Below are 144,179 nucleotides of genomic sequence, written 5' to 3'. Positions count from 1 at the left end.
TTGGTATGTATATGTCACACGCATTATAGCTCTGGTACTTTAGCTATCTTATCTTTCCCTAAATGTATGCTCTTCCTTTAAGTTTCATAGATTGTACACTACTCTTGTGTATGCAGTCATCTATATACGGAAGAGGGGATATATTCTGGTACAGTTATGCATATACTAGCTTGAGTGTACACTACTGAATGCTACATACAAAGATTTATAGATGCACTGATTTTCCTATTCTCTTACTTATATTCAGGAGGCGTAAAGAGATTATCTGGGCCCCACACACCATCCTGCTATGGCTCCGTGGACATATTGTTTTTTTTTCCATCCCCTCTTTCCCCATTCCACCTCGATTAGCTTTGACACATGTTCAGGAGTCTTGTTTCTGGGCAAAAGGTAGGAGCTTGCTTCATGCCCTTCCTGTCACTTTTCCTATGGCAACATGGTCCTAACTACAACTACCTGCTGGCACCAGTTGACCAATCTTCATGAAATATTCCCAAAAGTAGTCCACCTTTTCTTGTTCTTCATGGAAAGGTTCAGGGTGATCCATCAAGCGGGGGCTGAGAAAATGGTTGAGGGTAAAACAATTTGTATTTCCTATGTATTTTCTCATAGGTATTATAAACATGACTACAGTTCAAACTGCTGGACAGAATTACACCATAATTGGCTGAGAGGTAGCTTTTTGTCCATAAAGAGTCCTTTTCATTATTTGATACAAATCCATTCAAAAGTAAAGTTGTAAAGTTATTAAATGAAAAACAGATTTTAATTTCAATTTCAAAGCGTTATTCGATTATTAAAAACAATCATAAAAGCATACAATATAAAAAAACACAAGATACAAACATTACAGTGGGGACAATAGCTCATCAGTATTAGGATTTAAAAGTATTAAAACAGCAGACTTTTCCTATGCGAAACAGCTTTGAGTAGAAATGTAGTGGTAAAAAAACAGATATCTGCAGAATCAAGTGCAAATAACAATTTCAGGGCTTGGGCTGTAGTATAAACTGAGTGTTTTAAAAACACAGGTCTAAGGTAGTAACGACGAAGGTGCAAATAAAGAGGGCAAATAAGCATAGCTTTGCCTAGACTGGCCATCACAGGGGCAAGGGGATTGGCTATGTAATTTCCGCACTGGGAAGACCACTAGGTTATGTGCAATACCAAGTCTAAACCTCGTAAGAACAGATTTGTTTATCTAGAAATGCTGACTCTTTGTAAATCCACCACGATGGATCGGAAAATTCACAGGCCACCATCAATGCTGGGCCCTTAAAATATTTCTGGAAAATAATTCAAGGGGTCAGGGTAGATGTACCCTGACCCCATGGGTATATTAGGGGAGTGCTAGTAGGACCTATGTTGGGTATGAAATTGTGTTGAAAAGATTTGTTTCTACTTCAGGAATCCAATGATTCATCATGAGGCTCAGCATATCCCCCTGTGCACAATTAGCAATGTATTTACAAAACTTGGTGTACTTTGAAAAAAAATCACTTTCAGACCCACTCAGACACCCACACAGTCCCTCTCATACTCATTTACATACCCACACAGGTAGTCATATCTATTCACAGACCTAGGCAGGAATTCATACCCAGTCACAAACCCATGCAGGCACTCATAGACCCACTCACAGATGCATTTAGGCCCTGACACGCCCACTTACAGAACTACAAAGCTCTCACAGACTCACTCACAGACCCTACTCATATACCAAAACAGGCACTCACACACCCACTCACGGAGCTTTGCAACCACTTAGACTCACTCACAAACCCATGCAGGTGCTCAAACACCCATTCACAGACCCACACAGGCACTCTTACACCCACCCACAGACCCAAAGAACAACTCCCACACCCACTCGCAGACCTACACAAGCTGTCTCCCACCATTCACAGACTCATACAGCCACTTACACACCCACTCACAGACACTCAAACCCACTCACAAACCCACTCAACCACTGACAAATGCACTCACATTTTCACACAGGTACTCACACAGCCTTGTAGGAACTGACATACCTTAGCAGGTGCTCACAGACACAGTCACAGACCCATGCAAGGACTCACACACAATTAACAGCCCCATACAGACACTCAGACACCAACTTTCATACTCACTGACATAACCACACAGAAACTCACAGACTCAGTAACAGAGCCATGCAGGTACTCACAAACCAACTCAGAAATCCATGCAGGTACTGACAGACCTACTCTCCTACCTATACAGGTACTCACAGACTCACTGACAGACCAATTCACAGACATACTGAGACACTCATAGCACCAGTCACAGACCCATGCAGGTGCTGACACACCTGTTCGCAGACCTACTCATGTACTCTTATACCCACTGAGAAAACCACACAAGCACTCACTGGCCCACTTACAGAGCCACGCAGACACGTACACACCCACTCAGAAATCCATACAGTCATTGGCAGAACAACTCACATTCCTGCACAGGTACTCACAGACCCACTGATAGTACTCTGGAGATACTCACACCCCCACTCACAGATCCATGCATCCAACTAAACATTCACTATTAGACTCACAGGGGGAATCTCACACCCACTTGCACAAACACACAGGCATGCACACACTCATTCACAGTTGTTCGCCGGCACTTTCACACCACTCAGTGTCCCATACAGGCACTCATACACCCACTCACAGACACATGGCTATACTCACTCACTCACTCACTCATAGAACAAGACAGGCACTCACAGACCCACTCATTCACTCACACACCCACTTACAGGCCTATGCTGGCACTCATAGAGACACTCATGGACCCATGCAAGTACTCAAATAACAACTCATAGTCCCATGTATTCACTTTCACACCCACTTACAGACCCACAAAGTCACTCAGATGTCTACTAACAGAACTATGCAGGCACTAACAGACCCACACCCACATCCAATCAGAGACTCACTTATATACCTACTGACAGACTCACTAAAACACTGTGGAACCCACTCACTTACACACTTACTCAGAGACTCACACACACTCACTCATAGATACACACTGGCACTCTCACAAACACTCACCAAATCACTCACAGACCCATTGATACAGCCACACACAGGCACTCATGCATCCACTCAGATATCCATTGAGGCACTGATGGATCCACTCACAGATCCAGACAGGTTCTTAGCGACCCACTTACAGATCCATGCAGGTACTCCTATGCAGGCACCAACCACTCAGTGTCCCATACAGGCACTCACACACCCACTCACAGACACATGGCTATACTCACTCACCCACTCATAGAACAAGACAGGCACTCACAGACCCACTCATTCACTCACACACCCACTTACAGGCCTATGCTGGCATTCATAGAGACACTCATGGACCCCTGCAAGTACTCACATACCAACTCACAGACCCATGTATTCAATTTCACACCCACTTATATACCCACAATGTCACTCAGACTCCTACTCACAGAGCTATGCAGGCACTAATAGACCCACTCACAGAGTCACAGAGGAACTCACACACCCCCTCACAGATCCACACAGGCACTCTCACAAACACTCACCAAATCACTCACAGATCCATTGACAGAGCCACACGCAGGCACTCATGCATCCACTCAGATATCCAGGGAGGCTCTGATGGATCCACACACAGATCCTGACAGGTTCTTAGAGACCCAATTATAGATCAATGCAGGTACTCCTATGCAGGCACTCATATATTCACTCACAGACCCAAGCATCAACTTCCATACCCACTTACACACTTTCACAGGTACACGCACACCCACTCACAGACCCATGCAGGTATTAACAGACTCACTGACAAACCCATATAGGTAGTTATGCAGCCTCATACAGATCTACATAGGCACTCACAGACCAACTGACAGACCCACACCCACTCACAGATCCACAAAGACACTCACATACCTACTCAGAGATCCACACAGGCACTCATGCACTCAGCCAGAGGTCCACACACACAGTCATATGTCCTTTCAGAAACTTATACAAGTGAATCCTAAATATGCAGCTTTTTATTGAATATGTGCTTTTGGTTTGTGGATCTGCGACAGAGCCATGGATTTGAGTAAACATTTAAAAAGAAAGGATTTAAAAAGAAAACTAACCAGTGTTTCGCAAAATGGGTGGCTATAAAAAGATCTTTTGTGATTATGGTGTGTAGATGATAACTCCATATAAAACAGGATGCAGTGTTTCAATCTGTTGAGTAATGCCCTGTTGCCTTTCTATGTGAAATGAACTTCCTAATTTCTATATGTACCATCCATATCAAAGCATAATTTGTTGCAGTATATAGAGCCGATGCTGCGGTCTTTGAGGACTGTAGAAACAGTTTTATTGACATGATTCCTGGGTTTGTCTATCTGTGGATAGAATTTGCTTGACCACTTCCACATCTGTCTTTGGCTAATGTTTGAGAATACCGAGGCCGTGTGTGGGAAAGGTGCTTGTTAGAACTAGGATTTCTGGTTGGCTAAGGTTTGTGCCAAAGCCAGGCAGAAACCACCACTCTAGTCAGGGCAAGGGAGTTACACGCCAAAGATAACCCCTGCTCACCCCCTTGGTAGCATGGCACGAGCAGTAAGGCTTATCCCGAAGGCAATGTGTAAAGCATTTGCGCACGCACACAGCAACAAAATCCCTGGCACACTACAAAAGGATCTCCACACAAGGTTATATAAAAATAACTTTTGTATTCTTAAAAGACATCAGATAGTAATCACACAATATACATTGTGCAAACTGGCACGGGCAATATTCACAAGGGATTATTTACATAGGACAGAGCCACTTGGGCCACTGTCAGAATCAGCACTTAGTAGAAATAGCACTTAGAGTAACTGTGGCACAAAATAACAATAAATAACTGGTAAAAGGTAGGTACACACTACGCAATACTAATCACCATAGGCATAGATCACGCAGGGACACATAAACTCACTAGTATAAACACATTTGACCCTACCTCCTAAGTATAACTCTCATTTAGGGGCATCACTCACAGTGAAGTACAATCTCACTAACACAAACCTCCCTAGGTAAAACCATCTCTAGAGGTATCAACACTGAGTGCGTAAAACATACTAGATGCACCACATTTAAAGCACGTATCAATCACATTAGGGCCTTGCTCCCTATACCTCTACCAGTCCCCCTGGCCAACTGTCCATCAAGAAGGGGCTCAAATGCCCTGTGGCAAGAATGTCAGGGTGTGCTGCCAATGCAGCGCCAGTCAGGTGTGCACCATCTGCGCAAACCAAAATGTTGCAGCTGCCCACTACTTGCTGGGCAGCTGAGAACAAGCACAGGGCCTAAATACTGCAACTGCCACTAAGTGCTGCGCAGCTGGAGAGGCCAATGTAGGGCGAAGGAGTGCGTCTCACTCCTAGATTCAGAAGACCATGTCGCCAAAGAATTGCGCCTAAACAGTGCAGCTGCCCACTACTTGCTGTGCAGCTGGGATTGGTAAACTGCGGCATGGGCTCTCACTGGCCCTCAGGAACAAACTGCACCAAATGCTGGAGCCCTCTGGCTCTGAAAATAACAGTGCACCAAAACGTGGGAGCCCTCTATGCTCTAGGACAACACTGCGCACACTGGAGCCCTCTAGGTTCTAAAAATAGCATGTGTCCCTTAAAGAACTTGAGGGGACAGAACAAAATGTGGCCTGGCACAACGGTGCCCTCCGGGCCCTGCTGGGGGCTCTTAAAAATAACGTTGCCCTCCTGGAGCCATCTGGCTCGGAGAACTCCGGGGGGGTGAGGGAGCCACCTGGGCTCCTTGAACGAACATACCCCCATCAGTGGAGCAGCCCGCTGACAGACAGGGCCGCTCTGTCATGGCACCTTGCACCCGCACTGGGGCTTGGAGGGACCCTCCCGGGGGCCCCTCCTCTCACGCGGCTCTAACACAACAGAGGATGCCGTCAGGCACATGTGGCCTTCCTCCACCCCAGCCGTCTTAACTTACCGGCTCTTGGCGGGGAAAAGGCTCTTCCTGGCAGACGCAGCGGGGGCAGGCACTGGCAATGTGCCTCACGCCCCCTCCGCAGGACATCAGTGACGGCGCAGGCTGGGCTCTCTCTCCCCATGGGAGCCTGCCTCCATGCGCCTGTCTTCACCGGGTCATCTCTCCTCGAGGACCGGGACTCGGAAAGTGGAGTCCTCAAGGCTCTGGGCTCCTCTTCTTCCGGGGCTCCATCCAGCGCATGGGAGCCCCGGGAACACTTGCACTGCTTCCTCCTACGCCGGCAGCAACTACAGGCTCTCCCCTTCACATGGGAGCCCGGCAATGGACGGCTGCATTGCCACCTCCGCTTCAGTCCGGTGCCCCCCCCCCCACAATCAGGCGGGCCCCGGCGTCAGCGGCAATCGAAACTCACCTGAGGGGTAGGCTTCCTCGGTGGGCAAAATCAAAGTAGAAACGGGGTGGGCACCCGCTAAGGCACCTCTAAAACAGGGTGGCACCTTTAATAATTTATTATAATAAAACAAAGACACAGGGTGGGCACCTGCGCACTCGGGGGCATACAAAGAAGCGGGGTGGCACCAGTGCTGGCAGCAAAAGGGCAGGAGCGCTTCCCTCCGAGGGAAAATGACAGCGCTCTGCACAGAAATCAAGATAAAGCACCCACGAGGCGCTGGGGGCCCAGGAATCACCAAAGGCCCCATAAATGACCCCCACAGCAAGAAGGGTCCCAGCAACAAAGTCCTCATAGGTGAAGCGGGCAGGAGGGTTCCAGAAAGAAGTCCTCCAGCAATCCAGGGGCTGGGCAGGACCCAGGGAGGCAAGCCTTCCCCTAGGCCCCAGCAGCAGCACGCCCCTGGTAGATTCAGGTCAGGAAACAAGAACATTTTCATGGGGTCACAGCCCCTCTTTTATACACCAAAAATCCTTTGTTTCCAAAGGTGCAGGCAAGGGGCGAACCAGATGCAACTGCTTCCTGAGCACTTTGTTTTGCTCAGCCCCTCTGCCTATTCACAGGGTGGGTCAGGGATATCTGACACACCACAGGGGGTGGAGCCAGCATTGTGGAGGGAAGGCTAAGCCCTATTCAGGTCCCAAGTGCACTCCTCCCTTCCATCAACATACAGATCTCTCCATTCACCACCGGGGCAGGCCCATCCTGACTCCTGGAGCCAGGCACACCAGCCAGCTCCAGCCAATCTCAAGCCGGACAGTCAATTCACATTCACTGCACAGATATGCCATCTTCTAGAACTGGCACTTCCACACTAGACACAATAAATCCGCGCACATCATTGTGCAGTATTTAATCTCACGAGTTCGCACATACCAAACTCGGCCCTGCACTCCCCCCACATCAGGAACTATCAAGGACATACATGTTCCTCATGCATTTCTATGGGAGGGCAGGCCACTCTCACCACATATACACAGAGAGCGCACGCACTTTACACCTTGACCACAGGGAAAAGTGCGCAGAGGCCTAAAATCACCAACACCAGGTTACAGAATCAGGCTAGGCAAATGCAAAAAGTTTCGGGATGAACCTGCCAAAAGGGCCAAGCCCAACAGTGCTGTTTAATTTACCAAAGGTATCCTGTATTAGGATTTCCAGTCCTACACCAGTAAGTGTGCTAGGTCATTGCCACAACTGTGCACAATCTTGAGGTCTAGATGATGACAATCCAAAATTCTTTCAAGCAAAGGCATTTAAAATGGTGGACAGCATGTAAAAAAATAAAATAACATATTTGATTGAATGGTGTAGATGTGCAATGAATTAAATTAGGCTGTGAAAAACAGTAAGTCTGTAATTGGATTTTAAAAAATCCGAAAAATGGTATAGTGATTGGGAAATGTTTGCAATTTCAATTCCTTGACCACATGTTTCATTTTAATTCGAAGCTAGTATGATAGCCATAGAAACTGTCCTGAACTTTTGAACTGCTGAAAGATGAAAGAGTGTGGGGTTTGGAAAATAAAAAGACTGTTCTGTTAACACTTAAAAGGTGAGTGCTGTAGACACACTGCTATTGTGGAGTGTTTGCCCTCATAATCACAAATTTCTTAGAAAGTTAAATGTACAGGCAACCCATAAACGGTCCAACAATAAATGCATGTACAAGCTCCCATGTGGATTCACAGATCTGCTGTGAACTTTCAAGGGGCTGTGCCTAGCACTGCTGCGGATCCGCAACTCTGACCAAAGGCTCTACCAAATTAAGTTTCTAGACAGGAGTTTAATAAACTCCTATCAAGATTGACCACTTATAAGTGCTATAAAAAATAATAAAGTTTCAATATCACTGAGAAGGGAGTGGAGAGGGTTCTTCTATACTGAGAGTAGTATACCATTATTGTTCTGCTAGATTGAGATTTTCACTGTGCACGTTTAAACTGCTATGTTGACTTGGCAAAATAAACCTTTTGCCAGGATAAAATCTTCTTTGTTTTATACATATAAGTTATCCCTAGTGTTGGCCCTAGACAATCCAGAGGGCAGAGTGCAGTGTATGTAAAAGGTAGGACATGACTTTAAAGGTTTACATGTTATGGTGGTGGAAAACTCTTAAACTTGTATTTCACTATTGCAAAGCCTCCCTCTCCCATAAACTAACATTGGAATTTCCTTATTACAATTAATACACTTTTAATTTCCAAATAGGAACATGTTTTTTATTGTTTGATGTTTTAGAAATTGTAATGAGTAATCCTACAATTTTTAAAAATACCACTTTTATGAAGTTGGCATTTAGTGCCTGTAAATGGGTCACATGACTGTGTGCAGTTGAAAGTTGGGCTTTGTGCATTCCTCCTAGACTGCCACAAACAATAGTTATGTTATGTTATGTTATGTTATGTTATGTTATGTTATGTTATGTTATGTTATATGAGTCTTGTATAGCGCAACGGCTACTCCAAAGGAGTGTTCCGGCGCTTTGTGCTCCAGACCCAAAAAAAAAAAAAGACTGGAAAAACATATCAGTAAAAAAGACAGAGGCTAAAAAGGGGAGAGCGCGCTAACCAGAGAACAACCAAGTCTTTAGACCCTTCCTAAAGGCAAGCAGATTAGATGTGGCCCGCAGGGACAGCGGTAAGGAGTTCCATAGCTGGGGGGCAAGGAATCTGAAGGACCGACCGCCCAGTCGGGCCCTCTTTATACGTGGCACCACAGCCAGAGCCAGTGACTCCGATCTTAAAGATCGTGCAGGCCGGTAAAAGTCCAGCCTCTTCTGGAGGTATTTTGCACCATTGGCATGCAGGGCTTTATGGGCTAGAGTCATAGCCTTGAACATTATCCTCTTCCGTATAGGAAGCCAATGGAGGGATTGGAGCAGGTTAGAGGCACTAGTACGGCAATGCAGGCCAAAAATCGCTCGTGCTGCAGCGTTCTGGGTCACCTGCATGCGCTGTAAAAGATATTCCGGCAGACCCAGGTACAAAACATTAGCATAGTCCAATCTGGATCCTATGAGTGCCTGTACAGTTATCCTCCGATGTTCCTCAGAAAGTAGAGGAAAGAACTTTCGGAGCATCCTGAGGATCCCGAAACACGTCCCTGTAAGAGTAGCCACCTGGGATTTGAGCGTGAGCTCGTTGTCAATTTTAACTCCCAGGTTCTTAGCCCATTTAGATGACTGAGCTGGGGGAAACATGTCGGCGGGCCACCAAAAGTATCTCGGATTTATCCGAGTTGCACTTGAGGCTGTTCAGTTGGAACCAGTTAAAAACAGCCCCAAGGCACTCACGGATACTTTCTCCATCGAAATCTTCGCTCTTGCGGCAGGTGAAAAGAAGCTGGGTGTCGTCAGCATATGAGACGATCCGGGCCCCATAGGATTCCGCCAATGTCGCCAGAGGGGTCATGAGGATGTTAAATAGAGTAGGGCTCAATACTGAGCCCTGAGGAACTCCAACTCCCAGTGGCGGCATTTCGGCAGATCCAGATGAGATCCAGACCGTCTGTCGGCGGTTGGCTAAGAAGGAGCGAAACCAGTTGAGCACCGTCCCCCCTAGACCGATGTCATGTAGCCTAGTGAGGAGGTCCTCATGGGGGACGGTGTCGAACGCCGCCGACAGGTCTAACATGACTAACATCACCCTGCCTCCGGCATCCAGCACCTCCTTCACAGTCTCAGAGACTTCCAAGAGCGCCGTCTCAGTGCTTAGGTTCGATCGAAAGCCCGATTGGGACTCATGGAGTAGCTCATTCTACTCCAGGAAGTTAGAGAGCACGCTATGAACGTGTTTCTCTAAGATTTTGGTGAGTGCTGGGAGGAGCGAGATCGGTCTGTCATTGGACGGGGCTTCTGGGTTCAGGTTGGGCTTCTTAAGGAGAGGAATAATCATAGCCTGTTTCCAGGGGTGTGGCAGAGGAATGTCTGACTAAATATCGAAATCAAAAATATCGACATACAAAAATATCGGGACAAAAATATCGAAGTCAAAAATATCGGAATCCTATCCCTAACAAGGTAAGTACAAAAATATCGAAAAAATAATATCGTAGTAAAAAAATATCGGAATTAAAAATATCGTTTTTTTAAATGTATTAATAATAATGTTAAAATAATTATAAAATACATATAATTTTACAAATATTAAATAAAAATATTAAAACATAATTAAAAAATTATAACTAATACATATACATTTAAAATAAATTAAAAACGTAATAATTTAATGTAATTTTATATTTTGTAATTTCATTTAATTGATTTAATTTAAATTTATTTAATTTTTACCCTGTACGACTGTACCCCAAAAACCCAAAACTGACCCAGAACCCTAAAAATACCCCTTAACCCAAATACTGAAAACTGACACTGAACCCTAAAAATACCCCTTTACCCATGAACTGAAAACTGACCCAGAACCCTAAAAATAGCCCTTTACCCATGAACTGAAAACTGACCCTGAACCCTAAAAATACCCCTTTACCCACAAACTGAAAACTGACCCTGAACCCTAAAAATACCCCTTTACCCACAAACTGAAAACTGACCCTGAACCCTAAAAATACCCCTTTACCCATGAACTGAAAACTGACCCAGAACCCTAAAAATACCCCTTTACCCAAAAACTGAAAACTGACCCTGAACCCTAAAAATACCCCTTTACCCATGAACTGAAAACTGATCCTGAACCCTAAAAATACTCCTTTACCCATGAACTGAAAACTGACCCTGAACCCTAAAAATACCCCTGTACCCATGAACTGAAAACTGACCCTGAACCCTAAAAATACCCCTGTACCCAAAATTAATTAATATTATTTAATTACCAATTAATTATTAATTAACAATAACAATAAAGTAAATATATTAGCACATTTGCTGTAATTAATTTAATTTAATAATTAATATTATTTTGCACAATTAATTAATAATAATAAATAATATATATAAAAATTACTTTAATTAATTTAATTAAATAATTAATAATAATTAATTACCAACTAATTAATAATTATACATATGATAAAAAATTATAATAATTAATTAACTAATTCATAGAAATTAATTACCAATTAATTATTTAAAATATGTACAAACATATATCAATTAATTAATTATTATTAAATTACTTCCCACCCTATTCCCCTATAAACCCATAACCCGCTACAGAACATATTTATCAATTAATAAAATAATTAGAAATTATTTAAAATTAATTCTCAATTAATTAATTAATAATTCCTACTAATTAATAATTATTTTAACATAATTAAATTACTTCCCACCCTATTCCCCTATAAACCCACAACCCGCTACAGTAGTAAAAGACAATATTTAATAAAATAACATTAAAAATAAATAATAAAACATAATAAATACAATATAATATACACTAAATTTATTTAAAAATTGATATTAGTAACATCAAAGTTATTAATTTCGATATTATTAACATCGATATTTACAACTTCGATATTACTGATATCATACCAATATCGATATTTAGACTGTCGATATTACTTACCTTCGATATTTTTGTATATCGATATTTAAACTTCGATATTTTTGCATATCGATATTTAAAAATCGATATTTTGTCTGTGTACCGTGGCAGAGCTCCCTGACTCAAGCAGAGGTTGAGAATGGGATTGGCTTTGGGTTGACAACATCTGCCATTCTCGCTAGAAATTTTGCTGGGCAAGGATCACGCGGTAAGCCAGATTTAAGGTTCCTCATCAAAGCTAGGGATGAGGATACCGTAAGGGGCGGGAAGTCTAGCAGAGCTGGGCCCGAGGTAGACAGATGAACTGTCTCGATCGGCAGAGTCAGAGGGTCAGCTGTTAATCTTGGAGGTAAAGAGTCCTGTATTTGCCTAATTTTGGTGGTAAGAAAATTAGCAATGGTGTTGGCCCAGGTCTCAGCCGGAGCATCCTGTACTGAGAGTGAACGCGGGGTAGTAAATTCTCGAACAATTGAGAAAATCTCCTTGCAGGAGTTTGCCGCTTCCTCAATTCTTTTGGCAAAGTAGCATTTATTGCCCTGTAGGATTAGATCATGATAGGATTTCATCATGGATTTATAAATCTGTTTAGCCTCAGTATCATAATGGGCTCTCCACGCCCGTTCGGCGACTTTACATTGTCTACGGGAATGGGCCAGTTCCTCCGTAAACCATGGGGCTGAAATCCGTTGGGTAACAGATCTAGGTGGCTGTAATGGGGCTAGCTCATTCAGTCTAGCTAAGAGCCAGGACTGCAGAATGTCAAGGTCATTATCCAGATCACCAGTATAGGACAGAGGGTGGTCCACCAGGGCCTGAGCTAACAGATCTGGTGTTACCCGATTGTACGCCCTGTAGCTACTGCCCTGAAGTCTCATAGCACTGACAGCTGGTTTCTCAGTGGCAGATATTCGGAAATGGACGAGACAATGGTCGGACCATACTACTGGCAGAAGTGTAATAGCCATAATAGGTGAAGTGGAAAAGACCTGGTCAAGCGTATGACCTTTGTCATGGGTCGGGCCGAAGAGATAAGGGGACAGGCCCAAGGTAGATGTAATATCCAGCAGCTTAATAGCATCTTGATCTTGATGATCATCCATGTGGAAGTTGAAATCTCCAGCCAATAGGCACTGCTCAGATCTCAGGACTAGAGCAGACAGAGCCTGCTGGAGATCATCAAAGAAAGATCCCACAGGACCCGGAGGCCTGTAAACTACGAGACCCTTTACTGCTTGATGAGGTGATAGGGAAAGGGTAAAGGCGAGAGAGTCGGCACCTGCGATGGTGTCTGTGTGCGTAACCGTGCACATGAGAGATTTTTTCACAACTAGGGCGACTCCTCCCCCTCTTCCCTTGTCTCTATCTTGTCGATGGATGATATACTCAGAGGGAATGGCTGCCACTATGTCCGGATGGGAGGACTCATTGAGCCAAGTCTCAGTGAGCATCAGACAAGTAGGACTGGTCGTAGAGAGGAGATCGAAGATCTCTTGAGTGTGTCTATGCAGCGACCTCGTATTAAGGAGTAGGCAAAGATGTTTAATGCTGGGGTCCTTAGCGGGACGGATGGGAGGGAGGTTGCTAGTAGGATGCCATTTATAAACAGGGCACTTATGTTTACCCCTATAACGGCCAGGAAATACTGAGTAACAGGTGGCGTCCACGGCGCGCAGGGAGTAAAGCTCCTGAGCGGAGTAAGAAAACATAATGGGGCCAAGAAACGAAAATAACAGCCAAGAGTACCTGCCACGCCGTACGTCTCCGGGACGCTGACGGGCGCAGACGGGCAGGACTCTGGCACGACTCCGGCGCAGATCCGGCGCGTCCGCAATACGCGTCCGCTGCGCGGAGGGAGGGAGGAGCTTTTTATAGCGCTACTAGAGCGCGAGGGCGGAGAGTACTACCCCCAAGATAGCGGCCGAAATGAGATCCCAGCCCTCGGCGTCAATACTCAGCCAAGGGCGGTCTAAAACCCCAAGCAAGGGTGAGGGAGCAGGCGAAGCGCTTACAAGCGCTGGGAAGTCTGAGGCAAGGCAGTGGCACGCTTACAACACAAGCGCGATCCTAGGCTGCACAATAATAAAATAAAATTGACAAGCACGAAAGTCAAACACACTCGCTTAAAATTGCCAAAGAATAGAGAGGAGACCGCCCGGCTTCCGCCTCAGGAGGGAAAAGGTAAGGTAGCAGTTGTTAATCACATGCAGAATGTCACAATTCCCTTTTATAGCGCTACTAGAGCGCGAGGGCGGAGAGTCCTACCCCCAAGATGGCGGCCGAAATGAGATCCCAGCCCTCGGCGTCAATACTCAGCCGAGGGCGGTCTAAAACCCCAAGCAAGGGTGAGGGAGCAGGCGAAGCGCTTACAAGCGCTGGGAAGTCTGAGGCAAGGCAGTGGCACGCTTACAACACAAGCGCGATCCTAGGCTGCACAATAATAAAATAAAATTGACAAGCACGAAAGTCAAACACACTCGCTTAAAATTGCCAAAGAATAGAGAGGAGACCTCCCGGCTTCCGCCTCAGGAGGGAAAAGGTAAGGTAGCAGTTGTTAATCGGGAGCTTATGTGCGCCTCGGCGAGTAATAGTTATTTAATTTTTGTGCTCTATGCTAATATTTTTCCCCCAAATAGCATGCTACTCATACGCAGGTAAGTTAAGTTTATGTTATAAATAATAATATTATGTTATCATCATCTAGCCAGGTGCTTAGCGCTATCAAATCCCACTAGGGGGCACTTGATTGGGATGATTATTTAAAAAGTCATGCAGAGACTGCTCTGTCCTGTCACTAAGATAGTGGTAGTTATTAGTATTGGTGAGTTAGCACATTCTCACCCAGTTTCAAGCAATCTGCCAGAGATGTGTAGAATGCATACATCATGCTGCAGTTTATTAGAAGTTCCAAAATGTAATTGTGGAACTTTGGAATAGGGTTAGGTTTAGCAAATTGGGAATAGATCTACAATACTAATAATATAGGAAATGTGATCTAGAAATGTTCAGTTGCCTTCTCCTGTCGAAATATGCTTAAGGAGATTATTAACTATATCAGTAATCTTTTATTTTTTTTATTTCTTACATTGCATCCAGGGGAAAGAATAGGTCTGGACCTTCAAATCACTGAGGTGGGTGAGGGAGTTGGAGGTGCCTCTTCAAGTGGCACTGTAGATGGGTCTGCTGGCCCCAATAAATCCTCCTGTTGTTAATATTATCATTATTATTATTAATATTATGTTCCTAACTTTTATTGCTCCACATTTAGAATGATTTTCTGTTTTTTCTGTGAACGTCTCCTATTTATTTCCAACTCTTCTTTGTTTCCTGAATTTTTTATATCCCTGCATTATCCTATCTACTTTTTATATTTAACATTCATGTATTTCTCTTCAAACTGTCTGTATAAGTCTGTCTGTAGCTTCCTTTTATCTTCTTTGTGAGTAAGCATTCCCTTTCGCCTTATATCCTTTGTGGACTAGTGGTTCTGTAAGACTCAGAGATCTAATTTTAGATCGGGTACTCTACTGTGAAGATTGCATGCCCAAGTAAGGTATTCTATGCAAGTTGGTTGAGAATGCTTTCTTTTTCTTGCTCAAGCTTAAACAGTAAAATGAGAGAGTGACAATGATCATGGTGGAACCCCCAATGTATTGTATGCATTATTACCATAGTATAGCAGCAGTTGATAACAGTGCAGCATGTCTGGATGTATCATGACAGCCCCATTGCATTTGCCATCCAAGACCATATGTCCTTTATTGACCAATTATTGCACTCCTTCAATGAACTTCAATAACACAGATTAATCGTAACTCTGACCCTCAATTACAAAAACAATTTCATTGGTTTGACTACTTGTTTTTTCAAACATTCCCATTCAACAAAATGCCCAATGTGATATGTTGATAGAATACACTGTAACCAAACTGTAGGTATGTATTGTGGTTGTATTTTCCTATAACATATTAATAGGGGGAGGTTTATCTATCATCTAAAATGTGTAACGTTTGCATTTACCCATGCTGACCACCAGTGTAAGGGCCAGCAGCAAGAGTGCCAGTGGAGCGGACGCTGCAACAGCGGTCGATGGGGGAGTCACAGCAGTAGCAGGGACTTGCGGTGGTAAGTAACATTACTTACTTATTGACAATCAGTCATATACTCACTGCAAGGACATTGACTTGTGAACACCCCACTTTAGCAGATACAGTGGGAGTTGAGTAGGTATTGGCCTTTTCTATCTGCAACTCAGCAGACTCAGCATCATCCTCAATTCCTCGCTCTCCATGGACCGCCAGATCAACACTGTCACCTCCACCAGCTTCAACTGCCTGTGCATCCTCCGCAAGACCTTCAAATGGATCCCCCCGATTGCAGAAGGACAGTCACCCACACGCGCCCATAACCAGTAGTCTGGACTAAGGCAATGCCCTATACGCCAGAATCAACAGAACTCTTCTACTCATGCTCCAAACTATCCAGAACACCACAGCCAGACTCTTCCTTGGAACATCATGTCATGAGTGCAAGACCCAACACCTACGAGACCTCCACTGGCTCCCCGCCGAGAAGAGGGTCACCTTCAAGCTCCTCACCCACACCTACAAATCCCTCAATAATATCGGACCCAAATACTTCAATGGAGAGTCTCCTTCCACATACCCAGGAGGAACAGAGCAGGTGGGAGAGCTTTCTCTTACATCGCAGCCAAGACCTGGAACAAGCTCCCTGTGAAGATCAGATGCTCCCTGTTCAGGAAGGACCTCAGGTCCTATCTCTTTGACTGATCCGGAGCTGCCCCCCCCAGCACCTTGGGACCCTCACGGGTGACTAGAACGCTTTAAAAAAAACCCTCATTGGTTGATTGATTGATTGATTGATTGATTGATGGTTTAAAATTTACTTTATACATGATGGGTTGATGGGAAAGGGAGAAAGGGATGGTTGAAATATATATAATGTGAATGAAAAGATGCGTGGGAGAATAAATGCATAAAGGTGAGTGATAGAATGCATGGACGGGTGAAGAATGGATGAAAGGGTATACAAGTGAAAGGATGCCTGTCTAGGTGCGCGAAAGAAATTATCAATGGGTTAAAAACATGGATGAAAGGATGCTTGGGTGGATAAATGGATATTGGTGAAAGGTTCATTAAGAGCCATGTTTGAATTGATGTATATATATATATGGATGGATGGTATTTAATGGTGAAAAACTGGATGAGAAAATGTAAAGCTTAAATGGCATGTATAGAAGCAATAGGTGAAGATTAAGAATACTAGGAGAACAATGCAATGACGAATGGATAATTGCTTGAGTTTTACGGAGAGATAGTTCATGATGAACATACCAAAGCTATATTCCGTTCCTTAATCCTGTCCATGTACTGCAGTACATTGCTTTTCCCACGGTCTACTTTCAGCATACAGGCTGACGGCATTATTAATTTATTTTATACTTGACATGTATCAATCATGTATTCATCTGCCTTGTAGTCAGGTTAACATTGAAAGTCATTTTGGATAAGAGCAGAAGATGAGTGTCTATTACAGCAGCCCAAGATGCAGACTGAAAAGAGTAGCAAAGTATGACCAACAAGTACGCACAGGGCACCAGCTGAGCTAGCATGCCTCTATTAATTAATTTAGCACAACAAGTGAGAGAATACTTGTACTCCATATTGCATAATGCCTTCCTCATTAATGAGAGGCAATTAAATTTTATTTTTCCACACAAAGAGGGTCATTAGGATGGCGGGCGGACTTTGCCTGCCCGCCATCCTTGTGGTAATAGGGACCGCCCGCCATAAGGGAGTGGGGCCCATGGGGGGTATTAGGATGTGCCCGCCACAGTGGCGGGCACATCCTGCATTTTTAGCATTGTGGCGGGCGATGCTCTCTGCACCGCCCGCCACAATGCTGAAAATGCATTTCATCATTTGTATTTACAAAGCGGCAGGCACCGCGCGGTGCCTGCCGCTTTGTAAATGCAAATGAAGGGGGGTACCACAGGTACCCCCCCGTGTTCACCCCCCAAGTCCACCTGCCTTTCCGTGGCGGCCATGGAAAAGCATCTGCAGACGCCCATCTAAATATGGCTGGCGGTGTCTGATAGACACCGCCACCATATGAACCCTTTTCTGCCCCGGCCGCAAGGCGACCAAGGCGGAAAAGTGGCGGGCGGTGTTTGCCTCCTCTGCGTTCCCCCCCCGCCATTGTAATGTGGCAGGGTAAAAGGGTGGTGGGCGGGCATTTATGTCGGGCGGATCGCCACCGTCACCATGGCGGTGGCGATCCGCCCAACATCGTAATGGGCTCCCAAGTGTCTGTTTAGTTTTTACTAGGAAATCATTCAAAAGAAAAACATAATAACTTTTTACTGTGTTAATTCTGCCTTAAGTCCTTTTAGATGGTTAGTCCATTTGCCATTTGCCTTTAGTGTTATGTGGGGCATGTGTGGGTAATAGTTGTGGCTCTAATCACATCAAATTGAATGGCCCTAGGTGACTATCAATGTACCTCTATTGTGCCACCCACTACATCATTTTAAACAAGTTTTATGTACAGAGCATAGTTTAAAATTGGGCGTTTTTCTTGCTATCTACTTCTTCTGGTCATCAATCTCAGCAGGATTTAGCAGCCTTGCTGTGGCAGCAGAAGATTGTGGCCATACGGACAGAGTACCAGCATCTGGTGGCCCAAGAGGAGGCGAGAGCTGACCAGGGCCCTTCGCGCCTCCAGCCTCCCAGGAACACTGTCAAAGCAGTGCGCTGTCAGCTGCCTGCTGTTCATCACTGCTACTCTCCCTCAGATCGCACATTCTGATACTGCGTGCTGTTGAGGCTGGCGCAGATTGAAGCCAGGTAGACCCAGATGGAGGGGCACCTCAGAAGGCTCCTGGCCTACTGTGTGTGGTGCGCGCTTCTGCAACTTTTTTAAAATTTGATGGGTGGGACTTGTGGGTGGAGATGGTCAGAATGTGGGAGCTGGGACCAGGACAGTTTGAAGGAACCTTTCTTTGTTGGATAATGGACATTTGTGTTGGATAATGGTTGTGGACAGGGAGATTTGTTTGGGGAGAAGAGTGGCCAAGTTGTGGTTGTAAGGGGTGGATTTTAATATATTGTTGGTGCAATCAATATTTATTTTATGTTATTTATGCCTCAAATCTTTTTAAGGTTGTTTTACTTTTCAATACTGCCTTTTAGTGCAGCTATCTTTATAAAATGTGCTCAAAGTGTATAACAATTAGTTATGGTGGTGGTAGAAGGAGCAGGCTAGCACACTAACAGTGATGGACTCAAAAGTAAGTTCTCACCTAGTTGAACTCCAGCTGTAGGATTATTTGGAAGGATTATTTCTTGCAGGTAACTAAATTGAAATAAAAACAGAGTCAGTGGGATATTTATTATTATATCATAGCTTTACAAACAATTGAGCCAGACTACTACACAACGAATAATACCTGATAGTGAAAACATAACAAGGAATACTAAATTATTCAGAGAAAATGTGAGCTAGTATTTTTATTAAAACTACTCAAATCGTGAAGTGGAATCAAACTGGACATGGATAAGCATTTTCATAACACAGTGCCTTAATGATGATGCTGACGAATTATGTTCTTCTATATCTAAAATATTGATCACTTTTCATGTGTGGGTTGGTAAATGAGACCAGTGTGGGCTGCTATTTTGGTAATAAAACTGAAGATCCTGCACTAAGTTGGTGTTGCTTTCACCACATCTGCCCACCAAGTTAGTGATCAATTAAATGTGGTGTAAATTATTAAGGCACACCTCAGTAAATCACACATTCAGTTGGAAGAGGGTTAAGGATTAAATGAATAGATGGGAAAGGGGCTTTGGGAAAAGGTGTGACAAAGACAAAGACTACACAAAGGCAATTTTCATCTGGCCGATAAGCAGCCAACCACTTCTCACACCTGATGGGACTATTTCTCCCTTACTCAAAAATCCAAATCACCAGACGAGCTGCTACTAAGCATAGCATACAGATACTACTGTAGAGAGTTACACATCATCTGTGCAACCACCCCATATGCACCAGCCTTGCCACTGGAAGGAACAACCAAAGGCACCACCATCAACAAAGAGTTGGCGAGAAGCAGGGGTCCAAGACATAGGAGACCTTTTCTACAAAGGTGTACTGATACCATATACGACACTGGTGGAGTAAGATGAATTACTCCTGGGTCAGAGTCCACTCCACTGCTGTCTTATGGTGTCACTCACCTTTAAATGGGGTGATTTAACTACTGAACCCGTGACACACCTCACCATTCAATATTGTAGTATGGCCGTTAGGGTCATTGTTGATATTGCTAAGTTACCATGAGCTCTACTGCTATGATGCTGCTTTTGCGCATGTTACTACATGACTTTATTATTGCAAGACTCTGTTTGTGCATTTCACATGAGAACTTTCTGCTTTCTGCGTTCTCTGCCTGTTCCTGGAGTTTAGTCTGAACACACTATGCAAGGTCCACTTTGAGATCCAGACCAGCCCCAGGTCCACACTACGTGGCACCCTTATCTACAGACCACCGGGACCCCGCATCAAGTCCGCAACTACCATCGCCGAACTCGCCATACCCCACGCCATTACCTCCATGGACTACATCCTACTCGGAGACCTGAATTTCTACCTCAACAACCTCAACGACCCAGACTCGACCACTCTCCTCGTCAACCTCAGACTGAAGCAGCTGGTCAACATGCCCACGGACAAGCTGGAAACACCGTAGACCCAATCTTCGCGGGTGGGACCAACATCCGCTTCAGCTACACCACCCAGTCCCTCTGGACGGACCACCACTGCATCCATTTCACCTTCAACACCACCAACGCACCCAAGCCATCCCCGCGCCTGCCATGAAGGAACTGGAGCATGGTCACCGAGGAGCACCTCAACAGCACCTTCCTTTAAAACCCCCCAAGCGCCACAACCGACACCAACTCAACAGGCAAGGAATTTGACCGATGGATCTCCTGCTGCACCAACAAGGTCGCACTCCTCTGCCACCCTGCAATACAATGCCCCCTGAAGGCCGCCTGCTTCACCACAGAACTCCAAGAAGCCAGACGCTCCTGCAGAAGCCAAGAGAAAACCTGGCAAAACAAGAAAACCACGGAAGCAAGGAACAATCACAGGAGCGCAATGAAGGAATACCACCAGCGCATAAAAGACAACAAACATACCTTCATAAGAGACAAATTCAAGACCATCGCTACCAACGCCAAGGAACTGTTCAACGTAATTCTGCAGTTCACTAAACCACCCAGTGAAGCCATGGACATCACACCCTCCCAAGAACTCTGTGACAAGCTCAGCTCCTACTTCCATCTGAAGATCAAGGTTCTCTTCGGCAACTTCAACAAAAAGACGTCGGATACCACCCTCCCTCGCCACCGATTAGCCATCCATCACTACCTGGAATCCCAACACCATAGAACACATTACCGCGACCATGAAGAAAACCCACTCAGGAGCCCCATTGGACCCCTGCCCACCACACATATTCCACAGGGCTGCCGCTGCCATCGCACCTGAACTAGGATGGACCATCAATGCTTCCTTCAGGTCTGGCATTTTCCCACATGACTGAAAGCAGGCCGCTCTTCAAGAAACCATCGGCCGACCCAACAGACCAGAAAAACGTTGGCCCATCTCTTTTCTCCCCTTCGCTACCAAAGTCACTGGGAGACTCATAAACACCTAACTGACCACCTTCATCAAAGAGAACTCCATCCTGGATGCCTCCCTGTACGAATTCCACAGCAACCACAGCACCAAGACCTCCCTCCTTGCCGCCACCAACGACATCCGCATGCTACTCAACCAGTGACACACTGCGACTTTCATCCTCCTGGACCTCTCTCCAGCCTTCACACAGTTACACACTGCACACTCGCAGCTAGACTTCATGATGCAGGGATATAAGGAACCATTCGTCGACTGGATACAATCCTTCTTCTCCGACGAACCCCAAGGATCAGACTCCCTCCCTTCCTCTAGGAACCGACCAATACCAACTGCGGAGTTTCCCAATGATCATCACTCAGCCCCATGCTCTTTAACATTTACATGGCCCCCATCGCCACCATCGTCAGAGAGCATGGGCTCAGCATTGTATCCTACACCAATGACACCCAGCTCATCCTCTCACTCATGAAGAAGCCCAAAGACACCAGACTCTGTTTCCAGGAAGGAATGAAGAATGTGGCAGCCTGGATGAAGGACAGCTGTTTGAAGCTCAACTCTGAGAAGACTGAGGTCCCCATCCTCGGACCCTGCACCTCTGCCTGGGACAACACCTGGTGGCCCACCACCCTCGGGAGCCCGCTCACCCCCACAGACCACGCAAAAAACCTCTGCATCATCCTCAACTCCTCCCTCTTCATGAACCGCCAGATAAACACTGTCGCCTCCACCAGTTTCAACTGCAAGATTTTCAAATGAATCCCCACGACTGCAGGAGAACCGTCACCCACATAATCGTAACCAGCATACTGGACTATGGCAACGCCCTATATGCCAGTATCAACAGAACCCTTCTACACAAATTCCAAACCATCCAGAGCGAACACAGCTAGACTCATCCTCGGGATACCACGTCATGAACACATGACCCAACACCAACCAGACCGCCACTGGCTCTCTGTCAAGAAGAGGATCACCTTCAAACTCCTCACCCACGCCTACAAATCACTCAACAACATCGGGCCCAAATACCTTAATGAAAGATTATCCTTCCAAGAACCCAAGAGGAACCTCCGATCTGCCGACCTCGCCCTGGCAGAGGTCGCCCGCATCTGCAGAAACAGAACAGGTGGGAGAGCCTTCTCCCACACCGCAGCCAAAACCTGGAACGATCTCCCTGTGGACATCAGACCCTCCCTGACCCTGCACACGTTCAGGAAGGACCTCAAGACCTGGCTCTTCAACTGATCCGGAGCTGCCGACCCCCAGTGCCTTTAGACCCTCACAGGTGAGTAGTGCGCTATATAAATCCCTGATTGATTGATAAAATATGCCCCTTGTTATTCTGTTCTGGTCATGCTCGCAATTAGGCAAAACATGCTACATAGCTGCAGTTGCTGGAAATTCATGCTTTGATATTATGGGATGACGAACAGAAGGAGTCAGGTCCTAGGCGGGACTGAGGGGGGCTGGACCGTAATATAATGAGGAAAAATAGAGACTGCCCAAACCTCATAGAGTGAAAAATGATTCAAAAAGAAGATACAAGTGTAACTCAATGACACATGTACAGGTACTTTTATTTATACCCACTACTCATAATTTTTATATTTTTAGAAAAAATGTTTTAAAGAACAAGAAAAAGATGAACCCACACAATCAACACAGTGATTATACAAATGCAAACAATTATAAAAAACAATTCATGAAATTCGTAAAAACACAGGACAAAAATATTAACACATTTAGTAATTCATGGTTACACATCAATTCCTGTTTTGAGACAACCAAAGCGAAGTGAAAGAACAAGAGCTTCAACAATGTTAATTCATTAGTATAGGCACATTTAATGTTTTATTGCGCTCTTGCAAAGTGCCGACGCGTTTCAGGTTCGAGTCAAACGTGTTCGAACCCTCATCAGGGCTTTGTGAGTTGTCTGTAATTATCAGGCTCCTAAGGACTGATCGATGGACAGGGGCGGCACCTAAAAGGTTTAATTCTCTATGTGCACCGTCCGGCACCTCTTAGAGGGTGGAGATCGAGGTATATGTCTTTTAGTCCTTGCGTCTTGTGTTCAAAGGAAGAAATCTTTCCCGTCTAAAATACCACGGAAACGGAGCTCAATTCAAGTACTCCGTTTATGATTCCTGGGCCGCCACGACACACGCCGCCAACCCAGGTAGGAGAATTTCTTCGAAACGCATTTTAGACGGGAAAGATTTCTTCCTTTGAACACAAGAGTAGTGGGTATAAATAAAAGTATCTGTACATGTGTCATTGAGTTACACTTGTATCTTCTTTTTGAATCATTTTTCACTCTATGAGGTTTGGGCAGTCTCTATTTTTCCTCTTGATATTATGGGATGGCATGTTGGAGATCGACCTTTCCAGGGAGAAGAGCTCTGCAGCTCCTATGATGTAAAAACAACAGTCTAGGCACTAAGGAATGGGGGCTTCTGACGAAGACCAGATATATTCCTTTATATAATAATACTTCTTCTTTCCAAGGGGATGGTGGTTAAGTCTTATAGTATTTTAATCCACTGTCTGTATACGATGATTTCCCCGTGCATAGTATATGGACTTGCTACAATGCTAACTGTTTTAGTTTTATGGTTTTGCTGCTGATAGTGACTTGTATACTGCATTATAGAGCACAATAGTTAAAATAAACATTTTGAACAATAACCGTGTCTCAGTTGATTCTTATTGTGGACAAGTACAAGTGAGTAAGCGAAAGGGTTCGTCTTGTTACCGCGATTCCTGAGTGAGTAGGGAGTGTTGTGGGCTGTCTAATCATTTGAAGCTTTGTGATTATCTAGGAGAGTGAATAAGACACTAAAGCTAGTCGGTTCTGGGGTTGTGGGTATTGAGATGGTAGGAAGACATAGCTCCTACACACTGAGGTCCTGTTTCCCTGTGCATAGTTCTGTGTGTGCAGAATTCTTGCAACATGGTACCACAAATGGCCGGTCTGATACTTATCTTTCAAGACTCCTAAGTAGTGCTTGTGCTTGTCCACAAACCACTCACAACAGTTTCCGGTGACAATTGTGACGATGTAGCCTTCTGTATTGTGATATTTTATAGGTTTTTCAAGCTGGAATTTTAAAAGGTTTTTCTCTTCCTTTGTACCCATTATTGCGCTTACACTGATTTGTAATTATACTGTTGAATATTTCAGTTGTCATAACTTCACCTACTCCGCACACAGCTCGTGGCGTATTTGACTCAATATGGTGTCCCTGATGGCTGTGTTGGCTTATTTTTGTTGTTGTAGAGGATGCAGCACACCTCTTTCAAGTATTTTATTCTTGGGTCACCTTCCAGCCGTTGATGGAACATGAGTATACTGTCACTGCCCCTCCACGGAATTATCAAAGTTCCGCTAACGGCTTGGCAACATACTATATTGTTTAATGGCGCCCTTCCTCACCCAGCGACTGTGGTCCATTTAGGCCCCTTGTCAATTGATGGGGCCACATGGCCCATTTTGGCTGGTATACCCCCCATCCAGATTACTTCACTGTTCCAGGCGCAGAGTTATGCATATTACACACTTCGCTGATATGTATACATAGAGTTGTTGTTCAGTTTGTGTTGTGCAACATCCAGGTGGGACCACCTGGCGTTGGTGCACAACCTCCAGGACCTGGTGGCGTAATCATCAGTCCCGTCATGAATAATTGGGTAATGGGCAAGTGACTGCAAAATAAGGACAAAGTTCCTTTGTCGCTTGCTGAAAAATGTGGACAACTCAAATTTGTTTTTTAAAATACCACACCTGTGGAGAAACACATAATCCTGACAACGAGTCTACCTAAAGGCATGGTTCCAGTGTATTTTAACACTTGGGGTAAAGTGTTCACAGCAGTTTATTCGATGTGTTTCGGCACCCCCTCAATGACCGTTCTCCCTTCCGTGCTTAAACATGTTCAGGATGAAAATTGGGCTGAGGCTGCCCTGGATTTGGGAACGAGACTAGTTAGAGTGTTCCATATATTTAGCGATATGATCCTGCCTAATGTTAAGGGTGACGCAGTAAGGTTGCAGCTCGAATTGCCAAAGATTATTGCTAAAGCTTATAAAACCTTAGGGCACAACTGTCTAGGAATTAAACCTTTTACTCAACCTCAAACTGAAACTCAACAGAAAGCCCAGCCTGATAAGGAAGGGTGCCCATTCTGTCCTAAAAGGAAATAGAAAAACAAGAAACGGGGGCAGCAACAACGGAATCAGGGTTTGCGTGCTAGCTCACCGACACCCGCATCATCTGAGCGTACGTATGATTTGCATGATCACATGAAAATTAAGTCTCCTGATAGATTTCAAGTCCCTGATCATCGCTCTCCTCATTCTTTACAGGTCTCATCGGACTCTCGAGTCGATGGAGGGGAGTGTCAAGATCATGGCAAAGGTGCGATCACTCAACAGGGACCGGACCTACCACATCAGTTTGATGTGAAAGCCAAACAAGAGGGTCTGCCTCTGTTTGGACCCCGTATCAAAACAAGAAAGTGGCTCTTATAACTATAAAATATGCCTCAGGCGGTGAGGACACTAATCCTAGACTACTGATGGGCAGTGACTCTGCTCCATAACACATCCGATGAGACCAGCCGTGGTTCGTATCCCCCACCAACAAAGTCATACAAACAACAAAGAACATGGGGTCTATATAAGAGAGTCAGGTCTTCCAGATCCTACTCTAATCCCAACTGCTGATGGTTCAGTTATTGGTGTCTAATCACCGTACAGCTACTGAGTATAAAGGGTACATACTAATGTAGCTAAGCCAAGAGCACACGTGTATTTCGGTGAGACTCACAAAAGAGATAGTAATGGATTCCCATCAAATGTCTTGCGATGATCTATGTTCTCATCTGGTCATCCAGAAACAATGGGGCGGTGTGTCCCTCGATCATTGGGACAATTTTCACAACCAGTTGCCAAAAAGTCTCAGTGAGTCAAACCCACGCACACTGTGCTGACCATGAGATAAATGATAGAGTATGGGAATATGTGCAGTGCAATAAGTAGTGATTTGTGTGAAAGATAAAATAGAGTAGTGAAAGCATAGGTAACTACATTTTATTTGAACGGTTGTTTAAGTAAAACAAGAACAGTGCAAAAGGGGGGGGGCAGACTAAACAAATATCGACTGCCACAGAGAAAAGGCCAAAATGTTTCAGCCACTAGGAAAGAGGTTCCACTGGCTTTCTTCAGGGCCTCTGTTCTTAAAAATATTTGCTACCGCTATTGTGAGTGTCCAAACAATAAAAGTGAAAACAGAAAAAGGATATAAGTGGACATATTAGTCCATCATAGTCTCAACCCGTGTCGAAAACTGGAGTGGTCTCACATCTACAAAGCAAGAAAAGGGACAAACACAAGGCTCTCAGTCCAAATTACATAGCATTGGTACCCAACAATGTATAAAAACATTTCCTTAGTTCAGCACTCACCCAGATTGGCCAAGGACTAAACATCACCTCTCCTGGACCCTGCTCAGGAAGATGGAGGCCCCGCTCTATGGGAGAGAAGTATAAGGTGCGATAAGTAAAACTGATTGCTCCTAGAGCCTCTCATGTTTCCACTGAAGGCATACCTAAGTCTGTCTCCTCTCTCAATGGTACTCGTACGTTGGCACCACAGCTATCTATCATGGTGCCTCGTCACATTGGTTAACATGCAGTCATGTCATTGTCATATTTCCTTACAAAACATAAAAAAGGAGGTTCATGTAGTTTAAGGACCTATTGTTATAGGTTAATCAAACAGAACGCGGTTCATCTGAAATTATATGGATGTGACTCGTATTTCAGACCACGATTCTATTGTACCAGAGGTGGTATTAAAAACATCTGAGCAGCTCACCGTTTGTTCTATTAAATGGAGCTACACTACAGAGCGCTGATGCTGAATGAACAAATATAGCCAAATGAACAGCATAGCCCTGCCTTAGTAGTCAGAACGAGTACATCCAGACACACCCCGAGTGGGTACAGGCATTCAACGCTCGATGTATTGTGCGCATTCAGTAGTGCCCTCTGTAGATACCCAATTGAAAATCATTAGATTATAACACGTCCACAGACTAACCTGTCCGTCGTTGCCTCGGTCATAGGCACCAAGTCAGGGGGGAGGCAACTGCTTGTTTCGAGATGCAGCTTTTGAATGTTGATTGTAACAGGGGCGGAGTCTCGTAACATGGAAAACAGTTACTTCCGGAAATCTTCATAATCATACCAAGTTTGTTTTTCATATCCAGTATGTTTTATGGTCATGTCCATCTGTGGGATTGTGTGCAAGTTCGCAAGCACTTACCCGTGCACATATTTATCAAGGGTTTAAAAGTTATTTTGTGTAAACAGGGAAAAGTTATCGAAATAACGCGAGAGGACGGGAAACTACAATATGACGTCATCCAGTGACAAATCGTAGTCCAGTCAACCCGCCGTGTTTAACACTGGTACAGAATTGTTAAACGGCTCAGAGTGGCAAAGTCCACGTAGATGAAGTCAAAATGAATATCAGGTAGTCACCCTCCTAAAGGTAAGTCCATGGAATCTCGTCATTTAACCCCAAGGAGTCTGTCGAAAGTTTATGTATCCACTGTTGTTCTTTTGCAAAAAGAAACTTAGAAATATCACCAATGTGTGATGGTATAAAGGGCTTTTCTAGCACTGTCCAGAGAATTGTGCACAATTGCAACATCCTTCTACACTGAAAAAGATTCAGTCTTTGCTGAGATTGTTTAATTTTGGAAGGACATGCATTCCCGATTACGCCCAGCATATTAAACCGCTTTATGCATTGATTCAACTTGTTACCGGAACATACCAGTATTCTAAAATCTTTACAGACTGATCTGCTTTAGACTAACTTCTTCTTGACACCTGACAATTCTAGAAACCTGGTTATACATATTGCGCCAGGCACATACCTAACGTTCAACGAAGGGGATACAGTACCTATTGCATACAAATAACTTCTGTTCACAACAGCGGAAATGCACATTCTGATGGTTTTGCCTATCCCTGCTTTAGAAGCAGTGACTAAGGCAAGTGTAGCAAACTCTAAAACTTTACATCCCCATTGGACCCAATGGGCTACTTTTTTGGCATCAGCTGATGTCACGTTTATCTTTGATCCTGATCTTGAGACACAGGAGTTTTTACAGTATGAACATGTTTATCCTCCTCCGTTGTCTTTGCGTCCTTTGGATGAGTATAAATGTATCATTTACAGCGACGGCTCAGCTCAACCGGCCATCGGGTCCAAACATGCTTATTTTGCAGGTTGTGCTATTTTTGCATGTTCAATTGTAAATGGTGAATTTAAGTCTTCTATAGTGCATACACAGGCACTTGAGGACTGTACGGGGCAGGTGGCGGGGCTGGGTGCTCTTATTCTAGCTCTCGAATTTGCAGATCGTAATGTGAATATTCTTATTGTGTGCAATTCTTACTACTGTGTCCAGTCTTTCAATGACAACTTATTCCTTTGGTCTCAAAATGATTGTTGAGATTTTAACGGCCGCACCATGAAGCATAAAATGCTCTTGGTTCAAGTGGCGGAGCATAAAAAATCTTCGGCACTCGCACAATTGATTAATACTCTTGGCCATCAGCGTGAGGGTGCACATTCAGTTTGTAATACGTTTGGCTGATGTAGTAGCCAAATCTGCAGTAGCCTTGTGTTCCGTTGCAGCAGTTACAAGGTCCATGACGAAGATAGAAAATGAGATCCTGGCAGCTATATCTGATTCCCAACATGGATTGGAGACTTCTATTAATCTCCGCAGCACATGAAGGCATGGCTTCTGCACATGCTGGAGTGTTTGCAACAGTGCCTATTTTACAACAAAGTTTTTGGTAGTGTGGTTTGTATAGGCAAACCCATCGTTATATGTTATCTTGCTACATTTGTCAACAAATCAAACTGTCTACAGTTTCACGTGCACCGCAGACACAGCTATATATATATATATATATATATATATATATATATTTAATCAGCCATTCGGCTAAATATATATATATATATATACGTACATATATACATATATATATATATATATTCAATGAAAAAACCATTGGTTTTAGGCCATATATAGTTAGGGATTTGCATTTACAAAACCTTATTTTACTCGCATAAAACCATTGAAATTCCATATATAGTTATAAGCGCTAACTATATATCGCGCACCCGCAATCCACTGCTGATGATGTCACATATTACATCATTCATGACATGGTTAGTGACATCACTGATGACATCACTGATGACATCTCAAATGACATCATCCAGTGACTGTATGTTTCTGTAAAGTTAAAATATCTCTTACATATTGAAGAATGAGTGGATATATAAGTGTCTGGATGAAGGATTTAGTAGGTGCATGACTGACTATATGAGTGAGTGATTAAATGTGTCTCACTGAGTGCATGGGTTAATGACTAAACTGTCTCAATTTGTGCATCATTATGTCTGTTGTTCTGTAAACTGTTCCATGTGTTGATAAGTAGCTATATGAGTAACTATATGGGTTATTGATTGGTTGCCCAAGTATTTGTATGGGATACTGAGTGAGTGTGTGTGGGTAGCTGGGAGGTGTGTGACTCTGTGCATAGATGTGTGAGCAGTTGATTCACTAGATGTATGGTTTCAAAAGTGCATGTGGAAACAGCTGTATGGGCGGTTGACTGTGTGCATGAGTGTATTGGTGAGTGAATGGATATCTCAGTGCTACATGTCAAAGTAAGTACATATGTAAAACACAGTACATGTGAGAGTTGACATATATAAATAACTGTGCATAAGAGCCAGTGAATGTGTGAGTGGCTGTATGGATCATTGTGAACTTGTATCAGGGATTGTATAAGAGAGTAAATATGTGTTAGTATATGTTTGAATAAGTAAAGTTTGTATAACTGTATATTTGAGGAAATGGAGGTGTGATTGATTCTTTGCATGACTGACTAGGTGTGTGAGTAACTCCATGGATGAGTGACAGTCTGTGAGTGTCTGTTTACACTGATTGTATCTAAGGTTATATTAGAGTCTGAAGAGGTTCATCGTATTATCACATGAATGATATCATCAGTGATGTTATCAGTCATGTCAAATGAGATGTTTTCAGTGATGTCATCAGTGATGTCATTTGAGATGTCATCAGTGATGTCATCAGTGATGTCACTAACCATGTCATGAATGATGTAATATGTGACATCATCAGCAGTGGATTGCGGGTGCGCGATATATAGTTAGCGCTTATAACTATATATGGAATTTCAATGGTTTTATGCGAGTAAAATAAGGTTTTGTAAATGCAAATCCCTAACTATATATGGCCTAAAACCAATGGTTTTTTCATTGAATTTTCAAGGTTTTGTAAATGCAAATTCCTAACTATATATCCACTATAACCTATGGTTTTTTATGTGAATTTCATTGTTTTTTTAATAGCAAATATGAAAAGCTTAAAAATGTCAAGTACGTGATAAATAAAAACATTTTCGTATTTATGCACGCTGATGTGCTTTGAACGCTGCACCCCCCCCCCTCCCCTCTTTTGTCTTAGTAGTACTCTCTCTTTGCAGATACTGAAGGGTAGTTAACGCAGGCCTTTACCCCCGTTGTAATCCGTCGTGGCTGCTTGTCTCTCCATTTGATTGATTGTTGTCCAAGCATTTACTGTTTTAGAATTGGTTCTCTTTGGATCATTCTCTATTTACAAACAAGCACAAAGTCGCAATACTCTGTTTAGTCTTTGCAGATAGTGAAAAATCGTGTAAAAAAAATAAAAGTAATCGAGCAAAATCAGTAGGCCACTAATTGGATCTCTTTTTGACCTCGCTAAAATAGAAATATTAGGAACAACCCTTCATGAGAAATACGAAAATAGTGAGATGAACTGAGCTCCACACCATGAGGGCTGCAAGACAGCTCGGCTCCATCACCCATCCCGCACAAAATAACGACAAACCGTATGCAAATATTAAAAATATAGACAACACACCAGCAAAGAAACAGGGTAAAACATTTTATTAAAAAACTATTTACATAACGTTGGTTTATAAGATGATGTCAGTAGTGGACCGATGTGTGAATAGATCGAAAGCAGCACAAGGCTCCAAGATCCGGATGGCAAGCTCCTGGATGTTGGGTGCCATAGTTTAGAGTTCTGAATTTGAGCCTTTTTGAATGTCTGTGCTTTGTTGAATCAAATTTGCGGCTTGACACAAAGCTGACTCAAGCGTTGCTACTGATGCTATGCAGACCAAAACTGGTTTTCAGTTTGTACATTTTTCTAGATTTTTAATCCAAGTTTGGTTGACTTTGTAGAACGATGGCTTCAAATTTTCAACATACGGTGTGGTGGCACTGACTGGGAGGGGGCGCTTCGCTCCTGCCCCCTCCCCAAGTAAGATTTTCATACGTGAAAGTACGTTAATGGTTTTGGTCCCTGAGATGCTTCGATGTCACTGCCATTCTCAAATAGCATAAGTTCTGGATGTTGGGTGCCATAGTTAAGAGTTCTGAGCAGCGCTTGTAACACTGTCTGAAGCTTATTTCCACCTACTGCAGCTTCACTATTCTCAAAGTAAGTGAGTGTCGTTTGTGGACCTGACTGCATTAGAAAACAATGTGATATGTTACCTTCCTAAACAGCTTGACGGAGGCCCCTGAGGGGCGGTGTGATGGCCATGGACTCGAAGAAGACGCTTGGCTCCGACACCCTCCCCAAGTCTTATAGCACTGGTGTAGCCTGAGATTGCCCCCGACATAGGCGGCCGGCTCCCGGGATCCGGCGGAACTTTTTGCCTTTTGATGACTCTTCAATTCTGAACCTTGTCCCATCCAGCTGAGTTGCGCCCACTCTTGCGGCTACAGCGTCTTGCCCACCATCCAGCTGAATTGCGCCCACTCTTGCGGTGCAGCGATAGGCGACTGCCACAGGACTCTCAAAATGGCGGCCGGCTCTTCGGTTTTGGGCCTGGTCCACTAAAATGGCCCTGGGACACCTTTGAACTCGGACGCTTCCCTGATAGGGCTTGGGTCCCATTCTCGAAAAGCGTCCCCTCAGCCGTGAAGATTCTACAAAAGTCTTGGGGGCCTCCGACTCCCGCAGGCTTCTGGTGGGGAGCGGCTGCCATGATTGCTCGTGGAATGGCCACGACGGAGCTACGAGATGGTTGTGGTCTCATGCTGACGCCAGCTTTAGTCTGAAACATCCAGAAACACTGTAGACTACCAATTCGATCAGTTCCGGTAGCGCCCCAACATGACCCGGAAGAGAAGAACTTGCCCTCCCCTCTTTGACTGATGGTTCTTGTTGCCTGTCCCCTCTGTTGTCATTTAACAGAACTTTTTGGACTGCTGAAAGGAGTTGTGTTCCGAACGCTGGTTGGTGGAGACATTTTGACTATATTCTTGACCTACGTTGTCGCGTAATGCGTTATATGACACGCCGCGTTACCGCACCCGGAAGTGATCCGCGGCGCGGCGCGCAGCGCGCAGCGCGCAACGTAAGCATAACAGGACATGTGACTTGTTAATAAAACTTTTCATTGGTTCATTTTACTTTTGTTAATTTAATGATGAAAAGCTTGGTCATATGACCTAAAAATTACGCTTTTTATTGTTTTCGAACAATATTTTTTTTTCAAACATATGTTATAATATTCCAGGCTAATGTACTTTCCCGGAAAATTTACAACTGTCTTGTAAGTAAAATATATTCCTTTTTCGAGAAAAAGGGCGTTTCTTCCTTCCATAACGGAGCCGTTGAGTAAAAGAGATTCGGCCTGCTATCTTAGTCGCCGATATGCCTGATTATCAGATTCTTATCGATCACTTTATATTGCAGACATGAAAAACACAACTGCCCTTAAGCATTTATCTTTACTGCGTTCCTACATATTATACCTTTTATCCGTCATGTAATTGGACTGCTTTATTTCACTTGCCTTTACTGATTCGAAAACAGTGACTAAAAGTAAAAACTTTACCAATGTAAATACTACTACCGTGTTTTGTTTTAAAAACCTTTATTGTGAAAATGTCAGTATACAAATACGGGCCTATAACCACGTGGGCCGGCCACGGAGCAAACTGAAATCGTATATGATGAGGAGACATTTACACTGTAGAAGAACGTAACGAGCGGGCCATTAGGTTGCAAGAACAAAGGTGTCTAACAGTTGCGGAATCGGTGGACGTACATTTTGTAATTAAAATACGATACAGCCACTTACAATAACATTTTCTAGATATACATTTGCGGGCAAGGAGTTACGAGTCCCATTTATACCGGCGCCATTTTGGGCGAGGCCGGGCAGGTCCAAGATATAGTCAAAATGTCTCCACCAACCATCGGCCAGACCAGAACCCCTTTCGGCCCTTTATGCTACAAGATGGTGTCTTCCATTCAGAAAATAGTGTTGGCAGCATTTTGAAAGGAAACAGAAACAGCCATTCTCCTAGTGAGTTTCACATTGTTACATTTAGGAAGAATGTTGAAGAGTAGTATGTGGAAAATCTGAAGCCATTTTTCTACAAACTCTCAATCAGACTTGGATGGAAAAAAAAAACCTGAAGAATGTACAAACTGAAAACCAATTTTTGTCTGTATAGCATCAACAGTAATGCTTGAGTCAGCTTTGTGTCAAGCCGCCATTTTCATTCAATCAATAGCGTCCCGCTGCACACATTCAGGGACCTGGTCGTGTCTTCAGATGAAACGGATTGTAGGAAAAGAAGCAGAAAGGAAAAGGAAAAAAGTTCCGCCGCACCTCGGTAGCCGGCCGCCTATGTCATGTGCCACCTTTGGCCACACCAGGGCAATAGTGAAGCTGCAGCAGGTGCAAATAAGCTTCAGACAGTCTTACAAGCACTGCTCAGAACTCTCAACTGAGGCACTCAACATCCAGGACTTGCCATTCGGATCTTGGCGCCTTGTGCTGGTTCCGACCTATTCACACATCAGTCCACTACTGACATCACCTCATAAGCCAACGGGGCACCCCACGCCGACTTTCGGCGCAGCATTGTAGGATGGCCACACCAGTGCGGCCACTTGCTGGACACCACCTCGGTGCCATCCGGATCTCGGCGCGTTCGAGTCACTGTGCCGGAAGAGTGACCGGAACTCAGCTGAACACGCCGTCTTTCGGCGCAGCATTGTAGGATGGCCACACCAGTACGGCAATTTGCTGGACACCACCTCGGTGCCATCCGGATCTCGGCGCGTTCGAGTCACTGTACCGCAAGAGTGACCGCAACTCAGCTGGACACGCCATCTTTCGGCGCAGCATTGTAGGATGGCCACACCAGTGCGGCAATTTGCTGGACACCACCTCGGTGCCATCCGGATCTCGGCGCGTTCGAGTCACTGTACCGCAACAGTGACCGCAACTCAGCTGGACACGCCGTCTTTCGGCGCAGCATTGTAGGATGGCCACACCAGTGCGGCAATTTGCTGGACACCACCTCGGTGCCATCCGAATCTCGGCGCGTTCGAGTCACTGTACCGCAACAGTGACCACAACTCAGCTGGACACGCCGTCTTTCGGCGCAGCATTGTAGGATGGCCACACCAGTGCGGCAATTTGCTGGACACCACCTCGGTGCCATCCGAATCTCGGCGCGTTGTGCTGCCTTCGGCCTATTCGCACATCGGTCCGCTACTGACGCCGCCTCACATGCCAACGGATTTTCTACGCTTTTTGTAGCCCTATGCCGCATAACAGGTCATGTGACTTGTTTATAAAACTTTTCATTGGTTCATTTTACTTTTGGTTTCCTAAAGATGGAAGGCTTGGTCATATGACCTAAAAATAACACTTTTCATTGGTTTAGAACATTTTTTTTTCCCAAACGATGAAAGCCCCACCTTGTTTCTGGATCATTCAGACTGAAGCTGGCGTCAGCATGAGAGCACCACCATCTCGTGGCTCCGTCATGGTCATTCCGCGAGCAATCATGGCAGCCGCTCCCCACCGGAAGCCTGCGGGAGTCGGGGGCCCCCAAGACTTTTGTAGAATCTTCATGGCTGAGGGGACGCTTTTCGAGAATGGAGCCCAAGCCCTAGCAGGCAAGCGTCCGAGTTCCAAGGTGTCCCAGGGCCATTTCAGTGGACCAGGCCCAAAACCGAGGAGCCGTCCGCCATTTTAAGAGCCATGTTGCAGCCGCCTATCGCTGCACTGCAAGAGTGGGAGCAACTCAACAACATGGTGAGCGAGACGCTGTAGCTGCAAGAGCGGGCGCAACTCAGCTAGATGGCCGCCACCTGGGGAGGCCCGTTCACGCCGCCTCCCCCACGCCCGGGCCGCCGCACGCCAATTTTCGGAGCAGCATTGTAGGATACCAAAACCAGTGCGGCAGTTTACTGGACATCACCTGGGTGCCTGTCGTACATGTTGTGTCAGCCATGTGACACTGGACACAGTCCCATCAACATCTCAATGCGTTCTGCTGCCTTGGGACTATTCGCACAACAGACCGCTACTGACGAGGCCTCCCCCCGCACCACCCGGGACACCCCACGCTGTTTTTCTGTGCTGCATTGTAGGATCCCAAAACCAGTGCGGCACCCAGGCGACATCACCTGGGTGCCGTCCAGAACTCTGCACGTTGTGCTGCCTTGGGACTATTCGCACAAAAGACAGCTTCTAACCATTGTTGCTTTTTGTGTTGAAAAATGTTTAAATGTTTTTAGTTTTTGTTCCGTTCGTTATAGTTAATAGTTAATAAAGTTTTATAATCTTACTTTGTTGGAGTGTTATCTATTTTTTTAAAAACGGGTGAATGGGGCCTTGAATCGGGTTATTGTCATGTGTGGGCTTTGGAAGTGTGCTGCTGCAGGATCGGACATTTCAAACTCAAATGCACGTTCTTTTTCTTACCTTTCCGAAGCATGGAGCGCAATAGCAGGCAGAGAAAGGGTGATGCACGTGTTGAACACTACCTGACCTGGCAAGTTGCTGGCAGTGCCCCCCGCCCGCTCCTGAAAGAGGGCACACACACACCGCCGCCCCGAGTACTTCACAAATCTTTAAAAGACCATGCGCTTGTTCAAGAGGCTTAAATGGTTTATCACCTCTTCTAGAACCCCTGCATCGACCCTCTGACGTTTCCTGGAAAAATTACCATGTAACACAATACCAAGCCCTGTCAGCTGAAACCCCCAAGGAATCGTGGGGCATATTATCAAGGGGCTTTATCTCCGCTTTTTTGGCTTTAAAAGCCATGAAAGCGGAGATAAAATTATCTCCCTATTACCAAGCTGTCGCTAACACCAGTTAGTGACAGCTAAAAGGAGATAGCGACCATCTTGGGCCCCGCTTTGCATGTCAGTGATACTTATCACTAATGACATGCAAAGTGGCGTACCAAGATGTTAGCGACTGGAAACAGTCCCTAACATCGCTATCTTCTATTACCAACTTTTGGAGATATTCGCGCTAAGCGCGAATATCTCCAAAATCTAACACCTGCCCTGAGCAGTTCCTAGCCATGTTATCCAATGGGAGGTGGATAACATGGCTAAGAGCATTTGCTCGATAATACATGAATATCGCTGACTTTTCTGCGATAATAGCAAGGTTTATCTGCGATAAAAATCGCCGATGTGCGGCGATAATTTTTGTCTCTAAACAAGTTAGAGACAAAAATTATCGCTAGTTGTTCGTAATATGCCCCCGGGTTTTTGCTTCCAGAAATCGGGAGGCGGGAGACTAGCACTGAAATCAGTAGTCACACGCCTGAATCAGGAGGGTTGGCATGTCTGAATTCTCTACAGCTGGGGCCATAAACTACATCCGCAGGGGTAGGTGATAGCCTGGGACCAGCCTGGCATCTAAAATGGCTGCCGTGCACGACAAAATTGTGGCATTGGAAAAAAGGCAAGATGGCGCAGCCGCTGGAAGAGATGTATCAACATATATGAGCCTCCTCAGCCACCCTCAGGAAACATAGGGGATTAGGATACGTCTCCCGCACCCCCTTATACCTAGTAATTTAATTAACGAAGCACAAAATGGCGAATTCCCGTTTCGCTACCAGTTTGCGGCCCAGTTCGCGGCCCGTGAAGCGCTTCTACTGTGAAAAATCATTTTTTTTTCTTTTCCCCACGGGACCCTTTAATAACCCCAACAACATTCCTAGGGGGTCAAGAGGGGGATACCTTGCCCCCTTTCATTAAATTCCCCCTTAGTTTTTCACCTCTTCTTCTCTCTCGATCCTACCGAGAGACAAGATGGCGGCCGCTCCGGACTGTCACGCAGCAAAATAAAAAAAAGCTCACGCACAGCCGCTGGAAGAGATGTATCAACATATATCAGCCTCCTCAGCCACCCTCAGGAAACATAGGGGATTAGGATACGTCTCCCGCACCCCCTTATACCTAGTAATTTAATTAACGAAGCACAAAATGGCGAATTCCCGTTTCGCTACCAGTTTGCGGCCCAGTTCACGGCCCGTGAAGCGCTTCTACCGTGAAAAATCATTTTTTTTTCCTTTTCCCCACGGGACCCTTTAATAACCCCAACAACATTCCTAGGGGGTCAAGAGGGGGATACCTTGCCCCCTTTCATTAAATTCCCCTTTCGTTTTTCACCTCTTCTTCTCTCTCGATCCTACCGAGAGACAAGATGGCGGCCGCTCCGGACTGTTTAGAATGTTGACAGACACCGGAGAGCCAATCAGCTTTCTGCGCGCAAAGTTCCGATAAGCGAAAAGTAAGCGGACCGGATCGCTGCCCGGAGCGCTGTTACAGATATATATCTTGATTTAAACGTTAATTTCTCAAAATCCACTGAAGCACATATATTGAGACCTAGCAAAGGCACATCGGGCTACCAGTCCCTACAATTTTGCCAAGTTTCGTGCAAATCCATTCAGCCGTTCGAGCTAAAAGTGAGGCCAACCGCCCTATGGAAAACTCAATGTAAAAAACGCGTTTTGGGACCCCCCTTTTTTCTCAGCCCCCCCTTGACGAAACCCCACCAAATTTCCAGGGGCTGCTCAGAAACAAAATGTGCCATTTTCCTGAAAATTTCAGCCGATTCCGTCCACAAACGCCAAAGTTATTAGACATAGAATTTTCAGAAATCCCATAGGGAATAAATCCTAACTATATATACCTACTGGCGATAGCCAGTAGGTAATATATATATATATATATATATATATATATATATATATATATATATATGCACCAAACAATTTCCACCACTTCCGACGTGCGGCGAGGAAGGAACACAGACCACCACAGCGAGTCAGGCAAGATGCAGATTTTATTTGCGTTTCTTTTCCAGCCTGCAACGACGCGTTTCGGGCTTCAAGAGCCCTTGATCACATTCAGCAATTATCGCGACCGTTTGAAGTTTTATACGTTTTTTAACACCAAATGTACACACCCCCCTGCACTGCATGGTCAGTAGGTCACATGATTACTAAACATGATAAAAAGACTATCACACGGATCTACGTCTTTCCCAGGTTATTTTACAAAAATATATAATTTTTGATTAAAAGTAATGTTTTGCTAACTGCTTAAATGCGAGTTTGAGCAATTGTTATGGCATAGTGGTTTTGTAATGTGCCATTGTAAGAACCACTGATATATATCATCAGGCTTTAATTAATAGGTTAAATCCATTTATAAAGTGTTTACCCAATATGGGTCATTTACACAGTCTCGTAAAAGATTTCTTTCTATATATTTGCTTAAACCACTGATATATGCCATATGTACATTACAGCCTGTAATCATGTCTTTAGAGTCAAAGAAATGCGAATACTATTAACCCATGACAGATTTCCAACAAAATTCAACATAAAGTGCTTCCTGTGATGATAGTGCAAAAAAGGCAAAATGATAAAAAATGTGTGTGGCGTGTAATAAATGTTCACTTAAACTGGTCATTTTAAAAATTCTATAGTCATACATTACTATGCATATATAGACATACAGTATTGTAGAATTCATTATTACAATCAGTATTAATCAGTGTATTTCTTACATCTGAAATGAAGTTAGGTACCGTATGCTATATTTTGTCAAGAGTAAGTATAGGCTATTCTGAGAACAGGAGGGATTCATGGGAGCTGATATGGCAGAGGGAATGAACATGGTTAGTGATTGGGCAGAAATTACACTGTAAAGATAGCTGCATCTTGAGCCAAAACTAATGGGCACTTTATTCCTCTATAGATATGTGTACATATCCTCCGAATTATTGAGGCCCCTGGGCCACTTGCTGTCTAATTCCAATATAAACTTGGTCTCCAGCTGTCTAAGCTTTCTCTCTCTGTTTCCTCCGCGTTTAGATTTAGGAACTGCGGCGATAACAAAATAAGAAAGACAGTTGATGTCTTTGTTGTGGCATTTGGCAAAATGCCTGGCCACCGGATAGGTGACATCATTGTGGAGAATGGCCCTCAGATGTTGAAGGATCCTGACATGCACCTGTAGCTTTGTGCTTCCCACATAATTTAAACCACAGGTGCATGTCAGGATGTAGACAGCGAAGTCTGTTTTGCAGTTGAAAGTTCCCTTGATGGACACGGGGGATGTATTAAAGGGGGTCTCATATGTAGATTTGTTGCAGCCAAATTTACATGCCCGACACGTGGAACATTTTTTAAACCCATTTGTGGGTTGACGCCATATTGTCGGTTTTCTGGTTTCTGGTGAACTTTTATCCAGATCATTGCCCATGGATCTTCCCTTTCTAAAAGTTACAGCAGGGGGAATAGATAGTCTCTCGCCCAGAATACTGTCAGTCAGGACAATCGGCCAATGTTTATGAATGATTGACCTGATTTTCCTTTCCTGATGTGAGTAGGTAAGGATTAACCTGGGATTGTCACAGATGGTGGTTACAGTGGTGGTTTGGTCCGAATCATCTTTGAACAAGCTGCTTCTAGGGCGTTCTTCTGCTCTTTTAATGGCTGTGCTGATAATTTTGTTGCTGTAGCCTCTTACCCTGAGTCTTGTGCGCATATCATCAACACACTGTTTGAAGTCGTCTTCATCGCTACAAATACGTTTAAGTCGTAAGACTTCTCCGTATGGTATGCTTGCGATGAGGTGTTTCGGATGTGAGCTATTCGCATGCAATGTAATATTGCCCGCTGTGCTCTTCCTGTGTAAGGTGCTCTGTATGGAGTTGTTAACAATTTTTAACTTCACATCCAGAAATTCTATTTCCGAAGTGTGAATGTGGGAAGTAAAAGTCAGGTTAAGATCATTTTTGTTGATGCTGTTGACAAAACATTGAGCGGATGCTGCATCTCCGCGCCAAACGACGAAAACATCGTCGATGTATCGAAGATACAACAACACATGTTGATCTACCACCTGCTTGTATTCATGCTTAAGGACCTGCTCCTCCCACCAGCCTACGTGTAAACACGCATAGCTGGGGGAAAAGCAGGCCCCCATAGCAACTCCCCTGCTCTGTTTATATAAGATGTTATTAAACAGGAAAAAATTGTTATGTAGGCACCAATTAATGAGCTCTACAATCACCTTGTTGTGCGCATACATTTCAATGGGTCTAGTGGCTAAGAAATGTTTTACTGCAGCTAGTCCTTGCGTGTGATTGATGCTGGTGTATAAGGATTCTATGTCTAAGGTCATTAGACATAGATCATCAGACCAATTCACATGTTTGATTTTTGTAAGGAAATCACCAGTATCTTTTACATAACTTGGGAGCAATTTCACCAAATCCTGTAAGAAGTGGTCGATGTATTGGCCAATATTCTCGCTAGCACTATTAATGGCGGAAATGATAGGTCTGCCTGGTACAGGTATTACCTGTTTATGTATCTTAGGAATAAGATACAAAACAGGCAAGACCGGATGTTCTTTATACAGAAATTTACTCTCCTCATTGGAAAGCAAACCTTCCCTTCTCCATTGAGCTATCATTTTTTGTACCAATAGTCTAGCATTGTCATATTCTTTGGAGGTGGTTTTTTGGTAACATAGTGTGTTGCCCAGTTGTTTTTCAGCTTCCTCTATGTACTGTTTTTTAGGCCATAACACAAGGTTGCCTCCTTTATCGGACTTTTTTATCACGATGTTACAATTGTCACCAAGTTTTTTAACCAATTTGTTATATGCAATTCTCCTGAACCTAGCACCTCGATGGTATTTGTTGTTTTTAGTGCTAATATTTAGCTGTTTAAGATCTCTTATGACCATATCATGATAGGTGTCAATGGAGTCTTTTGGCATTAGGGGTACAAATTTAGATTTATTTCTAAAAGGACTCAAGCCCGCCCCCTGTTGGACAAAGTCAATTTTTCGCAGTCTGTCTTGGGTAGATATGTCGATAGGGTCAAGAATTTGACTATTAGACTCCTCTTCCTCTAGGAGATCGTGCATAGTTACTACCCCCCCAACATCAGCAGCCTGTAAGAATGGAGTTTCCCCACTTGCTTGCACACTATTATCAGACACATGATTTTGATTTTTGTCTGCTTTTAATGCATAGTGTTTCATAAGTTTGAGTTTTCGTATAAAACAGAAAACATCAATTCTAGTGCGTGCATAGTCAAAATTCTCTCCAGGACAAAAGTTCAAACCCAATGACAAAAGTTGTAGTTCAGCCTATATATATATACATATATATATATATATGTTCTATTTTGTTTACACTTGTTTTGAGATTTAAAAACTGATGTTTGTTGGCGAGATTGTTAGCGTGATCAAGGCTTAATCGCCGAAACGCGTTGCTATTGCCATTAAATCTATCATTCATTGCACAGAAGAGGTGTCCGGGCTATCATTTCGTATTGAGGTGATTTGTGGAAAGAATTTATCGGGACCGCTGGTGCCCAGCTCGGACCGCCCGCCGACAGTGCTTCTCCACTACCAGCACTCGTGGAAAGGATATATATATATATATATATATATATATATATATATTGCTTCTGGTGCTGGACATTACCAGCTTATACACATGTATTGAACATCACCATGGCCTGGAAGCAATATATATATATATATATATATATATATATATATATATATATATATATATATATATATATATATATATATATATATATATATATATATATATATACATATATATATATATATATATATATATATATTGCTTCTGGTGCTGGACATTACCAGCTTATACACATGTATTGAACATCACCATGGCCTGGAAGCAATTAGACACAACATTATGATGTTAGAATTTGTTGAGTTCTGTCTAACCCACAATATATTCTTGTTCGAAGAACAACTGTACTTACAGAAGTCAGGGACGGGGATGGGCACTTGCTTTGCCCCCAGCTATGCGAACTTGTTCGTTGGCTGGTGGGAGGAGCAGGTGACCAGGAGCTGCATGGTTGGACAGGAAACGGGTAGCACCATGTGTTTGCATCGTTACATCGATGATTTATTCATCGTTTGGAACGGTAGCATTGAAACAGCAACAGAGTACATGTATGGCTGTATTTATTTGTACACAGATTGATTGTCACAATGATGATCAGTGATAGAGGATACTTGCAGGAATTTGTACAGGAGTTACCATTGTATGTGCAAGATTCCAATGATTTTGTAAGAAAGATACAGGATATAGAGTGGGGTATGGATCTGTGGCTCATCACACTAGACGTCACGTCTTTATATACGAGCATTAATCATCAAGACGGACTCAGAGCCATAGAATTCTACCTAGGACTAAGACCTATTATCATGGCTGACCACAACCGCATGTTACTGTCAATGATCTCATTTTGTTTACACCATAATTTTTTTATGTTTAACAATAGATATTACCAGCAGGTCAGGAGTGTGGCTATGGGGGCCTGGTTCTCTCCCAGTTACGCCTGTCTTCACATGGGCTACTGGGAGAGGCAGGTTCTCCATGGCACGCACGCTGACATTTCCAGACAATCTATTGTTAGGTGGTATCGTTATATAGACGATGTGTTCCTAGTCTGGAAGGGCACTCGCCAGGAGGCTGAACACTTTGTTGACCTCATCAACAAGAATGATTATAATCTGCACTTTACCTCGAACATCAGCAGGGATCAGGTGCACTTTTTAGACATGACAGTTACACCAGGAGCAACAAGTCTAGAAACGAGACTATACCGCAAGGAGACGGCAGGAAACACGATCCTCCATGCCAGTAGCCATCATCCTGCTCACCTTATACGCAGCATTCCATATGGTGAAATGCGGCGTATAAGACGATTAAGCAGCACAGAAGCCCAGTGCCAACTGGCTCAGCAAGCCAGTAGATCCAGATTCTTGGCTAGGGGGTATCAGGCTGCAATAGTGGATAAAGCCATAGCCAAAGCTAATGCTATCCCACGCAGCCAGGCCCTTGAGCCTAAGGTCCACAAAAAGTCCACCACCACTAATGATCAACCAGTCAGATTGATTTGGGCCTTTAACAGGCAACAGGCCGCACTGGGGAAAATAATTTCCAAACATTGGAATCTAGTGAAATGTGACCCAGTGATAGGGGACAGAATGCCTAGTACCCCATCCATCACTTACAGGAGAGCGTATTCTATGCAGAATGCCCTAGTTAAATCGAGCCCAGAAGTCCTGACCAGCAAAAATTGGTTAGGGAAAAGTAGGGGCTTTAGGAAGTGTTCATCCTGCAAGGCTTGCCAGCATGGATTGAATAAAACAGAGTATGCTATCCCATTCACTTCTGAGGCACGTAAGATAAAACAACAACTTACTTGTAAGAGTGAATATGTGGTGTATGTGCTGGAGTGTCCGTGTGCCCTCCGTTATGTTGGTAGCACCAAATTGCAGGTGCACAAGAGGATACTCCAGCACATTAGGGCCATCAATACTAGTGATCCATCATACCCGGTGGCCCGTCATTTCAAGGAACACCATAATAATGACAGTTCCCTGTTGCGCTATTACGCTATCGACTGTGTTGGTCCTCTTAGGAGAGGAGGAGATAGAGACGGGGCCCTGAGAAAGCTGGAAACCAGGTATATACTGGAAATGGACTGTCGAGCTCCGGGGGGATTGAATTCCACCGAAGATTTTTACACGTGTTTATGATAATTCTATACTGCCGTGTACGGTCATTAGCTTCCCCTGTTGAGCAGTCTGTTGCTTCTGATTAGATAATAGTATGTTCTTGGCTGTCTTCTAATTGAGATTAGTGTCGTCAACACTGCACAGATCAGAGGGTTGGATGGTTCTAAAGTGGGGTGCAGCCTAGGCTTAGGTTGCACTAAGATGTACTAAGAGCTTCTTTCACTTTTATAAGAACTAATCAGCATGCTCTACTGAGAAAGAGTAGGAGAAAACAATGTCACAGAGTCACTAAAAATCTTTAAAAAAAATAAAAAATAATTCACATAAAAAAGTGCACATGTTTATCCTCTTGTAACTCACTATTCACTAAGGTACATCCGGTTCTAGGTATTGGTCTGTCCAGGCAATTTATGAGCATAGTGGATGGTAGCGTGGCAGAGGCTGCGATGGTTTCCCCTCTCTTTTCTCCCTGGGGGGTCAACATCTCCTCTGCCCGTGATCTTTCCAGCTCAGCGTATGTGTAAACAAATCTGTGCATGTATAATGGGATGCTGCGATCTGGGTATTAGAGCGAAAACATTTACGCTATAATATTAGTCTCGCGTACTATAGATCTCATCCCGAGTGAACAGTGTTGTGCTCATCTGTACATATATTTTTTACAATGCACTGTACAGTCATGGTTTTAACATATATATTTATATATTTATATGTTTTTGATATAAGATTCATTAATTTATATATATGGTTTTGTATATACTAATTTATTAATTAGGTGTTGCACATGACTTCTTTGTACAGAGTATATATTGTATATAGTATATATGTGATAAGTATGATCTTCATGAAGCACATTGCATTTTGCACATCGTTTTTTGATTTGCACAATTGGATTTATCCAGTGATCTTTGTTTACACTGTGTATATATATTGCATTTGCACTTTATTGATACAGCATCCACTGTTACAACATGACGTCAATCCAGGGATTATCCCGAGAGGTGTTTGTAAATTCACAGTCTGTTGTCTGTATCTATCAGTAGGTGCATCATGTGACCACAAACCTACCAATTGGAATGTATTACCACTCAGCACTAGCACTTTAAAAATTGCCTTTTGCCCAGCGTGCGTCATGTGATCAAGGCCTCTGTGTAGGCCGAAACGTCATGCTGTGTGCCGCTTCCTTGAAGGTACAATAAAGAAAAGATTGCTCACTGCACCTGAGGTCTCCTTCCTTCTTCCTGCGCAGCGGTCTCCAGCATTTGGGCTCCGGGCGAGAGGTAGCTGAGGATTGTTTCATATATATATATATATATATATATATATATATATATATAAATATATATATATATATATATATATATATATATATATTGCTTCTGGTGCTGGACATTACCAGCTTATACACATGTATTGAACATCACCATGGCCTGGAAGCAATTAGACACAACATTATGATGTTAGAATTTGTTGAGTTCTGTCTAACCCACAATATATTCTTGTTCGAAGAACAACTGTACTTACAGAAGTCAGGGACGGGGATGGGCACTTGCTTTGCCCCCAGCTATGCGAACTTGTTCGTTGGCTGGTGGGAGGAGCAGGTGACCAGGAGCTGCATGGTTGGACAGGAAACGGGTAGCACCATGTGTTTGCATCGTTACATCGATGATTTATTCATCGTTTGGAACGGTAGCATTGAAACAGCAACAGAGTACATGTATGGCTGTATTTATTTGTACACAGATTGATTGTCACAATGATGATCAGTGATAGAGGATACTAGCCGATCCACGGCTTTATGTGTTGTTTATGTTTTAAACAATTTAGATGCCAATTATACCCACTGCCCTTACATACTAGCCCACCGATGGGCTTAATTATACACCTTGTTTATAAAGTAATGGTGCATTTAAACTATGCTAAGATGGCACCCAGAGAGACCACAGTGGGGTTGTCCTCTGTCCATTTCTATTTCCATGACTAGGAAAATGCTTTATCAATTCACTGTGATGTGTGTACTGATGTTATTCACACTGACGAAGGCAGCACGCCGAAACGCGTCTGTGTAGAGCGCCCGCAGAATAAAAACTTGCGTGGTTGAAAAGAACTCCTCGAGTGCTGTTTGTTTTCTTCGTATATGAAGAGAAATTGGAGCGTTATATATAAATCACACAAAGAATGCCCATCAGAGGAGCCTCAGCGGAAAGTTGACAGCCTTTATTTGTAGGATTGCAGCAGTACGGCACAAACAGAATGTCTCTCCAATTAATGTCAACGCCCAACGCATTTCGAACAGCGAGTGTTCTTGTTCACGGGCACAGGAAGCAGTGATGGCAGCGTAATTACAAATCCTTCAAACGCCCTTTCCGCTCCAATGCGCTCCGAGGCTTCAAAGCGCTGGATCTGCTGGGTAGGTAGCGGGTTTCCTCACGACCAGGCATAGCCGCTTTTATAAATCACACAAAGAACGCCCACTAGAGGAGCCTCAGCGGAAAGTTGACAGCCTTTATTTGTAAGATTGCAGCAGTACGGCACAAACAGAATGTCTCTCCAATTAATGTCAACGCCCAATGCGTTTCGAACAGCGAGTGCTCTTGTTCACGGGCGGGTACCAGGAACTTAAAAGAAAGTGTCCGGCATGCTTAGCGGTTGTTCTCATTGTCATGCCTGTGAAGAAGTGATTCTGTTCACGAAACTCGTCAGCAATTGACTTATTGCAAGATGTTCACTCTCCATGCTGCAGCCTCCTGAATAAAACACAATGAACTTTACCTACCTGTGTGATTGGCTCAATCCTAAAGTGGCAACTCTTTATGTGAATATTTGAAATAGCTGGCCCGGTCATGGAATGATCCCCGCCGCATAGCAGCGGTCCGTAAAGGATGCCATCTGGTGTTCAGCAGGGCAGTAGGTCGTGCAGGAAGTCTTACGAAGCAGCCTAGGTGCAGTGACATTCTCGGCAAAACCCACCTGGGCCTTTAATTTTGTTATGGTGACAAGCGCGCAGCACCCCACAAGGGGAATACATCCGGCACTACAGGTACCATTATGCTTTGCCAAACAGCCATTGAGGCGGGTACCAGGAACTTAAAAGAAAGTGTCCGGCATGCTTAGCAGTTGTTCTCATCGTCATGCCTGTGAAGAAGTGATTCTGTTCACGAAACGCGTCGGCAATTGACTTATTGCAAGATGTTCACTGTCCATGCTGCAGCCTCCTGAATAAAACACGAAGAACTTTACCTACCTGTGTGAGGAGTGGCAACTCTTTGTGTGAATATATATATATATATATATATATATATATATATATATATATATATATATATATTACCTACTGGCGGTCGCCAGTAGGTATATATAGTTAGGATTTTTTTCCTATGGGATTTCTGAAAATTCTATGTCGAATAACTTTGGCGTTTGTGGACGGAATTGGCTGAAATTTTCAGGAAAATGGCACATTTTGTTTCTAAGCAGCCCCTACCTGAAAATTTGGGGGGGGTTCGTCAAGGGGGGGCGAGAAAAAAGGGGGGTCCCAAAATGCGTTTTTCCCATTCATTTTTCCATAGGGCGGTTGGAATCACTTTTAGCTCGAACGGCTGAATGGATTTACACGAAACTTGAAAAAATAATTTTTATTATCGTTTTTTTTGTGGGGGGAGCGCTCGGTACGCGCACCGGGAAGCGGTCCGAGGAGCATAATATAGGGAAAATAGAATGAAAGAATGTTGAAATAATGTAGGTATATTGATTGTTCTTTTTGTTGTATTTTTTTTATATTTTTTTTATTTGAGTACCAACATGTAGGTACCAATGCAAAGTCTAAAAATAAAAATACACCGTTTCCTTTGTAGATATCTTGCATGTTGTTTCAGAAGTTATTGTGGTATATGGAATTCATAGCATAGTATGTGAGGAAAGCAGAAAGAATATGGAGGCAGGAGATGAAAAAGAGATGTTAAATACACATTGGAGATAAAATAGTGGGAGAAAGGAAGTAACTATGGGCAAACTTACTATGTTACACAAAAAAGTTGCACAGTATATTTAAAGTCTGACTTTACATTATAATCAATTTGGTACTAGTTTAAAAAATACATATAAAAATTAATAATGTCTCAAACAATTTTTGAATTATTAAATATAAATTTATTTCTCAGATTCGTTTTCAAAATTTAAAAGAAGTTCTAATATTTGATTGTCAGAAATGTCCTCATTTTCAATCAAGAAATCTACTGATTCTACACATTGAAGAAGTTCATAGTCCCGTGATTCATCAAATAATTCAGAGTCATTGGGTTCAATATCTGTATGTTTGTTGCTTTCCAGAATAATTTTGATGGTATTTTTTTGCTCTCCTTCCATTTTTGTGCTGTTATTTGAATTAAAAAAAAATATATCAGTAGAGATAGGGCACTGTTGGGTTTAAGTTCAGACAGGTAGTTTGGTTTTTTTAACAGTGATTTTATCTTTGGGCAGTGTATGGTATCAGACTGGAAGTAGAAATATACAAAAGTGTATGTGATAAAGCTTAAGTAAATTCATATTTATACAATACAAGCCTAACTCCATCCATAACTATAACAGAGAAGTCCATCTTATTCTATAACTATTACAGAGGGATAGTATATAACTATCAGAAAATGTTTTCCTAATTAACTTAAAGTGCACAAAATACTTCAGTTTTTAAAATAACATCTTACCTTTCAAAAAGAAGTTTAAGTTCTCAGTTGAAATGCACTTGAAATGTACTTCAGGAAGTAGTATTCAAAATGGCTGTGTTTCTCTCTCTTTTTTTATATATATTCAGGTACATAACCAATCAAATGTCATTAAATAATAGAAGATAATGAAAGAAGCATTTTAATTGGTTGTCAATTCTAACACTTCATAAGTGTTTTTATTAGGTAATTTACCTCAGGATATTTAGTCAGGCCTACAGCATAATTTTCTCAATGGAATTCCATCAAATTTGGGTAAATGGTAGGGACTGCTTTGTAGTAGGGCCTATTCTATATTTGATGAAAGTGTCTCTGGTGGTTTTTCTGTAAATTACTTTCCCACCTTTTTTTGCGAGCGCTCATCGGTGCGCGCCCCGGTACGCGAACCGGCAGCATTACGGGAGTCCTCCATTTTGTGTATCGGTAGAATTGAGACACAAGAAGGACGACAAACAATGTTCGGAATGGGTAGAAGGGGGCATGGTAGACACTTTGTGACCCTCTAGGTTTTCTGAGGGGGCTTAGGACGGTGATATATGCAAAAATAAAAAATAAAAATTTGAAAAATTTTGCGGGGGGAGCGCCCGGTACGCGAACCGGGGAGCGTACTTTGGTGAAAAAAAAAAAGGTTTGAAAAAGATAAACGTTTTGAATGATCAGAGGTAGGGAAGCAATGAAAAGAGCTATTGGGTTCTGTGGCTAATTAAGGTACTTACAAGTAGGTACCAATGCACAGTTTTAAATTCATGAGGAATATTCTATTCCCCTCATCGGAGAAGTGCACACCATCTCCTCTGTAGATGTCTTGCATGTTGTAACGCAAGTTATTGTTGTATATTAAACCCATTGTAAATTCTCTTATGTAAGCAGAAACAGATTTATTCACATGTTTCCGTGCTTTCTCAAATTGTGGAAAAAATTGGTTGGACCACTTCCATTTCTGTCATTGGCATATATTGGAATATACCAAGGCAGTTTGGGGAAAAAGTGTCATCAATTGATGAAAGGTGTCCTTTAAAAGCATTTCCAGACCAACCCCAGTCATAGTCCCAAAATCAATTCCACCACAGTGCACTATTAAGAGGTTAGGGTTTGGCAGATGCATAAAAAAATTATATTACAAACATATAAAATATATTTTTCATTTAAAAGAATAATACATTTAACAGTTTTTGATATTTGCAATAAAAAAACATTGAAATTCACTGAAAAAACCATAGGTTATAGACCATATATAGTTAGGGATTACCATTTACAAAACCTTATTTTATTCACACAAAACCATTGAAATTCGCATATATAGTTAGTTGCACTAACTATATATCGCGCACCCGCAATCCACTGCTGATGCTGTCACATATTACATCATTCATGACATGGTCAGTGACATCACTGATGACATCATCCAGTGACTGTATGTTTCTGTAAAGTTAAAATATGTCTTACATATTGAAGAATGAGTGGATGTATAAGTGTCTGGATGAAGGATTTAGTAGGTGCATGACTGACTGTATGAGAGAGTGATTAAATGTGTCTCACTGAGTGCATGGGTTAGTGATTAAACTGTCTTAATTCGTGTATCATTATATCTGTTGTTCTGTAAAGTGCTGCATGTGTTGATCAGTACCTATATGAGTAACTATATGGGTTATTGATTGGTTGCCCAAGTATTTTATTGGGAGAGTGAGTGTGTGTGTGGGGGTGGCTGGGAGGTGTCTGACTCTGTGCATACATGTGTGAACAGTTGATTCACTAGATCTATGGGTTCAAAACTGCATGTGGAAACAGCTGTATGGGTGGTTGACTGTGTGCATGAGTGTATTGGTGAGTGAATGGATATCTCAGTGCTACATGTCAAAGTAAGTACATATGTAAAACACAGTACATGTGAGAGTTCACATATATAAATTACTGTGTATAAGAGCTAGTGAATGTGTGAGTGGCTGCATGGATAATTGAAAACTTGTATCAGTGATTGTATAAGAGAGTAAATATGTGTTAGAATATGTTTGAATAAGTAAGGTGGGTATAACTGTATAGTTGAGGAAATGGAGGTGTGATTGATTCTTTGCATGACTGACTAGGTGTATGAGTAACTCCATGGATGAGTGTCTGTTTACTCTGAGTGTATCTAAGGTTATATTAGAGTCTGAAGAGGTTGATCGTATTATCACATGATTGATGTCATCAGTGATGTTGTCAGTCATGTCATTTGAGTTGTCAACAGTGATGTCATCAGTGATGTCACTGACCATGTTATGAATGATGTAATATGTGACATCATCAGCAGTGGATTGCGGTGCGCGATATATAGTTTAGTGCAACTAACTATATATGCAAATTTCAATGGTTTTGTGTGAGTAAAATAAGGTTTTGTAAATGGTAATCCCTAACTATATATGGTCTAAAACCTATGTTTTTTTCAGTGAATATATATATATATATATATATATATATATATATATATATATATATATATATATATATATATATATATATATATATATATATATATATGTTTATATATATATATATGTAAACAACACCCTTCTCCTCGAAAAAGGGAAACAAGCCGCAACCTCAGCAGTGAGGAAAATTATTTATTTAATTGTTCTTGCAGGCCTTCCTGACGCGTTTCAGTCAGAATTGACTTTTATCAAAGGATTGAGCCTGATGCATTGCGTGTAACAGGGTTCCACAAACCTTCAACTTTGTTCAAAAAGTTTCGCCCTCTTCATTGTTCATGGACTCCCTCAGTGGGTCGACATGCCGTCTCTGCTCGCAGGTCCGATGTTATTAATTGAATCCATTTCCTCTAATGGTGTTTTGTTTGGGAATCACTTCCTTTAACGACGGAGTGTCTTGTGGGACCTGTGATGTAGATGGCAGTCGTGTTTTCTGTTCAAGGGTTTGCTGGGACTTGCGGTTTCCTGTTACACGATTCTTTAAGGTGTTTTAATTAAAGTGAAAGTTCTTTTCTTTTTTCTGTCTCACAGCTGACTCCGTAGCATTACCTCCTTTGCAAGGCTGCTCGGACACCATCCCGAAGCCAGTCTTCGGTGTCACCTGCTGAACTGTTTTCGTTCGCACGAGTCATCCAAAATAGTTCATTTGCGGGCAGCAATGGTGCACTGTGCTGGTGGTGCGATCCTCACGGCTGAACCACGCCGTAATTATGTAAACAACACCCTTCTCCTCGAAAAAGGGAAACGAGCCGCAACCTCAGCAGCGAGGAAAAATATTTATTTAATTGTTCTTGCAGGCATTCCTGACGCGTTTCAGTCAGCATTGACTTTTATCAAAGGATTGCGCCTGATGCATTGCGTGTAACAGGGTTCCACAAACCTTCAACTTTGTTCAAAAAGTTCCGCCCTCTCCATTGTTCATGGGCTCCCTCAGTGGGTCGACATGCCGTCTCTGCTCGCAGGTCCGATGTTATTAATATATATATATTCACTGAAAAAACCATAGGTTTTACACCAGTTATAGTTAGAAATTAGCATATAAAAAACCTATTAAATTCACTGAAAAAACCATAGGTTTCACACCAGTTATAGTTAGCTGCAAATTTTACTGACATAAAACCATTGAAATTTCACTTATAGTTAGTTGGACTCACTATAACTTGCGCGTGTAATGCACTGCTGATGACGTCACATATTACATCACTCATGACATGGTCAGTGGCATTACTCATGATGAAAAGCCAAAAAAAGTACAAAATGTTCAAAAAACATTAAAAAATATATAAAACAACAAAAAGAAGAAAAAAAACAGTTCTTTTCAGAACTACCTCCAATTTATAAAAAAAAGGCTTCATTTTTCAAAAACTCTGTCATTCTTTTTTCCTCATCGTACGCTCCCCGGTGCGCGTACCGGGCGCTCCCCCCGCGCAAAACGAAAAAAAAAGATTTTTTTTTTTTTGCCTCGCGGGGTCCTTTTATAGCCCCCACATCAAACCTAGGTGGTCAGGGGGGGTCTACCCTGCCCCCTTATGGTCATTTCCCCCTTTGTTTTGGCCACCTCTTGTGTCTCGATCCTACCGAGACACAAGATGGCGGCCGCACCGGACTGTTTAGAATGTTTACAGATACCCGAAAGCCTTCCGTGCGCAAGTCGCGGGTTGCGCCCGGGGCACACCCCGGTGCGCGTACCGGGGCGCTGCCATAGACATATATATTTTTTTGAACCTAAAGTACTCAAAATCCACTGGAGCACATATCTTGAGACATAGCAAAGGCACATCTAGCTACCAGTCCCTACAAGTAGGGACTTGTAGCTAGTAAACTTTTGCCAAGTTTGATGCAAATCCATTCAGCCGTTCGGGCTAAAAGGGAGTTCGACCGCCCTATGGAAATTAACATGGGGAAAAAATGTTTTGGGACCCCCCTTTTATCTCGGGCCCCGCTTGACGAATCCCCCCGAAACTTTCAAGGAAGGACCGGAGCTCTGCGAGGCAAATTTGAGGACGTTTTCAGGCAGATTCGTCAACTGGCGCCAAAGTTATTCCAAATAGAATTTTGAGATTTTGCATTGAGAAAAAAATCCTAACTATAACTACCTACTGGCGACCGCCAGTAGGTAATATATATATATATATATATATATATATATATATATATATATATATATATATATATATATATATATATATATATATTCCTTTGACTTTGGATACTGCATATAAATATATATTTTTTGCAGTTGATTCGTGCACTAGGTTCCTCTGGGTTTGGCCACAATGCAATTCTGACGCTCAAAATGTCATTAGAGATGGGCATGTCTTTGTCTGGACTTTTCTCTGTGGCACCTTCCATTCTGATCAAGGTCTCTAAGGTATACAAAGATGCGATGAAGTATTTGGGGGGTGCTCGGGCAGTTTTCATCCCCAAACAGGCCCGAGGCCATTCTATAGTGGAGCAAATGAACCATGACATAAAGCAATTTTTGACAGCTAGAATCTTAGGTACTGGCAGAAACCAGCTGGCCCACTCGAAAATCTCGGGGGGGAGACCCCATACGGAATGCTCTTTGGCATCAAAATGTTTGTGCCTGACCTTGATGGTCTAGACGTGGTGACGGTGGTTGCCACATTTGAAATAGATACCCATTCTAATATGTTACAGGACCTTCAGAAGACCAGTGACAGCTATGCTACTGAACATATGCCCTCTTCCACTGCCACAGGGCAATGCTAATCCCTGTTGCCGCTGGCTACCTAAGATGGGTGATCTGGTAAGAGAAAAGCTGGAGAATAAAAAAGAATCTGGTCCATCTTATCGTGCACCGGTCCCAGTTCTTCGATTAAAGGGTACTCGCACAGTGATACTACCCCCTTTACCTGGTCACAAAGACAATCAACACATTTCAATTGACAATGTCAAGCTATACCCTCTGGCCGTTTCTGAATAGTGTGACACCAAGTGTTTCCTGCAACACTCTTCCTTTGAATCTAGTGAAGTCTGTATCTTCTACTAATCCATGTGTCATTGATGGTGAGATGGAAAGTCTAGCTAGTCTTTTGCCTGCTGTGCCTTTATCCAAGGTACCTTCCAACGCGGATGTTGAGTATACTTATACTGCTGATAAATTCCATATTGAGGTAACGGACAGTCATTTACAACATGCTGCTCATGCTGCAATGACCAAGTTGTTGAAAGTGGGTACAAGCGGTTATTTTGAGGCCTGTACGAGTTATTCATATGACTCTTCTTCTTTTTCTTCTTCAGTGACATCTCTACCATCAAAGAAGAGTATTTTTTTCTCTTGATTCAAAGAATCTATCTGATTCCACCCTGGACCTGCATCTGGTAGGCACTTCTCCTGATTTTCCTTTTTATTTCAATTGAATTTGTGATAGTGCTCTTCTTGCACATCAATGGTCATTATTTACCAGAACTCTCTGCTGTAAAATTGGACGATGGTGTTCTGGCTCCTCACACACCGTCCCATATCATGAAACATGGTCAAGCACTTGTAAACATTGAGGCTTTTCCTGTTGGAGGTGGCATTGTTTGGAAAAAAGTGGCATTCGAAATTCATGGTCCAAAGGAGGTCATCAAAATACCATAGGTGTTTCTCGTCTCCTTGCTAGACATGGTAATACAGGACATACATTCTGATGACTGGAATGTACAAGCTGGCCATGTACTGCTCCAGCTCTGACACCCCACCGAATGTGAATAAATCATTCAAATTCACACAGATGTGTCATGTCCATAATCGATCAAGTATGAAAGTATGGATGAATGTAAGGAGATTGATTGCACCAAAAGGTGCACACTGGGTAATGAAAGCAATGCCTATCTGTGACCAAGACATGATATGCTACAGCTCGGAGCAATGAGTCGTATTTCGGTGCAACGTTTGGACATATGGGTTGTTGTGTATGTAAGTTTCAAGGGCATTCCATGCAAGAGTTACTCGAGCAAGGACTTCTGTGTGTGTGGTTTGCATATGTTGGTCTTTCATTAGCGCTGTGCTTACTGTGGGAGTTGTCATCATCTGCTGTGGTATCTTGCTCAAGGGATGCCTGACGCATGCATGGCCAAGGTTGGAGGTGCAGATGTCCTTCCGCCGTGTGTATAGAGACAAAGGAGCTTTCATCCTTAATGTTAGTCTGACTATTACTTGCATTCTGCAAATGTGATGTGGCTTTTGATCTGTAATTGAGGCTAGGCCTTAGGCTTATGGTGCACCAATAGCGATACACACACAACAGTTGGTATGTATGAGCCAAGAGCCCGAGCGGTCTTGCGCTCCTTGTACAATCCCTTCGCGCGCGGCCGCCCTCCGAGTTCATGCAACATTGTGGATATCTGGCCGTGTGGCGCCGACACTGCGACAGAGACACACACATCAGTTTGTTTCCTGTCCAGCCCAGAAATGAACCACGCCCAGAGCCTAGGGATAATTATTCACAACCCTATGCTGGCATGGCGTATGCTGATCCAGCCCAATCGGCTAACGTATACAGGGGGGACGATGATGCTACGTGTCCCAGTTCTTCCCCACTGCCAGAGGTGACACAGCTGCATCCGTCTGGCATATCATGAGACTCAATCATAAAGGGTCCATTGCACAGAGTTGGCGGCACCGGATACACTGCGGCCGGCACAAGCCTACTGCCACTGGACAGTGACTTTCGGTGCCCTGAGGTAGGGGCACCTTAAGTGCTGAGCAGGTGTGAAGCCTGCAATGATGCTCTGTCCTGGTGGTCCGGATTAGTATGGATTATTGTGAGCCCTGCTGGATTGCAGTGTAGGCCTGAGCCAGTGGGCAGCGTGGGCCTACCACCCCATGGCGTTGCTTAGTGGTTCACTGAGTCAGTGGCACTGGCAGTGGCGATTATGCCGTGTTCACTGATTTGATCACTGCCATTGTGAAATCAAGACCCAGAATGACATGTGTGACCTGGTGGCATGCTGTGCGGGCTGCATGATGTGGAGGCTGCCAAGGTTGTGGGCCCCGGGCTTGGAGCCTGCACTGGCATGTGGTGGGCCCTCTTGGCAGAAGGTGAGCAGTGAGGCCAGGGTGCACTGGGGCGGGCCGTCCCCACTGGGCAGTGGGGGGGCTGTGTTGCAGCAGCCTGTGTGCACAGGGGCAGGCAAGTGATGATGGTGTGTGCAATTATATAAACTCTGCCATTCATAAATCTGGACTCTGTTTCAGATAAGGGACCTGGTGGACTGCAGAGTATACTGGCACGTGGTTTGAGACACACCATTGGTAGCAGTAAGACCTGGGTCCGCAGTGTAGGCATTCTCTTTCCCTCTCGCTCTATTCCTTTCACTGTCTCGCTCTCTCCCTCTCTCTCTGTCTCTTTCTCTCTCTCTCTCCCTCTCTTCCTTTCTCTCTCTCACTCTCTCTCTCTCCCTCCCTCTCTCTTCCTCTCTCCCTCCCTCTCTGTCCTTTGATGAGCGCATGACTCACCTTCTTATCTTGGATTTTGTCTAGCAAGCTCTGACTTACAGATTGTCTAGAGAAGGCTCGTCATGATTCTTCCAAATAGTTGTTTTGAGTTTAATTTGAATAAAATTATTTGTTCGGAATTTCAATGATAACTGATTCTCCTTTTTCTGACCATGCATGTATGTTAATTCTTGTAATTGTGCGACATCAGGCAATTCTAGTTTAGTTCTAGTTTGTTTATTGTACAGTTAATAAAAACTCACAATTATAAAACGTACAAATGTTAAAAAAGTCGGTGTCTTCATTAAAACTAATAAAGTGCAGTAGTTCAGATGTAAAAAGTCTCAGCTATTGTTGAATATGAGTCTGTGGAGTATCCGTGTCTTTACTGCTTCCACTTCGATGACCGTGGTAGCCAGGGGTGTTTGTTTTGTTGTTATTTGGCTTCTGCTAGAGAAGACCCTCTGGTTTTTTCGTTTAGTCCTTTGGCCACTATCTCAAAGTATTTTGTTATTCTGCAGTTTAGCTGAGTTTCATCAGGGTTAAAACAGAGCATCACGGCCTGCCTGCAGCTCGTTATGCCTTTCTGGTTCCATAATGTTCATAACAGTGAGCGCCTTATGTCCAGGAGTTTTGTGCAAATGCAGATTATATGTATAAGGTCCTCTTTCGCAGAAAGACAGAGATGGCATTGATTTGCGGGGTTTTCCCTTGCCCATGGAGCCAGGTGTGGAGCTATAGGAATTCTGCCCATGCGCAAGGTAAGAAACTTCTTTTTTGTCTTTTGTGTGAGGCCCATCATTAGGTATTCTTGTGGTTTTAGAACGCTGTAACCTTTCAGCACCGCCCAGCCGTGCGCTCTCTTAGCTAGCGTGGCTTTGTCCTCGATTATTGAAACCATCTTAGTGACTTTTGACACCACTTTTTTGAAGGTACGAGGGTCAGTTGCCGACTCCCATAGGTCTGTGAGTCCTAAGACCTTCAGTGAGTCCATTAAGTAGGTTCTTGCAGGTGAGTTGTCTCTAATCGATAGTTCCGTCCATAGATGGGCGTTTAAGGACCCTTGGTCCGCATCTCTGATTTTCCGCCAGCTTTTTAGGTATGCACCTCTTCTCTCGACCGCTTGTTTCTGCAGGTCGAATTCTAGCGCATGACTCACCTTCTTATCTTGGATTTTGTCTAGCAAGCTCTGACTTACAGATTGTCCAGAGAAGGCTCGTCATGATTCTTCCAAATAGTTGTTTTGAGTTTAATTTGAATAAAATTATTTGTTCGGAATTTCAATGATAACTGATTCTCCTTTTTCTGACCATGCATGTATGTTAATTCTTGTAATTGTGCGACATCAGGCAATTGTTTTGTCCATGATTTTGTACAGTTGATGTAAAATATCTTTCTCCGGGGGGGTTTAGGGGCGTGCCCGGGGTTGGGTCCGGGGGGGGGATTCTGTGGGGGGGTGACTGTGGGTGTTATGGCCCTTATAGGGCTCCAAGCTGCACGATCAGTAGCTCCATGGCACCTGTTGTTTTGCTGGTGTGGCTGTGCGCTGGGCTCCCATTTTTCGTGCATGTTATCGTCTGACTCAATACCAGGAATGAGCAGGTGTTAATTCCCTGCTGCTAACATGCCTTATCACATATTTTGTGATCTTATCGTCGATTTGGCTGGTCGTTGAGAATGTTGCGAAGTGGTGTTTCCGCAGCTTTTTGCAAGGGAACACCTACTCTCCATGTCATTAGCGTTAATGTTTTTTTGCCCCTGGTATCGCAGGAAAACTGTTAGCACCAGCTTGTGAATAGAGTGATAAATCTATCGCCACTTTGGCTACGATAAAGTGCTGCTAACTCGGCGATAAGTCCTTGAGAATATGCCCCATATTGTTTTTAAATTACAATCATCTTTGACAGCAAACCTGACCATCATTTGCACTTACTAAAGCTCAGGATTTATCACAGTTTCTCATTTGAACATTAAATTCCAAAAGCCTGTTTTCTGACAAGTACTGCTATTGCCAGCAAAGAATGTGTGTGAGTAAATGAAAGTTGTACAAGCAAATTAAATATGGTCATTAAATAAAAGACTTGGACTATCATCAATTATGGAGAATAAGACATTAAAATGGAGGGTGTCATTTGGCAACTTTTCAAAAATGTGGTCATCATTTCCGGAAACTAAATGCTGAAGTAGCTTATCGCTTTTTTTGTACAATAAGTCCTTGCGCGTTTTGAAGTTCTGTATATGTTCCCGCAGGGTTCATCTCTTTTTTCCCTTTTCTATCCTTAAGGTATTCGGGTTTTCTTATTCTTTTTGAAATGGTTAAAATATGTTTCTGTCTAATTACCCTAAAAAATGATATTGATTTGTGAGTTTTGTTTGCAAGAATTACCACAGTTCACCGATAGCATTGTTCCCTTCGAGAATCGGTGTTCAATCCGGGTTGATCAACTTTAACTCAAATAATTCATAAGATCCTTAAATGCCATGCAACTGACGTAGGATTAGCAGAACCCAGAGCACAAAATATACCCACTTTCTTTGGATTGAAGTCTCTAGTGTACTTTAGCAGTATTTTCTCTAAACCGGACCAACTGCCCTTGAGGCAGCGGCAGATTAGAATTTTTTTTTAAACAGGTGCCACCTACGATTCATCGGTTTTCCTAGATGATTTCTTGCCATTGATGGGTTTTAATGCAAAACAAGTTATTTACAAGTTGTTTACAAGTTCTTTTGAGAAATCACCTACAAGCTTTGACAAATCTATGCGGTATTTGAGGTGAAAATGTGTCAGAACTTTTTCAAAACTCGTAGAATATGACTTTCATGTGCTTCCGTTTTTTTATTGTGGAAGGGGGTACAAAAAAAGATTAGATAACCCACTCGCTCACCGATTTAGGGGCCTATTTACAAGGCCCTTGAGCCGCTGGTGCACCACTTTTTATCACATAAAAAGTGATGCAAGAGGGTTGTAAATAAGCCTCTTAGGCTCTATGGTCTTTTTCATATACATTTTTAGTGAAGCAGACACATTAACGCGAGATCTGCCTAAGAGATCAATAAGGAAACTGTGGAAAGAGACATTAAGAGACCAGGCTCGCTCTAACAACACACCAACTTGACTTTCTGATATGATTTACTCATGAACTATCGAATACTGATGATAGGGATGTCCATTCCCTCACAGCAGCAGAACCGGCAATGACTCACATTGTTAAACAATCGAATAAACGAGAGAAAGAGCCAATGGAGGGGCTACAGTGTCACACTATATTTCATTACCTCTCTCGGATCTATGGTGAAATGGGACTGGACGGGGACTTATATCCAGCAAAACGTTCAAATCTTTGTACACCCATGTTAGTGACAGTATTTAACCTCTGACCTCAGGTACCACAATGCCATGGTGAGGCAGAAGAACTCAATAGAACACCCGCTTCCAAGCTTTGTAATAAGGTTATTGGAGAAGAAGCTGTTTCCACTGTTGCGATATTTCTACAGTTTCAACAGGAGTTAAAGACCGCATGCATACAATGGCTGCATAAGAAACTAGTGCAGAACCGTAAATATCACATAGATTTTGGCTTGATATTTAGTTTAACCCTGCTGGGCATGGCCTCTCGGCAGGGTGACCCAAAAACATTTCCCCTTCAACAGTTCTGTTTTCTGAATTCGTTTTTATTTGCATTATACATACTCTCTGCACTTTACCACAGCTAACCAGTGATAAAGTGCTTCCGCTCGCTCCCTAAAACAAGGTAAAACTGGCATACCGCTGATTGGCAAATATAACGTAGATGTTAGTCCTTAATATATGGTACTACATGCTGCACAGGGCCTGTAAATTAAATGTGACTAGTGGGCTTGTAGCACTCATTGTGTCATCCGCTAAAGTAGTTTTTTTTAAATGTATTGCCGGTCTTCCACTGTAGCATGTTGTACATTTCTAAGCTTCCTTTTTAATACATATAATTCACCTCTAAAGTAGGCCCTAAAGGCTCATAAGGCAAGATGCCTTGTATTTAGGAAGAAGAAAATGTGGGTTTAAGATTTACATGTCCTGATATTGAAAAACTCCTAAAGTAATTTTTGTACTGTATGACCTATCTCTCCCATTGTTAGAAATGGGCATCTGAGGTTGGCAAGTGTTTGCACCTTTGTCCAAGTACGGACCCTTCTTCCTTATCATGTATGGGAGTTACACTCCTAAAATAACCTATGCTCACCCCTTTGGTAGCTTGGCAAGAGCAGTCAGGCCTATCTTAGAAGCAGTGTAAAGCATTTGCACATAACCAACTGTAATACAGTGAAAACACTACGAAAGGACACTACAACAGTTTAGAAAAATATTTAATATTTTCATATATCCACAACAAGACCAAAACAATAAAAATCCAACATACAGTACTTTAAAAATATATCTTTAAAATTGCAGAAGTACTTCAAAAACAGTTTGTAGGAGTAGCTCCGTCCCGGCTACCACGATGCTGAAAACAACAGAGTTTAACAGTTCCAGCCGACCGAGTCGGTACGGGCCAGCAAAAGCTCGTTGTGGCTGGGACATTGGTGCGAGCCGGTTGTGGCAACCATTCCAGTTGCCACAACAAAAAGGAAGCGGTGCAGGGTAAGGTGCCCTAACCTTACTACTACTAAATGACTTTTGTGAATACCAAAAATCCTAAAGTTAGGATTTTGTATCAGTTTAGTAGTAGTAAAGTTTGGAGTCCTAACTTTACTACTCCTAAATGCCTTCTGTGAATACCAAAAGTAGTAAGTTTAGGATTTTATCGGATTGTTTGCTACCTACCCTGTGGATGCGCGGCGGACCAGCTGCTTTGCGGACCTTTCCCTCCTCTTCTCCACCCACGACTCGCCGGACCCGCTTCGCGGGTCCCGCAGCGCGTCGACCATCAGAGGGCTGCACCAAGGATCTAAGGAGGAGCGCGGGGTCAGGCAAGTGTTCCAGCGGGGCTGCGAGCAAGGCAGGGGACTCCAGTGACCAGGAGCCCCTGCGCGCGCAACCAGCAACACCTGGGCTGCTCTCCCCGCTGGCCACGCCCCCCCGCCCACGGAGCTAAAAGCTGCCCTTTCCCCAGCGCCTGTGGGACACTTTTTCGGATTGTTTGCTACCTACCCTGTGGATGCGCGGCGGACCAGCTGCTTTGCGGACCTTTCCCTCCTCTTCTCCACCCACGACTCGCCGGACCCGCTTCGCGGGTCCCGCAGCGCGTCGACCATCAGAGGGCTGCACCAAGGATCTAAGGAGGAGCGCGGGGTCAGGCAAGTGTTCCAGCGGGGCTGCGAGCAAGGCAGGGGACTCCAGTGACCAGGAGCCCCTGCGCGCCCAACCAGCAACACCTGGGCTGCTCTCCCCGCTGGCCACGCCCCCCCGCCCACGGAGCTAAAAGCTGCCCTTTCCCCAGCGCCTGTGGGACACTTTTTCGGATTGTTTGCTACCTACCCTGTGGATGCGCGGCGGACCAGCTGCTTTGCGGACCTTTCCCTCCTCTTCTCCACCCACGACTCGCCGGACCCGCTTCACGGGTCCCGCAGCGCGTCGACCATCAGAGGGCTGCACCAAGGATCTAAGGAGGAGCGCGGGGTCAGGCAAGTGTTCCAGCGGGGCTGCGAGCAAGGAAGGGGACTCCAGTGACCAGGAGCCCCTGCGCGCCCAACCAGCAACACCTGGGCTGCTCTCCCCGCTGGCCACGCCCCCCCCGCCTATCACCGAATGAAATCACAGCTGTAGTATTACTAGGAGTGCAGTATCTCCGCTTCGCGGGAGCGAGCGGGAGCGACCGGGAGAAGCCCGGGACAAGGGCGGGACCGTCTGTGGCCGTCCGGGGCCGGAGGAGGCCGGGCTGGGCCCTATTATTAACACTTTCTTCCTAATTACTTATTTATAAATTTTATTAACTGGTATAATTGTTATTGTTACTGTTTGTGTCTAAAGTGACGTTAAAGTCCCCATATTTGGAAGGAAAAATACTTTGGCCTGAGTGGCATCGCTGATTGCGTATTGAGGTTGGTTATATTCCCGCCCGTTGTATCTTAAAAAGAATAACAAAAATGACCTTAAGGTCTGGTAAGGAGAGGCAAGTCCAGGTCTCCACCTCTAATGGTACTTTCACTGGTACAATTGATCAATTTTTTAAACGTTCTACTGCTATATTAGAGAAGGAGATCGCCTTGGTTGAAAAACGCCTTTCGCTTGATATTATTACTGGCAAGCGTTCTTCACTAGGAAAAATCAATGAGGCTGTCTCCCCTGTCCCACTCTCCACGTTGAACTCGGATAGTAATGTAGAAGTAATGTTGGCAACTGCTTCTGAGATTCATACTGTGGAGATAGTGGATTCTAACCAGGAAAGTGCTTTTAATACTGCGCACGATAACTTACCAAATAGCGGGACCATTTGCTTAGATCAGTCCAGGGATAATTCTGGTCTTTCAGACTCACCAAAACTCAATATTAGTACTGAACTAATGGATTCCCTTTCCCAACCACAACAAACACCTACTCATAACCCTGGGAAACGCAAGAGGATAGACTCACCGGACATGGAGGAACAAACTGAGGGGTTGGGAAATGCCTCACCATCCCCCCTACAGCTACCCAATACTAACGCTACTGCCCAGCAAGGGGGAGGTTAGACCATGATTAGCATTACAGAAGAGATATTTTTGGCTAAAATTGAGCTGCTATTCAAATCTCTACTTTTACCTCTCTTTGAAAGGACAAGGTTACTAAATACAAAAATGGATTCCTTAGATTTGCTAGTGAAGGATAATATAGCGACCTCTGACAGAATCCTCGCCAGCTTAGCAACTGCCGGTCTGACCCTTCCTGTCCCGACCATTCCGAAGCCCACCATTATGATGAATAATAAAGCGGGGGGTAATAGTTCACAAGTGGGACCCTCTATACCTAAGGCCCCGCAAAAAACTGTACCCGCTTCTAAGAAAGCAGCTTCTGCAGAGAACCCTGCAAGGCCAAAGTCTGTAAAAAACCTGCAGGTTCAGAAAAACCCAACTTCCGTTAGGGGCCAAAATATTAGTCATCAGCCCATTGCCAAACCCATCCCAAAGAAACAGTGTGTGAACCTCCCACCGGAGTCAGTGCCTTATACAATTTTTTAACTGGCGTGGCTCCGCTTGTAGATGGCAAGAGGGAAACACACAAGGATCTTTACAATAAGGTTACATTCTGGCTTAATAAAAACCGGCCACTCCCTCCTAACCTAAATCCTGAAATACTTAATGTAAGGAGGGTGGATTGGATAGGTTTTGGTAAGAAAGATCTTGAGGGGGATTGTGTGGTGGTTAGCTTTAGAGAGCCTTGGGTTGCCGAATACATCTGCAGGGAACCAAGATTCGGTAGAGTTGGGGATGTACAAACTTTACTATTGCATTATTTTTATCCAGCTTTATATGCAAATAGATCCCACACTCCGTTTCATCACTCAAGAAGGGACAGGTCTAGAGGGAGATTCCATTTTGACACTCCACTCTATCCAATGTTCTATCCCCACCTTGCGAACCGGTTTGCTCCTCTTTCCGGTCTGGAAGGTGTGGATTGACATGATGTAGAACAATCAATTACTGGGCGTTCTAGTGCTGTAGTAACTTGCTCTCTAAATAATGTGAGTGTCCCTGGGGTAGAGACTGTCCCTGTGTCTAGCGCAAAACCACAGAGGGAGGAAATAAGGGAAACATTCTTGTCAGGTACCCATAGACAGACGTTCACTAAGGCTGTTGTCAACCCAACTGCCAAGATGGCAGAGGAAACAACTTACACCCTCGCAGTCTTGTCTTGGAATATAGCGGGCTTAAAGGGGAAAGCGACAGAGGCCGATTGGGGCTCCTTTGTGGATTTACATGATGTAATTATCCTGCAGGAAAGTTGGTCAACTGATGCTATTTATCGGGTTGGCTACCTTAATTACTACAAACCAGCTTGTAAAGGACCGAAGGGTCGCCCTTCAGGAGGTCTAGTTATTTGGATTAGACAATCCTTAGCCATTACTATCACAGAATTTCCTACTCTGAGTAATGACATCTTAGCGTTGAAATTAACCAGTAAAAATAACCAGGACCTTTTTTTGTTCAACATATATGCTAGAGGGCTACCAGGTGGGAAGCCCGCGGGAGTGGTAGCTGAACTTGACTCCCTACTGAATAACATTAGTAGTGACAAATGTGTCATGGTGGCAGGTGATTTCATTTTTTTTTTTTTTTTTTTTTTTTAAATTTTTTATTTTCTCCAAAAATCACGGTTACATTTACAACACGCATTATTCAATTAAACGTTCGCAATACTGACATGTTTCATTTCCCGCTAATGAAAAAAAAAAAAAAAAAAAAAGGTAAACATCCAAATTCAAATAAACAATACTAACAATACTTTCCAGCTTTCCGATTCCTTCCAGCTAATATCTTTTACTTTATAAGCCTTCCTAACCTCCTCCCCTCCCTACATTATCGGTCTATTTTTCCAATTCTCAATTGGGTCCCAAATCCTCTTGCCCAAAGATCTACCTCTTTTCCCTTTCCTGTCATAGATTGCTTTCTCTAGATTATATGTTGCCAATAGTCTAGCAATCCACATTTGAAATGTTGGTGGTGCTTTATCAAGCCATAATGTTGCAACACATATACGAAATACCGCGGCTACCATAAACATAAACTCAATAGGAATAACATCTACCCCTGTCACCACCCCCAGCAACAATAATTCATCTGTCAGCTTGACTTTATAACCTAATGAAACGTCAATAAATTTTTCAATATCATTCTTCAAAGAATACAATTGCGGACATTTTGAGAATACATGAATTATATCTGCATCCTTAGCATCACACCTAGAACACGTAGTTCCTGTTGTACCTCCCCATTGTGCAATCCTTGCCGGAGTATAGTATAATGAGTACAAAGTTTTGTAGTGCTGTGACTGTAAGGTTGTAGAACATAAAGTGGTTCGGCCCAAATCAAGCGATAATTGAAAGCCCTCTGGGTTTAAGCCAATTTTTCCCTCCCACTTCCTCACATATTTATCCCTATCATCACTTTTATACTTTCCCAGTTCTGTATATAGACCACGAATTGTGCAATGACTGCTATTCTCTATATAATCCATTATACAGCATGAGCCAAAACCCAGAGATCCACCTTGCTTATTTGCAAGGTAGCTTCTAACCTGAAGATATTTAAAGAAACTATTATTCCCTACCCTAAAAATGTTTTGTATCTCATGAAACTGCATAATTCCGCCCTGTTGATCCAATAAATCCCCAATTCTCTTGATCCCTTTATCCTCCCACTCCTTCATTACTGAATCTCCAAATATCTCCCCCGGGAGGGATCTGTTATTATACAACCGTGTGTACCTGTTGTATTTTCCTATCCCTATTTTCTTTGATATCGTCCTCCAGATATTGTATGCAGCTTTGAGAGTCCTAAATCTTGTGTGCTTGAAATATGGAAAGGGGCGACCACTCGGTCCCCCCGAACGTATGGCGGAGTGCTTCGATCCCCCCGGGAAGCCATTTTTGGGCGGGAGGCGCGTCTCGGCTGGTATGCCCGAAGCGGCGTAGCCGGGGCGCGTTTTTTCCCGCCCTAGAGTGGGCTGGCCTAGACACCGACGTAGCCAGCCCCGCCCTAGGGGCAGGCAGGGGCGGGTTTACGCCCGCCCTGAAGACGGATAAAAAGAGACGCAAGACCAGAAGACGTCCTCTTGTTCTTGTGCTCCGAAGCTGCACCTCCTCGCTACACGTGAGCTCGGGACAGAACGAAGAGCCAATTTTGAGCGTTTTGATCTTTTTCTTTGTCTTCTAGATACTTCGTCGGAGAGATGCCCAAGAAAGGCGCAAAGAGAATGACGACTGAGCAGATGGTTCGGGCCCTTTTTAAGGATATGTCCGACATAAAGAAGCGGCTGGCGGAGCGAGACGGGGAGGAGGGATCGGGCCAACCACCGGCTGGAGGGAGACCTAAGAGGCCGAGAAGGGTTCCAGCCGGGGGAGATGTCCCGGCTCCCTCTGCCCCGCTCGAGGTGCCGACCCCGCTACCGATGGAGGGGAATCCAATCCCCGTTGTCATCACCCCGACATCCAACGAGGATATGCCCCCCGAGCTGGCAGCACAGCTAGCAGCGTGGTTGGGCGATAGTACTGAGGGCGCCACGGCTGCCGAGGCACAGGCGCTGATAAGAAAGCTGCGTAAGGAAAAAGAAGCAGCCAAGGTGACCGCACCGGTGGCGGTGATAGAAAAGCCACAAGTGGCTGAAGCAGCATCCGGTTCAGGTAAGCGGCCATTGCCGATCGCAAGGGACGAGTCAGCACCCTCTCGTAGAGAAAGATTGGGGCAGCATGTTCCTTTAGCAATAAAAGAAAAGATTTGGGCGGGGGAATACGTGAATATATTCTCCTTGCTTGTCGATCATTATGAGGTAGAGCATGTCAAGAGTCAGAAGGACCTAATGCATCCAAGTGTTTGGCGCGCAAAAATGGCCGCCTTTAAGGTAAATGAGAATATTGGCAACTGGGGCAATGCGTGGGGTATTTTTACATCGATTTTGGGGGAACGTAGGCCCGAGTTGCTTCCTGAGTTTCCCATTTATCAATCACGAATTATGGGTTACTCGACAGCGTATCAAGGTAACCATTGGTTCTGTTATGACAATCTGTTCAGGAAAGAAAAGGAGCATAACAAGAGTTTGACTTGGGATTGTTACGATTCTGTGACATGGGATAAAATGAAAGAATCAGGAATGTTAAAAATGCCATTGGTTGGGAGCAATGTTGTTGATTACTCCCGCCAAAATGTGGGGACGCCCTTTCGACCAAGTACGAGCACCGACGATTATTCGAGACCCGCAGGCAATACAGGGAAAAAGGGTTTCTGCTTTAATTTCAACAAAGGGAAATGTGCCAGGCCTCCGGGATCGTGTAAATTCAAACATGAATGTAGTACTTGTGGGTCGTCCCATCCTGAGTCATCGTGCAGAGCCAGAACGAGTGAGAATGGGGGTAAGGGAGGAGGCGCCAAACAGGTCTAAGATAGTCCGAGGGGCGCCTTTACCAACCCCGATTGATACCTTGGCAATGATTCCCTGGCTCAGCGAATACCCGGATCGTACTTCTGCTGGGGTGCTGCGGAACGGTTTTACACATGGTTTCCGCATCCCGGTGGGGGACTTTCAGGGTGTAGGGACGTGCAAAAATCAACTTTCCGTTTTACAACATACATCTGTAGTGCAAGAGAAGATTCAGAAAGAGGTTAGCCGGGGACGGGTCGCCGGCCCGTTTAGTGTACCCCCGGTACCGTATTTTGTCTGTTCTCCGTTAGGGGTGGTCCCCAAGAAGGACCCAGGTGAGTTTCGTTTGATCCATAATCTGTCTGCTCCACATGGTCTTTCGGTGAACGATGCAATTGATCCAGAGGTTTGTTCGGTGCGATACGCATCGTTTGATGAGGCAGTAGCCATCTTGAATCGCCTGGGGCCCGGGACGTTGATGGCGAAATCAGATATCGAGTCAGCGTTCCGGTTGCTCCCGGTACACCCAGACGACCAGCGTCTTCTGGGATTCGGGTTTCAGGGGTCATTTTACATGGATAGGTGTATGCCAATGGGATGCTCTATATCATGTGCTTATTTTGAGAAATTCAGTACTTTCCTGCAATGGGTGTTCACTAAGAAATCGGGTTTCCGAAATGTAATGCACTACCTTGACGACTTTCTGTTCCTTGGCCCCGCCGGAAATCCCGAATGTGCCCAGGCCTTAGCTGAATTCTGTGTGTTGATGGGTCATTTTGGCGTGCCATTGGCACCAGGTAAAACTATGGGTCCCACGACTTGCCTCGAGTTTTTGGGGATCGAGTTGGACTCTAGGGAGGGGTGTTTCCGTTTACCAGCTAGCAAAGTGTTGAAATTCAGGGCAGCCCTCCAAGTATGTTTAACTGCATCTAAGGTTACACTGCATCAGTTGCAACAATTGGTGGGGAAGTTGAACTTTGCCTTGAGGGTGATCCCAATGGCCCGCCCCTTTTCCCGCTCAATCGCCCAAGCGATGGTTGGCCTAAAGGAGGGTCATCATCGCACGAGGTTATCGGCCGAGGTCCGCCAGGACATGCGTATTTGGTTAGCATTTTTGGCGGACTTCAATGGTCGAGTCGTCTGGAACAAGCCAGCCGTATCCTCCGAAGAGCTTGGGCTATGGACAGATTCAGCGGGAAGCATAGGCTTTGGCGCCATCTTCGGCACAAAATGGTCGGCACAAAGGTGGCCCCTATGGTGGCATGAGAAGGGGCTGACGAGTAATATTGCTTTCCTTGAACTATTTCCCATTCTGGTGGCCCTGAGAACCTGGCCTGAAGGGTTCAGAGATCATTCTGTCGTGTTCTGGTCTGACAATATGACCGTTGTAGAATGCATCAATAGTCAGGCAGCCCGTTGTAAACTGATTTTGAGGCTGCTCAAAGAAATTGTCCTACTGTGTATGCAACTGAACGTGATATTCAGAGCAAAACATGTCCCGGGGGTGATGAATCAGGCGGCTGATGCACTGTCTCGTTTTCACATGCAGGCTTTCTCGGGTTTCCTTCCTTCAGCGGACCCAGAGCCGGCACCCTTCCCCGAAGCTCTCTGGTCTCTCGGTGCCCCGAACTTCGTCACCTCGTGGGAGAGAGTCTAGCACCCAGGACAAGGAAGGCATATGAAGGGGCGTTTCAGGCCTATTTAGCCTTTTTGGGGACTGAGAGAGGGGGACTTTGGGGTCAGGAAGAGTGGGTAGTACATTTTCTGATGTCCTTACGTAGGGCTGGGAAGTCGGTGGCTACGGCCCAAAGGCATCGTGCCGCCATTTCCTTTGTTGCCAGGGCCCATAACATCCAGGACCCGACAGCGTCTTTTGCAGTACAAAAGGCGCTGCGTGGGTGGCAACGCCTTGAGGGTCGCAGAGTAGATGTGAGACGACCGATAGGTCTGGATAGGTTGTCCCAGTTGCTGGCCACACTCCCTACCACATGCTCGTCTCCTTTCGAGACGTGTTTGTTCCGGACTGCATTTACGCTGGCATTTCACGGGGCTATGAGGATAAGTGAGCTGGTTGCAAGGAACAAACAGGATGTGGTGGGGGGGTTGTGCCGGGAACACGTTCAGACCAGGGGCGATGCGATGATTGTCTCCTTTCTCAGGTCCAAGACCGACCAAGATGGGAGGGGGGACTGCACGATCATTCGCAGGACCCCCGGGTCCTCCATGTGTCCGGTACAGTGTTTAGAAGATTACCTAGCACGAAGGGTGGCATCATGGGGGGGGACATTGTTGAGGCATGCAGACGCCACCCCGCTGACGAGGTTTCAGTTTCAGCGGGTGCTTGCAATGGCCATTGCCGCAGCGGGCTTGGACCCGGGCGAATTCGGGACCCATTCCTTTCGAATAGGGGCTGCCACTGAAGCTACAGCCAGGGGTCTTAATGTAGAACAAGTGAAACGAGTGGGGCGTTGGTCCTCCAATTGTTATAAGAGATATGTGCGATTGCACATGTTGTGAAGCTGTAATCATGTACTCACGCTTCTTGTCTTTTGTTTGTTTTCAGTTGCGCAAGCCTACGCGGCAGGGCGGACTATGCAGTCGACCCAACACCAGGCCAGCGGTCAGACATCACCGGCTGTGAGAAAGGAGGTGTGGGTCGTGGGCCACTCATACGTGAGACGGGCCGCAGACGTATTCAAAGCAGGTGACATGATTCACGTACCTGGGGAATACGGGTACAGAGTGTCCTTCTACGGAAGAGGCGGTCTCTGTATTGACCAGTTTCAAGCATTCTTTGAGGGTTTGTTAGGGCGGATGAGGTCACCGCCGTCCATAGTCATAGTGCATTTAGGGGGCAATGATTTGGTCACCACCGGTAGACGACTTCTCCTGGAGGCTATGCTTTCCACGGTAAGTTGGTTAGCGAGGAGAGTTCCGGGGTGCATAATTGCGTGGTCTCATATGATCCCACGAAAAGTGTGGCGGGGGGCTATCTCGATCCCTGCTTTGAATCATTCTGTTAGAAAACTGAATAACAAAGTGAGTAGGTTGTTCCGTTCCAAGACATTGCATTCGATCTCGCATAGTTGTATTAATGATGACAGTATGTATTTGGGGGATGGTGTGCATTTGTCAAGGGTGGGGAATGAGTTACTCATAGGAGACTTCTTAGCTTGGTTAAAAACGTTAAAACATGACCTTTAGGTAGGAGTTTTGTGGGGGGTCCGGATAGCCGGTCAACTATCCGGACCTGTGGCGGTAAGGTCATGATCGGTGAGCACTAATTAGAAGATCCCTATGAGTGGGCGTCACCCAACACGGATGGGAGCGCTCGGGAGAGGTGGCCATTGGCCCCTCAGTGGGGAGGCGGTCCCGTCTAAGGGTGGGTCGCCGGAAGTAAAGGAAAGGCGGTCAAGGCCCCTTCCTTTGTAGGAGGGGTTACAGCCCCCTCCTGGGGAATTTCCCGGGGCCAGTGTCATCTGCGACGGCAGATGCGGTAAGTTGTGTGGGGTGGGGGGAGGTCAACGATACCTTCTAGATACCTCACACGAGTCTTCGAACGACCTTTAAATGGCGTCGAGTCTTAAGTGCCCCCGTCAAGTCAAGGGAAATTGTTAGTAGTTGCACTTGAGGTAAGCCTCTGTGCTGTCGCCCCTCCCAAGTGGGAGGGGTAAGTCTGGTTAGGGATCTTGACACCGGTTATGACCTTGCCGTTGGCCCTTAAACGTTAGGATGTACAATTTCAGTATTTCTAAAGAATGTTTTTGTAGGATGCTAGTTCGGCTAGGAGAACCTCTGTATTAGAGAATATGTTAAGGTTAGCCAAACATCGCAATGTGTTAATGAAATTGTACATAACATGAAACGTTTAATGTTTTTAATTTTGTTTTAATAAATACGGCCGGGAGGGTCACTCCCTCCCACTTCCAAAAACTTTAAGAACTGTTTCCGGTTTCCCTCCTTTTGGGGATTGTGTTGAGAGGGGGTGGCGGGTATCTCAGCCATATGGAAAGGGGCGACCACTCGGTCCCCCCGAACGTATGGCGGAGTGCTTCGATCCCCCCGGGAAGCCATTTTTGGGCGGGAGGCGCGTCTCGGCTGGTATGCCCGAAGCGGCGTAGCCGGGGCGCGTTTTTTCCCGCCCTAGAGTGGGCTGGCCTAGACACCGACGTAGCCAGCCCCGCCCTAGGGGCAGGCAGGGGCGGGTTTACGCCCGCCCTGAAGACGGATAAAAAGAGACGCAAGACCAGAAGACGTCCTCTTGTTCTTGTGCTCCGAAGCTGCACCTCCTCGCTACACGTGAGCTCGGGACAGAACGAAGAGCCAATTTTGACCCACCCACCAGCCCCTGAGGACAGCCAGTTGTTTTGTAATAAAGTGAATTTATAAGTATGTTTTCCGTTTCGTTTACAGGCTGTGAAGGTATCAGTTTGATGTTGAGCATAATAAAGAATGGTGAATGTCGTGTAGGTTTTTACGATTAAAATGATTTGATATAGTGTTGTATTTTTAAGCATGCTCTTTCGGTCGTAGCGACCAATGTTTACATAGGTTTGAGTAAGAATTGTCGTATTTATTTTTTGGTAGGCGGTAAGGTCATGATCGGTGAGCACTAATTAGAAGATCCCTATGAGTGGGCGTCACCCAACACGGATGGGAGCGCTCGGGAGAGGTGGCCATTGGCCCCTCAGTGGGGAAGCGGTCCCGTCTAAGGGTGAGTCGCCGGAAGTAAAGGAAAGGCGGTCAAGGCCCCTTCCTTTGTAGGAGGGGTTACAGCCCCCTCCTGGGGAATTTCCCGGGGCCAGTGTCATCTGCGACGGCAGATGCGGTAAGTTGTGTGGGGTGGGGGGAGGTCCACGATACCTTCTAGATACCTCACACGAGTCTTCGAACGACCTTTAAATGGCGTCGAGTCTTAAGTGCCCCCGTCAAGTCAAGGGAAATTGTTAGTAGTTGCACTTGAGGTAAGCCTCTGTGCTGTCGCCCCTCCCAAGTGGGAGGGGTAAGTCTGGTTAGGGATCTTGACACCGGTTATGACCTTGCCGTTGGCCCTTAAACGTTAGGATGTACAATTTCAGTATTTCTAAAGAATGTTTTTGTAGGATGCTAGTTCGGCTAGGAGAACCTCTGTATTAGAGAATATGTTAAGGTTAGCCAAACATCGCAATGTGTTAATGAAATTGTACATAACATGAAACGTTTAATGTTTTTAATTTTGTTTTAATAAATACGGCCGGGAGGGTCACTCCCTCCCACTTCCAAAAACTTTAAGAACTGTTTCCGGTTTCCCTCCTTTTGGGGATTGTGTTGAGAGGGGGTGGCGGGTATCTCAGCCATATGGAAAGGGGCGACCACTCGGTCCCCCCGAACGTATGGCGGAGTGCTTCGATCCCCCCGGGAAGCCATTTTTGGGCGGGAGGCGCGTCTCGGCTGGTATGCCCGAAGCGGCGTAGCCGGGGCGCGTTTTTTCCCGCCCTAGAGTGGGCTGGCCTAGACACCGACGTAGCCAGCCCCGCCCTAGGGGCAGGCAGGGGCGGGTTTACGCCCGCCCTGAAGACGGATAAAAAGAGACGCAAGACCAGAAGACGTCCTCTTGTTCTTGTGCTCCGAAGCTGCACCTCCTCGCTACACGTGAGCTCGGGACAGAACGAAGAGCCAATTTTGACCCACCCACCAGCCCCTGAGGACAGCCAGTTGTTTTGTAATAAAGTGAATTTATAAGTATGTTTTCCGTTTCGTTTACAGGCTGTGAAGGTATCAGTTTGATGTTGAGCATAATAAAGAATGGTGAATGTCGTGTAGGTTTTTACGATTAAAATGATTTGATATAGTGTTGTATTTTTAAGCATGCTCTTTCGGTCGTAGCGACCAATGTTTACATAGGTTTGAGTAAGAATTGTCGTATTTATTTTTTGGTAGGCGGTAAGGTCATGATCGGTGAGCACTAATTAGAAGATCCCTATGAGTGGGCGTCACCCAACACGGATGGGAGCGCTCGGGAGAGGTGGCCATTGGCCCCTCAGTGGGGAGGCGGTCCCGTCTAAGGGTGGGTCGCCGGAAGTAAAGGAAAGGCGGTCAAGGCCCCTTCCTTTGTAGGAGGGGTTACAGCCCCCTCCTGGGGAATTTCCCGGGGCCAGTGTCATCTGCGACGGCAGATGCGGTAAGTTGTGTGGGGTGGGGGGAGGTCCACGATACCTTCTAGATACCTCACACGAGTCTTCGAACGACCTTTAAATGGCGTCGAGTCTTAAGTGCCCCCGTCAAGTCAAGGGAAATTGTTAGTAGTTGCACTTGAGGTAAGCCTCTGTGCTGTCGCCCCTCCCAAGTGGGAGGGGTAAGTCTGGTTAGGGATCTTGACACCGGTTATGACCTTGCCGTTGGCCCTTAAACGTTAGGATGTACAATTTCAGTATTTCTAAAGAATGTTTTTGTAGGATGCTAGTTCGGCTAGGAGAACCTCTGTATTAGAGAATATGTTAAGGTTAGCCAAACATCGCAATGTGTTAATGAAATTGTACATAACATGAAACGTTTAATGTTTTTAATTTTGTTTTAATAAATACGGCCGGGAGGGTCACTCTCTCCCACTTCCAAAAACTTTAAGAACTGTTTCCGGTTTCCCTCCTTTTGGGGATTGTGTTGAGAGGGGGTGGCGGGTATCTCAGCCATATGTAAAATCAACTGTATTCAAGAATCCATTTAGTGCCCCATCCCCCAATAACACCGTGTAGACATTAAAAAACCCTTGTGCCCTACCTCCTTGTTCGAAATTGCCACCACCAATTAATCCCTGAAAGTACTGCAAAGCTACCGCCCAATAATAAAATCTAAAATCAGGCGCCCCCCACCCTCCTCTTTCCCTTGGTACTGTAAGATGTCTATATGCTCTTCTGGTTTTACCCTGTGCCCAAATAAATGAATTTACCGTAGCTTCTATCTTATTGAACCAACTATGATCAAAATATAGCGGGATTGCCCTAAATAGGTATAAAAATTTGGGGTATGTTATCATTTTGATTACATTTATTCTTCCCATCAATGTCAAATGTAATCTATGCATCCTTTCTGTGTTCTCTTTGACTTTACTTAATAGTGGTCTAATGTTAAGGTCTACCAACACATCCAGATCTGCCGTTACTTTTATTCCTAAGTACGTTGCTTCCTTCACAACTCTACTATCCTGGAATATCATATGGTTATTCTGTACTATCTGGGTTTTCCCTTTATTGATTTTATATCCTGAAAGTGCTCCAAAGTTTGATGCTTCTCTTTCTATCTCTGGAATTGCTATATCTGGTTTGTTGGTGATGACAGCCACATCATCTGCATACGCAAATACTTTATATCTATTCTCGTGTAGAACAATTGGGGGAATCCTATTGTTTTCTTCCAGTCTCCGTAAAATGGGATCTATATATAGGGCAAATAGTAGTGGTGATGCTGGACAGCCCTGTCGTGTCCCTCGTTGTATCTGTACAGTCTTAGTATACCCTTTATTTATTCTTATTCTGGCCGTAGGGCTGGAGTAGACAGCCTGTATTGCTCTGATGTACCCTCTACCCAATCCATACTGCTCCATTACCTCCCATAAGTAGTCCCAAGAGACCCTGTCGAAGGCCTTCTCTGCATCCAAAAATATAGCCGCGACCGGATCTCCTGCAACCTCCATAGCATCCAGAATCGTGATCATTTGCCTTGTGTGCTGTGTAGTGCCCTTCCCTGGAATAAAACCATGTTGCGATGTGCTAACTAAGTGCTCTATAACCTTACTTAACCTAAGTGCGAGTGATTTTGTGTATATTTTAGCATCCGAATTCATAAGTGTTATTGGACGATATGACCCAGGTTCTAGAGGTGGTTTCTCTTTCTTTAAAATAACAATGATATCAGCCCCTGCCCATGAGTGTGGTATTGACTCTCCCCTCTGTGCTTGAATAAAAATTTCGTGCATATCTTTCCCTAATACATCCCAAAATATTTTATAAAATTCTGCCGGGATCTGGTCTGGGCCGGTAGCTTTCCCACAAGGTAAACTTTTCACAGCTTCCTGGATCTCCTGTAATGTAAAACTCATGTCCAATTTCTCCTTCTCGTCCCCTTCCAATACTGGATGCGTTATAATGTTTAGGTATTCTACGATCTCAGATTTTGTTTTAATTATATCCTGCTCATAAAGTTTCATATAGAATCTCTTAAACACGTCCTGTATGTCTGTTACTTTATTTACCACTACTCCTACCTCATTTTTAATTTCCTTAATCTCTCCCGCTGCTGACTTCTGCCTAGTTCTAATAGCGAGGAGATGCCCAATTCTCTCGTTGTACTCGTATCCCTCCTCTCTTTTGGCTAAATACCTAGCCGCAGCCCTCCTTGCTACACTTTCACCTGCCTCTGCCTTTTTTAACTCTATATTTAGCAATAAATCTTCCAACGGTTCCTGCATGTTGATTGCTGATATTAGAGAGTCTTCTAGTTCTTTTAATTCCCTTATCCTTGTTTCCATTTCCTCTCTCTCTTTTTTAGTTCGTTGCAACGTAAAACAAAGAGTTTCCCCCCTGATACCTGCCTTAAAGGCATCCCAGACCATAGCAGGTGTTGCTGTCCCTCTATTAGTTTCCCAGAATTGTTTAATCCAGGCTGCCATTCTTTTCACATATCCCTCATCTTTCAGAAGTCCTCTCTCAAAAGTCCAGTTATAAGTCTTCCTCTCATCTGCCATCTTGTGTGGTAGCGTCAATACTAGCGGGTTATGATCTGATAACATCCTAGGCAGTCTTTCTAATTGGCTACCATCTACTAGTATACTCGAAATCAGAAAATAATCTAATCTGACAACCAGACGATGAGGTGCTGAATTGTATGTACTACCCGTACCAGGTGGATGGCTCTGTGCCCATAGATCGATCAACGAATTATGTCTCATAAGATCACAAACAGCCTTACAAACCTTCTTCTTCCTCCCCCCGTACGCCCCACCACCCGTCATACCCGTCCTACCCAAACCGTTCAACCCATTTATATTCAAATCCCCACAACAAATAATTGGCTCTGGCCAAAGAGACAATTCATGATCCAAATATTCAATAACCTCAGGGTCATCTTCTGTAGAACCATATATCGACACTAATGTACAACATCCTGCACTAGTTTCACCCTCAATTATAACCCATCTCCCGCTCTGATCTTCTTTTTTTCTTTTTGTTTTACAGACCCCTTTCTTAGCTAATATAGCTACTCCCTTAGTCTTGGTATCCTGTCTGGTAAAAGCTAACACCTCAAATCCCATTTGCTCCAGTAAAAATTTATTATTTCCTTCAATATGTGTCTCTTGGAGACAAATTATATCCAGTTTTAGCATTCTTAACATTGCTGCTACTCTCTGCCTTTTCCCTCCATTATTGAGACCACATATATTTATAGAGGCAATCCTCAAAGCCATCGCCAGATCTTATATTTTTCCATCACTTGATACCACTTTTTATTCTCATAAGCTTTAGCCTGCGGTACTCTTTCCTCAAATGCATTGTGTTCCTTTGTTTCCTTATTGCGTGTTGTATTTAACCATATGTCAAACTCTTCCTGCCCCCCCCTCACCCCCTCCCAGCTCTCCCCCCTCCCCCTGACTCCCTCCCCCCCTTTTACGGGCAAATAGGTCAATCCTGACCTATGTGTGGCCTCTTCAGCTGTAGGATCGCCTCTCTCTCCTGCCCTTGCCTGTTGCCCCTACATGTTGCCTGTTGTTTAATAGTATCATGTTCTATGTTGTTTTATGTGTATTTCTTTCTTTATTATTCCCCCCCCCCCCCTCTGTTCCGTGAGCTCAGCCAAGTATTCTCCTGCTTTAATCTCTGACGTGAACATCCTGAACTGCCCTCGATTAACAATCTTTAGCCTTGCTGGGTAGAGTAAATACGCCTCTGCGCCTACATTTTGAAAGGGGGAAATCAACTGCCGTAACCTCCATCTTCTTTCAACTGTCACATGACAGAAGTCAGGTCTAGCAAAAAATGTAACATTGTCAAAAGTCTTCTTGGCATCTGGTCTTGCTCTGTCCATAATCTCCTGCCTTGCAAGAAAGTTCCCCACGAACACAAGCATTGCTCTTGGCAATGCACTCTGCTGGGCTCTATGATTTTTCTTCATTATAAGTGGGAATCTGTGCGCTCTTTGGATTTCCGATTCCCACTGCCACTGGGAGTCCGGGAAAGCTCCTTTCATTAGTTTGATGACATAACCCCTAGGGTCTTGCCCCTCCAGTCCTTCCTCAATTCCAAGTAGCCTTATGTTGTTCCGTCTTTGCCAGTTTTCAAAATCTTCTATCTTCCATTGAAGATCTTCAATTTTCTTCCCTTGCTCATTTTTAAAGTCCTGCCAGTCCGTCATCTCGTCCTCCATTCTTCCTGTCCTCTGTTCTACTTCTGACACCCTCTCTTCCACCACCTCATACTTTCTGTTCAGTTTTCTAATTGACGCCTGTATTTTCTTTGTGTCCCTCCTTGCCCTCCGACTTTCCACCCTGGCCTCTGACTGTATTTGTTTTAAGGTACTGAACATCATTTCCATAGTTATGTTCTGGGGTGTACTACCAGCCCCAATTCCGTCCCCAGACTCTTGGTATATCCCAGAGGTCGCTGAATAGTCCCAGGACAGTTTTTTGTTTTTATTACTTTCTCCGCTTCTTCTTGCTCCTGTTTTCTTTTTTCTTTGGCTACTTTTATCCCTTGAGTGTCCAGAGTTATCTGAATCTGAACCGGATGTGGTGACCTCAGTAGTGCTGCCCCCCTCCTGCTCACTCAAGTCTGTTGAGTCTGACCCTTCATTAACAGAGTAAAACTCTGGAGAACCCCCTCTAGCGCTTCTGCACTTAGCCTGCTGCTGTGAGTCTAAACTCGTCAAACTGCCCCAATTAGCTTTGCCATTGCTCTTTAGTTCCGCGTTTAATCCAGCCTCTACTGAAAGTAAGGCATCCATCATCTGTGTATTATTCATTTTCTCCAGCGCCCCCAGCTCCCCATTCACATCCCCACACTCTCCACTGCTCACCGTGATCACCACTGCTTCTTTTTCTTCCAAACCGGCAGCTCCCGCTTGATGCGTGTGAAACTGTGAGGGCTTCGCTGGTTGCCCGGCAACCGTTCCGCTTGCGTCCTCGAGGACGTCTTTTGCTTCCGCGTTCGGTGTGTGGAGCTCAATGCCGGTATCTTCGTTCTCAGTTTGCTGCTGGCCTCCGTGACTTGATTTAGCAGAGAAGGATTCCGTCAAGGTAGGCTGCCTCATACCCGTCGCGTCTTTAGAGGGGAGGGGGAGGGGGTTTGTCCTGTGCGCTCTATGTTTCTCTTTCTCTTTTGTAGTCGCCGCTTTAGCTGACGGCATCTCCTTCTGATGTGTTAGAGCCTCTGTGTCCATCTCAGCATCCGCCGCTTGCCCCTTCTTTCCAGCCAGCTCATTTTTCCTTTGTTGAGCTTTGGAAATCACGATCCCTGGAGCCGGCGTCTGCTTTTTGCCTGGGGCAGCCGTTTTCGGTATAGCGCCCATGGCTGAAGCTACTGGTGCCCCCTTGCTCGGCCCAATCTGCTTCTCCTTATTACGCTGGGACATCGTTAATCTCTGCTGCAGGGCTCCGTTAATCCAGTTTTTCCACTTCTGTGTGATTGCCACAGCTAACAGTGCGAGGCGGCTTTTCCCTCTACCTCCGTCAGAATAGCTCTGTGTCAACCAGCCCTCCAGCAAGAACATCTTCTTCACTCTAACCACATGATACTATGTGGCAGGAGAGAGAGCAAAGTGCGACTGCTCCCTACAGCGTTGTGGCGGCCATCTTACCCGGCCAAAAAAAAAAAAGGTGGCAGGTGATTTCAACTGTTGTTTCAAACCGTTTCCTAATCTTTTTTTTTTGAAAATTCTTTATTGTCAGGAGTTCAGAAGAGATAGCAGAATGACATTTTGTAATTGCAGTAACATAACAGTAATTTGATCCCCGAGTGGGGAAAGGATGCAATACGGAGTATAGTAACAGTTACCGTGTTCATGCAGGGCCCACTAGTTGAAAGTAGATAAACAGACATATGCAGCACAAGGCCCAGTGTCACCCCTTCTTCTTAACACCCATCCCGCCCACATTGTTTCAGGGCAGAAGGCTGACCTTTCCCTCACAGAGCATGAGCGGGGACTCTTAAGAATAAAGAAAACAAATCTAACAAACCGAACAACTGTCATCATGGTATCAGAATCTGCGTATGTCCATCCATACTATCTCACAGGCTTACATAATCAGCAATCCGTTTAGAGTGGCAGTGCGTGCACTTTGCCTCCCGGCCCCGCCCCTGTTCATAGTAGCACCTCCACAGCCACTAGTCATCCTCTTCCTCCGAATCTGAGTCCTCACCCTCTGGCAAAGCTTCGCAAGGGTCTCCCCTATATGCGTTCCATTGCAACCATACCCGGTTCCATTTGCGGGGGCAGGCTCTCAAGACATACACTGCTCTCTCTTTAACCATGAGAAGGTCCATATTTCTTATCCACCCTGCCACCGTTGGCAACTCCGGAGCGCCCCACCTCTGTGCAATGTCTCGTTTGGCCACCGTCACTGCTAGGGTGACCCACAGTTGTTCATATCTGTTTAAGTCCGTAGGTTCCCAAATGTTCAGCAGGCACCTACGAGGTTCCGGTAGTATAGACACATTGATGGCCTGAGAGACTGTGCGCATAATCTGACGCCACAGTTCCCTTATTTGTGGACATTCCCAAAGCGTATGTAGGAGAGTCCCCTCCTCCCCGCATCCCCTAAGGCAATATGGATGCGGCGCCCTTTGTATTCTGTGGAGTAGTGTGCGAGTGTAGTAGGTGCGGTGTAGCACCTTGAGCTGTACCAGGCGGAACCTGGCTGATATGCCCACCTCCCTCGGGGATGCCAATGCCTCATTCCACTCCGTTTCATCCATGTCGCCTAGCTCGGTCACCCATTTCTCCTTAAGTTTGTGTGTGGGATCTGGCATGTTGTTAATTAATTTTTTGTACGTGAGTGAGGTCGCTTTTTGCTCCATGAATTCGGTGAGCAGTCTATCCTCAAGGGGTGAGGATTCTGGGAGTGCTGTGTCTGGTGGGATCGCTCGTAGAAGTGCATGTCGAATCTGTACATAGCGGTATGTTTCAGTGGGCCCCAGGCCGTATTGTTGCTGGAGGTGCTGGAATGGAACAACCGTGCCCTTGTCCCAGAGGTCCCCAACTACCGAGATCCCTATGTCGTCCCACCTCGCAAAGCCTTTACAGGTCCTAAGGGTGCCCAGTGTCTTAGTGTCCCAAAGGGGCGTCAGCCTGGTGATTTTACCCTTCCATCCTAGGCGTGCCTGCGCCGTGTGCCAGAGTGTTGCTGTGTGGAATGTCGGGCCTAGCAGGGTCTTGACCTTCGGGTAGTTGTACAGTACCGAGAGCATGCCATTAGTCCCCAGTTGTGACCAGTCTGCCTTGTATGCGGGGTCATCTCTGGAAACGTGAATCCAGTGATTAATTACTTTAAGCTGTGACGCCCAGTAGTATAATTGGAGATTGGGTAGTGCAATACCCCCCTCGTACCAGCTCTTCACTAGTTTTGCCTGCGCTATTCGCGCCGGTCCGTTACTCCACAACAGGCTGGAGACCAAGGCTGCTACTCGTCGGAAGTACTGCGGGCTAACCACATAGGGGGAGTTTTCTAGTACATACAGAAATCTCGGGAGAGCCATCATTTTGTAGAGCGCCGCGCGCCCTAGGAGGGTCAGCGGCAGCGTAGCCCAATACTGGACATCAGCACGCAATCTCTGCAGAGGCGGCTGCAAGTTTTCGACATAAAACTGTTTAGCGTCCTTCGTCACATAAATACCCAAGTACTTGAAGGAGGAGGCGGTTACTGTGAGAGGGCAGTTAGCCGGCAACACCGGAGCCGGGCCAGTAAGTACATAGAGTATCGATTTGGCCCAGTTCAGGGTATACCCGGACGCCTTACCGTGGTCATCGCAGATCGCCAACAGGGCGGGGACCCCTTCAGTTGGGCCAGTCATGTATACTAACATGTCGTCGGCGTATAGGGAGACCTTGTCTTCCCACCCGTCGCTCCATGTGATTCCTCTAAATAACGGTGTCGATCGTAGCAGGATTGCCAGCGGCTCCAGCACTATCGCAAATAACAGGGGCGACAGCGGGCACCCTTGTCTCGTTCCCCTCCCTAGTGGAAAGGTCGAGGATATGCGTCCGTTCGCTACCACCTGCGCCATCGGCCGGGCGTAAAGCAGTCGCACCCATGCCATATATTGGGGCCCGAAGCCCATGCGGGTTAGTACAGCAAAAAGGTATTCCCACTCAACCAAATCAAATGCCATTTTAGCATCTAAGGAAAGTATCACAGCCTGCTCCTGAAGTAGATGCGCCTTTGCCAACACCCCGTGCACCCTTCGCAGATTAAGTGCTGTGCTTCTATGTGGCATAAAGCCCGATTGGTCAGGGTGTATTAGGGTAGTCAGATGTTTAGTTAAGCGGCTGGCCAGTAGCTTCGCCAGGACCTTTGCTTCTGCGTTGAGCAGTGAGATGGGTCGGTATGAGGTACAATCTGTTGGTGGCTTAGACGGTTTGGGGATAGCCACAATGGTGGCCGTGCGTTGATCGAGTGGGAGCAGCGCCCTTTGTAAGCTGTCGTTATACATGTCTAGGAGGGGCTTGGCCAGGATTGAGTCCATCGCCTTATACCACTCCACAGGAATTCCGTTCGGGCCTAGGGCTTTGCCTGATTGCAGCGCCTGTATCGCCAACTGGACCTCTCCCTCAGTCAGGTCTGCATCAAGTTCCTGCTGTGCTTCTGGCGAGAGCACAGGGATAGGGATGTTGCTAAGTGAGTCTGTGGCCTCCCGCTCAGTGACTGGCCGTGTCGGCGTGTAGATTCTCTGGAAGTGGCAAGCTAGAGTCTGGATTATTTGCTCCGGGTGAGTCTGCAGCGCGCCGGTCGTGTCATAGAGTCCGTGTATCCCCTTGTTGCTGCCACCCCGCTTGTCCAGCCACGCTAGCATCTTCCCCGCCTTATCGCCCACATCATAGATTCTGTGTGCTGTACTCGCGAGGTGCCCTTTCGTGATCACAGTAAGGTGTGCCTGGTGTTGCTGCTGGCGGAGCTGCAGTTCATGGAGCGTCTCAGGAGTGGGGTCTGCCATATGCGAAGTGTTCGCCGTGTGTAAGGCTAATTCCAAATTGGCCAGTGTAGCCCTAGATTCCCTTTTATGCCCAGTAATGGCTGATATGGACGCCCCTCTGAGGACCGTCTTATACGCCTCCCACAGAATTGAAGGTGAGGTGACCGACCCAGTGTTCTCTGTAAAATAGTGTGTGGTGGTTAACTTGAGTTTCTTCCTAATGCCAGGGACCTGCAGATAATTGGGATAGATCGGGTATAGCCTACCCCGCTTACAATCCTTGGTGGAAATGTGAAGGGAGACCGGGGAGTGATCAGAAATTCCTCGCGGTAGGATGTCAACACTATCCACAGCGCTCAGTCCAACCCCCAGAATGAAAAAGTAGTCGATACGGGAGAGGGTGTTGTGGGGTGCGGAGTAATGTGTGTACTGCTGCGCAGTAGGGTTCAGGTGACGCCAGACATCTGTGAGGCCCATAGCAGATAGAAATCCCGGGAGTGCGGCAGCCCCTCTCTGGCGAGCTCGCTGGGGAAAGGTGTCTAGCAGAGGGTCCGTGATGGCATTGAAATCACCCCCCATGATCACATCCCCTTCAGGGAGGTCAATAAGGAATCGGCTAAGCGCCGGTAAGGCCGTTGAATGCAGTGCGGGGGGGATGTACACAGATATCACATTCAAGGCTCTTCCCTCCCACTGGCCTGAGAGTGCTGCGAACCGGCCTTGGTCATCCGTCTTGTGGCTAGTGACCAGGAAGGGGGAGTTGTTTCTGAGGAGTATCCCAGTGCCCCTGGAACCCGAGGTGAACTCGGAATGTACCGCCATGGTGTACCCACGCCTGTTCAGGGCCTTACAAGTGGTCCCCGCCAAATGTGTTTCTTGCAGCAGTACTAGGTCTGACCGAGCACGCTTAACAGTTTGCAGTACCAAACCCCGTTTTATTTTGTCTCCCAACCCTCTGACATTCCGTGTAAGGAGCTTCAGTGGGGGCACTACCGTCGTCACAGGGGTACCCATCGCGGGTGTAGCTTGATCATGTTGTGCCATTTGCATGTATGAACCGTGTTCTCTATTATCAGGAGGAGAAGGATGTCAGAATGCGGAGGCGGCGCACGCCGCCCATAGTGTGTAATGTATCCATGCCTTGTGAGATTGCAATAATGATGACCGTGAAACTTAACTTTAACGTGAACCTCGTAACTCCCATCCCTCCACCCCCTCCCTGCTCCCCTGCACCACGGACGAATTCCCGCCCGCATCCCCAACTTGGCAGAGTGCTTGTCTCCCCCCCCTGTCTAGTCTTACTTGCTCGTGGGGTTGGTGAGTCCCCTACAGGCACCGGCCATAACCCGCCCTACTCAGTTCCATCGGCCCAAGGTCCCAAGGGTAGTGTTCAGTGCTTGGTGCTTCCAGCGTAGCTATTCATCCCCTGCTAGGCTGACCTGAATCAAACGGGTCCCTCTCGAGATCGGAGTCTAGGCCCCCGGCTGCGCCCTGTTCAGTGGCCGGGCTGGTTGCTCGGCGCTCCGGCGTCCTCTCCTTACGGTGATCTTGGCGGTCCTTGCGCGGGCGTTGAGGCTTGCCCGCCGGTCTCCAGCCATCCAACCATTCTCGTGCTACCTCAGGATTGTCGAAGAACCATGTCCTTCCCTCGGCCACAATCCGCAGTTTAGCGGGGAAGAGCATCGAATAGGGTAGTTCCCTGTCCCGCAGTGTCTTTTTGACTGCATTGAAAGATTTTCGACGCCTGGCCACCTCGGCCGTGTAGTCTGGGAAGAACGCCAGCGTAGAGTTCAGGATTTTCACCGGCGGTGCCACCCTGGCCGCCTGCAAAATGGCGTCCCTGTCCCTATAGTTGAAGAGTCTGGCCAGCACCGGTCGCGGTGTGGCCCCTGGCTGGGGCGTACCCCCGGGAACTCGATGAGCCCTCTCAATGGAGAAGAAGGCTGACAGGCCTTTAGGCTGCAGTTTGGTCTTGATAAGGTCCTCGATGTACAGGTCCATGGCCCCTTTCCCTTCCGATTCCGGAAGGCCTAGAATACGGACGTTATTTCTTCTCGAGCGTCCTTCCTGGTCGTCCAGTTTTTCTTGTAGATGTTTGGTTGTCTTTTCTAGTCGTTCCATTGCCACCTGAAGGTCAGAAGTGTCTTCAATAAGGGATTTCGTGACCACCTCCACTTGCGCCACCCTCTCCGACATTGTCTTGAAATCTGCTCGTAGCAAGTTCACCTCCGTGGAGATTGTGCCAACCGTCGCCTGGACGTCTGTGAGAGTCCTCATTATGGCCTCCAGCGTGACTTTTCCAGTGCCGTTGGTGTCAGAGGAAGCACCGGCGGAGTGTCGACCAGGTCCTTGTGAGTGGCTGTTGTGGGCATAGGCAAACTTATCAAGCTTTGATTGCGTCGCTGTCATGCTCCTCGTGTTTTTACCCGTCATGGCGGTGTGCTTGGGTTGATAGTGTCCGTGTAGGCCTTCCTCCTGATATGTGTCGTTGAGGCAGCCGGTAAAAGGAGCAGGAACCCCAGGGCCCAGGTCTGTCTCCGCCCGTAGTGCAGCCGTACTGTGGCTGCCGTTGGATTCAGCAGAAGGGTTTTCGCTGTGGTGATGGCGGCGTGCACAGTTCTCGGATTCCGTACTATTTCTCCTCTCCACGTGGGTCGCGCCGCCGCGTTCTTTGGCTGCAGTGGGCCGCCGGGGACTGGCGCCACTACGATGAAGTCAGCCCTTCCGTCCAACGGCGGTTCGGAGTAATGTTCAGTGCTGTGGGGGGACCGCGTCGACCCAGGCGCCTCTCGCCTATTCTTGCCGTAGTTGTCGGGGCGACCGTCCGGTGGCGTAGATCCGGGACTGCCTCGACGGTGTGCGGGGCCTCTAGTGTTTTTGCTATCACTGGAGTCTTGGCTTAAAGGTGCTCCCAGGTGCAACGTTAAGTGCACCCGGCGCCAAGCAAGGAGGAGCGGTCGCCGGCCAATGCCGACCCCTCCCGGCCGGGCAAGGCGCGCTTCCGGTCGGCCCGCCCCCGAACTCTGGGCCGGTGCTGCCGAGTCGCTGTAGGTCTCGTCTCACTATCGACGGATGGAGCACTTCCCGGCGTCGGATTTCCGCTGGGAGCGGCTCGTTATGTGCCGCTCGGTTCCCGGAGCCGATTTCACCCCTTCAGGCAGGTTAGTAGACGGATGTGCATGCGGATTATTGTGCGGGCCGGATTGCCTTGCGGAGCTCCCGAGTTAAGCTGCCGCCATGTTCGGCAGTTGGCCACGCCCCCCAACCGTTTCCTAATCTTGATAGCGGGGGATATGGGGAAATTGATCAGATTTGGAATATTCCCCCTTTGTCTATTCCTCCAATTAAAAAAGTCACGGAGGCAGTTATGAAGTGGTTGGGTCTTTGCCTTGAATGGGACTTACGTGCAGCGAATGGAAGGAGCAAATCAGACCCGATGGGAAAAGTTACATTTGATAATTCCTTAAACTCGAGCCGCATTGATTATTTTTTGTTAAAGATAGAGTTTTGGAAAATTTTGGTGGACATGGAAGTAGTCACTAGATCTGAGAGTGATCATAACCCCCTGGTAATAAATTTATCAGTGTATGAGGGTCTCCGCATGAACCCTGCAACAAATATTGATACAGCAGACGCTGGTCTCACAAACGATTGCAGAAGGGTACGATGGGCTGGGCTCCAAGACAACACTGCTATTATTAGCAGGGTTGCCATGGAGGTCTTAGCGGCTACAAAACAGATGGTACCCATACTTGAGGCTGGAACCCCACTCGACCAAATTGGGACGATTCATGAGTCTCTTTTTAGCAAAATTAAGTCTTTTTTTATCAAACCCGTAAAAGGAGGAAATAATGTCCCAGCACAATCTAGGTTCAAATGGTATGATAAGACCTGTAGTATTGCCCACAGCTCTCTGTTAAGTGCTATCAAATCCAAATCATGTACGGACATAAGGATAGCTAGGGTGAATTATAAGAAAGCATTAAAAGAGGCAAAAATCAAATGGGATGATCAGCGTTGGTTAGATTTATACCAGGCAAGCACCTCATCTAACCAACAAAAATTTTGGGAGGTTGTGAAATGGGGAGGGTCGGGGGAACTACATACTCCGGTAAACCACGTCCCTGCAGAGCAATGGGTCAAGCATTATGAGGCACAGTTCAGCCACACGGAACGGATCTCCAGGTATTAAGAACTGCATTTACCATAATGCTAAGGGGTGAACTGTGCTGGGAGGTGAAGCAATGTGCTACTACCCCTTCCTGTTTTGAAAATGCTCCCTTGAGCCATTGAGCTGATGAGCTTGTGAACATGCACCTGTGCACCTGTGAGAAGTACTGAGACTAGGAAGGAATGTAGCAGCCTGCTCAGCAACCCCATATAAAATGTGTTTTTATCTCTACTGATGACGGATGAAATCCAGAAACATGTGTCTAGAGATGTACAGCACTAACCTGCACCAACTTTGGTGGAACACTCCAGTAAAATCTCAAGTAAGCATGTATTAGGAACTGCATATACCATAATGCTAAGGGGCGAACTGTGCCTGGAGGTGAAGCAGTGTGCTCACACCCTTTCCTGTTTTCAAGACTAAGCTTGCTGTTTACCTTATTAATATAGCCAGTCCTCTTGTGACTTGATGCTGAAAAGCATTTGACAGGATAGATTTGGGTATGTGGTTCAATGTCCTCAAGAAATTTGCCCTGGGTGATAGGATCCTAGGATGGATCTTTGTATTATATTGCTGTCTCAGAGCAAAGTTTTAAGTCATTATCAATCATCAGTTTCCATCTTTGTGAACAGAATAGGGCTGCCCCTTATCTTTAGTCTTGTTTGAGCCTTTCTTGGAACCCCACCTGCAGAAAATTAGAAACATCATGCAGATTTGCTGTATTTTGTTCTGTTATGATACCTTTAAGGTGTCAGATTTATGTAGACAATATCCAGCCCTCGCACTCACTTCAAGACTTTATCCCCCTCCTTGATGAATTTCAAGCAACAGTTGGCTGACAGACAAATATGACTAAATCTGAAGTATTAATTTTGGTGGGAGGAAACCACTTAGTGGACACCTTATCCAGGACAAGTCATTTTCACTGGATCAAGAACTCTATTTAATACTTGGACATCTTCCTTACAATACGCATCTCTACCTGTGACAATACACATTTTAACTTCTCCTGCATGAGGCTAAGACTTCACTGGTGGCCTGGAAAGATTACTTCCGCTCATGGGTGGATTAATTACTGATGTGTAACACATTGTTGTTTACCATGCGAATGGTATACTGCAGGAACCGGAGCATAAGTTGGGGGGGAACCGGGTTATTATTTGCGGTTGTTCTATAATTGAAGGACATATTGCCTGATTTCTTTTTATTTATAAATGCAGCATTAAAAACCATTAAAAAGTATGTGACTTGGGCTGTCAGATCTGTGCACTAATATTGAGGAGCCCTATTTAATAAATTTCAGGAGCACGTCATCTTAATTGTAAGTTTATATTAGTGTTGCACTATATTTTTGCCTTCCGTCTTACTGTGTAAAACACAACTGAACAGTTGAACTGGCATTTGTTGAAGTCTGGTTACAGACAGCTTTTGTCTGTAGACTCCTTGTCATCAATACATAAGTATAGGTGCAATCCCTTCGGCCCTTGCCTTTTTGAACTGTCTTTCACATTTAGCATTAGTCCACATGTGTATTGTGCTGAGATATGTGTCTTGCAGTGATGATTTAAAAAAGAACATCGTCTAGAAATGAAGCACAGATATAAGTAAACATTGTGATCTATTTTCAAAACAGTTCATGCAATGGGTACCATTGAGAAATGTCTATTTGTATATTTGAAATACTTCATTTGTGAGAGTAGGAAATATCTGGACTGTCTGATCCGCCCATCATGAGTTCACATGTGGCTGCTTTTTGAACAGTACACACTCAGGGCTGCTCGGAAAAATGAATGAAGGGCTTTGAACTCTTGTGACAAGAAGCTTCAACTTATGAAAAACAAGGAAAGGCCTCACAAACTGTTGGTTATATCAATCAATCAATGCATTTATAGAGCGCACTACTTACCCGTGGGGGTCTCAAGGCGCTGGGGGGTGGGTGCTGCTACTGCTCGAACCGGCAGGTCTTGAGGATTCTTCTGAAGGTGAGCAGGTCCTGGGTCTGCCGCAGGTGGATGGGAAGGGTGTTCCAGGTCTTGGCGGTGATGAAGGATAAGGATCTTCCGCCGGCGGTCATTTGTTGGATGCAGGGGACAGCAGCAAGGGTGAGGCTGGCAGAGCGGAGCTGGCGGGTGGGGGTGTAGAAGCTGAGTCGGCCATTGAGGTAGGCTGGTCCAGTGTTGTAGAGAGCTTTGTGTGCGTGGGTGAGTAGTTTGAAGGTGATCCGCTCTTCAATGGGGAACCAGTAGAGGTCTCTCAGGTGGGGGGTGATGTGGCTGCGGTGAGGGACGTTGAGGATCTGCCGGGCGGAGGTGTTTTGAATGTGTTGCAGTCATCATAGGTGTTTGACCTAGATACCTGCGTAGAGTGCGTTGACGTAGTCTAGCCTGCTGCTGACAAGGGCTTGGGTCACTGTTCTTCTTGTTTCGGTGGGGATCCACTTGTAGATCCTGCGGAGCATGTGGAAGGTGTTGTAGCAGGAGGATTCTTCAAATATCAGTCCAATGAGAGTTATTTTTAAATGTGAATGTAATTCTGGACGTATAGTGGGAATTCTTGACAATGCATAATACTTCGGCTGGGACAATGGTAGCACATAGAGTCATTTTGCAGGTACTCTATATCACTCACTAATGCACACCTAAACCTTGGTAAACTCTGGAACAATATTGGTAATCTCTACAAAAATGGTATACAGTTCTTAATGTCTCAAGCAGGTAGTTGTGTATGATCAGGGGTTCTACATAGTGGTGTGGAGTTAGGAGATCCTGAGAAGAAGCTCCTCCTTTCGGAAAAAGACCATCACACCCCAGCCAGCTAGGTGTCTTGCTTCATCATCGGGTCTGCTCCTTATCGGGTCGGCGCTGCAATACCCAATCATCATCCAAGATGGGGCCTTCTTGGGGGAGATTTTTATTCCTTATGCCGTAGAGTGAAGTGCGTGTGAGGGCCCTAGATCAGTGTAGGTGATAGTGATGTGTAGGGATGTGGATTAAAATAGGGAATGGAGGTCCACTCAAAATTATTTTAATGAAACTTGCCCACCACCTTAATTAACAGTAAAAAAGAAGCGTATCTTCACTCTAATGATGTGAGGTTATACGCTTGTAACATGGGTCAACATGTTTCTTGCCCTTTTATCAATTAGATGGCAATTCTTCAGGACCAGATAGGATCTACCTACACTTTTTGGTAGTGGTCAACAGCTTGGTGAAGTGAGGTAATGACCACCCTTACAGCACCCTAAAAAGTGGTACCTGTAGATCTAAAAACAACCCAACTTTCTTAGGAGAATGGTGCCCGGCCCTTGGGTACTCCAATAATAATTGCTACTCATCGCATTTTCATAACACTTGTACTAGTGCTGTATGAGACCTCAGCCTGTAAGACCAATGCAACCTGACCCCATTCCTTCATGAATTCACTCATGAATCAACTCAGGCACTCATCGTTTTCTCTGTCCATAGATACATTTACTTATTTCGTCATTCATCCATCTCTTCAATCTTCATGGACACTTTATACCTGTCCATGCAATCAGTCACACACCCATCCAACCACTGTCTCATTATTACATCAACACCAAGGCAGAGGATGGGGAGAGAATGTAGCCTTATGGCTAGTGGGCGACCTCGAATCTGGGGAACCAAGGACGCTCAACATCCTGTGATTCTGGGCAAATCACTTAATCACCCCGTGCCTAACAAAAAAATCAATGTGTCCATCTGTAACAAAACCGGTGCTCATGTAAAGCGCTCTGATATCCGATTTCTCGGGTCTGATTTGCAATATATAAAACTCTAAAATAAATAATCAAAAAAGGCACGCATGGTTTTGCCAATCTGTGAAGAATTTCCTGCCATGTATAAAGTATCAAGGTACACAGCAAACAATGATGAACGGAATGCTAACTATGCAAACCTTCTCCCCCAGCCAAAAGACCTGGGTTCAATCCATCGTTATTTTGCCCACTACGCCACCCCAGTTTGGACCCAGCCATATGCAAATCAGTCTTGAGCCTGTGCCTCATGTGAACAGTCCAGACCGAACTACCAGGCCAGGTCCTCCCTGGACCAGAAACAAGCAGTTTTATGGTATATCCCCCTTCTTCAGCCAGGTTAGCTTGAATTCAGTGGCACAGTGAGCAAGGGACCACGTCTGGGCATACCTATCCCACTTAGGGCGAAAAGTGTCACAGCAAACAAATGATGGGCGTAATGCGGACAATGCAAACATTCTCCCCCAGTCAAAAGATCTGGGTTAAATCCATAGGCTTTTTTGCCCACTACGCCACTCCAGTTTGGTACCCAGTCATATGCAAATCAGTCTTGACCCTGTTGTTGTAATTTGGCAGCGATTGGGTTAGCATTAGCAGAAGCCATCCTGTATTTAGAGGCTATATTGTCCGTTTTGTGGAATCCATTTTGTATTTCTGGCAGCCACTTTGTTTGCCATGTGCTACCACGTGTATGCCATGTGCTCTGTCCTACCTTGCTGTTGTCTGCTCTTGAAATCTGCCTAGAGACAGGTTATATTTAGCCTCTTCCACTTTGCACATGCTCAGTTGAGCTTGCAGCAGTCCATGCAGCTGCTGTTAGTCTGTAAATGTCAGGATGTGTTCACCAGAATTAGCTCTTCCCACGTGTTGACTGTGCATTTTCTGTATGACCTTTTATGTGCCTAAAACCCACTTCCTGTTCTTGTACCGCCTTCTTTTGAGCCCCAGTGTGGGTATAAAAGGACCAAGCTCCTTCCATTCAGTGTGCTACTTCATACATTGCCGAAGGGTGTTGTGTGAATGTAGTTCCACCTCATGAGGTTAATAAACTTTGTATTTTCTATTCCCATTTCTGTGCCAACTTCTATCCTATTGGTGTGAGGACTTGTGCAGAGAAGGGCGAACCCCTTGCACCCCCATCCCACTTAGGACGAAAAGTGTCAGAGCAAACAAATGATGGACGGAATGCTGACAATGCAAACATCCTCCCCAGTCAAAAGATCTGGGTTAAATTAATTGATCTTTTGCCGACTATGCCACCCCAGTTTGGACCCAGCTGTATGCAAATCAGTCTTGACCCTTTGCCTCATGGGAGCAGTCCAGACTGAACTGCCAGGCCAGGTCCTCACTGGACCGGAATCAAGCATCCTGGTACCGGTTTTAGGGTATGTTACCCTCTTCAGCCAGGCTAGCTTGAAACCAGTGGCACAGAGAGCAAGGAACCCACGTTCTGCATTCTGTCCATCAATAGTTCTTTTTGTTAAAGTATCAGGCTATACTGGTTTTGCGAAGACCCTTCAAATGGTGTGTGTACCACAAACAATATTTCCCACATAGTTTACCTTGTGTTAAATTGTATTTAATTTAGAAGGAGTTGATTTAAGCTGTCATCAAACGAATTGTAGTCATTTGAGAATGATGTGATTAATCTTGGCAAACTGTGGCGTGAGACATTGCTAGTTCTAGCTAAATACATTTTTTCCACTGATAAAAAGCAATGTCACTTCATTTCCCCACAGAGGACATGGTAAAGAATCTGACAGTTTATCCAGTAAAGTACAGTACAGAAAACTTAAGATGATAACAGAGCATGGAAATTCCGTCTGCATAAAAATATTTTTAATGGCGGTAGTGCAAAGAAGACAGTTATTATTAATGTAGACTTTCAAATCTATGATGATAAGAGGAATGCAGATGCCGAACATCTTCATCAGATATTTAACTTTAATTATACATTTACTGGAAACACTGTGATAAGTTTAGAGTATGTCAGACCCTATCATACCTTCTCACCTTTCTATGGGAAAATGTCGTAAACTTCTGTTTTTTCTCAAGGGCATATCAGCCATGCAATAGGGCTCTGATGATAGCTCATTTTGATCAAGTCATAGCCTCAATGATTTCTGATAAGTGAAATGACGTTTATTTGTATGATTTATTAAATCTTCACAATGTCGTTACAATACGTAAGAAAAATGTTCAATGCTGAAAAAGGGATGTATGACATTACAACGCATACTTTTACCACGCATGCCTTTACAACGCGTTTTTTACATCGCAAACATTTACAACGCATAGCGCTTTAGGGCGCTGGATAGTGAAACGTTTAATTTACTATTCCAACTCCAGTCCTCGTGGACACTATGGAAGGTGTTGGATAGTAAATTAAACTTATTCCCTATCCTAGAGCGCCCCCCAGCACAATGCGTTGTAATGGTTTGCGTTGAATTGGTCGCGTTGTAATGGTAGTGCGTTGTAAAAGTTTCGTTGTAAAGGTTGTTCACCCTGAAAAAGACTATCCAGTACAATTCATTAAAGCACATATAAAGAATGCCAGTGGTAATACATTTCCTTATAACAAATATAAGAGAACTGACCGTTATACTAAGGATTTAAGTGAAGTTTCACTGAGGGAGCACTCCCACTTCATATAGAATAAAAGAGCACTTTGCGGAACCCAAACTCTGATTGGATATTTTGCAGTGTGCACTTTGAAGCCCAGCAGAGGCACCTCCCAGCTCTTTGCATACATTAAGAGTGCCATGTGGCAGTAGGGGTGGGCGGAAAATCCGTTCCGCTCGCGGATTTTGCGGATTTTCGGGAAATCCGCAATCCGCGAGATTTGCGAATCTCCCGCAAAATCCGCAAATCCGAGAGCAGCGGATTTTGCTCGCACTGCTCGCACTGTTCGCGTGAGTCCGCGTGAGTTCGCGCCCCGCGAATAAGTGCAAAATTGCAGAAATACGATCCTAGCAAAACTGAAAGTAACTACTTACCAGGTTCAAAAGTTCAGGCTCATCATTAGTAGCCATTTCCTGTAGTGCTTCCTGAGGGGCCCCTCCAGAGTTCAGTTGCCAGTTGAAACTATTATGTGACCCTGCTCTGAACCTCAGAATAGTTACACATATGCCACAAAGGTCCTGAATTACAGCTAAGGGAGACAAGCAGGAGCCAGGCTGGAAGTTAAAATCCATTAATCAGCCCCTAATTCATTATTGTCAGTTGGGGCAGGGCAGGTGTTGTAACTAATTTTGCAACAATGAAAGCACTTAGCAAGTGCAAAAGATCACTAATCAGGGCGCACTAAGGAAGCAGGTGCCAGCTAAAAAAATATTCTGTGACACATTAATCAGCCCCAAATTAATTCAGGTCACTTGAGGCAGGGAAGGTGTGCTTTGCTTTGCCGAAAATAATGTACACTGGACAACCAGAGGGTGTGGTGATGAAACAGAGGGTGGCATGGGTGGGCCAGAGGGTGGCATGAGTAGTCAGAGAGTGGCAGTGGTGACAGAGAGTGGCAGTGATGAAGAAGAGTGTCCCAAACAGGCTGGACACGTAGAAACAACAAGTTCGCGAAACTTGCGACCCGACAGGTAAGTTCGCAATTTGCGAAAGTGTACAAAACCCTCGCGAACTGGCAGAAACACGGGCGAACACAAAAAAAAAAAAATCCGCAAATTCGCGGGAATTCGCGGATTTTGCGGATTGCGAATCCGCAAATCCGCAAAATTCGCAAACGCGAGATCCGCAAAATTCGCTCATGCTTATGTGGCAGTTAATGCTTTAAAGTCGGGCAGATATTAACTTAATCAATTATAATAACAAACATTCGTCCGCAATTTCACTACGAATGCAATACATCTTTATAATATGTGCAATGTGCAAAGCAGTAGCCCCGACGGGATATCTTGCTTTCGCACCATGCCATCATTTTAAAGCAAAATGTCCGTCTTGGAACCTCTCCGTGCGTCCCTCGCCTTAAGAGTGTCATGTATCGAAATCAGCTCTTCAAAGACTAACAGAAGCAGCTGCCAAGGGGGTATATGCATTTTTAAAAACAATTCACGATGGTTGACTGAGTTCTAATATCGAAGATTTTAAAAAAAACATTGCACAAATTATATTATAAAAATTAAAATGTGCTTTTTTACAAAGACTAAAGAAAGCGCAATGAATGCAATGACACTGATAAGTGTGGCAAGTACATTGTTGTTTGATCGTAAATAACTAAGAGGTTCATTTAAAGTATGGCAAATGGCCATATTGGTGCCCTGCGTTGCATCAGGCCCTCCTCCATATTCCAAGCTGAGCATGGTTGTTAGACCTGTCACCCTTAAAGTTGTCTCCCTTAAACATTTTGACTTCCTCCTCCATTTTCACTGATTGTCTTTGAATGCTTACGACCGTGCACACTTTACAACAGGTAGCCAGTGCTAAAGTTCATGTGTTATTTTTTTAAAACATGGTAACATTGGCACATAACCACTCGGCATATTTAATGTAGGTATAAGCCCCTAGTAAATTGGTACTACAAGTACCCTGCTCCAGCAAATTAAATGCTACCAATGGGCCTGCAGCACTGACTGTGCCACCCAGTTCGGTAACCCTTTCAGTCATGTCTCAGGCTTGCAACTGCAGTCTGTGTGCAGTTTTAAACTACCATTTCCATCTGTCAAAATAATCTTTTGCCAAGCCCAAAACTTCCTTTTCAAGATATACAAGTCTGAACAGTCTATTTAAAAAGTAGGACCCATATTTTAATTTTTATATGTACTGATAGTGAAACATTCTTGAATTCATGTATTGCTACTGCAAGACCTATCTTTCCCATAGGATATATTGCAATTACCCTTTACATTTAGTAAGCTGTAATCTCCAAATGGGAAGAGATAATCAGTTCATGTTTGGTGTCTTGAACTGTAATAAAAAACCTCTCTTATGGTAAAGTCAGATTGTTTATTAAAACTTTGTAAATGCCACTTTTAGAAAGTTAGAATAAACAAAAACAGATGCCAGTAGTGAAGCCTATTTGTGAATTATTCAGTCGTCGGAACCATTGCTAATCTGTCAAAGGTGGCATGAAACTTTAATTTCACAGGAATTTTATTCTTTGCCAGCTTTTACTTATTTTTCAACACATGTACGAATGCAAATAGATAGTACATAACACAGATATCAAACAAGCAAAATAAAAGTCTTTATACATAACACAACTTCTCATAAAAGACACCACAAGCATACCGACTTCTCTTGCATCCAATCATCATTCATTCCTGACACATAACCAGCTCCACACACTCAAAAGATTCACCAGTGGGCCAGTGGCCCACGCCTAATTAAATCGTCGTTGTTCAACAATGGCACAACCCACAGGTGAGCAGTACGCATGTAGCCAAAAAAGCAGAACAATATATCATCAGTTAAGCAAAAACAATCTCCATAAAAAATCAAAACAATTATATCAGCACAAAATACATTTTGAACAACAACTAAATTGTAAATAGGTCAGTTTGGCTACACAATGGGTAAGGTTGACGCGTTTCGAACCCTATTGGTTAGCAGTATTCTCCTCAGGACCAACACAATCTTGTTCCAAAAAGAGTTAGACTGTTCTAGTCCTCGTCTACCCTAAGTATCTTTTATGTACTCCAAAGTCCTTGTGATTCGGCTCCAAGTATTAATGTCTGTGGATCTTTTAGAATTCCAGAGTAAGGCCACTAGTTAATTGATGCAACCCTGGGCACTTCCCCTAGCAATGGCTTCAACCTTATCCACCTAGGGCCATTGATTCCTTGACTTTTAGAAAGCTGGCATTTTCCTGTCTTATCCATTAGGTCCTTGCAGTCTGTCTCTGGGTCACATGACTGGGTGTAGTTGACAAATTGGCTTTGTGTATTCCTCCTAGACAGCCACATTCAAGAAAGAGCTTAGGTGTGCCTGCCCTACTTACACTTGAATATGCAATGTCCTGTCTCCACAAAGGGCTGCATACCCCCTGTAATTAGCCTGGAGCCAGGGCAAGGTAGGCTGGACACCTGTGCATTACAAAAAGGAAACTCGAGAAGCCTATCCCACTTCAAAGACAGAACTGGGTATAAATATTGGACTTCAGATACCAGCTCTTCAGTACACTTCTTGACCTGTGGATGCTCTGCCTAGAAGATGGATTTTCACTATTCTGAACTTCCGACACATGACCTCAACAACACAATGCTTTCTTTACATCAGATTTCATATCATTAGCCCTCATCAGCAGGATACTCAACGATGCAGAACCATGCACCTCAGACTCGCCACATCAATGAACTGGCACCAGGATTTAAGGTACTTTTTTTCAGTGGGCCTAAATGGATCCTTGCAGCCGGCCTGTGCTCCATCGCAATCAGCCTGAACTTGTGACTTTGTTCTGGTCCAGCATGACCAGATATCCACAGTTAGTGCCTTTTGTGCTATTTTCACTGAAATGTTTCTCGTTGAATATCTCCAATTCTACTGATTGGGTTGTTGATGCTTTGATCTTGTTGTATTAAAAATCACTTTATCTTTGTAATCTGGCGTGGGATCCTTTTTGTGGTGTGTTTTCATTTGATTACTGTTTGAAGTGTGTCATGACTACTTTACACGTTGCCTCTAGGTTAAGCCTGACTACTCTGTGTCAGACTAACAGAGGGTTGAGCACAGAATAATTTGTGGTTTGCTTGTGGCTTCATCCTAGAATTAATTGTTGTTGCTGCCTGAATAGGGTTTCAGCTTCGTCAATCAATAACCCAATTTCTTGCAGGCAAGTCTCTCACCATCCTTAGAAATGTCTATCTTTGCAATGGGGATCTTTCAGCAACAACAAATCTTGAAGCTTGTGTCTGTTTCTGAGAAACAAAAAAACAATTGCCATGATGCAAGTAAAGGGTGCTTGGGGCAATTTTCATTTGACTCAGGCTGGTAAAATCTGTGCTTGAAGACCAGGCTTATATCGAGCAGACCTATTGACACTGCAAAGGTTGCAACCCTGTGGGGGGATGGGGCACAACCACAGAGACAGGGCAGACTTCTCTCACACAAAATCACTGATGTCCCACCTCTCTAAATTGGGTTGCAAAATGTTGAGCTTCAAAGGACTGATGTCCTAGTATGAGACACTCTTCCCAGGTAATGCCTAATATCTATAGGCAAACAGTGCATTTACAGTGAGATAGCAGAGAAGGAAGTTGATCATAGTACAGAACAAGAGTTTTTCACATATGAGTTTAAAATATGAATGGACTTTTTGGTTTCCAGGTTTGACCAAGAGTGACGTATGAGAGAAACAGCAGTGAGTTATTGTTAACTTTGACTTAGCTGGTACAAACAACTGCATTCAAAGACAATATTACACTTACATCACTAAAAAGTATGCAGTCACTAGTCCTTGTCCAACATGTTATAGTTATGGGTAATCCTAAAAGGGTCCTACAATAATTGGAAGAGAATTTACGGAAGCACTCTCCTTCAGTAAGACTAGACTCAATTGCTGTATATTCTTTAAACACAGTACATGCCAATGTTTGTATTCAGTGAGACTGGGCTCAGTAGAGACTTTGAGTCTGTGTTTTTAAAGTATATAAGCGGGATGTCTACTGGGATCATTGATAAAATACACAACAGAATAAGTGCAATCATCATTATGATGGAGACAAGACGACCCCACCAAGACAGGATTAATGGATTCCAATAAAAAAAAGCGTATTCATTCTATTAAATCCATCTTTCATATTTATTGGAACTGAATTTGTAATTGAATTGGTAAACCATATACCTAAATATTTAGTCTTAGAACTATTTCAGTGGAAATCAGTAGAGTCAAAAGGATGTTTAATACAGAATTTGGAATGGGCAAAACTTCTGATTTAACCAAATTAATGTTATAACTTTATATGGGAGAGAATGCAGATATTTCATGGAGCGGATAAGGAATTGCACCATCAGGAGTAGAATGAAGAGAAGAATGTTACCTGCATAGGCGAATAGTTTTAAATTTTTATCACCATATTTAAAACCTAATATAAGGTCATTATTTCGATCTCGAGATAAAAAAAGTTCAAGGGCTAAAACCAACAAAAGGAGAGCTAAAGAATATCTGTGACAAACTCCTTGCTGTAACGTTAAATATTTGTTTTCTTGATTGTAGAAGCCCATTGTTCAAGACAGAGGCCCTGGTAGCTACATTAAGTAAAGATATCAGTGGAATAATATTGGGACTAAAACTTTACCAAGTATGAGATTTTCTTAAAAGGGTCCAATCAACTCAATCAAATGCCTTTTCCACATTAATAGTGATGGGATAGTTTTGATTAAATAGGAATAAAGTTTATGGGCTTGTTCACTGGGTTTGCACTTCTCAGAAATATCACATGAGTGAAAGGCCCAAAATTTTTGTATGCATTCATATATTAGTGTTTAACTATGATTAGCAATGTTTTTATTATTTGCTAAAACTGTTTTTCAAAATTATTAATAAAAAAAAATTAAATTAAAGACAATATCCTAGACATGCAAAATTGAGTAGCAGGATTGATCAGTTAAACAATACAATACAGAGCAGGATATTTCCATTTTGCACAGTATTTTAAGATGCATGGCAGCCAGCAGCACTAACTACTCAGTGGCCATTGAGTCTCAAACAGAATGGGCAATTGCGTGGCACTCTGAAACCAAACCGCTTCAGGCTATGAGTGTATTGTCACTTGTACTAGTCCACTAGCCCCACACAAGGACAAAAGCAAAACCTTGAAGTCTTGTTACAAGCAGTTTTTTTGTGTGGCAGCTGACTGCTTATGGTTTTGATGATAAGAACAAAGGAAACAGAAAATGGGGGTGCAGGCCCCTATGCCCCTTCGGATCCTGGGTTACACTGCTAGAAGGAGAAAAAATTAACTTGGCTGTGGGAGGATAGATACATTAGATTTGGTTATGAGGTAGAAGTATTATTTATAACATCACTGGAACAAGAATCCCCCTATGAAATAGAATCTTACGTATTTCATTAAACTCAGTACATTTATTATTAGAGCCATTGCTGTACCATAGTCAACAAAAAGGCACTGATACCAAAAAGAGTACTCTCAAGAGTGTTTAAATTATTCAAATGTACTCGCATACTTTACAAACAAAACAAAGTTATGACAGATTGAAACAGTATAAGACCTATCCACTCTATTATATACTATTAAGGATTGCTGTTACTATAAATCAGAAACAAAACTATAAAGAAAAAACATTCGTATGCAGGGTAGCAATAGTACTGCAATGACAGACAATATACCATTACTTAGGGTGACAAAGGATTTCCATCTCCAGGTAAAAACATCAAATTACAGTAGACCGTCTCATATGGTGCACAAACAAATTGCATGTGGGGTAAAACTGTCATGTTGGTCTACAATAATATTTACATTCTGTGTTATTTATTCTTGTTTAGCATTGGTCCTGGGTAGACACGGGCAGAATTGTTTAGGTCTTATGACTTATGGCCTCTTCAGGACATTTGAGAACAAATGTCACCCAAGCATCTAGTTGGTATAGCAAATATATTGAATTGATCGATTACTGCTACAGAGTCAAAATCAAGGCTCTGTCATCGGCACCGTCTAAAGTGGGCGGTGAGGTCTTGGTTTCTTGATTGTAGAAACCCACTTTAGAATGTGTTGCTTGAAGGGCAGGAGACCCTGTCAAGCAGTCAGAGATGGGGTGTGCCAGGGGCGTGCAGGCTAAAAGAGTCCAAAGTCCAAATGCCTCGTCAAATCCAAAGACGAAGTCTAAAAAGCAGTTGGTCACAGGTTTGGGTTACAAACATGCAGGGGCGTAACACAGGCCAGTGCGCGCCAGGGGCCCCTCATTTCATCATGATTAAAAAAGGTGTGCACGGCACGTCCGGCCTCTTAATAAATTAAACGGTGCACACGGCACGCACGCCTGGGCCCCGGCTGGGCTTCAGGGGCTCATCATTTATTACATGGTGTGCATGCCCTGTCGCCCGGCCGGGGCCCAGGGCCTCAGAGGCTTGCGCTTCATTAATTGAATGGTGTGCAAATGTGCACGCGCGTGCCCCGACCAGGCTTCTGTGCCTCTTCATCCATTAAAAGGTGCGCGTGCCCGGCCAGGCCTCTGCTCTTTACAGTGACGGTTCCCTTCAGTGGCCTAAGGGGCTCTGCCCCTTCTGATTTTCTGCTGACTTTTTTTAATTTGTTATATTCCCTGCCGATGCGAACAGCATTTTCATTCAATGAAGCAATCAGGCCCTTTTTTACAGCCACGTGCACTGCTGTCGCATTATTTTTGGGGCTTACCTTTCTTTAGCCCCGGCCCTCTAAAGCCTGCCAGGCTTTAAGACTACACCCACCCCCTTGTACGATGGTGCAGCCTCGCTAATTAAACACAGCCCGGGTGTGTTGAGCTTAAGCCCTGTACTTCCCGAGACTGTCAACCAGGGAAGATGCACACTGCCTGTTTCCATCTCGTCACAGGGCAGGGTGTGATCAGCGAGACTTACAGATCCCACCTCTCCCTGTGACGAAATGTGAAAGGGGCAGGGTTCAAAAGGGGCTCCGGATATTTGCATTGCGTCATCAGCAGTCAGCCTCAGCAGCTGTGATTACAGCTCTCCAGGAACTCACTGCCTTCGCCCCTTCAGAATTACTGGATATTAGCGCTTCTGCAGTAACTTCATGCTTCAGGGAGGTAAGGTTTGAAACATGATAGTGATTTGTAGGCCTCAAAATGTTAACTGTCTTTAAAGTGCTGCTGTGGAACAGAGGGAAGTGTGTATTGGACGGATTTTAATATTTATAGAATTGTGCATGATTTGAAATATATTTGAAATCTTGTCAAGACTCCAAATAGCAAAATGCATTTGGGCCACGAAAAACACTCTCGGTTTAGCAAGTTTCAAATGCGGATCCCTCCACCTTCACAAAAATTTGTCTATGCAGTTCCAGCCTATACAGGAGATGTTCTTGTTCAACTTTCCAAGGTTTGCAGTCAGTCACATTCTTTATCGAGTATCATGTATTACTTTGTCACTTATATTCTTCGGCAGGACAGAGCTACAGTGCCTTAAAATGTAAAAAAACGTTTGCCATGTGGCTCAGTGCATCTGTTAGCCACTCTTCTGTCACACCATATCATGTGCTCTGGATTATGACAATACTTTCAGGTGAGGTCAGGGCTTCAAGAGGGCCGGTAATACTTTAAAATGGACATTGAAACGGGTCCCCTGGGGTCCTTTATTGATGTTCTTAGTTGTAATGGCAAAAACACTGATAGGTTTATAAATAATGAATGCAAAACGTTTTAGGTAATCTATGTCAGCTATTTAATTTCTATTTATAGTTCACATGTTTTACTTAATATTGCATTTCCATAACAGTATTTGCTATTTGCAGGATGCTGTGTTTCTATATTTTTTTTCAGGAGTCCTATTACACTTGTTTAGTGCTTACTATGAAGTGAGTCCTTTCCAGGTGTTTGTAACTGCCATGACTGAGATCGCTGTAATTGGTGGTTATAGCTGCAAAAGCGTCTTACAGTGCATAGTACATGGTCATCCAATAGCTCTGCAGAGCGCACAGAGCAATGGTCACGTATTCCATTTGAAATTATGCAAAATGTGTGAAGTTGTCAAAAAATTTCCGAAACAAAATTAAACGAAAAAGCAGAGAATAAAAAAAGGTGTGAAGAGTAAAGGGACAAAATGTGAGATATGCTGATGGAAGATATGTATAGAGCAAAAAAGGGCATACATGTATAATGCAAAGTAAACATAACGAGTGAATAAGCCACTATGAAATCCCTTCCCCTTCGAAGGGTCGCAAAAAATTCAGGAGATTGGGAAGATCGAGGCATTTTCCTATTGCTGTCATGGAGCCTTTCAGAAGAACCATCCATATTTTATACATGAGTCTACTCACCATCACTTGGGCTCGCTTGCCTTGCTTGCCTGCTCTTTGCAATTTCAGAGAGGAGTTTACGCCCTACCAATTACACTTTTCACCAGCTGCCACTGGCTCTTTATATTAAATGGTGAAGCCTCCTTGCCCTGCCAGTGCCTTCTCTGCTGCCTGACCGGCTACGAAGTCTGTGCCCACAAATCACCTGAGCAGTAACGCTCCCCAATTCCCCCACGTGGAAACGAGTCGTAACTTACCACTTTTACGAAGGCAGCAAAACACCACCCCCTCAGCAACTTAGTTGTACAAACTGTAAACCGCCATTGCTCATGCAAGGCCAAACAAACTTTGAAGCGCCACTGAACAGAATCGAAGATGGTGCTAAGGTGCGAAGAAGGGAATGGTGAGTGAAATTTCCTCAGGGCAAGAGGGTCTCAGAGGTTGTCGTTTAGTTGCTCTCAGCATTTACATCAGCGGCAGCACTGTGGCCCGCTTCATGTAATAATGAGTCTTTGCCATACAGCAATGCAGCGTAGGAGTTTCAAAAGAACATAACTGAAAAACAGAATCACTCAACATATTGCCACAAACATGTACACTTACCAACTGATGTTCTCTTTTACTTTATTAATTACAGATAGACCCACTGTCTATATGCTTAGGAGCTTGTCACATAGGTCGCTATGTATCAAGCACCTCAAGTATCAATACTAAATAAGATGGCTTCGGAAATTTGTGCAGCTACCCCATAGACCCTGTGTTTGCAAACTACTACTAGTCAGAGGTTTGAAACTACATAAAAACTGGAAAAAACAAATGCCCCTGTTTCGGATCCCTGCGTGTAACCAACCTGCAGGTATCTGGTTTGGGTTCTGGTAATTTTTTACATTGGGTTACTGTGTTTGTTTTAGAATATCCTCTTGCCTCTTGCCTGTCACAAGTACCAATCACAGTAAAATAGGTGAGTGTGTTATGCACATACAGCAGCATCCGAGAACAATAAGAGGGTATTGTTTGTTATAAATGTTAATTAATCATGTAATGACACAAAGCCTACAATACCATATACACAAAATGACATTTGATAGACATTGTTTGACTCCATTATGTTGCACAGATGTCCCATACCATGCTTTCCATAATTGCTCCTTGATACCACACTAGTTTTGTTCACTTTTCATTGACTTGAAAACATTAATTTATAGGTTTGTGTGTCGGCTTACTTGTGAAGTTACAGGGCACAGGGTATTTTTACTGACTGGAGGCGAAGGTAATGTTGTCTTTAACAGGGCGCTTTTTAGTTAAATATGATACCTGGTCTAAGCTAGGGCTGAGGGCTCAAGTGAGGCTAGGAACTCCTGATTGTTTGTTTGTTGTTAGAGCATTTTGGGCAGGGCTCCTTGGAAGAGGCCAGGGCATGGTAAAGTCGGCCTCCAATCCTTCAGTTTCCACGCAGGCAGCCGATTGGCATATAAAAAGTAAAATGGTTGTGCTGCAGCTTTTGCACAATCCTCCTTTGAACTAAATACATTTTAGTTCATTGACAATACAAGTAGGCACTGCAGTAATGACTATGAAACGTGTTAGCATCTCTTGCCTGTACAGCCATTAGAAAAGATTGCATTGTCACCAGTGTTTCATTTACATGGGTGTTCCCAGTATTTCTAGACCGGGTTATTAGTCAACTATATGTTATTAAATATATAAAGGAAACAAGGGCACTTTAGAGCACTGATAACCTGGCATGCAATAGTGAAAAAGAACAATGACGTTTGTAAATCCAAATCACAACAAAAATATTTTTAATGGCAAAGAGATGGTCTGACACCAGTCATTTTTGGAGAAAACCTCCTAGAAGTTTTTATTAGCACTGCCAATGAACACATACCGGTTCACAGACTAGGTAATCGCTGTCCAGCTGTTATCACTATACTAACATAAGTCACAAGCCTGTTCTTGTTCTTACAAGGTATTCAGCTCTATCTTTGCTTACTAAGTATTGGTGTTCACCCAGGACTGTCCCAATCCTTTTAATTCCTATATCAAGGTCCTTTCAACACCTCTCTGTTGGGAGGTTGATATTTTCATTTGTTCATAACTATTAAATTGAAAATGTATGTTGTTAGTATTACTTCTGAATGTCCTCTAATTTCATAATGGTATCCCCCTTAATCGTAGCATGATGTGGTGAAGGAACTGCTAAGTTACCTTATGTCATGTTTGACTTCTGTTGCTGGGTTTTTAGCAAACAGCAGCACTTTGAGTTCTAAGAGTTTTCAATCCGTATGTAAACTTTAATAGGAAAGTAGAAGTCCCTGAATACAGCAGCTTTTTGTCAAAAATCAGAGCCTAGAATGTTGGTGTTACACTTGACCTCTTACATACATTTAAGAGAAGGGACTGCAATGATCTTACAGGTGGATAAGCCAAGGTGGCATTGAGTCTTTGTCGGCCAAAGATCTATTTGTAGGAATCTAGCACGTCTTTAGTCCCTACTTAAATGACTGCCCATAAATGAGCTAGACAAATGGGCAGGTGAGGTACAGCTTCCTAATCAATACCCAATACTATGTGGGAGCAGTGAACCTGAGTAGTGCATGGCATGTGAGCGCATCGCTAACCCTGGTTAGGGACAGTGAAGTAGGCGACCTGCTAGTCTCCGAAGAGGTTAGGGATGTCCATGGGGAAGAGTTGCAATTTCACATCATCTCTCATAGCCAGTTGGAAACTCTTTGTTTGCCAGGTGGTAAAGGGTGGCCAGTTGGGAGACCTGAAAGTCTTGATACTGGTAAAGAGTTGCTAAATGGAGGTTCAGTTCTCTCCAGAATAGCTGAGTTAAAAGCTCACAAATCTCTGAACTGCCAGATGAAATTCTGCATATCTCTGAACCTGGTCAGAAAAGGGCAGATAGTGTTATTTATTATCATTGTATGGAGCTCACAGGCCCCTATTTAATGGAGGATGACATGATGTGCTCACAGGAAAGTTAACCATTCAGGGATGCACAGGTTGGAGATTTACAGGCATTTGTAATAACTTGGGATTGGCAGAGGGAGGCAAGCAGTTCTCTTTCTTTGTTACAGGCGCCCGAAACTGTGACCCAGTTAGTGGGCATGAACTGAGAAACTGACCGGTGTCTGTTCTGGACATAATGTTCATGTGATAATTTGGTAAATCTCGGGACAGGTCTCAAACAACCAATTGGGGTACTTTTGACTGCTTAGGTATGGCCAGGTTTGTGTGTATGTATATTCACATAGTACAGACTTAGCTAGGGAGCATTTGAATGCTAAACCACTCTTTCCTTCTCAAGCTTGGCCTGTGGTTGTCTGGGTATCAATTTTGAACCATATGGATAATGGCAATTTCTTATTCTTAGGATATGCAGTGGGCATATTTAAGCGCTTATAGCTTATTCAGAATGTGGCTGCAAAACTAGCCTTAAAATGGCCGAGGATGCCTTCCGATTCCCTAGGATGGAATTCTCTTACTTGGTTATTGATTGTCAAGTGGGTCAGTTTCAAATCTTTGTGTTTGGCCCATTGGGCTCTACATGGTAAGGGCCCATGTTACGTTCAAAATAAGTTGACGTTTTTTGTATTCCAGCCAGAACCGTACGTTCTGCAATTTATTTGGGAGGCAACTCCTCAGTAAAAGCTGTTCAACATTGCAACACGTTGCCCGACTTTGCAGAAGATCCACAGCGATTGTGTTAGTAATACTGGCTTTATAAACAACATGCCTGAACTGGTACTATTATCTAATTGTAATTGGAATATGCGGTTTATCTCAGTACCAGGATACGGTTTAGGTTTCAGTGCACTTCATAAGCTAATGAATAATAATTACATTGCCAAGAGACGAGAGATATGATTCATTATCATCTACAAAAAGCAGAATCTTACAATGGTGATTTCTATTGTTAAGCAGTGTAGCGTTCTTGAAAAGGCGAATCTTCAGGTCCTTTCAGGATAGGGCCTTTCTGATGTTGATATTCCAATTCCTGGTAGCTTGGACAGGAAAAGCCTACTTTTTGTTTTTAGTGTGTTTACAATTTAGTTCTAATATGACAATATCCTGCCTTCTAGCACAACACTATATGCCCCAGGTGTTTTTTTTTCTGCCAGGTGTGCAGTGGTATAGTTTCTGGTAGTCGTGTGTGATGCAGCTGGTCTTGAAGAGGAAGCAGGCTTGGATGGGATGTAAGTGTAGTTCCAATGTAGGCCATGAGGTGACGTGCTGCAGTATGATTACAATATACTTTCAGAGAAGCCATGGAACATGTAATCAGGAAGTCTGTTAATATTTGAACTGTTGCTGTGATGTGTGTTTCACAGAGGTTAGGTTAATTTTCTTTGTGAAGGGCAGGTGGTACTAAATTGCCTTAGATTTACTTCACAATGTGTACTTTGCAGGTAAATTTTGTGTCAAAGGTTGTATAGAAAATTTTCTAGCATTTGTGACAAGATTTTTAGATTCTATTAAGGACATGGAGGCGAGCATTACTGCTTCTCAATCTTCACTACTCAAAATACAGCAACCAATCAAAAAAAGGTAAAACATTGAAAACACTACATATCCCATGAAGCTTTGAACCACAACTCCATAATCCACCAATCAACAGTATTCAGGATATACATAATAGAGAGGCACCATCTTGCTGCCTCTTTCTTTGCGAACAAGCAGTCTATAACCAGTCCAAACTATAACAGGAAACAGTTCATCCAAACGAAACAGGATCTCAGATAAGACAACTTCCATTGATCTTGTTTAAAAACGCTTCACTGCCGATATCAATCCATAAGATTTAGGTTTGCTTTGAATCCGCTCATGAATGTAAAATAAGTCTGAATACCAGCGAATCTTAATCATGAACAGAAGAAGGGAGGGGAAAAAGATGTCAAAACATAAACCATATGAGATCATGACAGTTCTAGATATAACTCTTACCTGTTACAATCAGTGGGATAATCCTTGTTTCCGTATCCTTAAAAGATTTCAAAATTCTTTTCGCAAATGCTAGAAAATGTTCTATTCTATTGCCGGACCGGAGACTCCAATTATGCAGGTTCATAGCTCACCAACAACCATAGATGAAACATGCACAATGCCTTTGTAATAAAATATCTTAAATATGGAATCAGACAACTTGCAGCTCTGAGAATATCTTCTAATTAAGAACCACTCACAAAGGCTTTGGACGACCTCTAGTTTAATGAGCAGCATATACTGATATGTCAATCCCTGCTTCAGCCATGAACCATCGAACCCAATGTGCAAAAGTAGCAGCAGACACATGGCGGAACTGTTTCTGGAGTGCCAGAAGTAAGGGCCCTAAAGGATCATTCTTATGTGTCATGATATGTTCCTCATAAACCTTTCTGCATTTTGCAGCACAACGCTTATCATTGTGAGGAAAAGAAGGGTATTCAAAGAAGTGTGACATAGTCCGTTTGGGTACATAAAAGAGACACCATATGGGGAAACCAACCTACCTGCTGGATCTAGCGCACGTACATCCGACAACCGTCGGCAAGAAATCAAACTTAACAGCATGATTAATTTGACTGACCATTGTGTCAATGATAAATCTTTATTTTCAGGCCAAGATTCCAACAGGGATAGCACATTATTAATATCCCATAACTGAGTGTATCTGGGTTTTATTGGACGAACCACCCTTTTTCCTTTCAAAAGCTTGCATGCAACAGGGTGAACACCAACCGGTTTACCATCTGCAGGATTGTGCCCAGCTGATACTGCAGATCAAAACTTTTTACTGACCTGCAACAAAGACCAGATTCAGCACATTCTGAGAGAAAATTAAGGATGTCTTTCAAATCTAATCCCACAGGATCCACCTCCTGTTGAAGGTACCAACCCACCCATCGCTTTTATGCTGAAGAATATCATTTTTAGTTGGAAGGAGCCCAAGCTTGTTGTATAAAATTGTCAGCTCCTGCTGAAATTTCTTCAATTTGAACATGTCTCCTGAGATTTTCCAAACCATGAGTGTCAGTTTTGCAATGCTTATTAATAAAGACATGATGGTACGAATTGAAATTGCTTCCTCAGTTTAAGTTATTATCATTAACAAAACCCTTGACAGTCGCTAGTGTGTGACATGCAGATAATTCACTGGTCTATTTCTTTTGACTTTCGCAGGATACTGAGTTATATCTTGTGTACCTCTCATGTATATTGTCAGTCGGGGTTTTTATGGAACTGCAGGTTTGGGTTTGTCTTTCAAAGTTTCAAGTTATGGCCCATTAATGTCAATTCTATTTCAAACCCTTCATAGTTGTTCTTTTATCTTCAGCCATAGCCAGTTCCTGAGACAATATGATCGTTCCCGTTGGCATTCTTCTGATTGCTGCCTGAGTTAAATATTCTGCTTTTGAAAGTGTTGTTACAAATGGCATTGCTTGTATGTTAAGAGAATTTCCCATTTTCTCATTAGAACTTAGAGAAAGACAATATAGAGGCATTTCATTTAAATGTTTGAGGTTTCAAATCAAAATATACTAGATTTCTGGGTGGTGGGGCAAAGTAGTAGGTGGTGGGCCGGGTTGCCGGGGGGTGGGGTACCCCTCCATGTCCTTTGCAGGGGTCTCCCTAAAGTTTCCATACGCCACTGCAAACGTGGTCCACATACTGGTGTGTGGGGAGACAGCATTGTGAGTAAAAACAAGGAAGTAAGGTTGACTACTGCCTTATATAGTAAAAAGAGGCAAAGATGTTTGAGGAAGTCAGTCCTGCAGGTAACCGTGATGTTCTGGACTAGGGAACTTGTGGGAAATCGTACCCAGCAGCCATGTTATTTCCTGTTGTTCTTTCCTGTTTTTTCCATTTTTGAGACTAGACTCAGCATTAAGAAATGTTATGTTTATTGGGTCAAGACTTATTGTAGGAAAATACTGGAATGAACTGTGCTTCGGAGATTGCATGACTAGAAAATAGTTTTCCTGAAGGCTGAACACATGTACTTTCCTGAAATCCATTTGTAGTGAACATATGGCATGCTAGTTACTACCATGAACGGAATGCAATGGAAAAGATAAAAATGAAACACAGAAAATAAGATGCATGGCCAACAACGCCTAACTTACTATGAGAAAAGGATAGTTTCTGGGATCTTAAGGTTCCCTCCTTGGTCAATTCATGGTTGTCAACAACGTAGTAGGAGAGCCAATGCAGCGTGGAGTCAGACAAACCCATGCATGGTTCTGGTGTGTGCATCTGCACTTCAAAGTAGATGATATCAAGGGCTCGCAGAAGCAATTAATACCAACTGCTCAAATGCTGATCTCAGTACAAGATCTGCAATGTTTCACACACGGTTTGGCTACTCTTTTCCTGTGTTTGAAGCTGATGATGCTGTGATTGTGGTAAGTCTGCCAGGTACAGCAGGGTAGGGCACAGTGGCCCCAGCGCACCAGCCTCCTGCAGGCTAGTGATGGTCTCCACAAATTAGCTGAATGTCAGATGTGAAAGCTCACCTAGCACACCCTTGTGACATGAGTACAGGCACTAAGCAATGAAGGATACCACAGATTATAAGATGCATTAGGCCCGCAGCCTGCCCCTCATAACTAACTATGGGGGTCCTTAGGATGGCAGACGGACCTGCGTCCGTCCGCCACCCCCGAGGTAGAGGGACCGTCCGCATGGGCAGCGGCGGTCCCTCCATGCAAATTAGGATGTGACTGCCACCCTGGCGGTCACATCCCATATCCTTAACATTGGGGCGGGTACTGCTTCAAGCGGCGCCCGCCGCAATGTTAAAAATGCATGCATTGCATATGCATGCACAAAGCGGCAGGCACCGCGCGGTGCCTGCCGCTTTGTGCATGCAAATGCAGGGGGGGTACCACAGGTACCCCCCATGTGCACCCCCACCCCCCTTTCACCCTGGGGCCTGCAAGGGCTCCCCAGAAGCAAAGGTCCACATGCTTTTCCACGGCAGAAAAAACGCAGCGGAAAAGCATGTCTACACATGCTTCCTAATTTGGCTGACGGTGTCTTGCAGACACCGCCTCCAAATAGCCCTCCAAAACCCGCGGATCAGGGGCAGACCGACCTGCTGTCCGCTGCTGGTCAACCGCCATCCCACCGCCATCCTAATCTGGCGGTGGGTGTTTTATGTGGCTGCGGCGGTTAATCCACATCCTCCGGGCTGGCGGTGGCTTCTGCCGGCCCGGAGGATGCAGATTCACCGCCATCCTAATGAGGCCCTATATTCATTAGTAGCCTGTGGCAGTGGGGAGTGTTACTGTCTTATGAGATAGAGTGCTCTTGCAGTGTAAGAACTCATGCAGCTATTCTACCAAGGAAATCCACATATGGGTGGTAAAGAAGATAAACATACCTATGTCATCACTGACAGTCGTATTCAACTAATGGCGGAAGACCTATTGAGTGTGGATTGAACAACTTATGAATGACACAACAACAAACAACTCAGGGGGCTCATCTACTGTCCCTCTCACTTTATATATGGTACATGTTTTGCACGACAGTAAGCCTAATTCTAGCTATATCTAAAAAGAAACAAAAATAATGTTTGCACAATGCCACATATAACAAGTAAGTTATTACTAACAAAACATGTTCTGATATATAGTATTACTCTGCCCCGTTCCCTTATGTTGGCATACGGTGTTTATCGAAGGCTTCAGACATCTAATCCAATCTCTCAGAACTTTACTTGTTGCAACCGGAGGCAGATAAGCAATTAAATAAATCTAGTGGTAATAATCGTGCCACTTTGTGATCCCAAATTCAATTGGGACACTTGATTTATGAAGTATGTCTTCTTTTGACATGGGAGGAATTGTGAATGATGGCTCGCTTAATGAGAAAACGTAAGGGTTCCCTATTAACAGAATGAAATATTCATCACAGGGCATAACTGTTTATTAGTAGAGCTACGGAAACTTGGAAAACCCACCCGCTAATCAAGCGCTTTTTAATAAAAAAAAATGCAAGCTTGTATGTCTAAGGAGGCTAGAGTTTAATTAAAGTTTCCTAAAGTTAATTTAGAATATGTGGTGTATGGTTGTCTGGAGTGCTCCCATCTCAGCATGAAGCAAATAACAAACACAGTAATTACTTGTGAAAGAAGTTTCAAATGCTGTTACCTAATAAAAATGCTCTTCTAGCATCATGTGCTCCTTATCAGGACCGTATCCTCAGTAACGCAACTGAAGTAATATAACTGTGATCAGTATTTCACATTCACTATGCCGACCTTTTAAATGACCTAATCCTAAATGAAAAATAAAATCACTAGAGAATTGATATGCTACCTGATGCGTTGAATGACTTATTTTTTCATTAGACTTTGACTTCAGTGCACCCTGCCTGTTGCTAATCGTTTATACATTAAAGTGCTATATGTTAATACAAATAGGAGAATAAACATATATTAAAAATTCCACACATTTTTAACACAATCGGTGAGGTAGAGAATAAGCCAAATACAAAATGTTTACCCTTAAAACAAAACAAATATTTAATCTTCAAACAGGAAAAGCAAGTATGCACAGCTACCTACACACAAGGGCTATATGTGTGAGTATGACATATTGAGAGTGCGTCTAACAAAATAGCTTTCTAGTGAGTTTTTCAACGTGCATGATTTTCATAAGCATTGCTACCAAAACGCTTCACAGATGCATTGTCCTGAAGCCTTAACAACTGTATCCTCATTGTTGGACTTGGCCGTTTCTACAAGGTTAATCCCAGACTTTTTACCTTCACTCCTCCATTTTTGCTGCATTCTTTGCCCTTTAGCACAATTAACCACCGCTAAAGTGCTTTTGCTCTCTCCTTTATACTAGGTAGATTGGCGTATGCCCAATTGGCATATTTAAATTATGGTGGACAGTCAAAATATACATTTTTAAATATCAAAGCACATTTATATTGAGTTTTAAATATCGTAGGGACATAATATCGAAATCAAGAACATCGACAACCAGAATATCGAAGTTAAGGTAAGAAATGTCGATGTTGCAAATATCTATGTTAGTAATATCGATACATAAATTATCGATGTTAATAATACCGATATGTAAATGAGTGCTGTGTATTTTAGTATGTATTTTATATGAATGTGTTCTATATTTTTTGTTTAGTATTGTACAGTTTTTTTTTAAATATATGTATACCTTTTTTCAGAAATGAGTCATTTTTTCATAAGGAACGTTTGCATTTTAGTACCATAGTGGGTGGTGGGTTTATGGGGGAATAGGGTGGGAAATAATTTAATTATAGTACATTAAATAATAATTTTTAGGAATTAATATTTTTTTTAATAAAATTGTGTGTTTTATTTCTGTAGCGGGTTGTGCGTTTATAGGGACATATGGTGGGAAGTAATTTCATTTTAATTAAGTAATTATTAATAATTAATTATTAATTGGTAATTATTTTTTATTAATTGATAATTATTTTATTTGTATCAATTTATTATTGAAGTGGGTTGTGGGTTTATAGGGGAATATTGCGGGAAGTACATTATTTGTAATAAAGTAATTATTTAAGAAAAATTGAGTATTGATAATACTGTTTTTGTTTATTAATTATTGATTGTTTTGACTTTGTATTAAATATTATTTATTGGTAATCATGTTTTGTTAATTAATTATTAATTCGTTATTCATGTTTAATAAATATTATTTATTTTGACTGATAATTACTTGTTATTAGTTAATGATTAATTGGGTATTAATTTGTATTACATATTGTTTATTGTTATTGATAGTTAATTTATTTTAATTTAATTACTACTTGCAAACTAATTGGTATTAATTGGTTAATTGAAAATAAAATTAACTGTATGAAATGTTATGTGGAGTGTGATGTGTGTTTATTGAGAAATAGAGTGAGAAGTATTTAATATTATTAAAGCAATTATTATTTTTGATATTTTTTTTGTTTTTTTTCTAAATGGATTAATAAATAATTATTTAATTACAATACTTATTTCATTTATAAGTATGTTATTTTTAACGTCAACACTTTCCCTACAGTTGCACTCACTGGGGTGGGAATAGTAATTTTTACCCCTACGCTATCCAGGACTTTCCCTACTGTTGCACTCTTTGGAGTGGGAATAGTAATTTTTACCCCTACGCTATCCAACGCTTTCCCTACTGTTGCACTCACTGGAGTGGGAATAGTAATTTTTACCCCTATGCTATCCAGCACTTTCCCTACTGTTGCACTCTTTGGAGTGGGAATAGTAATTTCTACACCTATGCTATCCAACCCTTTCCCCACTGTTGCAGGAAGAGTCATTTTTACCCCTGCGCTAGCCAGGGCTTTCCCTAGTGTTGCACTCTCTGGAGTGAGAATAGTAATTTTTACCCCTATGCTATCCAGTGCTTTCCCTACTGTTGAACTCACTGGAGTGGGAATAGTAATTTTTACCCCAACGCCATCCAGCTCTTTCCCTACTGTTGCACTGAAGTGGGAATAGTAATTTTTACCCCTATGCTATCTAACACTTTCCCTAATGTTGGACTATGTGGAGTAAGTATATATATTAATTTATATGTATGTGTTCAATTTATTTTAACATTATATGTATTATTTTTAAATATGTTTTAATATTTTTAACTGTATTTATTTTAATCATATGTATAATTTACTTAATTTTACATTACTATTAAAACATTTAAAAAACAATATTTTTAACATCAATATTTTTGACAAAAATATTTTTTGTTGATATTTTTGTACTTACCTTTATGTAGATTACATGTTAATCCATAGTAAAGTGGCACTACCTGTACCAGGGACTGTTAATTAAATTCTACTAGTGGGACGGAAGCAGTGCTTGTGTCACCCACTTAAAGTGCACTTTAACCCCTTCACTGCTAGGCCTTTTCCCTTCCTGTGCTATTTGGGGTTGTTTGCGCTTAGCCTTTGTAACTTTTTGACCGCATAAGGTATCCACACCAAATTTGCATCCTTTTCTTCCAACATCATGGGGATGACTTTGAACATGCCCAGGGTTTATGGATTCTGTTGGAGAAGACCCAGAAATTAGCCAAAATACAGGGAAATTTTGGATTCTGGGGGGGGAAATTGGAAAAAAGTGCTGAAGATGAAAGTGTCTGAGTTTTTCCCTGCAAATGGTATCAACAAAGGGTTTGTGGTGCTAAAATCACCATCTTACCAGCTTTCCGGGACAGACTGACTTTTGTCAGAAAACCACAACTTTTTACACAGTTTTAGCATTTTACTGGGACGTAGCATATTTCTGCTATTTTTTGTGCTTTCAACCTTCTTCCAGTTAATAGTACAAATGGATATGGAAGCATAAATGGATCCTGAGAAGTTATACATTTTAAAAAAGAATACAACATTCTGATTTTAGCAAAGGGTCATTTGTGTAGATTCTCTAAGTTTATTTTATAGAAAGTAACAGTTGAAAATTGAAAAAATTGAAAATGAGTTGAAAGAAACAGCCATTTGTGTCAACATTTTCACATGTAACTTCTAAGTATGACAGATTTTTTAGGATTGTAACGTTTTATTAAGTTTACAACACCTTTCCCCTACATCCACTGGCTGGCAAGGTAGCAGATATCAGAAATAAAGGGGGGAGGAGAGAGGGGGGATACTCAGTACAAAGAAAACATCACATGCTCATATCGCAATGCTAAAAATCATCACTCAGTTCCTTTCCCTAAGTCTTAAGCCTGGGTAGTGGGCATAATCTGCAGTATACGCAGGTATATTGGGCATGTGAGCTCCTGATACACTCCTGCCAGATGTTTTATACAAGTCCCCCGTCTTTTCTTGCATTTGGGTAAAGTGTGACTGACAACTGCTGTCAATTTTTCCATCCCACAACTTCGGAAGCCAATCTGCGTGTGTTGGGACAACATCGGTGCCCCATTTTCATAGCAGGACTTGCTTTGCCGCACATAATTCAGGAGTGATAACTTTCCCAATATTAGAATGTAATGGGTAAGTTAATGTGTTAGGTAGCAAACATCTGATCAATATCAGCTAAAACCTCCCACCAGTACCTATGTCATTTGGGGCAATGCCATAATCAGTGAGTTAGCATGCCTGATTGGCCGCAATGCCTCCAGTATGTGTCCTTACTTCCTTTTTTGCCTTTGATCCAGACTAGCTGGGTGTAGTACCAGTAATGTATGAGTTTTAACAATGTCTCCCTGCCAGTGCGGCTAGTGGCAGAGGTACACGCGCAGTGGAGGATATATGTCCATTCTTGTCCATGAAACGGTGTTCACACTCTAGCTCCCACCTTTTCCTGGCCAGTGTTTGCAAGTTGGTACTCTGCCTGTTGACAAAGGAGTATATGTCAATACGAGAGTAATCCTTTCTAGATAGGAGCCAACGTTCAAATAGCATCAGTTGCCGCCTTGCATGTGGCTTAACATCGGGTAGTGTCACCTGGTGTCGTACTGCCAGGTAGCGCCAATATTCTGTATCTGGGAGCCCAAAGTCCTTTCGAACTGCTTTAAAATCCAACAAACCTCTCACATCAAATAAATCCCCAAGTTGTTTGCAGTTTGGCTCATGCCAGTACTTGAAGGCCTTCTCTTGTGTAGCTTGCGGAAGGGCTGGGATTCCTATAATTGGTGTAAGTGGGGAGGTCTGTGTAGAAAGCTGTTTAAAGGCATACACTATGTCCCAAATCCCAATAGTGGCTGTAAACACAGGTGAAATGTAGACTCCCAGCAGGGGGTCCTTGAGTTGGAGCCCTAGGATTTTCCAGATATGGACCCCGCCACTGCTTGGTCCAGGAAGCACCAATGCTTCTCTGTTATTGGATGCTGCCATTCGACCCTATAGCGTAATTGTATGGCTTGGTAATACTTTGCCAGGTTCGGAATGCCCAGACCACCCTTAGCTATTGCTAAGGAGGACCGTCACCTCACCATCCTGGCCCACTTGGCAGCTCAGATAAAGGTCTCGAGAACAGCCTGCAGCTTTTTCAAAATGTGAACGAGTGGCGCCAGCGGCCGCCCCTGCATGTGTTAAAGATTGTTGTGCAGCAGTGTATGTTGACCGATGCTATGCGACCCATCCATGAAATGGGACAACCATGCCAGGATTGAATGAGGGACCTCACTGCCTTCAAAATATCTGAGTAGTTATGTGTTACCGAGTCTTCTGTGGTGTGAAGAATCTGAATGCCCAGGTATTGGATTCCCTGTTGCGCCCACTGAAAAGGAAACTCCAACCATTGCTGTTTGTCATGTTGGATAGTGATGTGGATGGCAAGCGTCTTGGTGGTATTTACTTTAAAACCTGAGACCTCTTCATATGCTGTTAGCTCCTCAAGAAGGGGGGGTAGTGAGAGACTTGGATTTGTGAGGGTCATCAACACATCATCAGTGTATAAGGCTATTTTGGGAGATTGGCCTCCCATCCAGACCCCTTCTATCTGTGGTTGATGTCAGATGCGTTCTGCCAGTGGCTCCATGTAGAGTGCACATACGACTGGTGAGAGTGGACAACCCTCTCATGTCCCCCTAGAGATGGAGAAGGACAAAGGCTGCACATTAGTTACTCTAATCAGAGATTTCGGCCACACTTATCCAGCCCAGATCCATCGCTGGAACCTTGGACCGAAGCCCACTGCCTCCAGCACTGTCTGCAAGAATGGCCTGTGGATGCGGTTGAAGACCTTTACGGCGTCTATCGACAGGCACAAAGTCGGCTTTTGAGAACGCAGAATCTTGTCCAGTAAGTAAAAAAGTCTCTTGGTATTATCCCCACAAGTGCAGCCTGGTATGAAGCCAGACTGGTCAGGCTCAATAAGCCCCAGCATGCACCTACCCAAACTATCTTTAAATATCTTTGCATCCACATTCAAGAGAAATATGGGACAGTAAGACGTACAGCGTTGGGAATCTTTCCCTGGTTTAGGCAACACTGTAATTATTGCCATATGCATGGATTCTGTGAGATCCTTCTCTCACATTGCAGCTAAGACCTGGAATGAGCTACCTGCAGATATCAGGTGCCAGTAGATCACCATTATTGGACTTAAACAACTCGTCAACACACTGACCCATAGAGCAGGACACACCCTTGACCCCATCTTCGCAGCAGGAAACAGCATCCAATTGAGCCACACAATGCAGATGCCATGGACCGACCACCACTGCGTACACATCACCATCAACAAACCCAAGGCACCCAAATCAGCCACACGCCCCCCACAAAGGAACTGGAGCAAGGTTACAGACGAGCAACTTAACTCCCCCCTCACCGAGACTACCATACCTGGGCACCCGACGCAAACGACGCAGCCAGAGAACTCCACAACTGGATCTCCGACTGCGGAGACAAGCTTGTCACGGTGCGCAACCCGGACAGACAACACCCAAGGAAAGCTGCCTGGTTCACCACCACTCTCCAAGAAGCCAGACGCACCTACAGACGCCTGGAAAAGAACTGGAGAAACACCAAGACAACCAAAAACCACACCACATACAAGGACACCATGACAAACTACCACAACCAGATCAGAGCCGCCAAGAGGAACTTCGTCCACAACAAAATCCTGGCCAACTCCACCAACTACAAGGAACTTTTCAGTGTCATTCAAGAATTCACCAACCCACACAGCAAAGCCGGAGATGTCACCCCATCCCAAGACCTCTGGTACAAGTTTGGAACCTATTTCCACCTCAAGATCAAAAACCTTTACAACAACTTCATCGACCATGTGCCACAGACGGCCCTAGCCCCACAAAAACATCAGCCAGCCCACCTTCTCCAACTGGACACCGATCACAGAGGAAGACACCACCTCAACCATGAAAAGTATCAACTCGGGGGCCTCCACTATCCCTGCCCCTCTAAAATCTACCACAGAGCCGCGGACACCATCTCACGCAAAGTACAAACCACCACCAACACCATCTTTCAAACAGGCACCTTGCCAGATGACTGAAAGCGCGCAGAAGTCAGACCCACAGCTGACCCCACCGACCTCAAGAACTATCGGCCCATCTGGCTCCCCCCCTTCGCAGCCAAAGTTGCAGAGAAAACAGTCAACAGGAAACTGACACGATTCATCGAAGAGAACGCCGTTGTCAACCGTCCCAATTCGGATTCCGAAGCAACCACAGCAAAGAGACCGCCCTACTCGCCGCCATAGATGACATCCGCACCCTTCTAGTCCAAGGCAACTATGCAGCCCTCATCCTGCGCATCCTATTAGCGGCCTTCAACACCGTCTCCTACTGCACACTAGTCACTAGACTACACGACGCAGGCATACGAGTAACAGCCCTGAACTGGATCTAATCATTCCTCACCGGAAGATGCCAAAGGATCAGACTACCACCCTTCCAGCCAATGAAAATTACTTGCGGCGTTCCACTGGGTTCATCCCTGAGCCCCACCCTCTTCAACATATACATGGCCCACCTTGCAGCCACCATCCGACAACAAAGCCTCAACATCGTATCCTACGTCGAAGACACTCAGCTCATCCTCTCCCTCACCAAAGACCCCACCACTGTCAAACTCAACTTCCAGAAAGGAATGCAATTTGTTGCAGTCAGGATGACCAACAGATACCTGAAGCTCAATGCTGAGAAGACTGAAGTCCTCGCCCTCCGTACCACCTCTTCTGAATGGAACAACACCTGGTGGCCGACCGCACTTGGAAGCCCACCTACCCCCTCAGACTACGCCAAGAACCTCGGCATCGTGTTTGCCTCATCACTCACCATGAACCGACAGGTCAATGCCGTCACTTCCAGCTGCCTCAACACCCTCTGCATGACCTTCAAATGAATTCCCCCTGAGTTACAGAAGACAGTCACCGACACACTCATCACCAGCAGACTGGTCTATGAAAACGCACCCTACGCCGGCATCAACATGTCCCTACTCTGCAAACTCCAGACAATACAGAACACCGCCGCCAGACTCGTCGTCGGCAACCCCCGACACAAACACATCAGTCAACACCTACAAAGTCTCCACTGGCTCCCCGTGGAGAAAAAAGTCACTTACATAATACTCACTCAAGCTTACAAATGCCTACACAACAATGGACCCAAATACCTCAACGACAGAATCAACTTCCATGTAGCCAAAAGAAACCTCAGATCTTCCAACCTCGCACAGGCCGAAACCCCACGCATCCACAGAGCCAGAGCAGGTGGAAGCTCCTTCTCTCATATTGCTGCCAAGACCTGGAACAAGCTCCCAGCAGATATCAGATGCGCCCCCACCCTAAACACCTTGAGGAAGACCCTCAAGACTTGGCTGTTCAGCTAAACAGATCTGCGGACACCCCCCATCAATGGCTTTAGACCCTCAAGGTTGAGTAGTACGCTTGCAATTGCCTGATTGCTTGATTGTAAAAATGTATTGTGTACATGTTGTGTTTTATGCAATTTCCTGTTGCGGGCCGTAGGAATTCCCACACAAGTGAGGTATCATTTTTATTGGAATACTTTGGGGAATGCATGGTCGAGTTTTGTGCATCCATGCAGATTCCAGAACTTTCCATCCCCATTCTGGATTCCCCTGGTGTCTAGTTTTAAAAAATGTATAGGTTTGCTCGGTTTCCCTAGGTGCCGGCAGAGCTAGGGTTCAAAGTCAACAGCTAGGCACATTGCAAAAAAAGGGTCAGTTTTCACTGTAAAATGCGGAGTGTCCAAGTTGCATTTTTGGCCATTTCCTGTCACAGGCAGTAGGCCTACCCACACAAGTAAGGTACCGTTTGTATTAGGAGACTTAAAAAAACATGTGTCATGCTAAGTGGGGGCGTGTCCAAGATGTAGCCCGTACAGTAATCCATTTATGGAGCTCCACAACACCGTACTGTAAATTTGCAGTTCCTGAGAAAGCGACAGTCCCAAATTGCCTGTATCAGAGGTGGAGGGTGCCTGGAGACTTCCGGTGACACCTGCTAGCCTCTACAGTGTAAGCCACAGCCTTGCCCAGTGCCTGAAGACGCAGGCGGCCGGTGGGGATCATATAAAATGGTGCCAGAATGACAGCTGCAGTCCAGTGCTGGCAACAAGTGCTGCGGTGGGGAACAGAGACCTCATGTGCCTGTGCTGCCCCTAAAAAGAGAATCAGAGCTGCTTGGGTGCACTCTCTGAGCTCGGCAGTGCCCCCTGTGGAGACACTGAATGTCTGGGTCCAGGGCAAGGCCAGAACCTGGCCCAATAAATAGGTGTTGAGTGAGGTCAGTGGGGCAGTGTGGAAGTGAGGGGCAATCTCGGGAAGTGCCTGCTCAGACCACATGCTCAGAATGTGGAGGAAATGCAGAGCAGCTCAGGCGCACCTCCAGTTGTCCATAGTATGAAATGAAATGGAATGAAATGGGGTCTTGTAAAGCGCATGGCTACCCGGGGGCATCCCAACGATGAGTAGGACCAGAGTGAGTGACCAGATTTTAAGGGAAGAGGCAGATATTCAGATGCTTTCGGAATATGAGGTGGTTAGGTTCCCTATGGAGGTGAAGGGGGAGAGTGTTCCATAGTTTTGCAGCATTGTATGAAAAAAGCCTGCCCCACTTCTGGCTCTCCTGATTCTGGGCACTTCTGCCAGATGAAGGTTTCTCAGGGCCTTATACTGATGATCAAAGCTTTGATGATAGGTGGTCCGTTCCCTTCCAGAGACTTGTGAGCCACACAGAGTTAAATTTATTCTCTTTTGCACAGGCAGCCATTGCAGGGAGCTCAGTGCGGGCTTTGCCAAACAGTGATAGTACTTATCACTGTGGAGTCCAGTGTTGGCAGAAGGGGCAAGGCTGACTTGCGGCGAGACAAATTGCACTGGGGTGAGAGTGGTGACACTATATATCTCGGTAATAGCTCCTATCGCCATGGAGGAGCTCACTAGTGGGCAGCAGTTACTTAGGGAGACAACATAAGCCCACCCCCTGAGGAGAGAGACTGTGCAGAGGACATTAGCCATGGCACGTGAAGCGATGGGGAGGACAGAGGAAGAGCCTGAGAAAGGCTCCCACAAAACTAGACGTCAAATGACTATAGAGTGCAAATAGCTAGACATGGATGCTGCTGAATAAGCGTTACTGCGAACACAACAGAAATATTACGCAGGGGGCACAAAGCTGGGAAGCTGCTAATGCAAAGGCTCGGAATTCAGATACACTCTAAATGCATGCAGGTCCTCATTAACGGTAACAGACAGCTAATCACAGGAGATGAGGACAGCGGCGGAGTTTGGCTGCTTTTATGCACATTTATGCAAGGTGGAAGGGAAAGCACTGGAAGAATGCATCCCCTACATTGCGCTGGCCCCTCATGTCATGCCCACGGAGAAGGACATAACAGAGCGGAAAAACAACAAAAGGATCAAATTTAAAATCACCTCTTTAGATCAACTCCTGGGGTCTACAAGGTCATACTACAAAGACAGCAAGACAAATTCACTAACCCATTAGCTGCATGGGAGGCCTTCATGAAAGCGCTTGTAGACATATTCATTACCTTAATGATGAGAAGGAATACATCACAGCAAGGAAACCATCATGGTCAACTTACTCTTACTCTGAATCTTCCAGCAACATTACAAAAAAGGAAACTGAAAGGGTAACCTACAGCCAATGCCCGACCAGGATCCTATCACAGATTCCTTCATGCCAATCAGTCAGTTCATAGAGAGACAGCTATCCAAAGGAAGACAGGAGGGGGCCCCGGGATCCAATGGGATTCCACTTGCATTATTCAAACTGGATGATAGTAACTGGTCAAAGAAACTGGAGCTGATATTCCAGCAGATATCAGTGGATGCTGTAATCCCGGACTCATGAAGAGGGTCCATAATTTCACTGATCCAGAAAAAATGCGGATAAGAGCAGCACAAAAAAGTATCCGCTAGTGGCGTTTATTGACAATGAGGCCAAATACTTTACTGTTACCATTGTAGAGGAGTTTACATTTTAGGCATTGGCTAATTTCATCGTCCCGCTAAACCAGATGGGTTTCTGTGAACACATGGGTAGCACAACCAACACCCTGTCTATTTCCCTACTAATAGACGGGTCCACAGTTACCCTTGTTCCTCTGCTTAACCGACTTTTGCCCCGCTTATGACAATAGTGATCGAGGTAAACTATGGCTGAAACTAGCAAACTGGATCACTCTACCTGCCCTTGTGAAAATTCTGATTCTGTTACACATGCACAAATAGGTACAGGTTAAGTTAGGGACCAGGACACATCTTCCAAAAAGTACTCCAACCACCAAAGGCCTGAAGCGGGACTGCGTCCCGACCCCTACGCTGTTCAAAGTCTTTTTAGCTGACCTAACATTAACATTGGACAGTTACTATTCCCATCCCCAGAAGCTGGGCAGAATACTCCTCTCAATCTTCTCTATGTGGATGACCTGGTGCTAAACACATTTTTCGGAATGCAGCACCTTCTCAACACCACTCATGCATATTTGAAAGAAGAAGGCTTAAAGATACATTTTAAAAAAACTAAAACAATGGGAGTAAACAACATAAAAAGAAAAGCATAAAGCTGGTGTATCGCCACCCAACATCTGAAGTCATTGTCGGAATATAAATATTAAGCCCTCATTATAAATAGAAGGGATCATTAAAATAACAGAAAGGGGCTCTGAATGGAAAGGGGCCCTATCACTGGTTTTAAGATACCTAAAGAAGAAAGTGATCAGCCCCATTCTAACACCACTGCTCCGTGTAGTACGAGTTAAATTGATATTGACAATTACCTATGGGAGCGCACCAATATGCGGAAGGGATGCATCAACTCTAGAAGGGATCAAGGTGCGATCAGTCTCCCTAAATACACTTCTCCAGGTCAGATAAGACTGGAGTTTAGACAACAGAAACATTCTCGCAGCAAGTGAGGCAAGTATATCAACTGCTGGCATAAAATTAAGAATGCAAAGCCACATACACTGGATACACTATTATAGATGTAAACGACCATGAGCAGCTCTCCTGCAAATTCTTACCTCAATGAATCAGTAACTCAACTTGGCCAATAGGATCCCTGTGAATCATATGCAACCCATGTTAGCTTCAAAAAGTTGGTTAACCAAACCATCAAAATAGTCTAATTTGTTGAGAATAAGGCAGCAATGACAGGCAGAGCTCATGGCATACTTGTGCTGCTCAGCTATGAAAAGCAATACCCCAGCCCTATTTTCACATGGGGTGCTCCAAATTAGTAAAAGAAAATGCTCTGAGATACCGCTTGTGCATACAAACTTCGCTCCTACACCAACCACCCTGGTAACCCAACTCCGTTTTGACTGATTGTCGGCTGTGCGGATAGGGGAAAGAAGATATGGTGCACTTGGTAGAGCGAAGAGCAATGCTACACCCTCTCCTCAACCAAAGAGGAATCTGAACATGTAGGCAGGCGGTACTGGTTTGCTTCATGCCAGCCAATCTGCAGCTGAACTTCCACTGTGTAAGAAAAGCAACAAAAGGCAACTAATGGTGGCCACACATGCGGACAAAGAAGAAGTCCTCCTTAGCTGACCGCACGCGCTCAGCTGAAATGATCTCTCTATCAAACATATCTGGAACCATGTTACTCATGCAAGCTGTACACGCCCTGCATGTTGGCCAACTTATCACAAACTGGAAAGCAAACATCCTAGATTGGCAGATGGCTCAGAAAGACTCCTCCCTTTCTAATATTCTTCTAAACTGCATATAGGTAACTCCAATAATTTTGCAGTACTTCTTTCAGGAAACACTTTCCTCATGAATGCTGGTCACATAACTAATTACATTTACATGTAGAATTTAATGCAAATTACTATGATTGGCTGCTTGGCTTGGCAACGCTCTTTTTAGTTTAACAACTTTTTGTACAATGGACACCTCAAATATCTCTGCATTCCTATTCTTAAAATGTTTTATAAAAATCTGCTACTTTACACAAAGGACATTTTAATCTATATTGTACGACACTGTGCCAATTTCTCTTAAGAATAAGTAATTCTGACAGCAGAGTATATTATTATGGGTTAACAATGATTAGTTTCTAGGTACGGCCAAGCTCCCTTGGTTAACAACTTGCTATTTTGCAAATACGGCCCATTAAATGTCCCTGCATTTTGTTTCAAAAAATGTTTTAGACAATTTGGCTATTTTGCACGTAGGATGGTTTTATCCATATTGTAATGACAGTAAGCATATCTTCCCTTAGTATACATTATTCTACATCAGAGGCTGGTTGGTCTGTCAACTCTGCTCATTTTGTTCATAGCACTGTGGAAATATTGTCTTTCTTCTGTGCACCATTTTGGTTTAGGTGGTCAGTGAAAATATTGATTTTTAGATATCGACCTACATTAATATTGAGTTTTTAATATCATAGGGACAGCATATCAACCCCAAGGTAAGTAACATTGTTTTTTTAAATATCAAAGTAAGTAATATCATAGGCAAAAATATTGTTGTCAATAATGTTGATTTAGTGTTATGTATTTTAGTTTGCATTTTACATGTTTGTTAAGCATTTTTTAATGTCTTTTCATAAATTTTAAAAAAATGTTTAGAAATTAGTAATTTTTGATCTTTAGTGTCAAAGCGGGTTTTGGGGTTATATGGGAAATAGGCTGGGAAGTAATTTAATTATAATTAATTAATGAATATGTTTGTATTTATTGTTATTGTTAATTATTAATTAATTGATGATACATTTTTATAAAGTGAATAATTGATAATTAAAGTAATTATGGTATTTTTATGTGTCGTGGGTTGTGGGTTTATAGGGGAATAGGGTGGGACTTAATTAATTGTAATTAATTGGTAAATGGTAATTAATATATTTTAAATAGTCAATTTATAAGTATAATAATTCTAATTAATGTATTATTAATTGTTATTAATTGATTAATTGATACTTACATTAATTGCATTTTTTTATATGTGTAGTGTGTTGTGTGTTAAATGGGGAATGGTGTGGGATGTAATTTAATGTTATCTAAGTAAATATTCATTTAAATATATTGGTATTTATGAATAATGTTTTCGTAAATAGATTATTAATAAATTTTTTAATTAAAAAGTATTTAATTGATAAGTCTGGTAATTTAACCCCTACGCTATCCAACGCTTTCCTTACTGTTGCACTCTCTGGAGTGGGAATAGTAATTTTTACCCATACGCTATCCAGCGCTTTCCCTACTGTTACACTCACTGGAGTGGGAATAGTAATTTTTACTCTGACACTATCTAACCCTTTCCCTTATGTTGCAATATATATATTAATGTATATGTAGACGTTTAATTCATGTTAACATTATATGTATTAGTTATTATTTTTATATATGTTTTAATATTTATTTTTATAATTTTTTTATTGTATGTATTATTTACTTATTTTTACATTATTGTTAAAACATTTAAAAAAACGATATTTTTAACCAATATTTTTTTCAATATTTTTGTACTTACCTTTATGTAGATAGGAATTCGATATTTTTGTAGGTCGATTTTCTGTCTCTCGATATTTTGTCGGACATTCTATGGTTTAATGATGCAAAGGTTTTAATCAACCATGCAAATAAAATACATTTCAAATTAAGATATTTAGGAGTCAAATGTGGAAGTGATTTTGCTCCTTACTAAAGTGGATTAGAAAAGTATCAGGCACTAGGTATTCAATTATGCTGTAAAAGTAAATTGTCAATTCACAAAAAACATATTTCTTAATTTCTTCGACAGCATATCTATATACATAGTGTAGGATACATTGATAAGCTACTTCAGTACTGTATCCGTATAATATTTTGTACATTTTAAATATACTTTAATCATTAAGTAGGAGTTAACATCGTGAAATTCCCAAACAAAGGAAAACAGGCATTAAGTTTATACAAATATTGGTATAACATTTCAGAATTATTTGACACCCATTGATTAACATATATGTTTCTGTGAATGAAAATAATGTAGCTTGCCTATACACACTGCACAAAGGTTTTGTTAGTTTATATCCTTTTTGGTGGCATAAGTTCACTATTCTAAACAACAAAGCCCAACTGTTCTGAGGTATTAATCAGTTCATGGAGAGAAATAAAAATGGATAAGAGACAAGAACATAAATGATAAAGGAGCTATCACGAGAAATTGCAAAACTATGATCAAATGATTTCTGAAGATGTTCCCTACATGCATTAGATCAGAGCTTTCCAAACTGTGTGTCCCGACACAGTGCTGTGTCGCCTGGGAATGGTGGGTGTGTCGCCGGCACTTAGCTCATAATTACTGCTAATTAAGAGGCATTCTTTGAAAGAGTGTCTCGGAGTCAGCCACAGCAGCGCGGACTCCGAGACACTCTGCTCTATGGGGGTCGGGCGATTCACACCAAAGCCCCATTAAGAAGTAAAAAGAGTGGCAGGGGGCTGGCGTGCATGTGGGCGAGCAGCATACCAGGCAGAGAGCAGCGCTGACAGATGACTTAAGCAAGTAAAGACAAGCTAGGCCAGGAAGCAGCGCCTCATAAGGCCCAAGAATGGGGTGAGTATGGCAGGGGTCTTTGTTGCTTGGGCATCAGAGAATGGGATGGACTTGGAGAGTGTGCAATCGTACAAGTCTGCCTCTGCACCTATGACAACATTCAGCACAGTAATATTGCATTCTTTTTACATGCTACCTTATTTGAGTGATGCTGGTTGCATATAGGCCTAAAGATACAAAGGATGTTCCCCTTTTAATATGTAACTCATTTGGGAAAGACGGGGTCAAACGTTGGCTTTCATTTATCATTTAAATTGAGGTTTTTAGAACACAAAATTGTCATCCTTGGAGATTTACCTTACATTGTGGGTGTTTTAGCAGTTGCAAAATTACGGTCAAGTGTGTTGAAATGTACAAAGCACACAACTGTGCAATCTATGCAAACACTCCCTGCATCTACCATGAATATAAGCGTGTCTCGGAGTCCGCCCCAGCAGGGTGGACTCCGAGACACACTGCTCTATGGGGGTCGGGCGATTCACACCAAAGCCCCATTAACAAGGGGGGCTGGCGTGTATGTGGGCGAGCAGGATACCAGGCAGAGAGCAGCGCTGAGAGCTGCAGACACCCGCTATCAGGCAGACAGAATTGCTTTTATGCCCCTGTGACTTTACTGTGGCCTGCGAGGATTGCCCTTAATCACACTCAGTTTAAAACGCAGGGTTTGGGGGGACCTCCGTTATGGCCACGGCCCTTCAAACAATTGTTATTAACATAGATTTAATGGAAACCAATTTGTCAATGTGGTGTGGCCACTGCAAACTGGTGCCAAGCTGTGAGACAAAAATGATTCAGAAAATGGGGTGGTGATGAACAGAGTGTCTGAATTAAGCAGACTACTCTTACCCAGTCCAAAGATCAGGGCTTGATCCATCACCGTTTTTTAGCTCACTGCACCATCCCAGCTCAGAACTTGGCTATATGCAAATTAGTCTGACCCTGGCCCAGTGCATCATGGGAACAGGGCAGACCAAACTACCAAGCCAATTCTTATACGGGGAAGGAAACAAGCTACGGGGACCGGTTTCTGGCATTTCAGCCGTCTTCGTCCCGGCTTGCTTGAATCCTGATGGTGCAATGAGCTAGGGGCTCACATCTGAGTATACCCTTCCACGCTTATGGTGGACAAAAATGATTCAGAAAATGGGGTGGTGATGAACAGAGTGTCTGAATTAAGCAGACTACTCTTACCCAGTCCAAAGATCAGGGCTTGATCCATCACCGTTTTTTACCTCACTGCACCATCCCAGCTCAGAACTTGGCTATATGCAAATTAGTCTGACCCTGGCCCAGTGCATCATGGGAACAGGGCAGACCAAACTACCAAGCCAATTCTTATACGGGGAAGGAAACAAGCTACCGGGGACCGGTTTCTGGCATTTCAGCCGTCTTCGGCCCGGCTTGCTTGAATCCTGATGGTGCAATGAGCTAGGGACCGGTAGCTTGTCTCCTTTCTGGTGAAGAATTGGCTTGGTAGTTTAGTGTGCCCTGTTCCCATGATGCACTGGGCCAGGGACAGACTGATTTGCATATAGCCCGGTTCTGAGCTGGGATGGTGCAGTGAGATAAATAACGGTGATGGATCAAGCCCTGATCTTTGGACTGGGTAAGAGTGGTCTGCTTCATTCAGACACTCTGTTCATCACCACCCCCTTTTCTGAATCGTTTTTGGCCACTATAGGTGTGGCAGGGTATACTCAGACATGAGTCCCTTTCTCACTGCAGCATTAGGATTCAAGCAAGCCGGGCCGAAGAAGGCTGAAATGCCAGAAACCGGTCCCCGGTAGCTTGTCTCCTTTCTGGTGAAGAATTGGCTTGGTAGTTTAGTCTGCCCTGTTCCCATGATGCACTGGGCCAGGGAATGACTGATTTGCATATAGCCAGGTTCGGAGCTGGGATGGTGCAGTGAGATAAATAACGGTGATGGATCAAGCCCTGATCTTTGGACTGGGTAAGAGTGGTCTGCTTCATTCAGACACTCTGTTCATCACCACCCCCTTTTCTGAATCGTTTTTGGCCACTATAGGTGTGGCAGGGTATACTCAGACATGAGTCCCTTTCTCACTGCACCATCAGGATTCAAGCAAGCCGGGCCGAAGAAGGCTGAAATGCCAGAAACCGGTCCCCCGTAGCTTGTCTCCTTTCTGGTGAAGAATTGGCTTGGTAGTTTAGTCTGCCCTGTTCCTATGATGCACTGGGCCAGGGACAGACTGATTTGCATATAGCCAGGTTCTGAGCTGGGATGGTGCAGTGAGATAAATAACGAATATGGATCAAGCCCCGATCTTTGGACTGGGTAAGAGTGGTCTGCTTCATTCAGACACTCTGTTCATCACCACCCCCTTTTCTGAATCGTTTCCTGCCACTATAGGTGTGGCAGGGTATACTCAGACATGAGTCCCTTTCTCACTGCACCATCAGGATTCAAACAAGCCGGGCCGAAGAAGGCTGAAATGCCAGAGACCGGTCCCCGGTAGCTTGTCTCCTTTCTGGTGAAGAATTGGCTTGGTAGTTTAGTCTGCCCTGTTCCCATGATGCACTGGGCCAGGGACAGACTGATTTGCATATAGCCAGGTTCTGAGCTGGGATGGTGCAGTGAGATGAATAACGGTGATGGATCAAGCCCTGATCTTTGGACTGGGTAAGAGTGGTCTGCTTCATTCAGACACTCTGTTCATCACCACCCCCTTTTTGAATAGTTTTTGGCCACTATAGGTGTGGCAGGGTATACTTCGACATGAGTCCCTTTCTCACTGCACCATCAGGATTCAAGCAAGCCGGGCCGAAGAAGGCTGAAATGCCAGAAACTGGTCCCCCGTAGCTTGTCTCCTTTCTGGTGAAGAATTGGCTTGGTAGTTTAGTCTGCCCTGTTTCCATGATGCACTGGGCCAGGGACAGACTGATTTGCATATAGCCAGGTTCTGAGCTGGGATGGTGCAGTGAGATAAATAACGGTGATGGATCAAGCCCTGATCTTTGGACTGGGTAAGAGTGGTCTGCTTCATTCAGACACTCTGTTCATCACCACCCCCTTTTCTGAATCGTTTTTGGCCACTATAGGTGTGGCAGGGTATACTCAGACATGAGTCCCTTTCTCACTGCACCATCAGGATTCAATCAAGCCGGGCCGAAGAAGGCTGAAATGCCAGAAACCGGTCCCCGGTAGCTTGTCTCCTTTCTGGTGAAGAATTGGCTTGGTAGTTTAGTCTGCCCTGTTCCCATGATGCACTGGGCCAGGGACAGACTGATTTGCATATAGCCAGGTTCTGAGCTGGGATGGTGCAGTGAGATAAATAACGGTGATGAATCAAGCCCTGATCTTTGGACTGGGTAAGAGTGGTCTGCTTCATTCAGACACTCTGTTCATCACCACCCCCTTTTCTGAATCGTTTTTGGCCACTATAGGTGTGGCAGGGTATACTCAGACATGATTCCCTTTCTCGCTGCACCATCAGGATTCAAACAAGCCGGGCCGAAGAAGGCTGAAATGCCAGAAACCGGTCCCCGGTAGCTTGTCTCCTTTCTGGTGAAGAATTGGCTTGGTAGTTTAGTCTGCCCTGTTCCCATGATGCACTGGGCCAGGGACAGACTGATTTGCATATAGCCAGGTTCTGAGCTGGGATGGTGCAGTGAGATAAATAACAGTGATGGATCAAGCCCTGATCTTTGGACTGGGTAAGAGGGGTCTGCTTCATTCAGACACTCTGTTCATCACCACCCCCTTTTCTGAATCGTTTCCTGCCACTATAGGTGTGGCAGGGTATACTCAGACATGAGTCCCTTTCTCACTGCACCATCAGGATTCAAGCAAGCCGGGCCGAAGAAGGCTGAAATGCCAGAAACCGGTCCCCGGTAGCTTGTCTCCTTTCTGGTGAAGAATTGGCTTGGTAGCTTAGTCTGCCCTGTTCCCATGATGCACTGGTCCAGGGACAGACTGATTTGCATATAGCCAGGTTCTGAGCTGGGATGGTGCAGTGAGATGAATAACGGTGATGGATCAAGCCCTGATCTTTGGACTGGGTAAGAGTGGTCTGCTTCATTCAGACACTCTGTTCATCACCACCCCCTTTTTGAATCGTTTTTGGCCACTATAGGTGTGGCAGGGTATACTCCGACATGAGTCCCTTTCTCACTGCACCATCAGGATTCAAGCAAGCCGGGCCGAAGAAGGCTGAAATGCCAGAAACTGGTCCCCCGTAGCTTATCTCCTTTCTGGTGAAGAATTGGCTTGGTAGTTTAGTCTGCCCTGTTCCCATGATGCACTGGGCCAGGGACAGACTGTTTTGCATATAGCCAGGTTCTGAGCTGGGATGGTGCAGTGAGATAAATAATGGTGATGGATCAAGCCCTGATCTTTGGACTGGGTAAGAGTGGTTTGCTTCATTCAGACACTCTGTTCATCACCACCCCCTTTTCTGAATCGTTTTTGGCCACTATAGGTGTGGCAGGGTATACTCAGACATGAGTCCCTTTCTCACTGCACCATCAGGATTCAATCAAGCCGGGCCGAAGAAGGCTGAAATGCCAGAAACCGGTCCCCGGTAGCTTGTCTCCTTTCTGGTGAAGAATTGGCTTGGTAGTTTAGTCTGCCCTGTTCCCATGATGCACTGGGCCAGGGACAGACTGATTTGCATATAGCCAGGTTCTGAGCTGGGATGGTGCAGTGAGATAAATAACGGTGATGGATCAAGCCCTGATCTTTGGACTGGGTAAGAGTGGTCTGCTTCATTCAGACACTCTGTTCATCACCACCCCCTTTTCTGAATCGTTTTTGGCCACTATAGGGGTGGCAGGGTATACTCAGACATGAGTCCCTTTCTCACTGCACCATCAGGATTCAAGCAAGCCGGGCCGAAGAAGGCTGAAATGCCAGAAACCGGTCCCCGGAAGCTTGTCTCCTTTCTGGTGAAGAATTGGCTTGGTAGTTTAGTCTGCCCTGTTCCCATGATGCACTGGGCCAGGGACAGACTGATTTGCATATAGCCAGGTTCTGAGCTGGGATGGTGCAGTGAGATAAATAATGGTGATGGATCAAGCCCTGATCTTTGGACTGGGTAAGAGTGGTCTGCTTCATTCAGACACTCTGTTCATCACCACCCCCTTTTCTGAATCGTTTTTGGCCACTATAGGTGTGGCAGGGTATACTCAGACATGAGTCCCTTTCTCACTGCACCATCAGGATTCAAGCAAGCCGGGCCGAAGAAGGCTGAAATGCCAGAAACCGGTCCCCCGTAGCTTGTCTCCTTTCTGGTGAAGAATTGGCTTGGTAGTTTAGTCTGCCCTGTTCCCATGATGCACTGGGCCAGGGACAGACTGATTTGCATATAGCCAGGTTCTGAGCTGGGATGGTGCAGTGAGATAAATAACGGTGATGGATCAAGCCCTGATCTTTGGACTGGGTAAGAGTGGTCTGCTTCATTCAGACACTCTGTTCATCACCACCCCCTTTTCTGAATCGTTTCTGGCCACTATAGGTGTGGCAGGGTATACTCAGACATGAGTCCCTTTCTCACTGCACCATCAGGATTCAAGCAAGCCGGGCCGAAGAAGGCTGAAATGCCAGAAACCGGTCCCCGGTAGCTTGTCTCCTTTCTGGTGAAGAATTGGCTTGGTAGTTTAGTCTGCCCTGTTCCCATGATGCACTGGGCCAGGGACAGACTGATTTGCATATAGCCAGGTTCTGAGCTGGGATGGTGCAGTGAGATAAATAACGGTGATGGATCAAGCCCTGATCTTTGGACTGGGTAAAAGTGGTCTGCTTCATTCGGACACTCTGATCATCACCACCCCCTTTTCTGAATCGTTTTTGGCCACTATAGGTGTGGCAGGGTATACTCAGACATGAGTCCCTTTCTCACTGCACCATCAGGATTCAAGCAAGCCGGGCCGAAGAAGGCTGAAATGCCAGAAACCGGTCCCCGGTAGCTTGTCTCCTTTCTGGTGAAGAATTGGCTTGGTAGTTTAGTCTGCCCTGTTCCCATGATGCACTGGGCCAGGGACAGACTGATTTGCATATAGCCAGGTTCTGAGCTGGGATGGTGCAGTGAGATGAATAACGGTGATGGATCAAGCCCTGGTCTTTGGACTGGGTAAGAGTGGTCTGCTTCATTCAGACACTCTGTTCATCACCACCCCCTTTTCTGAATCGTTTTTGGCCACTATAGGTGTGGCAGGGTATACTCAGACATGAGTCCCTTTCTCACTGCACCATCAGGATTCAAGCAAGCCGGGCCGAAGAAGGCTGAAATGCCAGAAACTGGTCCCCCGTAGCTTGTCTCCTTTCTGGTGAAGAATTGGCTTGGTAGTTTAGTCTGCCCTGTTCCCATGATGCACTGGGCCAGCGACAGACTGATTTGCATATAGCCAGGTTCTGAGCTGGGATGGTGCAGTGAGATAAATAACGGTGATGGATCAAGCCCTGATCTTTGGACTGGGTAAGAGTGGTCTGCTTCATTCAGACACTCTGTTCATCACCACCCCCTTTTCTGAATCGTTTTTGGCCACTATAGGTGTGGCAGGGTATACTCAGACATGAGTCCCTTTCTCACTGCACCATCAGGATTCAATCAAGCCGGGCCGAAGAAGGCTGAAATGCCAGAAACCGGTCCCCGGTAGCTTGTCTCCTTTCTGGTGAAGAATTGGCTTGGTAGTTTAGTCTGCCCTGTTCCCATGATGCACTGGGCCAGGGACAGACTGATTTGCATATAGCCAGGTTCTGAGCTGGGATGGTGCAGTGAGATAAATAACGGTGATGGATCAAGCCCTGATCTTTGGACTGGGTAAGAGTGGTCTGCTTCATTCAGACACTCTGTTCAGCACCACCCCCTTTTCTGAATCGTTTTTGGCCACTATAGGTGTGGCAGGGTATACTCAGACATGATTCCCTTTCTCACTGCACCATCAGGATTCAAACAAGCCGGGCCGAAGAAGGCTGAAATGCCAGAAACCGGTCGCCGGTAGCTTGTCTCCTTTCTGGTGAAGAATTGGCTTGGTAGTTTAGTCTGCCCTGTTCCCATGATGCACTGGGCCAGGGACAGACTGATTTGCATATAGCCAGGTTCTGAGCTGGGATGGTGCAGTGAGATAAATAACGGTGATGGATCAAGCCCTGATCTTTGGACTGGGTAAGAGTGGTCTGCTTCATTCAGACACTCTGTTCATCACCACCCCCTTTTCTGAATCGTTTTTGGCCACTATAGGTGTGGCAGGGTATACTCAGACATGAGTCCCTTTCTCACTGCACCATCAGGATTCAAACAAGCCGGGCCGAAGAAGGCTGAAATGCCAGAAACCGGTCCCCCGTAGCTTGTCTCCTTTCTGGTGAAGAATTGGCTTGGTAGTTTAGTCTGCCCTGTTCCCATGATGCACTGGGCCAGGGACAGACTGATTTGCATATAACCAGGTTCTGAGCTGGGATGGTGCAGTGAGATAAATAACGGTGATGGATCAAGCCCTGATCTTTGGACTGGGTAAGAGTGGTTTGCTTCATTCAGACACTCTGTTCATCACCACCCCCTTTTCTGAAGCTGTGAGACAAGTCACACTTTCTGCACTCCTAATTGTTAGTAATATAAACACTAACATAACACTGTTTTGGTGTAAGTTGGAGGTGACGAGAAAGTGTAGTCCAAAATCAAATAAAGTGAAGGTAAGTGCAGAGGGAGAGATGGGTGGTTGGGTTGTCAACCCTCCTAATAAGAAACTTTCACAAATTCATGTTATTGCAGCACATCCAAGGAGTGCTCGCAATGCCTCACTAAAGGTATGTCAGTGCTGCTTTAACAAACCAAAACTATCTCATTTACACATAGGATTTTGCTGAGAAGAGAGGAAACTGTCCCACTGAAGGTGCAGCAGCACGGCTATGCAGTGCAGGTAATTCCCCCTTAAATGCAGAGCAGGCCTGATAATCAATTAGCAATATTGTCTAAAGTAAACTACAATAGCCCTGCTAGGAAGTGCAACGGGAGCTCCATTCAACCCTCTTGTTCGAATGAAAATGAATCTGTCCGTTTAGTGTAAAGACAGTGTTATGTCCCAGCATAGAGAGAGAAGAATGGTGGGAGACAGTCAAGAGGGAGAGGGAGGGAGACAGAGTTAGACAGAGAGAGAGAGAGAGGTAGACAGAGAGAGGGAGACAGAGGGAGTGAGACAGGGAGACAGAGGAGAGGGAGGGAGAGAGATAGAGGGAGCGAGACAGCGAGAGAGGGAGGGAGACAGAGAGAAGGAGGGAGACAGTGACAGACAGAGACAGGGACAGACAGAGACAAATAGAGGCAGAGACAGGGGCAGACAGATAGAGCCAGAGACAGACAGTGACAGAGAGGGAGACAGAGGGAGGGAGACAGGGACAGACAGAGACAGAGACTGGGACGGACAGAGGCAGAGACTGAGACAGACAGAGAGGGAGACGGAGAGGGAGACAGGGAGAGAGAGAGAGAGAGGGAGACAGAGGGTGACGGAGAGAGGGAGACAGAGCGAGAAGGAGACAGAGGGAGACAGAAGGAGGGAGGCAGAGGGAGACAGTCGGGGGAGACAGAGGGAAGGAGAGGGAGACTGACGGAGGGAGTTTGACAGAGGAGGGAGACTGACAGAGGGAGATACAGAGAGAGAGGGATACAGAGAGAGAGGGAGACAGAGAGAGGGAGACAGAGAGAGGAAGACAGAGAGAGAGAGACAGAGAGAGGGAGACAGAGAGAGGGAGACAGAGAGAGGGAGACGGAGGGAGGGAGAGAGCGAGGGAGACAGACAGAGGGAGGGAGACAGAAGAATGGAGACAGAGGGAGGGAGAGAGGGGGAAAGAAACAAAGGAAGATGGAGAGTGGGAGACAGAGGGCGACAGACAGAGGGAGGGAGACAGACAGAGGGAGTCAGACAGAGGGAGGAGGGTGACAGAGGGAGAGAGACAGATGGAGCGAGACAAACAGAGAGAGACAGAGGGAGGTAGAGAGAGGGAGAGAGAGGGAGGGAGACAGAGAGAGTAAGTGAGAACCCCTCCGAACTCCCCCTAGGTGGTTCGGGCTCCCTACGCTACACTCGCTTGCTACACTGACTTACTGTGTCCCAAAATGATGCATCTCCAAAAGGTGTGTCCCCAACATGAAAAGTTTGGAAAGCTGTGCATTAGATATTGATGATAAATACACATGTATAAAACTATTATATATTATTTAGCATCATCAGGAGCAGCTGAAGGAGAAATTGGCCACATAAGCAGGGAAGCAGATGGACACTGTGTTTCGACTGGTGAGACCACCGACATCGACATACACAGTGGCATAGAGAGTGAGGGGACTGGCACGGAGGCCACCAACTCTACTTCATCTTTGGAAATCTCAACAAGTGACCAATCGATAGTGGTTGAGGACCCTAAAGCAACTTTTCCATCTGTATCATTGTCCATCACCCAGAGAGCCATCTCCACCCTCGTTCTTGTTCCCCCAGTTGGCCAAATCCGCACCCCTAAAAGAGCTAAGGTCTTCTTTGCTGCAGAACCTCACCCCCTGCCTCTGTCCCCCCAGCTGTGCTGAATGAGGAAGCTATAGACCTCCTATGCAGCAACTCTGTAGGCCGGACTGCCCTCCTGAATGCCATCCAGGGCCTTAGTTGCCATATGCAATAAATGGTAGCATACCTGGAAGGCATTCACAGAGCTATGTCTGTCCTGCAGAGATCATTTACAGGACTAGCTACCTCACTGACTTCAGCCTCTCAAGAATCTAATCCTTGTGGCCCCTTCCCCATTCCAATTTCCAGTTCCCAGACCTATCCCAAGTACACTCACTCCTTTGCATGCACCCACTCAGGCAGCCGCAAGCAGCACACTCACATATAAATACCTAACACGAAACATAAACACATACCTTAACAGCATACAGATACCACCTCTAACCCACCACAATCACCACCCCACCACCACAACCACCACCACATCCACCCTCACAGCCAGCCGCACACCTAGCTCACCACAAATACCAGCAACACCACCTCCAAAACCACCAGCATCCTACCACCACAACCACCAGCACTCTGATAACTTCCAGCACCCTCAAAACCAGCAGCAGACCCAAAGCTACCAGCATTCCCACATGCATCAGCATACTCACAACCACCAGCACACCCACAACCACCAGCATGCCCACAACCGCCACAAACACCACCATACACACAAGCACACCCACAAGCACCACAACCAGAATGACTACTTTAACAACACACTCATCTAAACAAACACACTCATACAAAACTACACCTACACCCAAAACAAAAGCAATCAAAACCAAAGGCATACACATACCCAAATACCACACACCTGCCAGAATACACACCGAATCTTACACAAGATACACTAGACCCACATGCAATTGCACAACAGACAGACACATGCACATCACATACTCCAGCTCTCTCTACCTCCAAAATGTAGTCCTCTCCCATCCCCAGTACCCATCCCTTGTACCCCTAATCCTAGTTCTGTTTTATTTCTGCTCTGAACTTTACCCCTTTCAAACCAAAGCCCACCACTTCTGAACCCAAATCTTCCCCTTCCACCCTACCCAAACCACCCCTTCTGCCCCTCCCAAACACAAACCCACCCCTCCCAAATAACATCCTTGAGGTTCCTGCCCTGTCCCCACTAGATGCCCCTTCCTGGCCCTTCATCTTTGGGACATTTAATTTTTGGGATTTTTTATGTTGGAAAATAAAGTATATCTTGATTTGGGAGAAGTATCTGATTTATTACTAACTTTTTTTTAATTTAAACAAGTGTGCCTTGAGATTAATTTTCAATTACTATTCTTTGATTCCTAGAACTGTTCATGAATAATATGTGATTTACATATGTTAACTTAAAATCCTTACAGAAAATGCAAGCGTTTTAAGTTGTCTCATTGGTAAAATCTATACATTAGTAATAAACATATGTGATAAACATTTAAAATTGGCTGCAAGTAATCATCATGAGGATGCTCATATGGTCTATCCTGTTTGCTTGCTTAGTGTGTCATGAACATGCCACACTTTGCAAATGAGTGATAACACTCGTAATATAACACTTGTGAGACAAAACACCAAGTGACAGTACAATATAAAATATAGCAGAAGTGATCCATGTGACGTACTTCTGTTAATGCTATATTATTGCATCATGGTCAAAGCCAGGGGTAGAGGCTCAAAGAAATTAGCTCAAAAAAGGTTTTCAGAATTCTTCTTTTTCAGGAAATCAAGGAGGTATCCAATGTGTTGTTATTTCACAAACTGGTTTCTAGGGGAGTCCAGGAGGCTATTGTGGTTCACAAGGTAGAGGTAGAGGTGTACCTGTTGATCCAGGTTCAGCAATGGAGGTTGCTGCATTAATGAAAATGACTCTAGTCACATCTGTCATAAGGTTGGGCATTAAAAGAGGGAGTGCACATTTGATCCTGATAATGCAAATAGAAATGTGCCCATGCAGAGAAGAGTAAAGATGCAGAATGGAAAGGGGCGACCATTCGGTCCCCCCGAACGTATGGTGGAGTACCACGATCCCCCCGGGAAGCCATCTTGGGCGGGAGGCGAGTCTCGGCTGGTATGCCCGAAGCGGCGTAGCCGGGGCGCGCCTTTTCCCGCCCTGGAGTGGGCTGGCCTAGACACTGACGCGGCCGGGCCACGCCCTCGGGGCAGGCCGGGGCGGGTTTACGCCCGCCCTGAAGACGGATAAAAGGAGCAACAAGCCAAGGAAGCATCCTCTTGTTCCTGTGCTCTGAAGCTGCACCACCTCGCTGCACGTGAGCTCGAGACGGAACGAAGAGCCAATTTTGAGCGTTTTAATCTTCTTGTTTGTTTTGCAGATACTCTGTCGGAGAATGCCTAAGAAGGCGGGAAAGCGGATGACTACCGAGCAGATGCTGCGTGTTCTCATGAAAGAGGTGACCGACCTAAAGAAGCGAATGGCGGAGAAAGACGAGGAAGGGGGGCCGAAACGTCCTCTGGCGGGAACAGCTCCAGGAGGAAAAGGCAAGAGGCCCAGGAGGGGAACAGCTGGGGGAGACGTCCCAGTTCCCTGTACCCCGCTCGAAGCACCCACTCCGGTCCCGGAGGAAGGAAATCCGATTCCCGTAGTGGTCACCCCCGTGTCCGGGGAGGATATGCCGCCCGAGCTGGCAGCACAATTAGCGGCGTGGTTGGGTAAAGGTAGCAAGGGCGCCACAGCTGACGATGCGCAGGTGTTGATGAAACAGCTGCGGGAAACAAGGGAAGCGACGAAGGCACCATCGCCGGCTGCGGCAGTAGAGAAACCACCTGGGTCAGGTCCAGTCGCAGACACAGCTTCCGGTTCAGGTAAGCGGCCATTGCCGATTGCGAGGGATGAGTCGGCACCCTCTCGAAGAGAAAAGTTGGGTCAGCATGTCCCTCTGGCTATCAAGGAGAAGATATGGGCAGGGGAGTATATAAACATCTTCTCGTTGCTTACCGACCATTATGAGATGGAGCATGTTTAGAGTCGAAAGGAGCTCATGCATCCGAGTGTTTGGCGCGCAAAGATGGCCGCCTTTAAGGTAAATGAAAACATTGGTAATTGGGGCAAAGCATGGGGGGTTTTTACATCCATCTTGGGTGAACGTAGGCCCGAATTGCTGCCCGAATTGCCGATTTATCAATCACGGATCATGGGGTATTCAGTATCTCACGAGGGCAACCATTGGTTTTGTTACAACAATATTTTCAGAAAAGCAAAAGAGCATGATAAAAACTTAACTTGGGATTGTTATGATTCTGTGTCCTGGTCCAAAATGGAGGATTCTGGTATGTTGAAGGTGCCATTGGTAGGGAGTAACGTGGGTGAATCCTCCCGCCAATATGCGGGGACGCCCTTTCGATCAGGTACGAGTAACGACAATCACTCGAGGCCAAGCGGCAACTCAGGTAAAAGGGGGGTTTGTTGGAACTTTAACAGGGGGAAATGTACTAGGCCCCAGGGGTCATGCAAATTTAGGCACGAATGTGGGGGGTGCGGGCAATCATCCCATCCTGAGTCCATGTGCAGAGCCAAAACGGGTGATAACGGGGGTAGAGGAGGCGCCAAACAGGTCTGACATAGTCCGAGGGGCGCCTTTACCTACTCCGATTGATACCATGGCAATGATTCCCTGGCTCAGTGAATACCCGGATCACGCTTCCGCTGGGGTGTTACAGGACGGATTTTCGTATGGTTTCCGCATCCCAGTGAGGGAGTTTCAGGGTATAGCAAAATGTAAAAACCAGATATCGGTCTTACAGCATACGACCGTGGTACAGGAAAAGATCGGGAAAGAGGTGGCTCGAGGTCGAGTAGCCGGACCATTTAATGTGCCACCGGTTGCTAACTTTGTTTGTTCCCCTTTAGGGGTGGTCCCCAAGAAGGACCCGGGTGAGTTTCGGCTGATACATAATTTATCAGCCCCACGTGGTCTTTCCGTAAACGAGGCAATAGACCCGGAAGTGTGTTTGGTGCGGTACGCATCCTTCGATGAGGTCGTAGCCATATTGAATCGCCTGGGGCCCGGAGCGCTGATGGCAAAATCTGATATCGAGTCAGCGTTCCGGTTCCTCCCGGTACATCCAGACGATCAGCGTCTCCTTGGTTTCATGTTTCAGGGTCACTACTACATGGATAGGTGTATGCCGATGGGGTGCTCTATATCGTGTGCCTATTTCGAAAAGTTCAGTTGCTTCCTGCAATGGGTCTTCACAAGGAAGACGGGGTTTAAACATGTTATGCATTATCTCGATGACTTTTTGTTTCTGGGGGCAGCCGGGGATCCAGAATGTGGACAGGCTTTGACTGCATTTTGTGTCTTGATGAATCAGTTTGGCGTGCCATTGGCACCAGGTAAGACTGTGGGTCCCTCGACTTGCCTTGAGTTTCTGGGGATCGAGCTCGATTCCAAAGAAGGTTGTTTTCGTTTACCAGATGACAAAGTGTTAAGATTCAGGGCATCCTTGCAAATGTGTATAAGTGAGTCTAAGGTGAAGCTACATCAATTACAGCAATTGGTGGGACAGTTGAATTTTGCCCTAAGAGTCATACCGATGGCCCGCCCCTTTTCTCGCTCGATCGCTCAAGCTATGGTCGGCCTGAGGGAGGGTCATCATCGCACAAGGCTCTCGGCAGAGGTTCGCCAGGACATGCGCATTTGGTTGGCATTTCTGGCGGATTTCAATGGTCGAATTGTCTGGAACAAGCCGGCCGTGTCCTCTGAGGAGCTAGGGCTGTGGACAGATTCGGCAGGGAGCATTGGTTTTGGTGCCATATTCGGCACTCAGTGGTCGGCACAAAAATGGCCATCATGGTGGCACGATAGTGGTCTGACAAGCAACATTGCTTTCCTAGAACTTTTTCCCATACTGGTGGCCCTGAGAACTTGACCCGAGGAGTTCAGAGATCACTCTGTGGTATTCTGGTCGGATAACATGACCGTTGTTGAGTGTATCAATAGCCAGGCAGCTCGATGCAAATGGATTCTGAGATTGCTCAAGGAAATTGTGTTATTGTGTATGCAATTGAATGTACTATTTAGGGCAAGACATGTCCCGGGGGTGATGAACCAGGCGGCTGATGCGCTTTCTCGTTTTCATATGCAGGCCTTCTGGGGTTTTCTGCCCACAGCGGACCCGGTGGCAGCACCCTTTCCCGAAGCTCTCTGGTCTCTCGGTGCCCAGAACTAAAGAACCTCGTGGGAGAGAGTTTAGCACCCAGGACGAGGAAGGCATATGAAGGGGCGTTTCGTTCCTATTGGGCCTTTTTGGGGGCGGCTAGAGGGGAGCTTTGGGGCCAGGAGGAGTTGGTAGTGAAATTCTTGCTGTCTTTACGTCAGGCAGGCAAATCAGTGGCTACGGCCCAGAGGCATCGGGCCGCCATTTCCTTTGTGGCTAGGGCTCATGGGATCCAGGACCCGACAGCGTCTTTCGTTGTGCAAAAAGCGCTCCGTGGGTGGCAACGCCTTGAGGGTCGCAGAGTAGATGAAAGGCGCCCGATAGGTTTGGATAGGTTGGCCCTGTTATTATCTAGACTCCCTGCAACATGTTCATCCCAGTATGAAACGGTGTTATTCCGAGCCGCTTTTACGCTGGCATTCCATGGGGCTATGCGAGTAAGCGAACTAGTGGCGAGGAACAAGCAGGACGTGATGGGGGGACTGTGCCGAGAGCACGTTCAGATCAGAGGGGAGACGATGACTCTCTTGTTCGTCAGGTCCAAGACCGATCAGGGTGCGATGGGTGATTGCATAATCATACAAAGGATCCCCGGGTCCTCCATGTGCCCGGTGAGTTGTGTAGAGGAATATTTGGCACAAAGGGTGGCATCATGGGGGGGGACCTTGTAGAGACACGCTGACACCACCCCACTGACGAGGTTTCAGTTTCAGCGGGTGCTTGCGATGTCGATTACTGCTGCGGGCTTGAACCCGGGCGAGTTTGGGACCCATTCCTTTCGGATAGGGGCTGCTACAGAGGCTACAGCCAGGGGTCTGAATGTCGAACAAGTTAAACGTGTGGGGCGTTGGTCCTCCAATTGTTATAAGAGGTATGTGCGGTTGCACATGTTGTGAAGCTGTAATGATGTACTCACGCTTCTTGTTTTTGTTTGGTTTCAGTTGCGCAAGCCTACGAGGCGGGGCGGACTATGCAGTCGACCCAACACCGGGCCAGCGGTCAGACTTCACCGGCTGTGAAAAAGGAGGTGTGGGCCGTGGGCCACTCATACGTGAGGCGTGCCGCGGACGTATTCAAAGCAGGTGACATGATTCACGTGGCTGGGGAATACGGGTACAGTGTGTCCTTCTACGGAAAGGGCGGACTCTGTATTGACCAGTTTCAATCATTTTTTGAGGGTTTGCTAGGGCGGACGAGGTCACCGCCGTCTATAATCATAGTACATCTTGGGGGCAATGATTTGGTCACCACTGGTAGACGACTTCTTCTTGAGGCGATGCTTTCCACTGTAAGTTGGTTGGCAAGGAGAGTTCCAGGGTGCACGATTGCATGGTCACATATGATCCCACAAAAAGTATGGCGGGGGGCTATTTCTGTTTCTGCTCTGAATCATTCAGTAAAGAAAATTAATAACAAAGTGAGTAGATTGTTCCGTTCCAATACACTGCATTCTATTTCGCATGGTTGTATTACTGGTGACAGTATGTATTTGGGGGATGGTGTTCATTTGTCCCGGGTGGGGAACGAGTTACTCATAGGAGACTGTATAGCTTGGCTAAAGACTT

Source organism: Lissotriton vulgaris, chromosome 3_2 (genome assembly GCF_964263255.1).
Source record: "Lissotriton vulgaris chromosome 3_2, aLisVul1.2, whole genome shotgun sequence".
Classification (NCBI taxonomy): domain Eukaryota; kingdom Metazoa; phylum Chordata; class Amphibia; order Caudata; family Salamandridae; genus Lissotriton; species Lissotriton vulgaris.
The sequence above is the reverse complement of the archived record's forward strand: the minus strand, read 5'-3'. Positions refer to the sequence as shown.